Genomic DNA, 144179 nt, shown 5'->3' with positions numbered 1-144179 from the left:
GGGGGGCGGAACCCCTCTTTCCCTTCTCCCACTCGGCCTCCTTCCTTGGGGGGGGGGCGCCACCCCTTGTGGGCTGGTGTGCTCCCCTCCTATGCACTGGTACGTGTCGGTCCTATACAAACGGGTTTTAACCCCTTTCCGCGACGGAATTTGGAACCGTTGCCAAGTGAGTGTGGGCGATAGGGGGGGGTCCTTCCCACACGACCTAGAAACCGTCAGGGATATGCCCTCCTGGCACACACTCTCAGCAAAATGAGGTCGTGTGTGACCGGCGAGCGCTCAAATACGGAAATACGTATAGTAGAGCTAAAAAATACAATTATAAGGCGAAATTGTTTCCGATCACAAGTACATCCCACACAGTCAGTCCCCACTAAACGTTTCCGTTCGTATGTACATCCCACACAGTCACTCCAAGGAAAACATTTCCGTTCACAGGTACATCACAGACACTTTTTCCCGTTAAATCGTTTGCGTTATTGAATGCATCACACACGGTCCGTAGAAGAAACTGTGTGGCAAAGGCTATCCATCAGACACAATTTTTATGTGGTAAACGTTTGCGCAAGGTGGCCTAACGCAAACAGTTTTCAAGAGAAAGTCGTGTGTGATTGTTCATTGATCCAACACGGTTTATTTCTAGAAACTGTGTGCGTTGCTTGAGGTCATCGCCCATAGTATTTTTTCAACAACCGTTTGCAATAGCAAAACCCAATTAGTAGGCTAATTATCCGACTATTCATAATCCATTTATTAATCTAATTGACATTTCATATTAAGCACACAATATATTTCATTTTCATAATTGAAATACATCAGAGTACAACATCATATAGCTTCAGCACTCAGCTACCCCATTACACAATACACCAGGACCAAGTTTCACATGCAACATCTATAACCTTTTGAAATTATCATCATAGATGGTACATAGACAGATGTATCTTATCTGGAAAACTGCTGAAGCAGAAGGCGAATATTGAGCCTTCATTTATGTTGAAGGTCTTTGTAACTTTAGGCTAGTGCCTGTGGATGATTGACCGTCCATCCTTCGTCCTCTTCAAGAACACTTCAAGATTGAATTGTGGGTGTTGTATGAATACCTTCCTCGCCTCCTGACCATACAGGTGGTTTGAGAGGTAATCATCAGTGAACTGCTTTGGAAAGGCCTGGAAACAAGGATGTGCATAAATATCTTCTCTATATTGGAAATGGGGCAAATGAATGAAAAAAGCAAGGTATAATAGTTAGTACCATCCTGTGGTGAACTGATGTCTTCTTCATTGTGCAGACAAAGATCTTGTTGTTTTTTGTCGCTAATTTCTTTATCCTAACAATCTTTCTGAGTTTCTTGACTTGACTGATATTCATGGATAACTCATTTCCCCATATGAAAAAGGGTCGAACAGTGGGTCAAAACCTCTGACAGCAGGACCTACATGTGCAAGACCAAATTGTTAAAAACCTAATTATTAGAATGGTTCCTGCAATTGCCCAATAATGTGCTATTAGACAACGGACCATGCACGTGCTAACCTCGATTGTAAACCTCAGTGCTTCCCATTGTTTCCCTGCAACACATATAAGGTAGTTAGTCATCAGGTTAAGTAAGAGTTCGCATGCTATCCATAAAATATGTTGATGAAAAATAAGCACATTGCGGATTCATCAGATTAATTCAAGCCACATGGAAAACCCATTTATTCAAACCAAGCATGATTAATAACTAGGAAATATAGCACTTGTATATGTTTCTCATGTATTAAGTGTAGCCAAATTCGATTTATTACTCACATGCACAACAATACAAAATTCTACCCACGACAATTGGACATCGTAGTGTAGAATTGAACCAAGTAGTTAGCTAAACACCACAACAAATGAACCAAACATTAACTGAGCACCACATTGCACAATATAACATACTCCTAATAGAAGTTCAAACAGTTAACCAAACCAAGCATGCTTAACAACTTGGAAATATAGCAATTGTATTTTTTGTCATGTATTTACTACATCCAAATTCAATTTATTCCTCGAATGGTATACAATAACAGAATGCACCCACAACTATTGAACATCACATTGCAGAATTGAACCAAACAAAACAGTTAACTAAACACCACAACAAATGAACTAAACGTTAACTGAGCACCACATTGCACAATATAACATACTCCTAATAGAAGATCAGACAGTTAACCAAACCAAGCATGCTTAACAACACGGAAATATAGCAATTGTATTTGTTTCTCATGTATTTAGTATAGCCAAATTAGATTTATTTCTCACATGGTATACAATAAAAGAATGCACCCACAACAATTTAACATCACATTGCATAATTGAACCAAACAGCTAATCGCGTCGCATCGTCGGCGCACGAGGCGTCGACGGTGGCCTCGACGACAAGGTGCTCCTCCAAGATCTAGGGGTCGACACGAATGGCATCCATCACGACTCCATTCGCGCATGCGGCCGCGATTTGCTTCTCCGCTGCCAAATGGTTCTTGGGATCCTGGCTATACTGCACGCACCATGGCTTAGGGTGTCGCTTATTTGGGGGAGGGGTCGGTGATTTGGGTGGAAGGTGTCGCGCCGGCGGTCGGGGCATGTGGGATGTGGAAGGAGAAGGAGGATGGGGGTTGGGTGTGGATTACCTGCCTGGATAGGCGAGGCCGAGCAACATGGAGGAGAGTCGCCGGTGAGGAGGCAGCGCTGCAAACAAGGAGTGAAGGTTTCAACTTCGAAAGGAAGGAGGAAACAGGGGAAATGTGGCTTTTGGTAAGGGGGAGGGGGCGGGGAGGTAGATATTTCCGCAGAAGCCGAAAATTTGGAATTGCTTCAGCGAAAAAACTCGTGCGCAAAGTCTCATCAGACACGGTCCCTTATTCAGAACTGTGTACGATATGTGAACATCACAAACGATTCAAATAGCTTAACCCGTGTGTGTTGAGTTTGAACGTCAAAATTTTTGGTTCGAATTTCCCTGGTTACAGTGGTCATCCACGTCACAAAGGAGACTAACTTCTTAATCGAGCAAGTTCAGCAATTAAACAGAGCTAGCTGACCTAAACATTACTCTAACAAATTAAAGACCGACGCTCTTAATTAAACAAAACAAAGAGTACTACTACGGATGGTTCTCGTCGATCTTCGCCGCCGCCTCCATGTCCAGCTCGCGCCCGACGGTCTCCTAGGGAAGGGTCTCCATGGCATCCATCGCACCATACTCGGCAAGCATCTCGACATCCGCGTCCGCCATCTCTTTGGAAAAGGCCGCCACGAGCTGGGCGTGGGTGGACGCGATCTGGGCTTGGAAGGGCTCCATTGATGCAAGGTATGCGGCGGAGGAATGGACGGCTACTCGAACGCTCTCGACGATTGCCAGCTCTTTGGCCGTGGGTTGCTGACCGTTGTCGAAGAAGTTTCGTTTGATTTGTGCGGTGACCGCCACGAGCTGGGCATGGATGGCCTCGACATGGTAGTGGGCGGCCTCCATCAGGGCTAAGGCCGCCGCTGCGAAACGGAGAGCTGCTGTGCCACTCTTGCCAGTTGCTATCCCCGAGGCAGATGTTGTTGTCGCCGCCTGAGAAGCAACAATGGCCGTTTGGGCTGCCTTGGACGCCCGAACGCAGACTGTGGTCGCCCTCACGAAGCTTGTTAGCACGCACCTGGCGGTTGCGGCCGCGCTCTCGCCAGAGTGGGCCGCTGAAGTTGCCCTCACGACGTGGGTCCACGTCCCCATCTTTCACCAGCGACGAATGAACAGTGAAATGATATTTGGGGAATGAGCTAGTGTGCTTGACACGCCGGCTGTGGACTGTAGCCAACGCACCTTCTCGCATAAGCCATAGGCGTACTATACACCGACGATGCTCCAAGATATTTTGTGCTGCATCTCAAACGGTTGGTGATAATAAACTATGTGCAATCTACTTGATTTATCGTCTTGATTTGAATTACGTAATGGGGTCACAGCTACGAAGGATGGTGTTTGAATTGCTAGAACTTTTATCTGTAGTGAACATGCAACTATAGGTGTGTCGTCAAAAAATGGAATTGTTCTGGGTTCGTTTGGACGTTTTTATACATTAAATTGGTTTTGTAGGCATTTTAGGTGCATAATTCTAATTTGAACTACGTGCACATGCTCCAGTGCGTATAAACGGGTTGAAAAATCAAATATGTGTCCTTGGTTGCTGGTACGTCCATTTTGCATCATGCTTTTATATCAATATATATTGCATTATGGGCTGTTATTACACATTATGTCACAATATTTATGCCTATTCTCTCTTATTTTACAAGGTTTACATAAAGAGGGAGAATGTCGGCAGCTGGGATTCTGGGCTGGAAAAGGAGCAAATATTAGAGACCTATTCTGCATAGCTCCAAAAGTCCTGAAACTTCATGGAAGATGTTTTCCAAATATATAAAAAATACTGAGAGCAAGAACTTCACTAGGGGGGCTACACCCTACCCATGAGGGTGGGGGGCGCGCCCTACCCCCCTAGGCGCGCCCCTACCTCGTGGGCCCCCTGGTGGCCCTTCGGTGGACATCTTCTTCTATATGGAGTCTTTCGATGGGAAAAAAATCATAAGCCATCTTCTCGGACGAAACTCCGCCGCCACGAGGCGGAACCTTGGCGGAACCAATCTAGGGCTCTGGCGGAGCTGTTCTGCCGGGGAAACTTCCCTCCCGGAGGGGGAAATCATCGCCATCGTCATCACCAACGCTCCTCTCATCGGGAGAGGGCAATCTCCATCAACATCTTCATCAGCACCATCTCATCTCAAAACCCTAGTTCATCTCTTGTATCCAATTCTTGTCTCTAAGTCCGGGATTGGTGCTAGTAGGTTGCTAGTAGTGCTAATTACTCCTTGTAGTTGATGCTAGTTGGTTAAATTGGTGGAAGATCATATGTTCAGATCCTATATGCATATTAATACCCCTCTGATTATGAACATGTTTATGCTTTGTGAGTAGTTACTTTTGTTCCTGAGGACATGGGAAAAGTCTTGCTATTAGTAGTCATGTGAATTTGGTATTCGTTCGATATTTTGATGAGATGTATGTTGTCTCTCCTCTAGTGGTGTTATGTGAACGCTGACTACATGACACTTCACCATTATTTGGGCCTAGAGGAAGGCATTCGGAAGTAATAAGTAGATGATGGGTTGCTAGAGTGACAGAAGCTTAAACCCTAGTTTATGCATTGCTTCGTAAGGGCCTGATTTGGATCCATATGTTTCATGCTATGGTTAGGTTTACCTTAATACTTTTGTTGTAGTTGCGGATGCTTGCAATAGAGGTTAATCATAAGTGGGATGCTTGTCCAAGTAAGGACAGTACCCAAGCACCGGTCCACCCACATACCAAATTATCAAAGTACCGAACACGAATCATATGAACGTGATGAAAACTAGCTTGACAATATTCCCATGTGTCCTCGGGTGCGCTTTACATCATATAAGAGTTTGTCCAGGCTTGTGCTTTGCTACAAAAAGGATTGGGCCACCTTTCTGCACTTTATCTACTTTTGTTACTTGTTGCTCGTTACAAAGCATCTTATCACAAAACTATCTGTTACCACTTATTTCAGTACTTGCAGAGAATACCTTGCTGGAAACCGCTTATCATTTCCTTCTGCTCCTCGCTGGGTTCGACACTCTTACTTATCGAAAGGACTAAGATAGAACCCCTATACTTGTGGGTCATAAAGACTCTTTTCTGGCGCCGTTGCCGGGGAGTGAAGCGCCTTTAGTAGGTGGATTTTGGTAAGGAAAAATTTATATAGTGTGCTGAAATTTACTATCACTTGTTACCATGGAAAGTAATCCTCTGAGGGGCTTGTTCGGGGTATCTTCGACCCGACCAGTAGAGCAAAGAGTTGCTCCTCAACATACTGAACCTACTGAAAATGAAAATGCTTCCTTTGAAGTTCCTTCGGGTATGATAGAAAAACTGCTAGCTAATCCTTTTTTAGGAGATGGAACAAAACATCCTGCTGAACATCTGATATATGTGGATGAAGTTTGTGGATTATTTAAGCTTACAGGTGTACCGGAGATGTTGTTAAGAAGAAGGTCTTCCCTTTATCTTCGAGGGGAGATGCATTGACATGGTATAGGCTATGTGATGATATGAGGTCTTGGAATTACAAACGATTGAAATTGGAATTTCATCAGAAGTTTTATCCTATGCACCTTGTTCATCGTGATCGCAATTATATATATAGTTTTTGGCCTCGGGAAGGATAAAGCATTGCTCAAGCTTGGGGGAGGCTTAAATCAATGTTATATTGATGCCCCAATCATGAGCTCTCAAGAGAAATGATTATTCAAAAATTTTTTGCTCGGCTTTCTGGTAACAATCGCACCATGCTTGATACTTCTTGTGCTGGCTCATTTATGATGAAGACTATTGAATTCAAATGGGATTTATTGGAAAGAATTAAACGCAACTCTGAAGATTGGGACCTCAACAATGGTAAGGAGTCAGGTATGACACCTAGTTTCGATTGTGTTAAATCTTTTATGGATACTGATATTTTTCATAAATTTAGCACTAAATATGGATTTGACTCTGAGATAGTAGCTTCTTTCTGTGAATCTTTTGCTGCTTGTGTTGATCTCCCCAAGGAGAAGTGGTTTAAATATCATCCTCTCATAGAAGTAAAAGTAGCTGCACCTATTAAAGTTGAAGAAAAGACTATTACTTATAATAGTCCTATTGTTCCTACTTCTTATGTTGAGAAACCACCTTTCCCTGTTAGGATAAAGGATCATGCTAAAGCTTCAACTGTGGTTCGTAAAAGCAATATTAAAACATATACACCTCCTGAGCAAGTTAAAGTTGAACCTAATATTTCTATTGTTAAAGATCTCTTGTCTGATAATATAGATGGGCATGTTATTTATTTCTGTAATGAAACTGCTAGAATTGCTAAACCCCGTGATAAAGATAAACCTAGACATGTGGTAGGCATGCCTGTTATTTCTGTTAAAAATAGGAGATCATTGTTATCATGGCTTGTGTGATATGGGTGCTAGTGCTAGTGCAATACCTTATTCCTTATACAAAGAAGTTATGCATGATATTGCACCTGCTGAGATGGAAGATATTGATGTCACAATTAAACTTGCCAATAGAGATACTATTTCACCAATGGGAATTGTTAGAGATGTTGAAGTCTTGTGTGCAAAAACTAAATATCCTGCTGATTTTCTTATTCTTGATTCCCCACAAGATAGCTTTTGTCCCATTATATTTGGTAGACCCTTCTTAAATACAGTTAATGCTACCATATATTGCAAAAGAGATGTTGTTACTATCAGTTTAGATGATATGACTCATGAATTTAATTTTTCTAAATTTAGTAGACAACTCCGTGAAGAAGAATTACCTAGTAAGGATGAAATTATTGGTCTTGCTTCTATTGCCGTACCTCCTAGTGATCCTTTAGAACAATACTTGCTAGACCATGAAAATGATATGTTTATGAATGAAAGAAGGGAATTAGATGAAGTATTCTTTAAACAGGAACCTATTCTGAAAAGCAATTTACCTGTTGAAATCCTAGGGGATCCTCCTCCACCCAAGGGTAATCCCGTATTTGAGCTTAAACCGTTACCTGATACTTTTAAATATGCTTATCTTGATGAGAAAAAGATATATCCTGTTATTATTAGTGCTAACCTTTCAAAACATGAAGAAGAGAGATTATTGAAAACTCTGAAGAAGCACCATGCTGCTATTGGGTATACTCTTGATGATCTTAAGGGCATTAGTCCCACTCTATGTCAACATAAAATTAATTTGGAAGAAGATGCTAAACCAGTTCATGATCATCAATGCCGGCTGAATCCTAAAATGGAAGAAGTGGTAAGAAAGGAGATACTAAAGCTCCTTGAGGCAGGTATAATTTATCCCGTTGCTGATAGTCAATGGGTAAGCCCTGTCCATTGTGTCCCTAAGAAGGGAGGTATTACTATTGTTCCCAGTGATAAAGATGAATTGATTCCTCAAAGAATTATTACAGGTTATAGGATGGTAATTGATTTCCGCAAATTAAATAAGGCTACTAAAAAAGATCATTACCCCTTACCTTTTATCGATCAAATGCTAGAAAGATTATCTAAACATACACATTTTTGCTTTCTAGATGGTTATTCTGGTTTCTCTCAAATACCTGTGTCAGCCAAGGATCAATCAAAGACTACTTTTACATGCCCTTTTGGTACTTTTGCTTATAGACGTATGCCTTTTGGTTTATGTAATGCACCTGCTACCTTTCAAAGATGCATGATGGCTATATTCTCTGACTTTTGTGAAAAGATTTGTGAGGTTTTCATGGACGACTTTTCCGTCTATGGATCTTCTTTTGATGATTGCTTGAGCAACCTTGATCGAGTTTTGCAGAGATGTGAAGAAACTAATCTTGTCTTGAATTGGGAAAAGTGCCACTTTATGGTTAATGAAGGTATTGTCTTGGGGCATAAAGTTTCTGAAAGAGGTATTGAAGTTGATAAAGCCAAGGTTTATGCTATTGAAAAGATGCCATGTCCCAAGGACATTAAAGGTATAAGAAGTTTCCTTGGTCATGCCGGTTTTAATAGGAGGTTCATTAAGGACTTATAAAAAATTTCTCGGCCTCTAACTAATTTATTACAAAAAGATATACCATTTATCTTTGATGATGATTGTGTAGAAGCATTTGAAATACTTAAGAAAGCATTGATTTCTGCACCTATTGTTCAACCACCTGATTGGAATTTACCCTTTGAAATTATGTGTGATGCTAGTGATTATGCTGTAGGTGCTGTTCTAGGACAAAGAGTTGATAAGAAACTAAATGTTATTCAATATGCTAGTAAAACTCAAGACAATGCTCAAAGAAATTATGCTACCACTGAAAAAGGATTCTTAGCAGTTGTATTTGCCTATGATAAGTTTAGACCTTATATTGTTGATTCTAAAGTAACTATTTACACTGATCATGCTGCTATTAAATATCTTATGGAAAATAAAGATGCTAAACCTAGACTTATTAGATGGGTTCTCTTGCTACAAGAATTTGATTTGCATATTGTTGATAGAAAAGGAGCTGAGAACCCTGTTGCAGACAACTTGTCTAAGTTAGAAAATGTGCTTGATGACCCACTACCTATTGATGATAGCTTTCCTGTTGAGTGTGACGCCCCCGATTCAATCGTACACTAATCATACACGCAAACGTGTACGATCAAGATCAGGGACTCACGGGAAGATATCACAACACAACTCTACAAATAAAAATAAGTCATACAAGCATCATATTACAAGCCAGGGGCCTCGGGGGCTCGAATACAAGAGCTCGATCATAGACGAGTCAGCGGAAGCAACAATATCTGAGTACAGACATAAGTTAAACAAGTCTGCCTTAAGAAGGCTAGCACAAACTGGGATACAGATCGAAAGAGGCGCAGGCCTCCTACCTGGGATCCTCCTAAACTACTCCTGGTCGTAGTCAGCGGGCAGCACGTAGTAGTAGGCACCTCCGGTGAAGGAGTCGTCAACGACGGTGGCGTCTGGCTCCTGGGCTCCAACATCTGGTTGCGACAACCAGAAGGAAAGGAAAGGGGGAAAAGGAGGAGAAAGCAACCGTGAGTACTCATCCAAAGTACTCGCAAGCAAGAAGCTACACTACATATGCATGGGTAAATGTGTAAAAGGCCATATCGGTGGACTGAACTGCAGAAAGCCAGAATAAGAGGGGGATAGCTAATCCTTTCGAAGACTACGCTTCTGGCAGCCTCCGTCTTGCAGCATGTAGAAGGGAGTAGACTGAAGTCCTCCAAGTAACATCACATAGCAATAATCCTACCCGGCGATCCCCTCCTCGCATCCCTGAGAGAGAGCGACCACCGGTTGTATCTGGCACTTGGAAGGGTGTGTTTTATTAAGTATCCGGTTCTAGTTGTCATAAGGTCAAGGTACAACTCCAAGTCGTCCTGTTACCGAAGATCACGGCTATTCGAATAGATTAACTTCCCTGCAGGGGTGCACCACATACCCCAACACGCTCGATCCCATTTGGCCGGACACACTTTCCTGGGTCATGCCCGGCCTCGGAAGATCAACACGTCGCAGCCCCACCTAGGCACAACAGAGAGGTCAGCACGCCGGTCTAAACCTAAGCGCACAGGGGTCTGGGCCCATCGCCCTTAGCACACCTGCACGTTGCGTACGCGGCCGGAAGCAGAACTAGCCCCCTTAATACAAGAGCAGGCTTACGTTCCAATCCGGCGCGCGCCACTCAGTCGCTGACGTCACGAAGGCTTCGGCTGATACCACGACGCCGGGATACCCATAACTACTCCCGCGTAGATGGTTAGTGCGTATAGACCAAATGGCCAGACTCAGATCAAATACCCAGATCTCGTTAAGCGTGTTAAGTATCCGCGAACGTCGACCAGGGCCAGGCCCACCTCTCTCCTGGGTGGTCGGAACCTGCCCTGTCGCTCCGCCTCAAAGATCCACTCGCGGGTGCTCCTCAAGCCGACCCGTCTTTAGTCACCACATGTATCATGTATAAAGTATATAGTATATACCCGTGATCAACTCCCGAGTGATCACGGCCCGATAGTATAGCATGGCAGACGGACAAGGATGTAGGGCCACTGATGATAAACTAGCATCCTATACTAAGCATTAGGATTGCAGGTAAAGGTATCAACAGTAGTAGCAAGGATAGGCTATGCATCAGGATAGGATTAACGGGAAGCAGTAACATGCTACACTACTCTAATGCAAGCAGTATAGAGAAGAGTAGGCGATATCTGGTGATCAAAGGGGGGGCTTGCCTGGTTGCTCTGGCAAGAGAGAGGGGTCGTCAACTCCGTAGTCGTACTGGGTAGCAGCGGCGTCGGTCCCGGTGTCTAGCGAGAGAAGAGGGGGAGAAACAATAAATATTTAAGCGAACAGATGCATAGCGATGCATGACATGACAAGTATCGGTGCTAGGGGTGCCCTATCGCGGTATGAGGCGATACCGGTGAAGGGGGGAAAACATCCGGGAAAGTATCCCCGGTGTTTCGCGTTTTCGGACAGATGAAACAGAGGGGGAAAGTTGCGTGTTCGCTATGCTAGGGATGCGTGGCGGATAAACGGGCTGCGTATTCAAATTCGTCTCGTCGTTCTGAGCAACTTTCATGTACAAAGTTTTTCCATCTGAGCTACGGTTTATTTTATATTAATTTTAAAAGATTTAATCATTTTTAGAATTTATTTAATTATTTAACTCTAACATTATCCAGAATAGTGTATGCTGACGTCAGCATGACGTCAGCAGTCAACGTTGACCGTTGACCTGGTCAACCTACTGTGTGGGTCCAGTGGGACCCACCTGTCATTCACTGTTTAGTTAATAATCAGTAGTTCACTAGGTTAATTAGTCATTAGGTTAATTATACTTAATTAGTTAAATTAATCATAGTTAATTAAATTAATTATTTAATTAATTAATTTTAATTTTAATATTATTAATATATATTTTTTTTTATCTCTTTTTTTTTAACAGAAACGTTCTGTGGGGGCTAGGCCCCACACGTCATTGGCCTAGGGGGGGCCTTGCGGGCGTTGGGTGCAGGCCGCGGGCGCCACCCGTTAACGGGCGAACTCGGGCGGCCGCTGCAGGCGCGCGGGCCAGCACCGGCGAGGCGGGCTGGGCGCCGGCTGCAGGCGAGAGGGGAGGCGGGCCACGGCAGGGCGTGGCCGGCGGCGCTGCAGCGTCCACGGCGCCGGACCGGGAAGGTGCGGGCGTCGGCGCCCGATGCGGCCAGCGAGAGGGGAGGAAGAAGGGGGGGGGGCGGCGCGTGGCTCGTGGCCGCGGCCAGAGCAGCGACGCGACGGGCCGTGAGGAGGCCGGAGTGGCGCCGGGCAGGGGACGGTGACAAACGCGGCGGAGGCTGCGAGGGGAGCGGTGGCCGGAGTTACGGGTGGTGGGGAGGACATGCAGGAGCTCGTATCCGAGCTCGGGAAGGCACAGGGGGGTGTGGCGGAGCTCACAGCGATGCTGTAGGGACGGACAGCGGGCTCGGGGTGGTCCGACGAGGTAGATCGACGACGGGGGCGAGGTGGCAGCGACGGCGAATGGCGTCGGGTCGACGACGAGGCGAGGCGGCGGCTTCAGCTGGGCGCCGCGCGAGGGAGAGGAGGGGCGATGAGTCCGGGAGGGGCGGCGCCGACGCCGTCTTGCATCGGGCGCAGGGGTGAGGCGGCGGGGCCGAGGCGCCGTCTCCCTCCATCTAGATCGGGGAGGGGCGAGGGAGACGCGCGGGGGAGGTTGAGGCGGAGGGCGGCGAATGGCGAGGTGGAGATGAGGAGGGCGGCAGCAGGGCGGCGCCGGCGACGGGCGCCGTCGTCGAGGTCGCGGGCGGGGCGGGATCGGGGCGATCCCGATTCAGATCGAGGAGGAGCGGGCGGCGTGGGGATCGAGCGAGTGGGGGGACGGGGGTGGTTAGGGTTCGGTCGACGGGGGGTTAAGGGGAGTGGGGTGGGCCGGCCTGGTGGCCCTATGGCCTGCTGGGCCATGGTCCAGCGGGGGGGGGATCTTCTATTTTTTTTTGTTTAACTGTTTATAACATTTTTCTTTTACGGTTTTAATTCATACTAATTTTGTTTTATGAAATATAATTCTAGCACCTAAATTAGTGGTAGTAATTATATTACTGCCACAATTATCCTTTTATTTATTAAAAGTAGTTTTCAATAATTTAATCATTTAAGTGACGATTAAATAAATAATTTAGCTATTGTTTCTATCATTTAGTGCATCTAAGCATTTTATAAAATTTTGGGTTCACCACCCTGATCATATATGATTTATTTGCTACACTTTGAACATTTTAGATTTGACTTTAGAAAACTTTTATCGTTTAACTTTATTTTAAGTTAGAATTCGAAAGGGACGTGATACACCGCAAGATTAAAAATAGTAACCATGGTGACGTGGCATCATTATCGTGAGATTACTGTAGCCTAATTATCCGGACGTCACAATTCTCCTCCACTACAAGAAATCTCGTCCCGAGATTTAGGAGGGGACTAAGGGAAAGATGTGGCTACGAAATTCTATCGAGTCTTCTCGGTCTTGGTTGCTCTTCTCGAAGAGGTTGATCCACTACGCTGATGTCTTCATTCCCCTGCTCCGGGTCATCATGATGAAGCCGGCATCCTTTTCTTCAAGATCTCCATCGTCCTTATGGAAAAGATAAGGGAGGGAGACTCGGGAAGGACGGAGCTCAACACAAGCTAGGTACCTGGGGGCTATCTCAGTGAACAAGGCATAGAGGCATCTCTTGAGATGAAATTCAAGAGATTCATCAAGAGCAAGGCAAAAAGGTGCACTAAGAAATTTCAAGCGGATAGGCAATCGTTTGTTGCCTGAAATAGAGTGTGAAAGGTGTTCAGAGCAATGAACAAGAATGTTGCATCCAATACCGGAATGAAATATGGCAGGGAAGTTAGGTCGTGAATTACATACGAAACCAAGCGCGAGGAATAGCTTTGGAAACCGGGGGTGTACATGAGAGTCAGGTTTCGATCTTGTGGAACTGTGGGTTATGGGCCCACCATGTGGGATAAAAGTAGGAGGGGTGACATCTTGCATGGTCACGATAGCAAGGCATGTCAGAGGCTAGTCTGTCAGTTATGTCGGCAACAACATCGATACCAAGGGCGAGGGACGAAGAGAACCATTCTCCTGCTCGTTGAACGAGGCGGACCAATAGGCAAAGTTCTCGTCCATCGGTGGTTACCGGGATGCTATCAACAATGGTAACACGGTCTTACTGACAGAGTTGTACAACGAGGTGATTATCACTGCTCAGTTAAATCAGATTACAAGAAAGCTTAACAAGACAATGGAAGGGAAAATGTGATTATCAGGTTTAACAGAAGAAAGGAAAGGAAAATGTGTTTTAAACACATAATTCAGGGATATATCCTTCCCAAGGACAAGCAGAGCATGATATCCGTGGCAGGATATCATGTAGAAAACCCATTAAGTAAGGGGAGAGAAATTTCATGACATTACCCATACAACGGTGTTGGGATAATGGTTAAAGAAAACTTAGCATTGCGCTTTCAACGCTCTTATTGAAAATCGGAGTACCACAGACATGCTTCGAGATAGCGTTGGCGTGGTATTCAAGTAAGGTCAGACTTAGGATGCATAAAGGATTCATCAGGAACAACTTGTAGAATAAGTCTTATGATTTCCTCAAGGAAGAATCGCTAAGCTAGCTAAAAAGGGAACTGTAACAATAGGTCCTCTGGCCAGGGGTGATAGGCATGACCTCACCTTACCGGTATATAAGGACCAATGTTATAACTCTTGGAAATAAGTCCTAACCATCATATCTGACCAAGATTCAGATCTGATTGGTGTCAGGATAACTCAGACTCAGGATGCCTGAGAAGAAAGGTGCAACACAAATTGCCGAGATGACATTGTAAGATTCTCGGGAATTGAACTATGGAAGCGAGTTCCGAAACAAGAGTTCATCATTAAATCAAGGAGATAATGAGGAGGTGGCTGATGAACTCAGCGACAATTCAAAGAGTTTTCCAAAAGATGGATTTCCACAATTAAGTGAACAAGGAGATAACCTTAGTCAAATCAAATGACTTAATGATGTATGCTGGAGGGAACCATACACAATTAAACATTGGTTGAAAGGTGCACCCGAAATATGGGTTGGGTTGCACGACCAACGTCGGAATGGCGATTGGGCAACCAACACACCAAATTGGAATCATTGTCCAATAACTCTGAAGCAATAGGGTTGCTAGTGATATTAGATTTGCACAACGGAGTTCACTCAACACGGGGACCAAGTAAGGAATGGTGATGGCGAGAAGCATCACTGTATCACGAATTCTTAAGAGGTGGTGAAATTCTCACAACATTGATGACATAATAGAAGGTAATGTTCCAAGGTAAAGAAAACCAATTGCTGGATAGCAAGGAACTGAAGGTATAACACCAAACACGAACACGCTTGTGTTGGTGGGAAGGCAATAAATGGTCGATGATAACACAAATCATCGAGGGCAAGGATGGTATTTCTCGTCATGAATTCGATTGGTATCCTGGAAAGAGTTAAAATTATGATGATGATCACAACAAATTTTGCCGAGAGGCTCCATGAGGATGCAATCGCTTGGCGATGACATCAAGCCAAGGGAATGGTGAAGCAAAAGGTTATTATAACCATAGATAAGATGCCATCTCAGAATTCAGAGTTGTCTCTCAAGACAACCAATATGATGGTGAAAGTTCGATGTAAGCTTAGAGCATTGTCGGGATTGTGTCTCGAGGATGAAGGACATAGGTAGAATGGTCAAGCAGTCAGCCTGACGATGATGATGTGGTCAATCAGCTGGGAATGACACGATCGAGTACAAACTCGTATGCATTGAAGGTTACTAAGAGTTGTTGAATCGCAGTGCGGACTCGATTCAGTTATCGATGTCTTTGAGTGTTAAATTACTCAGAGCTCATGAAAAATTTGAATCAATGAGAATGTAGCACTTGATGAAGAACTCATAAGAGGTTATGCAGTTCCGTGATAATCTTGAGATACTAGGGGGTAATACTCGACGACAAATGAAAGTAGAGGTTGGTCTGGGGTATTACTCCGCAGAAGACAAGTGCTTAAACTTGCACGAGAAATTGTATTTAAAGAAGAACATGGTCGGAACCACGATTGCAAAAGGCTAGATCCCAGATACAAGATGAACTTATACCAAAGGAATAATTAATTAAGAGAAGCTTTAATGATAAGATCTACATCGTGTCCATGGGCATGAACGCAAGGTTTAAGGTCGACTCCCACTTCTTCAATGCATAACTTTTCATTCACCTCTCGTATTTCAAAAATGACATTACTTGTTGAAAGTTTTTACCTGGTGCAATACCATATAAGTATGACCCGTGAAATCTTTTGGGTTCACACAGTTTTAGAGAAGGCATATGTTCAACCCATAGGGGCTTCTTAGAAACATATACCACAAGTTTCATGAGTAAATATTACCAGCTCGAAAGCAGAGCATGGTTGGCAAAAGGAGAGGATACAAATTACCAAAGGCATTATGTATCGGAGAAAGAACTCACAAGGTGATTAATTACGAATGACATTGTCGGATAATAATCCAACAGTGGATATGGTGACCCACAATGGAGCTGATGTGAGTATCGATACCCAATCAGAGGAAGAAAGAATGCAAATGCATCGTTTTACAGAATATCTGAATAATTCAACGTTTAAATAACAAAGGAATTATGATTTTCAAATCAAGGGATCAGGAGCAAACGCTTTGATCAAGGACGGACAAGTTGAATAGACTTAGGGGTACAATCGATGGCAATCTGATTGGCCGAGGACCAGCTCACGTTTTAAATGACATCTGAGCTGGAAGGATGAATTTTATGATCTGAGTGAGGATTGCGAGCATTCGCAACATATTGAGTCAATGGACTCAAAATGATATTGACAAAGGTTGCCAATAAGATTGCTATACTTATGGGATTAACCATAATGCAAGCAAGCAAGAATTTCAGGAGCAATAGGTTGCTGAGGATCTTCGGAAGACCGAATGGTATTTCGAAGAATTTTGTGAACTGCATGAATATCTGGGGATGAGCGGATACTCGATAAGTGCGAGAATTATCCGTTTGGGTATTCAAGTGACAATGAACAGCAAGGCACTAAGGTCAAAGGATTATCGAAACAACGACGAGTATTTCGGGGTATCTTGTAATAACAAGACCAACTGGGGATGAATGTACGAATGACAACTGCAAGTAGTTATCATAAGGGTTGACGGTAGAAGAGAAATTGTAAATGCGATGAACACACGTTCTCGGGTTAATAGCGGAGAATATCTTCAGGGTCTTCTGGTGCAGCAGACGATCCTCAATAACAAGGGGCTCTCCGGGTGAAAGTGATAACAAGATCTTAATGTTAGATTTAGCAAAATCATTTAAACCCGAATAGAAGAGAGGTCGGAGTCCCAGAGTATAGGTCGAGGAATAAAAGATACTACTACCACCCAATGGCGACGTGGGCCCATGGGCCACACAGCCATGTTAGTAAAATAGTTTTCATCGACTAGACTCAACTTCGGCCAAGGAGTTGGAAAGGGGGATTCCTACAGGCAGTCGGCTCTGATACCAACTTGTGACGCCCCCGATTCAATCGTACACTAATCATACACGCAAACGTGTACGATCAAGATCAGGGACTCACGGGAAGATATCACAACACAACTCTACAAATAAAAATAAGTCATACAAGCATCATATTACAAGCCAGGGGCCTCGGGGGCTCGAATACAAGAGCTCGATCATAGACGAGTCAGCGGAAGCAACAATATCTGAGTACAGACATAAGTTAAACAAGTCTGCCTTAAGAAGGCTAGCACAAACTGGGATACAGATCGAAAGAGGCGCAGGCCTCCTACCTGGGATCCTCCTAAACTACTCCTGGTCGTAGTCAGCGGGCAGCACGTAGTAGTAGGCACCTCCGGTGAAGGAGTCGTCAACGACGGTGGCGTCTGGCTCCTGGGCTCCAACATCTGGTTGCGACAACCAGAAGGAAAGGAAAGGGGGAAAAGGAGGAGAAAGCAACCGTGAGTACTCATCCAAAGTACTCGCAAGCAAGAAGCTACACTACATATGCATGGGTAAATGTGTAAAAGGCCATATCGGTGGACTGAACTGCAGAAAGCCAGAATAAGAGGGGGATAGCTAATCCTTTCGAAGACTACGCTTCTGGCAGCCTCCGTCTTGCAGCATGTAGAAGGGAGTAGACTGAAGTCCTCCAAGTAACATCACATAGCAATAATCCTACCCGGCGATCCCCTCCTCGCATCCCTGAGAGAGAGCGACCACCGGTTGTATCTGGCACTTGGAAGGGTGTGTTTTATTAAGTATCCGGTTCTAGTTGTCATAAGGTCAAGGTACAACTCCAAGTCGTCCTGTTACCGAAGATCACGGCTATTCGAATAGATTAACTTCCCTGCAGGGGTGCACCACATACCCCAACACGCTCGATCCCATTTGGCCGGACACACTTTCCTGGGTCATGCCCGGCCTCGGAAGATCAACACGTCGCAGCCCCACCTAGGCACAACAGAGAGGTCAGCACGCCGGTCTAAACCTAAGCGCACAGGGGTCTGGGCCCATCGCCCTTAGCACACCTGCACGTTGCGTACGCGGCCGGAAGCAGAACTAGCCCCCTTAATACAAGAGCAGGCTTACGTTCCAATCCGGCGCGCGCCACTCAGTCGCTGACGTCACGAAGGCTTCGGCTGATACCACGACGCCGGGATACCCATAACTACTCCCGCGTAGATGGTTAGTGCGTATAGACCAAATGGCCAGACTCAGATCAAATACCCAGATCTCGTTAAGCGTGTTAAGTATCCGCGAACGTCGACCAGGGCCAGGCCCACCTCTCTCCTGGGTGGTCGGAACCTGCCCTGTCGCTCCGCCTCAAAGATCCACTCGCGGGTGCTCCTCAAGCCGACCCGTCTTTAGTCACCACATGTATCATGTATAAAGTATATAGTATATACCCGTGATCAACTCCCGAGTGATCACGGCCCGATAGTATAGCATGGCAGACGGACAAGGATGTAGGGCCACTGATGATAAACTAGCATCCTATACTAAGCATTAGGATTGCAGGTAAAGGTATCAACAGTAGTAGCAAGGATAGGCTATGCATCAGGATAGGATTAACGGGAAGCAGTAACATGCTACACTACTCTAATGCAAGCAGTATAGAGAAGAGTAGGCGATATCTGGTGATCAAAGGGGGGGCTTGCCTGGTTGCTCTGGCAAGAGAGAGGGGTCGTCAACTCCGTAGTCGTACTGGGTAGCAGCGGCGTCGGTCCCGGTGTCTAGCGAGAGAAGAGGGGGGAGAAACAATAAATATTTAAGCGAACAGATGCATAGCGATGCATGACATGACAAGTATCGGTGCTAGGGGTGCCCTATCGCGGTATGAGGCGATAACGGTGAAGGGGGGAAAACATCCGGGAAAGTATCCCCGGTGTTTCGCGTTTTCGGACAGATGAAACAGAGGGGGAAAGTTGCGTGTTCGCTATGCTAGGGATGCGTGGCGGATAAACGGGCTGCGTATTCAAATTCGTCTCGTCGTTCTGAGCAACTTTCATGTACAAAGTTTTTCCATCTGAGCTACGGTTTATTTTATATTAATTTTAAAAGATTTAATCATTTTTAGAATTTATTTAATTATTTAACTCTAACATTATCCAGAATAGTGTATGCTGACGTCAGCATGACGTCAGCAGTCAACGTTGACCGTTGACCTGGTCAACCTACTGTGTGGGTCCAGTGGGACCCACCTGTCATTCACTGTTTAGTTAATAATCAGTAGTTCACTAGGTTAATTAGTCATTAGGTTAATTATACTTAATTAGTTAAATTAATCATAGTTAATTAAATTAATTATTTAATTAATTAATTTTAATATTAATATTATTAATATATATATATTTTTATCTCTTTTTTTTTAACAGAAACGTTCTGTGGGGGCTAGGCCCCACACGTCATTGGCCTAGGGGGGGCCTTGCGGGCGTTGGGTGCAGGCCGCGGGCGCCACCCGTTAACGGGCGAACTCGGGCGGCCGCTGCAGGCGCGCGGGCCAGCACCGGCGAGGCGGGCTGGGCGCCGGCTGCAGGCGAGAGGGGAGGCGGGCCACGGCAGGGCGTGGCCGGCGGCGCTGCAGCGTCCACGGCGCCGGACCGGGAAGGTGCGGGCGTCGGCGCCCGATGCGGCCAGCGAGAGGGGAGGAAGAAGGGGGGGGCGGCGCGTGGCTCGTGGCCGCGGCCAGAGCAGCGACGCGACGGGCCGTGAGGAGGCCGGAGTGGCGCCGGGCAGGGGACGGTGACAAACGCGGCGGAGGCTGCGAGGGGAGCGGTGGCCGGAGTTACGGGTGGTGGGGAGGACATGCAGGAGCTCGTATCCGAGCTCGGGAAGGCACAGGGGGGTGTGGCGGAGCTCACAGCGATGCTGTAGGGACGGACAGCGGGCTCGGGGTGGTCCAACGAGGTAGATCGACGACGGGGGCGAGGTGGCAGCGACGGCGAATGGCGTCGGGTCGACGACGAGGCGAGGCGGCGGCTTCAGCTGGGCGCCGCGCGAGGGAGAGGAGGGGCGAGGAGTCCGGGAGGGGCGGCGCCGACGCCGTCTTGCATCGGGCGCAGGGGTGAGGCGGCGGGGCCGAGGCGCCGTCTCCCTCCATCTAGATCGGGGAGGGGCGAGGGAGACGCGCGGGGGAGGTTGAGGCGGAGGGCGGCGAATGGCGAGGTGGAGATGAGGAGGGCGGCAGCAGGGCGGCGCCGGCGACGGGCGCCGTCGTCGAGGTCGCGGGCGGGGCGGGATCGGGGCGATCCCGATTCAGATCGAGGAGGAGCGGGCGGCGTGGGGATCGAGCGAGTGGGGGGACGGGGGTGGTTAGGGTTCGGTCGACGGGGGGTTAAGGGGAGTGGGGTGGGCCGGCCTGGTGGCCCTATGGCCTGCTGGGCCATGGTCCAGCGGGGGGGGGGGATCTTCTATTTTTTTTTGTTTAACTGTTTATAACATTTTTCTTTTACGGTTTTAATTCATACTAATTTTGTTTTATGAAATATAATTCTAGCACCTAAATTAGTGGTAGTAATTATATTACTGCCACAATTATCCTTTTATTTATTAAAAGTAGTTTTCAATAATTTAATCATTTAAGTGACGATTAAATAAATAATTTAGCTATTGTTTCTATCATTTAGTGCATCTAAGCATTTTATAAAATTTTGGGTTCACCACCCTGATCATATATGATTTATTTGCTACACTTTGAACATTTTAGATTTGACTTTAGAAAACTTTTATCGTTTAACTTTATTTTAAGTTAGAATTCGAAAGGGACGTGATACACCGCAAGATTAAAAATAGTAACCATGGTGACGTGGCATCATTATCGTGAGATTACTGTAGCCTAATTATCCGGACGTCACATTGAGCAATTAAATGTCATAAATGCTTCTCATACTGCTCCATGGTATGCTGATTATGCTAATTACATTGTTGCTAATTTTATACCACCTAGTTTCACATACCAGCAAAAGAAAAAGTTCTTCTATGATTTGAGGCATTACTTTTGGGATGACCCACATCTTTATAGAGAAGGAGTAGATGGTGTTATTAGACGTTGTGTACCTGAGCATGAACAGGAACAGATCCTATGCAAGTGTCACTCCGAAGCTTATGGAGGACACCATGCTGGACATAGGGCTGCACATAAGGTACTGCAATCTGGTTTTTATTGGCCTACTCTCTTCAAGGATGCCCGTAAGTTTGTCTTATCTTGTGATGAATGTCAAAGAATTGGTAATATTAGTAGACGTCAAGAAATGCCTATGAATCATTCTCTTGTTATTGAAGCATTTGATGTTTGGGGCTTTGACTATATGGGACCTTTTCCTTCCTCTAATGGTTATACACATATTTTAGTTGCTGTTGATTACGTTACTAAGTGGGTAGAAGCTATTCCAACTAGTAGTGCTGATCATAACACTTCTATTAAAATGCTTAAAGAACTTATTTTTCCAAGATTTGGAGTCCCTAGATATTTAATGACTGATGGTGGTTCACATTTTATTCATGGTGCTTTCCGTAAAATGCTTGCTAAATATGATGCTAATCATATAATTGCATCTCCTTATCACCCTCAGTCTAGTGGTCAAGTAGAATTGAGTAATAGAGAACTCAAATTAATTTTGCAAAAGACTGTTAATAGGTCTAGAAAGAATTGGTCCAAGAAACTTGATGATGCATTATGGGCCTATAGAACTGCATATAAAAATCCTATGGGTATGTCTCCGTATAAAATGGTCTATGGAAAAGCATGTCACTTACCTCTCGAACTAGAACATAAGGCTTATTGGGCTATTAAAGAACTTAATTATGATTTTAAACTTGCCGGTGAGAAGAGGTTATTTGATATTAGCTCACTTGATGAATGGAGAACCCAAGCCTACGAATGCCAAGTTGTTTAAAGAAAAAGTTAAAAGATGGCATGATAAAAGGATACAAAAGCGTGAGTTTAATGTAGGTGATTATGTATTGCTATACAACTCTCGTTTAAGATTTTTTGCAGGAAAACTTCTATCTAAATGGGAAGGTCCATACGTTATCGAGGAGGCCTACCGTTCCGGTGCCATAAAAATCAACAACTTTGAAGGAACCAATCCGAAGGTGGTGAACGGTCAAAGAATCAAACACTATATCTCAGGTAATCCCATAAATGTTGAAACCAATGTTATTGAAACCATAACCCTGGAGGAATACATAAGGGACACTTTCCGGAATGTTTCAGACTCCGAAAAGGAATAGGTATGTGGTACGGTAAGTAAACCGACTCCAAAACAGTTTTTATGGCAATATTTCTCAATTTTGGAATATTTAGAAAAATAGAAAAATAAGCAGCAGTCCAGGAAGGACACGAGGGCTCCACGAGGGTGGAGGGCACGCCCTACCCTACTGGGCGCGCCCCCTACCTCGTGGGCACCTCGTGTGCTCGCTGGACTCCGTTTTCGTACACGACACATATTTTGGTCGATAAAAATTCATTATATAATCTTCTGGGGGTTTTGACTCACGTATCACGCAAATATCTCTTGTCTTTGTTTTGAGCTGTCCTGCTGCAGACAGAGCAACATGTCGTCCCAGGATTCGGAAGGAGAAATCTACGTGGCTGATTACCTTGCAGATCCTAAGGTCTATGGGGATGTGGAGCATTGCGGTTGGACTACGGAAGAAGAAGAGGACTATGAACCAAAGGGAAAGGAGGAGACGAGCTCAGATGAAGATGAAGTCCCACTACCTCAACCTGGGGACATGCATGTGGAGTTCAAAAAGTCAAGCCTCCCGGATAGGGTAAAGAAACCTAAGATCGAGTTTATCCCTTTTCGCCTCTTGCAGGAGAACAAGCAAGAACTATGCAAAAAGATACTGAGCTTGGAGCAAGAGATCGAGGACCTAAGGGACCAAAATTTTGTCCTCAAGCACAAATTAAGGAAGAAGCTTACGCCATCAACAAAATCACCACCGTCTCCACCAACAAAGAAGAATTGAGTATCTGGTATGGGCACTCCACTTGGCAACTGCCAAGCTTGGGGGAGTGCCCCGGTATCGTATCACCATCACTTTTATCTTTACCGTTTTTCTTAGTCCGATCCTTTTGGTAATATCTTGATCTAGTAGAATAAAAGTTCTTAGTATGATCTAGTTTTGAGTTTTGCTTTATTATCCTTCTATGTAATCGAGTCCGTGAGCTATATAATAAAGATTAGTGTTGAGTCAAGGGCTTGATTATTTTGCCATGATCCTAAGGGAATAAAAGAAAGGAGAAAGAAATAAAAAGAAACAAAGAGATCATGTGAGTCTTATGGAGAGTAATGAGCTCACATAGAAAGAGTATGATGAATAAAAGTTATTGAGGGTTGACAAACACAGTTTTGGTCATCGTTGCAATTAATAGGAAGTAATAAAGAAAGAGAGGTCTTCACATATAAGTATACTATCTTGGACATCTTTTATGATTGTGAGCACTCATTAAAATATGACAAGCTAAAGAGTTGATATTGGACAAGAAAGACAACGTAATGGGTTATGTTTTCTTACATCTGAGATAAATTATATTGTCTTGGATCTTCCAACATGATGAGCTTGCCTTTCCCCCTCATGCTTGCCAAATTCATTGCACCAAGTAGAGATACTACTTGTGCTTCCAAATACCCTTAAACCAGTCTTGCCATAAGAGTCCACCATATCTACCTATGGATTGAGTAAGATCCATCAAGTAAGTTGTCATCGGTGCAAGCAATAAAAATTGCTCTCTAAATATGTATGATTGATTGGTGTGGAGGAAATAAGCTTTATACGATCGTGTGATATGGAAGTAATAAAAGCGACAGACTGTATAATGAAGGTCCATATCACAAGTGGAAATATAAAGTGATGTTCTTTCGCATTAAGATTTTGTGCATCCAACCATAAAAGCGCATGACAACCTCTGCTTCCCTCTGCGAAGGGCCTACCTTTTACTTTTATCTCCTACATTGCACAAGAGTCATGGTGATCTTCACCCTTCCTTTTACATTTGATCCTTTGGCAAGCACAGTATGTTGGAAAGATCCCGGTATATATGGCTAATTGGATGTGAGTTTTCATGAACTATTACTGTTGACATTACCCTTGAGGTAAAACGTTGGGAGGCAAAACTATAAGCCCCTATCTTTCTCTGTGTCCGATTAAAACTCCATACCCATAAGTATTGCGTGAGTGTCAGCAATTGTGAAAGATTATATGATAGTTGAGTATGTGGACTTGCTGAAAAGCTCTTATACATTGACTCTTTCCTATGTTATGATAAATTGCAATTGCTTCAATGACTGAGATTGTAGTTTGTTAGTTTTCAATGAAGTTTACAATTCATACTTGATATTGTGATTGAATTATTACTCTAGCATTAGAGATTATATGAAAAAGAATTATATGAGTTGCTATTCTAAGAATGATCATGATGCCCTCATGTCCGTATTTTATTTTTATCGACACCTCTATCTCTAAACATGTGGACATATTTTTCAATTTCAGCTTTTCGCTTGAGGACAAGCAGGGTCTAAGCTTGGCGGAGTTGATACGTCCATTTTGCATCATGCTTTTATATCAATATTTATTGCATTATGGGCTGTTATTACACATTATGTCACAATACTTATGCCTATTCTCTCTTATTTTACAAGGTTTACATAAAGAGGGAGAATGCCGGCAACTGGGATTCTGGGCTGGAAAAGGAGCAAATATTAGAGACCTATTCTGCACAGCTCCAAAAGTCTTGAAACTTCACGGAAGATGTTTTCCAAATATATAAAAAAATACTGAGAGCAAGAACTTCACCAGGGTGGCCACACCCTGCCCACGAGGGTGGGGGGTGCGCCCTACCCCCTGGGCACGCCCACTACCTCGTGGGCCCCCTGGTGGCCCTCCGGTGGCCATCTTCTGCTATATGGAGTCTTTCGATGGGAAAACAATCATAAGCCATCTTCTCGGACGAAACTCCGCCGCCACGAGGCGGAACCAATCTAGGGCTCTGGCGGAGTTGTTCTGCCGGGAAACTTCCCTCCCGGAGGGGGAAATCATTGCCATCGTCATCACCAACGCTCCTCTCATCGGGAGAGGGCAATCTCCATCAACATCTTCATTAGCACCATCTCATCTCAAAACCCTAGTTCATCTCTTGTATCCAATTCTTGTCTCTAAGTCCGGGATTGGTGCTAGTAGGTTGCTAGTAGTGTTAATTACTCCTTGTAGTTGATGCTAGTTGGTTCAATTGGTGGAAGATCATATGTTCAGATCCTATATGCATATTAATACCCCTCTGACTATGAACATGTTTATGCTTTGTGAGTAGTTACTTTTGTTCCTGAGGACATGGGAGAACTCTTGCTATTAGTAGTCATGTGAATTTGGTATTCGTTCGATATTTTGATCAGATGTATGTTGTCTCTCCTCTAGTGGTGTTATGTGAACGTCGACTACATGACACTTCACCATTATTTGGGCCTATAGGAAGGCATTGGGAAGTAATAAGTAGATGATGGGTTTCTAGAGTGACAGAAGCTTAAACCCTAGTTTATGTGTTGCTTCGTAAGAGGCTGATTTGGATCCATATGTTTCATGCGATGGTTAGGTTTACCTTAATACTTTTGTTGTAGTTGCGAATGCTTGCAATAGAGGTTAATCATAAGTGGGATGTTTGTCCAAGTAAGGACAGTACCCAAGCACCGGTCCACCCACATACCAAATTATCAAAGTACCAAACGCGTATCATATGAACATGATGAAAACTAGCTTGACGATATTCCCATGTGTCCTTGGGAGCGCTTTACATCATATAAGAGTTTGTCCAGGCTTGTACTTTGCTACAAAAAGGATTTGGACACCTTGCTGCACTTTATCTACTTTTGTTACTTGTTGCTCGTTACAAAGTATCTTATCACAAAACTATCTTTACCACTTATTTCAGTACTTGCAGAGAATACCTTGCTGGAAACCGCTTATCATTTCCTTCTGCTCCTCGTTGGGTTCGACACTCTTACTTATCGAAAGGACTACGATAGAACCCCTATACTTGTGGGTCATCAGTTGCATGCTTAGGTCCCATGCAAGAAATGGGAATGAATGTCACACACCCTGCAACCGTCACTCGACCGCGAATATTGATATACCTGGTTTTTAAATTCTAGTAAATCCAAAACTAGTTTGAAATTCATGAAACTTTGCATGTTATCATGGAGTGGCATCAACATGTCATGGTAAAAATTTTGTCCCATTTGGGGCAGGTTTGGGTATAAGCTTCTCACAAACCAGAGCTTCTCACAACAAGCGTGATGGTTTCGGTAGGGAACGTGGCACTTTTGGGGATGAAACGATATCCATTGCCTCTTATTGCTTTCAAAAAATTTGGAGTGTCAACATAGAACAACAGGAGTGTTATGTTTAATGTCGGAATTTTTCAGGGGTCGTTTGGACATTTTATACATTAACTGGGTTTCCCCGGCATTTTATTCGCATAATTCAAATTTGAACTACATGCACATTCTCCAGTGCATATAAACTGGTTGAAAAATCAAATATGTGTCCTTGGTTGCATGCTTAGGTCCCATGCAAGAAATGAGAATGAATTTCAAACACCCTGCCACCGTCACTCGGCTGCAAACATTGAGATACCTGGTTTTTAAATTCAAGTAAATCCAAAACTCATATGAAATTCATGAAACTTGGGATGCTATCATGGAGCAGCATCAACATGCCGTGGTAAAAAATTTGTCCCATTTAGGGCAGGTTTGGGTATAAGCTTCTCACAAACCTTAGCTTCTCACAACAAGCGTGATGGTTTCGATAGGGAACGTGCCACCTTTGGGGACGAAACGATATCCGTTGCCTCTTATTGCTTTCAAAAAATGTCAAGTGTCAACATAGAAAAGCAGGAGTGTTGTGTTCAATTTTGGAATTTTTCAGGGTTTGTTTGGACATTTTTATACACTAACTGGGTTTTCTAGACATTTTATGTGCATAATTGAAATTTGAACTACATGCACATTCTCCATTGCATATAAACTAGTTGAAAAATCAAATATGTGTCCTTGGTAGCATGCTTAGGTCCCATGCAAGAAATGAGAATGAATTTCAAACACCCTGCCACCGTCACTTGGCCGCAAACATTGAGATACCTGGTTTTTAAATTCTAGTAAATTGAAAACTAGTCTAAAATTCATGAAACTTGGCATGCTATTATGGAGCGGCATCAACATGCGGGTAAAATTTTTGTCCCATTTGGGGCAGGTTTGGGTATAAGCTTCTCACAAACCAGAGCTTCTCACAACAAGCGTGATGGTTTCGGTAGGGAACGTGCCACCTTTGGGGACGAAACGATGTTCGTTGCCTCTTATTGCTTTCAAAATTTTTTGAGTGTCAACATAGAACAACATGAGTGTTGTGTTTAATTTTCGAATTTTTCGGGGTTCGTTTGGACATTTTTATACATTAACTGGGTTTCCCAGGCATTTTATGCGCATATTTCAAATTTGGACTACATGCACATTCTCCAGTGCATATAAACTGGTTGAAAAATCAAATATGTGTCCTTGGTTGCATGCTTAGGTCCCATGCAAGAAATGGGAATGAATTTCAAACACCCTGCCACCGTCACTCGGCCGCAGACTTTGAGATACCAGGTTTTTAAGTTCTAGTAAATCCAAAACTCGTCTGAAATTCATGAAACTTGGCATGCTATCATGGAGCGGCATCAATATGCCATCGTAAAAATTGTGTCGCATTTGGGGCAGGTTTGGTATAAGCTTCTCACAAACCTTAGCTTCTCACAACAAGCGTGATGGTTTCGGTAGGGAACGTGCCACCTTTGGGGATGAAACGATATCCGTTGCCTCTTATTGCTTTCGAAAAAAATCCGAGTGTCAACATAGAACAACAGGAGTGTTGTGTTCAATTTTGGAATTTTCCGGGGTTCGTTTGGACATTTTTATACATTAACTGGGTTTTCCAGACATTTTATGTGCATAATTAAAATTTGAACTACATACACATTCTCCAGTGCATATAAACAGGTTGAAAAATCAAATATGTGTCCTTGGTTGCATGCTTAGGTCCCATGCAAGAAATGGGAATGAATTTCAAACACCTTGCCACCGTCACTCGGCCGCAAACATTGAGATACCTGGTTTTTAAATTTTAGTAAATCGAAAACTCGTCTGAAATTCATGAAACTTGGCATGCTATCATAGAGCGGCATCAACATGCCGTGGTAAAAATTTTGTCCCATTTGGGGCAGGTTTGGGTATAAGCCTCTCACAAACCTTAGCTTCTCACAACAAGCGTGATGGTTCAGTAGGGAACGTGCCACCTTTGGGGACGAAACGATATACGTTGCCTCTTATTGCTTTCAAATTTTTTCTAGTGTCAACATAGAACAACATGAGTGTTGTGTTTTACTTTTGGAATTTTTCGGGGTTCGTTTGGGCATTATTATACGTCAACTGGATTTTCTAGGCATTTCATGTGCATAATTCAAATTTGAACTACATGCAGAAACTCCAGTGCATATAAATTGGTTGAAACATCAAATTTGTGTCCTTCAGGGCATACTTAGGTCCCATGCAAGAAATGGGAATGAATTTCAAACACCAGTGCACTGTTGACACTACTAGGAAAAGGCCTACTAGTGGCGCACCAGTTTTGCCTAGTAATGGCGCACTACTAGTGCGCCACTAGTACCACGCCACTAGTATTTTTACTAATGGCGCACCACTGGTGCGCCATTGGTATCTGGTATACTAATGGCGCACCACGCCGTGCGCCATTAGTATAGGCCACCATGCGCCATTAGTATTTGGCATACTAATGGCGCACTGTGGGGTGATGCGCCATTAGTATGAATATTAGGTTTTTTTACTTTTCTGAATTTTGTACAGGTTACAAAATATATTATTGGACAGAATATAGTCAGCACCCCACAGCAAGAGCAGATTCATCGAATACAATAGAAGATTAGTCTCCGAATACAATTCATCATATTAGTCTCCGAATTCAAAAGACTGAACAAAGATAGAACATTACAAGTCTCGAGACCGCGAGTAGCGAGTTTGTCGGAAGTAATACTAAGATAGAACATTACAAGTCTCGAACCATTTAAGGTAAAATAGCATAAAACAATATAGAACATTACAAGTCTCGAGACCGCGAGTAGCGAGTTTGTCAGAAGTAATTGTTCCTAGCACATGATCATCAGTATTAGGCAGGACCTAAATACCCTATTTAAGGTAAAATAGCATAAAACAATATAGACCCTGACTCTCCATTATGGAGAATGGAGATCATCCTGTCTCCAATTCTTGCGCTTCACTTCCTTTTGCTTCCAAGAACCTCCTTACGACTGTCCATACATTTTTTCCATCCTTTGATTTTCATGTCTCCATTTCTTTTAGAAATCTCGTATGGACAGTTGAGATTCGTAGGATGACCTGGCTGTATGTTCAAAACATTAAGACTACCTTTCTGATACATCAAATGAGGCACACAATTCTCTGGGATTATCTGTTGAAAAACATAGTAATAACTTCATAGTTAGCAATGATGTACTAGTTTTAGAAGTATGCAAAAGATGCACGGATGTCGTAATAGTAAAAATCTTACCAGGGTATCTCCATGGTAGTTACCGTAGTTGAACACATGCACTAGTGGCACGTATTTACCATAATGTTGAGGAGTTTGATTGTGGATATTGTAATTCTCAATGTCAGTACAAAATCCGACCAGATGATTTTTCTCCTTGTAAGTTGTTAATTCGGAGCCATCGGTGTAGTGGGTTTTGTCTACCATCTCCCACACATTCTTTGAACAATAAAAATAAGCTGTCAACTATTTTGAAATAAACAATATAAATTAGCTAATAACTATGTTTGAGAAACTCACATAGCGGTAGAATTGGAGGCGTATCAACAAGGGCCCAAATGTCCATATTGTCTTGGTCGATGTCAGGATTACCAAGATCCATGGTGATAAGCATACCCTCATCAAAACCATACATCTTGCAAAATGCTTCCCAATTTTTGCAACCAAAATGGGTTACGCTCTCAGAATTATGCAAATTTACTTCAAAGTCCACATCGTGATGAGTCCTTAGGTGAATTTTCTTTGTTTCAGAAATTTCATGGTCTTCAAAATCCATCCTCTCCCAAGACATAGCGTCTTGCATGGCATGGGATAAGCTATACTCGAATTGTAAAAGATGAAAATTACACGTTGAAATAGTTGAAGTCATGCTTAATTATGAAAATAACACTTGTCGTCGTTGTGTACCGTTTCAACTTCGAAGGTCTCCTCGAGCTTAATGCTGAAGCGCCGATCATCGTCCAAGTGAGGCATGTCGCACAGACCTCGATCGTCGTGGCACCAGTCGCACTCCCTCGGGATACTTCCATCGTCCGATGACGATGACGACATATCCTACATTCATAATTCAAAACTACATCATTTAGGGTTTGTCGACACCGAGGCATCCTAAAAGCTAAGCTTTTATCATTTAGGGTTTGTCGACGCTGAGGCACCCTAAAAGCCTAAGCTTTCATCATTTAGGTTCTTATCGACACCGAGGCACCCTAAAAGCCAAGGTTTTATCATTTAGGGTTTGTCGATGCCGAGGCACCCTAAAAGCCTAAGCTTTCATCATTTAGGTTCTTATCGACACCGAGGCACCCTAAAACCTATGGTTTAATGCAGGAAAAATAAACGGGCGGTTGATCCTACTTAATTAAGTACTAAGATACCCCGGCCCATGCATTAGTCGCAAGTACCCCATATGTCCTATTTTTAGCAAAGTCATGCTAAAATTCACGGAAAATTTCAGCCCGACCTTTGCTGAAAATAGGACATATGGAGTACCCGAATTTTCCGGAACGGAAGTTAATCGACATTCCAGCAAATTCAAGGGCCTCTCGGGGTACCTGCAAAATCATTATCCCCGCGTAATGAAGTTGCCAATGGGTCATTTCAAAAGATCACAAGTAGCATCATCACAAGTACAACATCATCACAAGTAGCATCATCAGAAGATCACAAGTAACGCACTTTGGTCTTCTAGTTACAAAACAAAACTGACATAATTCTAGATGTCATAATCAGATCAAAATTTCAAACCACACACTTACTTTCAACTATAAACAAAACTGACTTGCTGTTAATGAACAGTGGCTAAAGATGTATAAAACTCCATTGCAAATGTGCGATGTCAATAAAACAACTCATGGAAGTAACTACTAGCAGCATGTCATTATCATGGCAGTCCACTATATATTTTTATGACAAAATACATCATTATCAAGGCACATTATGGCCATTTTCTTACATGATGCTAACTGTACCTAACTGAATTTTTTGACAGTAGGGCACATTATGGCCATTAGAAGGTTATCCACCTTTGTGAAATTCTGAAGATGCCAAACTATAGTCACCTCAAATCTGTCCTTTGTAAGGTTGACAAGGCAGAATGGCATTACCTCAAACATCATTCGGGAAGCTTGAGGAGGGGTGGTAGTGGAGAGGAGGAACTAATCTGGGACGACAGTGGAGAGGGCGGCGAGGAGGAGGGGTGGTGATCTTCCCGGAGGATCTCTCAACCTCTTTGGAGGAGGGGACCTGCTTCCAAAAGCAAGAAAAACACAATTAATGTGGCTGGCGATCTTACTGCCCAAAATCCACACATGGAGGCTGCTGAATTGAAGATAAAATACAGTTAACGGGAGGCAGACGAGGAGGAGGACTTACCCTTGTCGTTGCCGATGAGCGGCGCCTTCGGGTCATGCCGCCGTCAGGGCGCGGGGACGTGAGCGGCGGAGGGGGAAGGTCCATAGCCCAGCGTCAGTGGCGGTGCCGCCGTCGTCGTTCACCAAGACCGAGGGGGTAGCGGGGCAGGACCCGACTGAGACACCGGCGAGGGAGTCAGAGGGGGATGAGAGCAGGTCGGAGCGCAGCGTCGGCGGCCAAAAGGGGGAGGGCAGGCGGCGTCGGCGGCCAAAACCCTAACATCGGCAGTGAAATGGAGGAGGGCGGTGGCAGGTGGGGCACGCGGCCGAAGGCGACGGATGGGTGGAGGAGGAGGGGGGCTTACGGGCGGAGGAGACCGGGCAGCGGCGCAGTGGGTGGGGCGACGGCGCAGTAGGTGGGGCGGGGGTGCAGTGGGTCGGCGGCGAGGCCCAAGACGGCGAGGCGGGGCGCGGGGGTCGTCGGAGCAGCCGGGTGTGGAGCGAGGGGGAAGTGGAGGGAGGGACGAAGGGATCGGGCGAATTAGGGGGAAGATTACTAATGGCGCACCCACTGGCGGTGCGCCATTAGCTAGGGAGAAAAACTTAGTAATGGCGCACCTGTGAACAGTGCGCCATTACTAGTTTTTACTAGTAATGGCGCACTATCTACATGATGCGCCATTAGTATGTTTGGAAAAATGAAAAAAATTTGTTACTAGTGGCGCACCATGTATCTAGTGCGCCATTAGTGTCTTCCACACTAATGGCGCACCTGCACATGGTGCGCCACTGCTATATTGTAGTGGCGCACCACGTGTCAGGTGCGCCATTAGTGTCAATTCCATCTATAGCCCTTTTCCTAGTAGTGTGATTGCCAGCAAAACATTGAGATACCTGATTTTTAAATTCTAGTAAATCCAAACCTCGTCCGAAATTCATGAAACTTGGCATGCTATCATGGAGCGGCATCAAGATACCGTGGTAATATTTTTGTCCCATTTGGGGCAGGTTTGGGTAGAAGCTTCTCACAAACCTTAGCTTCTCACAACAAGCATGATGGTTTGGGTAGGGAACGTGCCACCTTTGGGGACGAAACGATATCCGTTGCCTCTTATTGCTTTCAAAAAATTTCGAGTGTCAACATAGAACAATAGGAGTGTTGTGTTCAATTTTGGAATTTTTCAATGTTCGTTTGGACATTTTTATACATTAACTGGGTTTTCTAGACATTTTATGTGCGTAATTGAAATTTGAACTACATGCACATTCTCCAGTCCATATAAACTAGTTGAAAAATCAAATATGTGTCCTTGGCTGCATGCTTAGGTCCCATGCAAGGAATGGGAATGAATTTCAAACACCCTGCCACCGCCACTCGGCCGCAAACATTGAGATACCTGGTTTTTAAATTCTAGTAAATCGAAAACTCGTCTGAAATTCATGAAACTTGGCATCCTATCATGGAGCGGCATCAACATCCGGGTAAAATTTTTGTCCCATTTGGGGCAGGTTTGGGTATAAGCTTCTCACAAACCAGAGCTTCTCACAACAAGCCTGATGGTTTCGGTAAGGAACGTGCCACCTTTGGGGACGAAACGATGTCCGTTGCCTCTTATTGCTTTCAAAAAATTTCGAGTGTCAACATAGAACAACAGGAATGTTGTGTTTAATTTTGGAATTTTTCGGGGTTCGTTTCGACATTTTTATACATTAACTGGGTTTCCCACGCATTTTATGCGCATAATTCAAATTTGGACTACATGCACATTCTCCAGTGCATATAAACTGGTTGAAAAATCAAATATGTGTCCTTGGTTGCATGCTTAGGTCCCATGCAAGAAATGGGAATGAATTTCAAACACCCTGCCACCGCCACTCGGCCGCAGACATTGAGATACCATGTTTTTAAATTCTAGTAAATCCAAAACTCGTCTGAAATTCATGAAACTTGGCATGCTATCATGGAGCGGCATCAACATGCCGTGGTAAAAATTGTGTCGCATTTGGGGCAAGTTTGGGTATAAGCTTCTCACAAACCTTAGCTTCTCACAACAAGCGTGATGGTTTCGGTAGGGAACGTGCCACCTTTGGGGATGAAACGATATCCGTTGCCTCTTATTGCTTTAAAAAAATTCGAGTGTCAACATAGAACAACATGAGTGTTGTATTCAAGTTTGGAATTTTCCGGGGTTTGTTTGGACATTTTTATACATTAACTGGGTTTTCCAGACATTTTATGTGCATAATTCAAATTTGAACTACATGCACATTCTCCAGTGCATATAAACTGGTTGAAAAATCAAATATGTGTCCTTGGTTGCATGCTTAGGTCCCATGCAAGAAATGGGAATGAATTTCAAACACCCTGCCATCGTCACTCGGCCGCAAACATTGAGATGCCTGGTTTTTAAATTCTAGTAAATCGAAAACTCGTCTGAAATTCATGAAACTTGGCATGCTATCATGGAGCAGCATCAACATGCCATGGTAAAAAAATTGTCCCATTTGGGGCAGGTTTGGGTATAAGCTTCTCACAAACCTTACCTTCTCACAACAAGCGTGATGGTTCGGTAGGGAACGTGCCACCTTTGGGGACGTAACGATATCCATTGCCTCTTATTGCTTTCAAATTTTTTCTAGTGTCAACATAGAACAACAGGAGTGTTGTGTTTTAGTTTTGGAATTTTTCGGGGTTCGTTTGGACATTATTATACATCAACTGGATTTTCTAGGCATTTCATGTGCATAATTCAAATTTTGACCTACATGCACAAACTCCAGTGCATATAAATTGGTTGAAACATCAAATCTGTGTCCTTCGGGGCATACTTAGGTCCCATGCAAGAAATGGAATGAATTTCAAACACCAGGGCAGTGTTGATTGCCGGAAAAACATTGATATACCTGATTTTTAAATTCTAGTAAATCCAAAACTCGTCTGAAATTCATGAAACTTGGCATGCTATCATGGAGCGACATCAAGATGCCCTGGTAATTTTTTTGTCCCATTTGAGGCAGGTTTGGGTAGAAGCTTCTCACAAACCTTAGCTTCTCACAACAAGCGTGATGGTTTTGATAGGGAACGTGCCACTTTTGGGGACGAAACGATATCTGTTGCCTCTTATTACTTTCAAAAATTTTATATTGTCAACATAGAACAACAGGAGTGTTGTGTTTACTTTTGGAATTTTTCGGGGTTCGTTTGGACATTTTTTATACATTAAGTGGGTTTTATAGGCATTTCATGTGCATAATTCAAATTTGAACTACATGCACAAGCTCCAGTGCATATAAATTGGTTGAAAAAAATCAAATATGTGTCCTTCGGGGCATACTTAGGTCCCATGCAAGAAATGGAAATGAATTTCAAAAACCAGGTCACTATTGATTGCCAGCAAAACGTTGAGATACTTTGTTTTTAAATTCTAGTAAATCCAAAACTCGTCTGAAATTCATGAAACTTGGCATGCTATAATGGAATGGCACCCAACATGCTATGGCATTTTTCGTGTCCATTTTGAGAGAAGGCGCACTCGAATAACAACCAACAAAGGCATTTTGACACAAATAGCTTCCACTGTAACATCTCAAACGTTTTGTATAATTTAAATTGTGTGTGTTCTGTTAACCATTCACGTGATGCCACACCTCACTCTTTTAATGGCTAGGAGGTGCCGTGCGGACAGGTGCTTGAGTGCTTGACTAAACGGAAGGCGTGCCGGCAGCTTCCCCAGGAAACCAAGAGAAAATGTGCCGAGCAGGATTTCTGCAGCTCTTGATCGCAAATGTTTTAGATAGAACACCCGTATGCAAAGTGGAGTGAAGTCTATTTTAAACCTTGAATTTGTAGAGCCCGTCGGAATCAAACTCTGAACTCTAAATCCCTAAAGTCCACACCCTGTATTCAGTGATCCCGGCCAATCTCAACCCCAAACCTGTTCGATGTTGTTTGGCACATAGGGAAAAAGACGATCCTGGTCGGGATCACACACTACTCTAGCTGACTATGTTGGCCCACATCTCTGCAACACACCCGTGGAAAGACAAATAGCGACAATGTTGTCTGTGTCGTGTGTGTTCCGGCGAGGTCAACTGAAGTGCGCCCAGGCGTGTATGCGCGTGTAGCTGGCTAATGCAAAGCTAGCTACGTACGAGTGCATGCGTTGCGTACCTAGGAAATCGATCCAGCTGCTTAGGCACTATGGGTAGTTTTTATGTATATGTAGCGAGGAAATCGACCGAACAGCAAAGCTCAAGCGCTCGCGTACTCCAGGACCTAGCCGTGAAAGCTGATACGTACACCAACGACGACTTACTAGCGCCGACCGCCATGCTCCAGGACCTGTTCAGCGCTCCAGTGCCGGCCTGCTCACCTCCGTAGGGCCCAGTCGACCGTGTCGTCAACGACGAGATAGACCTGCACTCCATGCCCCTGCGTTCCACTCAGGACACAGGCGCAATTTGCAGCCACGCCGCACCTCATTGGTGCTCCTCTCCTTTCTTTGTCGACGTTCTTCTCTAGTAAGAGCCGCACAATGGCTCCCGCCGAGCCACCTTGCTAGCTACCGCGGTCGGTGCCGGACCCGAGCAAGCGTGCACTCGTTGGCCATGCCCGTTATGTAGTCAGGCTTTTTTGACAGATCTGTCGTGAGGTGAGAGAGATGGAAATAAAAGGGAAAGAAGATGGATATGACGTGTGGGTCCGAATAGTCAGTGAGAGAAGTAGGTTATCCTGGTCGGGATTGTCCTTTTCCTGGTGCGGCAAATAGGTTCAGGGTTTGAATTGGCCGGGATCACTGAATATAGGGTGTCAGCTTCAGGGATTCGGAGTTTAGGGTCTGATTTGAACCGTCTCTACAAATTCAGGGTTCAAAATAGACTTTACTCTGCAAAGTGAGAGCTATGGTCTTCCCCCTTAATTCGAGGGAAAATCCGCAACGCAGGATTTGTGCATCCCTTCAACGCAAACGGTTGTTTAGGATGACCCGTGTGCAACCACATACAAACAATTTTGTAAGATTTGCATCTGTCATATTGGATATGTTGCCATTTGTCAAAATGGAAAGATTGACATGTGTTGATCTAGTAACGTTGCCATTTGTCAATCCTTCTAACACTGCGATTTGTCAAAATATGCAACAAGAAATCACTAGCACTATCTAATTTTTGCAACTAAAATTCAGTAATTAAGCATAGATTTCATTCATAGACTAAGCAGCTGTTCGGGCCGCGGCGGTAGAGCGGGAGATGCCCCTAGCTTTCGACGGTGGTGTGGCGGCAACGGCGGCCGGCAATAGTTGCCAACGGGCAGCGGCAGCGGAGCGTGTGGTGGGTGTTCCGCGCACACCCAACAGGGACTCCACGCGCACTACAGTACGACAGGGACTGTGCCGCCGTCGCGGTGTAGCCTCCCAGCTGGAGCTATCCTCTGATGACAGCGGAGTGGCTGATCGACGACGACAGACCGGTGCCATTGGCGATTGTGGGAGAAGCACACGAGATAAGCTACAGGGAGGGAGGGGAAAATGCAATGCATGACTCGCCGGCCGTGAGGGTTTATATAGCAGGCCGGTAAGCATTGGGATTTTGGGGGATTTCACGAGTCGGGCGGGAAGCTTGCGTGGGAACCTGCGAGGTTGCGTGGGAACGGGCTCACCGATGATTCATTGGTGCCACCGTTTGGCCAAAAGAACACCCCCACGCGATGCGCAAGCCTGCGTTGTAAGCCGTCTGCGACAGCGGGGTGACAAGACGTGCGACAGGAGGCCGAAAGGGCATGTACACATATGGTTAATACAAAAAAATGTTTGCGATTTAATTACCTACTATACTCCGTACTAGTTTATAAGTAGGATTTAACTAGTAAAATACGAATGCATGTTGCCAAAGATTATATCGTTGTAGTCGTATTTGAACATAGTTTCTAGCTATACAATTTTTGTAACATGCATTAACACTTTTTTGGTTAAATTTAAGGTTATATACCAGCAAGCGTTTGCCCGCAACACACACGGCTTATTCCATCACAAACAGCTCGGATGGATCAACTATATGCCACGTATCGCACACGCAACTCTAATATGATTCGTACTTGATGTCTCTGATATCACTCGCACATTTCGTCTTATTTGCCACGTATGACAGTGCCGGCCTTTGCTTGCATCCCTCGGCAAGCTCTGTTTGCCGTTAGGCGCCGTGACACGCTCTGCTCGCGTCCGTTGGCACGCTCGGCTTGTGGACAGCTTTTCCTTGCATGTTCAACTGCTACATGCATATATATATATGGTTGCTCGCTGTTGAGGCGACCGCGGAGCGCTCTGCTCGCATCCTTCCGCGCGCGCTCTGCCAGCAGTTGGGCGTGCGCACGATCACGTTGGGGACCCCATATGCATGTGTTTGCGCCACGCGCGTTGCCACGTAATGCAGTTATGTGCGGCACGATGGAGTTACGCGCTACAAATTAGAACTGCCATCAGGGCCTGCCGATATTCCTGGCCATCCGGCTTCCGCTTTAATTGTTGAGCAGTTGCTTGCTCGAGACAAGTACAAGGTGGTCGGCATCGACCTCCAGTACACCACTGGTCATCCCGGCATAGATCAGAAGGTTGCCGTCGCCCAGTTGTGCGTGGGCCATCATGTCCTCATCTACCACTATTACATGGCCACAGAGCCTTGCGACCGTTTCAACAGGTTTGTCAACAGCACCGACCACAAGTTCGCCACAGTGGAAACCACCAACGATGTAAATGCGCTCGGTGTTACGGGCTTGGCCTGCAAGAACCTTGTTGAAATCCGTGACCACTGCAGGGTCTGGGGCAGCACGAAGAAGGACTCCCTGGTCGAACTCGCCTCGGCCATCATCGAACCCTACTACGAAAAGATGAAGCGGGATGCCCAGAGATCAAACCCCCTATCCTGGCATAGGGCCTGGATGCGGCAACTGGATGAACCTCACCTCAGGTTCACGGGCAAGAGCGTGTACACATGCTACGAGATGCACAGGCAGATCATTGACATGCGGAAGTTCCTTGTTACCAAAATCGACGAGCCCGGATCGAGCCACAAGCAGAGCAAGCATCACAAGAAGTAGATGATGATCAGATGATCGTTTATGCTAGTTAATCATGCATGTAATATATAGTTTACTTTATTGGTGTGTGGAAATGTCATGTGTGCAGTAGCCACCTATGTAATTATGCATGTAATAGTTTACTTTGGTGTGTGCAAATGCCATGGTTGTAGTAGCCACCTATGTAAGTGGATGTTTAATTTGGTTATGCAAGCATGCCCTTATAAGTGTGTGTGTATACATGTTGTTGTTCTGTATGCAATCCCCTCGCACAACACACACATCTTATTAGAAGCAACCGTCTGTGTTATTATCGGTTTTCACACACTTTTCTGATTACAGACCTATTTGCCGCGTATCACACACATCTGGTTAAGTTGAACCGTTTCTGTTCTCATGTCTCAACGCAAACAGTTCATCCAAGTGAACCGCCTGCCGTATATCGCACACACCTTCATCTGGCTGACCTTTTCTTTTGTGTTGCCTAATCACAAATAGTTCATCCGAGTGAACCGTATGCCGCATATCGCACACACCTCCATCTGGTTGCTCGTTTCTTTTGTTCCTCCTCATCGCAAACAGTTAATTGAACTGAACCGTATGCCCTGCATCGCACACACAACTAAAATCTGAACCGTGTTTGATGCATCCTCCATCGCAAATGCTTTGCACCTTTTTTGACGTTTTTTTAAACCACCGTTTGCGATTATGGCGTTGCACACAATTTCGTTGAAGGGTCTCTAATCGTAGTGTCACGTTAGCAGCATCCTGCAGTAGTGATGGCCGATATGACCCATATCTTTCCCCGGGGGGTTCCGGTAACCCCCCTGGTACTTTGATAAATACCCGATACACTCCGGAACAGTTCTGATGTCCAAATACTATCATCCTTTATATCAATCTTTACTTCTTGACCAATTCGAGACTCCTCGTTATGTCCGTGATCTCATCTGGGACTCCAAACAACATTCGGTCACCAAATCACATAACTCATATAATACTAAATCTTCATCAAACGTTAAGCGTGCGGACCCTACGGGTTCGAGAACTATGTAGACATGACCGAGACACCTCTCTGGTGAATAACCAATAGAGGAACCTGGATGCTCATATTGGCTCCTACATATTCTATGAAGATCTTTATCGGTCAAACCATTATGACAACATACGTAATTCCCATTGTCATCGGCATGTTACTTGCCCAATATTTGATCGTCAGTATCCACATACCTAGTTCAATCTCGTTACCGGCAAGTATCTTTACTCATTCCGTAATACATCATCTTGTAACTAACTCATTAGTCACTTTGCTTGCAAGGCTTCTTATCATGTGCTTACCGAGAGGGCTGATGACCCACAAGTGTAGGGGATCTATCGTAGTCCTTTCGATAAGTAAGAGTGTTGAACCCAACGAGGAGCAGAAGGAAATGATAAGCAGTTTTCAGTAAGGTATTCTATGGAAGCACTGAAATTATCGGTAACAGATAGTTTTTTGATAAGGTAATTTGTAACGGGTAACAAGTAATAAAAGTAAATAAGGTGCAACAAGATGGCCCAATCCTTTTTGCAGCAAAGGACAAGCCTGGACAAACTCTTATATAAAGGAAAGCGCTCCCGAGAACACATGGGAATTATCGTCAAGCTAGTTTTCATCACGTTCATATGATTCGCGTTCGGTACTTTGATAATTTGATATGCGGGTGGACCGGTGCTTGGGTACTGTCCTTCCTTGGACAAGCATCCCACTTATGATTAGCCCCTATTGCAAGCATTCACAACTACAACAGAAGTATTAAGGTAAACCTAACCATAGCATGAAACATATGGATCCAAATCAGCCCCTTACGAACCAACGCATAAACTAGGGTTTAAGCTTGTGTCACTTTAGCAACCCATCACCTACTTATTACTTCCCAATGCCCTCCTCTAGGCCCAAACAATGGTGAAGTGTCATGTAGTCGATGTTCACATGACACCACTAGAGGAAAGACAACATACATCTCATCAAAATATCGAACGAATACCAAATTGACATGACTACTTATAGCAAGACTTCTCCCATGTCCTATGGAATAAACATAACTACTGACAAATCATATTCATGTTCATAATCAGAGGGGTATTAATATGCAAAATGGATCTGAACATATGATCTTCCACCAAGTAAACCAACTAGCATCAACTACAGGGAGTAATCAACACTACTAGCAACCCACAGGTACCAATATGAGGTTTTGAGACAAAGATTGGATACAAGAGATGAACTAGGGTTTGAGATGAGATGGTGCTGGTGAAGATGTTGATGGAGATAGACCCCCTCCCGATGAGAGGATCGATGGTGATGATTTCCCCCTCCCGGAGGGAAGTTTCCCCAGCAGAACAGCTCCGCTGGAGCCCTAGATTGGTTCCGCCTCGTGACGGCGGAGTTTCGTCCCGTGAGCTTTCTTATGAGTTTGTCCTCTACAAAAGACTCCATATAGCCAAAGATGGGCATCAGAGGGCTGCCAGGGGGCCCAGGAGGCAGGGGGCGCGCCCAGGGGGTAGGGCGCGCCCCCCACCCTCGTGGACGGTGGGTGCCCCCCTCTGGTACTTCTTTCGCCCAATATTTTTTATATATTCTGGAACGTGCTCCCATGAAGTTTCAGGACTTTTGGAGATGTGCAGAATATGTCTCTAATTTTTGCTCCTTTTCCAGCCCAGGATTCCAGCTGCCGGCATTCTCCCTCTTCATGTAAACCTTGTAAAATAAGAGAGAATAGGCATAAGTATTGTGACATAATGTGTAATAACAGCCCATAATGCAATAAATATCAATATAAAAGCATGATGCAAAATGGACTTATCAACTCCCCCAAGCTTAGACCTCGCTTGTCCTCAAGCGAAAGCCGATATCGAAAAATATGTCCACATGTTTAGAGATAGAGGTGTCAATAAAATAAAATACGGACATGAGGGCATCATGATCATTCTTAGAACATAAACATATATATATATATATACATACATAAACAGTATTCTGATCACGGGATCAGAATAATATTCTGATCACAACCTGACCTGCCCCGCTAGTAGTACGTTGAACTTCCCTGTGAACTAGGTTGAACTTCCGCCAACATTGCCCAAATGGGACTTGCGATATACCGTTGGAAAGCTATGGACCCCAATATCATGACCCAACTTACATTTTTGGCAAAATATAAGCGGTTTAAGAGCAGTGTTGAAAACCGTTTTTTCTTCGCACAAAAAACGTGAATCGTATTTTCGATCGCATTTCTAAACCGTTTATCGGAATGAGGCATATAATATGGCATTGGAAAGCTGCTGCAAAACCGCTCCTTCCACATGTTGAAAGTTTTTTCTAAATCCCTATGATTAAAGAGTAATTTGGAAAAAACGTAAAATTTCGTAAACCGAACAGCTGAGTTCATTTTTTCGATGTCATTTCTAAATGGCTAATCCAATGGAGGCATATGATATGGCGTTGGAAAGCTTATGAAAATGTGCTACTTTTTAATCTTGAAAGTTTTTTTCTAACTTGAATGGTTTAAGAGTAATTTAGAAAATGATCCAAGTCCTACCGAGTTCGTATTTTTGAGCTAATTTTTTAACCGTGCGTCCGAATGCAGCCAATGATATGGCGTTGGAAAGCTTGAACAAATGCGAAACTTTTCTATATATATTGTTTCTCCTAATTCATTACGGTTTAATGTCAGTTTTGAAAATGGCTATAAATGTATTTTCGCCGTAATTTTTACAAACTTTATCGGAATGAGGCAAATAATATACCGCTGAAAAGCTAAGGAAAATGCGAAACTTTTTCATGTTGATGGTTTTCTCTGATTCCTAGCCGTTTTCAAGTAATTTTGAAAATGGCGAGATCATTCGTTCTGCCTTTATCGCGAAACAGATTCTTCAAAAATGCACCGCGTGAAGAAACTGAACTTCTCAACGAATGTACCTGAACTTCACTCTGTTTTTCACGTGATTTTTTTGCTCGTAGCTCTCCATCCACTGCTTGTAGTTCTCCATCCACTCACCGGAATTGAGCAAATGACATACCGTTGGAAAGCTGCTGTAAACATGCAAGTTTTCCGTGTTGATCGTTTTTTCATACTCGCGGCGATTTTAAAAAATTTCATCTAAAATTCATCCACTGTAGTAATTGAACTTCCTGCTGTTTTCAGTTGAACTTCTGTGACGTATTTTCGTTTGTAATTTTCTCATACATCATCAGTGTTACACAAATGATATTTCTTTTGTACAAATCTCTCTCACAATAATTTTTTTAACTTTCTGTGACGAAGGACTTGAACTTGTAACAACAAAACTTTTAGTGTTTGTTTTTTTATTTTTTTAATACAACATGCACACCGTGTACTACATGAACTTCTGGCAGTTAGCAACCTGAACCTCTCTCGGTTATGTGAAAATATTTGAGTTTTTTAATGAATTTTTCATCTGATTTTTCTTAATCTTTTTTTGAATTTTGAAGCGCTCTATTTTTAATAGTTGAACTTCTTATTATTTTATTTTTGGACTTCTTGTTTCCATTCTTTAATAACAAGGAAAATCTGAGTTTTCTATAATAATCGAACTTCTTCATCTTTTTAATATGGCCTTCCTGGTTTTATTTCTTAATCTTTTTTGATGAAATTTTGAAGCGGTATATTTTTAAAAGTTGAACTTCTTTGTTATTTTATTTTGAACCTCTTGTTTCCATTCTTTAATAATGAGGAAAATCCGAGTTTCTATAATCATCGAACTTCTCCATCTTTTTAATATGGACTTCCTAATTTTATTTTTTCCATCTTTTATATTTCTTAATTAAACACCAAACTTCTCCCCTTTTTTAAATTGAACTTCTTGGTTTTATTCTTCAGTAACAAGAAAAAATGTGTTTCTCATGTACATTGAATTACTCTATTTTTTAAAATTAAACTTCCTAATTTTTTTTAAAATGGGGAAAATCATTTTTATAACTTTTTTGTTGTTCCCTTATTTTAATTTGAACTTATTGGTCATTCTTTAGAATGAGAATCTCGGGTTATTATAAAATTTGAACTTATCTATTATTTTAATTTGAACTTCTTAGTTTTATTATTTAGTAACAAGGAAAATCGAGTTTTTTGAACTTCTTTGTTTTGAAATTTTGAACTTCTTGATTTTATTTTTTAATAATGTGAAAAATCCGATTTTTTTATAGACATCGAACTTCACCATATTTTAAATATGAACTTCTTAGTTCTATTGGTTAGTAATGGGGAAAATGCTTTTTTATATGAACAACGATACATCACCGTTATTTTAATTTGAACTTCTAGTTTTTATAGAATGGGGAAAATCAGTTTTTATACAATCTTTTTGAAATGCTCCTCTTTTTAATTTGAACTTCTCTGTTTTTTACAAATGGGAAAAATACGTTATACATATTTTTTAACTACTTTTTTTAACTTCTTGCTCAATTTTTTTGAACTTCCAAATTCGTCTTTTAGATATTAACAACTTCATTTTTTTAACGTTGACCTGCTTCGGTTTTTAAATTTGAACTTCTTATAGAATTTTATCGTGACATTTTTATGCATTTTTTGCTTTTCGGTGAAATGGCCTAGGCGGTCCTGTTTTCATTTGATGATTTTTCTTTTGTACATGGTACACGTGAACTTCGGAATTTCTGAAACATGAACTTCACGTGCTATTGAAATTCAAGGAAATTACACACAACAATACACATACACTGCGTGTGCCACATGGATGACCAACACATCAACAAGCTTGGAAACAACATACATCTTTTAAAATCTTGAAATATGGCATGTAGATATAGTATAACTTCCTAATCATCTCCACTAGCACTAGCATTTTTGCACATCTCTAAAGATGTAGTAGAAGATATGTAAAGTCTGAACCAAAGAGAGAGGTTGCCTAGGCCATTTTTCATTGGTTTTAACAGAACACACACAGCTTCTAAACTCACACGTTTTTTTTCAAAGTGCAGTTTTTTTGCTCAAAGTGCAGTTTCAACAATGCTCAAACCTCAAACCAATTCATCCATCAGATACATTAAAGTGCGTCCAAGTGCAGTATTTTCAGAGGACAAACACAAAAACAAAAGTACAGAGAAGGTCAATTCCTTTAGAAGAGATAGTTCAGAGAAGGTCAAATCCTTCAGGAACAGCCGTCCAGTTTATCAGGTCACGCCGTAGTGATGGGTTGTGGACAGGTGGCTACATAGGTGGTTGGGCAGGAGGGCGGCGACAGAGGTGGAGCTGGTCGGGGCGGAGGGGGTTGTCGGGCGGTGCCTGCGGAGGAGGTCGGGGTGGTGGGCGGCGCTGACTGTCCGGTTGGTGTGCCCCTGCTTCCGCCCGCATCTTCCCGGTTTTCGCCGGCGCACCGCGTGCGTGTGTGTTGCTGATTGAGCGAGTCGCTCTCGCTGCCGGCTTCGGCATGGGCCGCCCGTGTCCCGGCGCGCGCGCGCAGGAGGAGCAGTACTACCACCAGCTTCTCCGTCCCAACGGCCTTCAAATCGAGCACGAGCCGGCAAGCTCCAGCCCGCCCCCTCCCCCGAGTCCTGCGCCGGGCAAGCAGCACGGGGCCTTCCTGCTTTTTCTAAGCGGCGCGAGATCATGGAGCCAGATACTACTTTTGTGTGTGCGATTCGAGCTAGTTCGTGCACGCGGAATCTTGCTAACGCGGCGGTGTCTCCGGTTGAGGATGGGGCAGGCGGCGGTTGGGGGCGGGGCGTGGCGGCGGAGTCTCCGGCGACAGGGCATGCGACAGTTGGGGGCGGGGCAGCGGCGTCTCCGGTGACCGGGCAGGCAGCGGTTGCAGGCTGTGGTGGCGCGTGCTGGCAAGGGAGGAGGAGAGGGGGCGTCGCGGCGTGGTTGGATCTGGGAGTGGGCGCTTGGTGGCGGCGGCGGTTGCTGGCGGGGTCGCAGCGGCGCCTCGGGCCGATCGCCGGTTGGGGGCGGGGTGGTGGCGCGTCGCCCGTTTGGAGGTGGGTGCGTGGGCTGTGCGGGGAGTGGGGGATCGGGCTTTTTTTTCTTTTTCAGGGAGTTCGGGAGGAGCTATCGGCTCCTATATAGGACCATCGTGATCCAAATAACTATTCTAATCCTGGGATTAGAATAGTGTTGTCCTATATATATATATATACATAAACACTATCCTGATCACGGGATCAGAATAATATTCTGATCACAACCTGACCTGCCCCGCTAGTAGTACGTTGAACTTCCCTGTGAACTAGGTTGAACTTCCGCTAACATTGCTGAAATGGGGCTTGCCATATACCGTTGGAAAGCTATGGACATCAGTATCATGACCCAACTTAAATTTTTGGCAAAATATAAGTGGTTTAAGAGCAGTTTTGAAAACCATTTTTTCTTCGCACAAAAAACGTGAATCATATTTTCGATCACATTTCTAAACCGTTTATCGGAATGAGGCATATAATATGGCGTTGGAAAGCTGCTGCAAAACCGCTCCTTCCACATGTTGAAAGTTTTCTCTAATTCCCTATGGTTAAAGAGTAATTTGAAAAAATGTAAAATTTTGTAAACCGAACAACTGAGTTTGTTTTTTCGATGTCATTTCTAAACGGCTAATCAAATGAAGGCATATGATACGGCGTTGGAAAGCTTATGAAAATGCGCTACTTTTTCATCTTGAAAGTTTTTTTTTCTAATTTTGAATGGTTTAAGAGTAATTTGGAAAATGGTCCAAGTCCTACCGAGTTCGTATTTTCAAGCTAATTTTTTAACCGTTCGTCCGAATGCAGCAAATGATATGGCGTTGGAAAGCTTGAACAAGTGCGAAACTTTTTGGTATGTATTGTTTCACCCAATTCTTTATGGTTTTAAGTCAGTTTCAAAAATGGTGAAAAACGTATTTTCGCCGTAATTTCTACAAACTTTATCGGAATGGGGCAACTAATATACCGCTGAAAAGCTATGGAAAATGTGAAACTTTTTCATGTTGATGGTTTTTTCTGATTCCTAGCCGTTTTCAAGTAATTTCGAAAACGGCGGGATCATGCGTTCTGCCTATATCGTGAAACAGATTCTTCGAAAATGCACCGCGTGAAGAACCTGAACTTCTCGGCGCGTGTACCTGAACTTCACTCTGTTTTTCACGTGATTTTTTTGCTCGTAGGTCTCCATCCACTGCTCCTAACTCTCCATCACTCACCGAAATTGAGCAAGTGATATACCAATGGAAAGCTGTTGTAAGCAGTTAACTTTCCTGTGTTGATCGCTTTTTAATATTCGCGACAATTTGAAAAGTTTTTCATTCGAAATTCATCCATTGTAGTAATTGAACTTCCTGTAGTTTCAGTTGAACTTCTGTGATGTATTTTCATTTGTAATTTTCTCATCCATCGTTAGTGTTACACAAATGATATTCCTTCTGTACAAACCCCTCTCACAATAATTTTTTTAACTTTCTCCGACTGAGGACTTGAAACTTATACAAATGATATTCCTGTAGTTTTTAGGTAAATTAGAAAATGGCGAGATCATGATTTCTGCGTTCATCGTGAACGGAAATGCACTGCGTGAAGTAGTTGAACTTCACGGGCATGTCTGTTTGAACCTCACTCTGTTTTTGACGTGCTGTTTTTTGCATTGTGTGAAGTAGTTGAACTTCTGGGGCATGTCTGTTTGAACTGCACTCTGTTTTACTTTATTGTATTTTTATTATACGAAACACACACCATGCAGTACGTGAACTTCTGGTTATTATCATTTTGAACTTCTCTCTGGTTTGAGAGAATTATTTTAAAACCCAAAAAACAACATATTTTTTTACGTATTTTGGACATCTAAATACAAGGTGAGCCTCTCTCACAAGAATTTTTTGAAATTTTCTTCGCCGAGCACTTGAACTTCTAGCAACCATTTTTTCGTTTATGAGTTGTTTTGAAAAATGCAAAAAATGGCGTTGTGTTTTTTATGTCTTGAACAGGTAAATCCTAGGTTTTAATAAACTCCGAACTTCACCTTTTTATATTTTGATTAAAGCATGGAAATACATGGTGAACCTCTCTCGCAGAATTTTTAAACTTCCCCGGACAGAGCACTTGAACTTCTGTCAACAAAATTTTTAAGCCTTTATTTTTCTATACTTCTATTCTCACCTGAAATGCATTGCTTGCAGTATTTGAACTTCTCGCTGTTTTCACTACGAACTTCTGTCACATTTTTGTGTGTACGTCGAATTACATACAATTGAAAGTCCGACGTCATTTTTTGTCATTTTTAAAACATGTAATTGGAGGTTGGACATGCCACGATATAAATTATGAACCGTGCATGGGGGTGCAAGTAAACTTTTTGCAACAAATCTGAGTTTTTTATATTCTTCGAAGTTCTATGTTATTTCGAATTGAACTTCTTAATCTTATTCTTGCGAAATATATGTTTTCAAATAAACATCAAACACTTTTTTTAAACTGAACCTCATACTTTTTTCCTAGAAATGGAAAGAATTTGAGTTTTCTGTAAACATCAAACTACTCTTTTTATTTTAATTTGAACTTCTTTAATTTTATTCTTTAATAACAAAGGAAACCTATGTTTTTTTATAAATATTGAACTTGTTTTTTATAATTTGAACTTCTTGGTTTATTTGAAATACTTTATTTTTCCATTTTTTGAAACCGTAAAACAATGTTCTTTTTATAAAAAACATAAGCATCAAAGTCATGTGTTATGTTATTTTGAACTTCTTGCTTTTCTTTAGATATAAAAAATTCTAATTTTCTTATAAACATTGACCCTGCTATGTATCTTAAATTTGAACTTCTTGGTTTAGTTTCAGAGACGGAAAAATTTGTCTATGTTTTGTCTTTTAACTTGTAGGCTTTTCGGGGTTTTGTGAACTTCTAGAGTTTATTTTTGTGCAAAAGTTACACACACATAGAGAGACATAATAGAACAACACCCACACACTGATGCTCACATGTTGTTCCCCCCTTCTTTTAGTATACACATTGAACGACCCCCAGTAGCTAGGATGAACTTCTCTCTTTCTGCCCGAGAGAAACACACGTACGCAAGAGAAAATTTATGTATCTGGGAGCACCCATTTTTAGACAGTGATGGAGTGTGTTGCATCCACCGCTCGGCCGACGGAAGAACCAGTATCTTCAGGTTCCATTTTTTCAAAATGCGTGTCTTGAAGAAATATTAAAGGCAGAGGATTGACCGCGATGATGGCCAGAAGCCGTGGGTCAAGCATGGCCACAACGGGGGTGGGAGGGCTTGTTCATAAATAACGAAGTGCCATTTTTTATTTAGAAACGATGAAAATCCTTTTTTATGATTTTTCAACAGCTCTATTTTTAGAATTTGAACTTCTTGTTTTTTATTTTAGAAACGGTGAAATATTCACTTCAAAGTGCATTGTTATCTTTTGAACTTCTGTATTTTTCTGTTTGAACTTCTTATGATCTTCCCTTTAGCAGATTTGGATTTTTCTATTTTTTATAGATCAAACTACTACGTTATTTAAATTTTTGAACCTCTTGTTTCCATTCTTTAATAACAAGAAAAATCCAAGTTTCCTATAATCATTGAATAGCTCCATCTTGTTAATTTGGACTTCTTGTTTTGCTATTTTTAATTTGAAGTTCCTGTTTTTTAAGAAGCAAGGTCGTTCAATTTTTCTATAAACATTGAACTCCTTGATTATTATATTTTGAACTTCTTGGTTGAAAATCTTTTTGACACGTGAAAAATCACAATTTTTAAATAGACATCAAATTCTTCTTTTTTTACTTGAATTTCTTGGTCTTTATTTTAAGAATATGAGAATTTTCATGGATAACATTTTTTCATTATTACATTTTTTAACTAATTGCTTATCTCATATATGAGACTTTTTTCCTTTTTACATATGAATAAAATAGAAGGACACACCCATCACACAACCACACACAGAAAAACACGCGCGCGGGCACACACACACAACTACCACATACTTTTGATGTAGAAACCATCTTTCCTACAACCATAAATACATAACATCATACTAGTTTTTAACGACCATATACTAGCTTGATCGATGCCCTCAATATTGTGAAAGGAACATCTAAATTCTCAGCTCACTTCCCTGAAAAACACACATCATTTGTCATTGTTTCTTGCTCTTTTTTTATCAAGTTTAAGCATTGACTGAAATTCCAAATTCAGTGGTGGAGCTATGCAATGACATGCACCAAAAACATGCACACAAATTCAGAGAGGTCAGAAGCTATGAAGTACAAGTATACGAGTACATGTGTATCTGTGTATCTGCGGTTGATTGTGTGGAAGAGGTGCTCACGGACAGACAAAGTCGACGCTCGACGGACACATGGCCGTCACAGTTCTGACAGAGGCAGAATGGATACAGGCCAGGTCCGGGCAACCGTCCTGATGTGCCTTGTGCCCTGCTGCTGACCTTCAACAGGAAATAACAGAGAACTTGAGTCGCGGTGTATCAAGCATCATGTGTTCGATTTTTAGAGCATCCTTGCTTGTAAGGTGGAGTACTAATCAAATATCAAAGGGAACTTAATATTTGGAAATATAATTCTAAGTATCCGTAGGGAGAACTCAACTAGGACTGCTTATCCAGCCAGACCATTCCTTCCTTTTCATAATTTTTCATATAGAAAAAATAAGAAATAGATGCCATGACCTCTGCTCAGTGTGGACCGAAGGAAATTACTCTAGCATCTGCAAGAACAAGTAACTGAATTACCCTATGCTACTGACAGACTGTCGGGAGGATTTGTTTTAGTGTGTACGACCATTTTTGCATCTCCATCCAGCCGAAATTGACGCTGCGACCGCCAGCGATGGGAAATTTGAGCGGCTGCGTCAGCAGGGTTGCAGGCAGCGGTGGTGCGTAGGCATAAACATGTACGTACATTTATAATGGAAAGTCAATCACTGTATGAACAACATTCTTCTGAATTTATATGCAAGAACTATCTGAAGTTTTCTTCCTCTGTTGTACCTGAACTTCAATTCCAAAAAATGGAAAGTGGTCACCGGCGAGTAAAGGGCGGTGAAGGATCTTGCCAGATCCGACGACCCCTGACGTGCTCCGGGAGGTGGTGCGGCGATGTCTCCCGATCTGTTGGAGGCGGGGTGTGGTGTGTCGCCGGTTGGGGTCGGGGTTGCAGCGCGTCTGTGGCTAGGGCCGGGCCGGACGCGGAGGCGCCTGCTTGGGGATGGGCGGCGGCGGTGTCAATGGCTGAGGGAGGAGCGGCGACGGGGTCGCCTGGTGGTGGTGGGTGCCGCGTTTGGCTCGGGAAAGCTGGGGGCGCGGTGGAGGCAGGCCGGTGGTGCAGTGGAGGAAGCCTGGCGGCGCAGTGGAGGGAGGTCGGCGGTGCTATGGAGGGGAGGGAGTCAGGGGGAAGGGGATGGATCAAGGGGGCAGGAGATGCGTCTGGGTCGACATCGGGGTGTGACGGCCGGGCTAAGGGGGGCGGCTCGCGCGGTTGGCGGGGCCGGCGGCGAGTGGGGCTCCGGCGACGGAGAGTCCAGGCCGGGGCGAGTGGATCCATGGCGAGATCGGCGGCGATGGGATCGGGGGGAGGTTGTGGGGGTCGTGGTTGTGGCCTCGTGGCCGGTTTTTTTTCGCCGGGACTGGTGGGGTAGTTCGTGGAGTTCAGAAAGATCTACGCGCCTCCTTATAGGGTGAGCTGTGATCCGAATAACTATTCTGATCCCAGGATCAGAATAGTGCTTCTATATATATATTGTCATATGATCTCTTATGCTAAAGTAACAATTCATTCACAATTTCAAGTATGAATCAGAAATTTCATTGAAAAATAACAAACTATAATCTCAGTCATTGAAGCAATTGCAATTTATCATAACATCGGAAAGAGTCAATATAAGAGCTTTTCAGCAAGTCCACATACTCAACTATCATTTAGTCTTTCACAATTGCTAACACTCACGCAATATTTATGGGTTTGAAGTTTTAACCAGACATAGAGTAGGGGCTTATAGTTTTGCCTCCCAACCTTTTACCTCAAGGCTAATGTCAACAATAATAGTTCATGAAAACTTACATCCAATTAGCTATATATATCAGGATCTTTCCAACACATTGTGCTTGCCAAAGGATAAAATGTGAAAAGGAAAGGTGAAGATCACCATGACTCTTGTATGAAGTATAAGGCAAGAATAAAAGATAGGCCCTTCGCAGAGGAAAGCAGAGGTTTTCATGTGCTTTTATGGTTGGATGCACAAAATCTTAATGCGAAAGAATGTCACTTTATATTGCCACTTGTGATATGGACCTTTATTATGCAGTTCGTTGCTTTTATTTCTTCCACATCACAAGATCGTATAAAGCTTATTTTCTCCACACTAATAAATCAGACATATTTAGAGAGCAATTTTTATTGCTTGCAACGATGACAACTTACTTGAAGGATCTTACTCAATCTATAGGTAGGTATGGTGGACTCTCATGGCAAAACTGGGTTTAAGGATATTTGGAAGCACAAGTAGTATTTCTACTTGGTGCAAAGAATTTGGCTAGCATGAGAGGGAAAGGCAAGCTCAACATGTTGGATGATCCATGGCAATATAATTTATTTTAGATGTAGGTAAGCATAACCCATTACGTTGTCTTCCTTGTCCAACGTCAACTCTTTAGCATGTCATATTTTAATGAGTGCCCACAATCATAAAAGATGTCCAAGATAGTATATTTATATGTGAAAACCTCTCTTTCTTTATTACTTCCTATTAATTGCAACCGTGACTGAAACTATGTTTGTCAACTCTCAACAACTTTTATTCATCATACTCTTTATATGTGAAGTCATTACTCTCCATAAGATCCACATGATCTATTTATTTCTTTTTATTCTTTATTCTTTTATTTTATTCCCTCAAGATCATAGCAAGATAACCAAGCCCTTGACTCAACACTAATCTTTATTATATATAGCCCACGGACTCGATTACATAGACGGATCATAAAGCAAAACTCAAAACTAGATGATGCTAAAGCTTTATTCTACTAGATCAAGATATTACCAAAAGGATCGAACTAAGAAAAACGGTAACGATAAAAGTGCGATGGTGATACGATACCGGGGCACTCCCCCAAGCTTGGCAATTGCCAAGGGGAGTGCCCATACTCGATACTGAGTTCTTCTTTGTTGGTGAAGAAGGTGTTGGTGATGATGGATAGTCGCACATCGAGCGTAGGAGATCCTCTAATTTGCGGATAATGCCCTTGAGTGCGGTGATATGCTCCTTCAACAAAATATTTTCACTTGTGAGATACTTGTTTTGAATGCAAGCTAACTCAATCATCTTGAAAGCTTCAATCTCCGTTGGGGTAAAGAGATTGTGGTGAGGTTGAAGGATGTCTTCTTCTACTACTGCCGGAACTTGATCCCCCATGGCCTTCTTGATCCCATCGTCCTTGTTGATCTCTCTGGGCTCTTCTCTCTTCAGCTCTATCTTCATTAGCCAAGCATCATTGCCCTCATTGTTGGAGGAGGAGGGAGACGACATGATGCCTGGCCATGACAACCCTGGCAGAAAACAGCTCAAAACAAAAATATGAGATATTTGCGTGATACGGTGGTCAAAACCTTCGGGAGATTATATAATGAATTTTTACCGACCAAAAGAAGTATCGTGCAAGAAAACGGAGTCCGGAGAGCACACGAGGTGCCCACGAGGCAGGGGGGCGTGCCCAGGGGGTAGGGCGCGCCCTCCACCCTTGTGGAAGCCTCGTCTCCTTTCCGGACTACTTCTTATTTTCCTATTTTCTTAAATATTCCAGAACGGAGAAAAATTTCCATTAGAACTGTTTTGGAGTCGGTTTACTTACCGTACCACGTACCTATTCCTTTTCGGAGTCTAAAACGTTCTGGAAAGTGTCCCTTATGTATTCCTCCAGGGTTACGGTTTCAATAACATTAGTTTCAACGTTTATGGGATTACCTGAGATATAATGTTTGATTCTTTGACCGTTCACCACCCTCGGATTTGTGCCTTCGAAGTTGTTGATTTTTATGGCACCGGAATGATAGACCTCCTCGATGACGTAAGGACCTTCCCATTTAGAGAGGAGTTTGCCTACAAAAAATCTTAAACGTGAGTTGTATAACAATACATAATCACCTACGTTAAACTCACGTTTTTGTATCCTTTTGTCATGCCATATTTTAACTTTTTCTTTAAACAGTTTGGCATTTTCATAAGCCTGGGTTCTCCATCATCAAGTGAGCTAATATCAAAAAGCCTCTTCTCACCGGCAAGTTTGAAGTCATAGTTGAGCTCTTTAATGGCCCAATATGCCTTATGTTCTAGTTCAAGAGGTAAGTCACATGCCTTACCATAAACATTTTATACGGAGACATAACCATAGGATTCTTATATGCAGTTCTATAGGCCCATAATGCATCATCAAGTTTTTTGGACCAATTCTTTCTAGATCTATTAACAGTCTTTTGCATAATTAATTTAAGCTCTCTATTACTCAATTCTACTTGACCACTAGACTGTGGATGATACGGAGATGCAATTCTATGATTAACATCATACTTGGCAAGCATTTTACGAAAAGCACCATGAATAAAATGTGAACCACCATTAGTCATTAAATAACTAGGGACTCCAAACATCGAAAAAAAATTTATATAAGCATCTTAATAGAGGTGTTATGATCATCACTACTAGTTGGAATAGCTTCTACCCACTTAGTAACGTAATCAACAGTAACTAAAATATGTGTATACCCATTAGAGGAAGGAAATAGTCCCATATAATCAAAGCCCCAAACATCAAATGGTTCAATAACAAGTGAATAATTCATAGGCATTTATTGACGTCTACTAATATTACCAATTCTTTGACATTCATCACAAGACAAGACAAACTTACGGGCATCCTTGAAGAGAGTAGGCCAATAAAAACCGGATTGCAATACCTTATGTGCAGTTCTATCTCCAGCATGGTGTCCTCCATAAGCCTCGGAGTGACACTTGCGTAGGATCTGTTCCTGTACATGCTTAGGTATAGAACGTCTAATAACACCATCTACTCCTTCTTTATTAAGATGTGGGTCATCCCAGAAGTAATGTCTTAAATCATAGAAGAACTTTTTCTTTTGCTGGTATGTGAAACTAGGTGGTATAAACTTAGCAACAATATAATTCGCAGAATTAACATACCATGGAGCAGTACGAGAAGCATTTATCACAGCTAATTGTTCATCAGGAAAGCTATCATCAATAGGTAGTGGGTCATGAAGAACATTCTCTAACCTAGACAAGTTGTCTGCAACGGGGTTCTTAGCTCCCTTTCTATAAATAATATGCAAATAAAATTCTTCTAGTAGGAGAACCCATCTAATAAGTCTAGGTTTAGCATCTTTCTTTTCCATAAGATATTTAATAGCAGCATGATCAGTGTGAATAGTTACTTTAGAATCAACAATGTAAGGTCTAAACTTATCACAAGCAAATACAACTGCTAAAAATTCTTTTTTAGTAGTAGCATAATTTCTTTGGGAATTATCTAGAGTTTTACTAGCATATTGGATAACATTTAAATTCTTATCAACTCTTTGTCCTACAATAGCCCCTACATCATAATCACTAGCATCACACATAATTTCAAATGGTAGATTACAATTAGGAGGCTGAACAATAGGTGCAGAAATCAAAGCTTTCTTAAGTATTTCAAATGCTTCTACACAATCATCATCAAAGACAAAAGGAACATCCTTTTGTAAGAGATTAGTCAGAGGCCTAGAAATTTTAGAGAAGTCCTTAATGAACCTCCTATAAAAACCGGCATGACCAAGAAAACTTCTTATACCTTTAATGTCCTTAGGACACGACATCTTTTCAGTAGCATCAACTTTAGCTTTATCAACTTCAATACCTCTTTCAGAAATTTTATGCCCCAAGACAATACCTTCATTAACCATAAAGTGGCACTTCTCCCAATTCAAGATAAGATTAGTTTCTTCACATCTCTGCAAAACTCGATCAAGGTTGCTTAAGAAATCATCAAAAGAAGTTCCGTAAATGGAGAAATCATCCATGAAAACCTCAACAATATTTTCACAAAAGTCAGAGAATATAGCAATCATACATCTTTGAAAAGTAGCAAGTGCATTGCATAAACCAAAAGGCGTACGTCTATAAGCAAAGGTACCGAAAGGGAAAGTGAAAGTTGTCTTTTCTTGATCCTCTTTTGACACATGTATTTGAGAGAAACCAGAATAACCATCTAGAAAGCAAAAATGTGTATGTTTGGATAATCTTTCTAGCATTTGATCAATAAAAGGTAAAGGGTAATGATCCTTTTTAGTAGCTTTATTTAATCTGCGGAAATCAATGACCATTCTATAACCTGTAACAATTCTTTGTGGGATCAATTCATCTTTATCATTAGGAACAACAGTAATACCTCCCTTCTTAGGGACACAATGGGCATGACTTACCCATTGACTATCAGCAACAGGATAAATTATACCTGCCTCCAGAAACTTTAGTATTTCTTTTCTAACCACTTCTTTCATCTTAGGATTTAACCGTGGTTGGTGATCGACAACTGGTTTCGCGTCTTTCTCCAATTTTATTTTGTGCTGGCATAGAGTGGGACTAATGCCCTTAAGATCATCAAGATTATATCCAATAGCAGCACGGTGCTTCTTCAGAGTTTTCAATAATTTCTTTTCTTCATGCTCTGAAAGGTTAGCACTAATAATAACAGGATATATCTCTTTCTCATCAAGATAAGCATATTTAAGAGTATCTGGTAAAGGTTTAAGCTTGAACATGGGATCACCCTTGGGTGGAGGAGGATCCCCTAGGATTTCAACAGGCAAGTTGTGTTTCAAAATAGGTCCCTGTTTAAAGAATATTTCATCTATTTCCCTTCTTTCATTCATAAACATATCATTTTCATGGTCTAGCAAATATTGTTCTAAAGGATCACTAGGAGGCACGCAATAGAAGCAAGACCAATAATTTCATATTTACTAGGCAATTCTTTACAATGGGGTTGTCTACGAAATTTAGCAAAATTAAATTCATGAGACATATCCCCTAAACCAATAGAAACAATATCCTTATTGTAGTCTATCTTAGCATTAACAGTATTCAAGAAGGGTCTACCAAATATAATGGGACAAAAGTCATCTTGTGGGGAACCAAGAACAAGAAAATCAGCAGGATATTTAACTTTCCCACACAAGACTTCAACATCTCTAACAATCCCAATGGGTGAAATAGTATCTCTATTAGCAAGCTTAATTGTAACATCTATCTCTTCTATCTCAGCAGGTGAAATATCATGCATAATTTCTTTATATAGAGAATGAGGTATTGCACTTGCACTTGCACCCATAACACATAAGCCATGATAGCAACGATCTCCTATTTTAACAGAAATAACAGGCATGCCTACAACAGGTCTATGTTTATTTTTAGTATCAGGTCTAGCAATTCTAGCAGCTTCATCACAGAAGTAAATAACATGCCCATCAATATTATCAGCCAAGAGATCTTTAACCATAGCAATACTAGGTTCAACTTTAATTTGCTAAGAGGGTGTAGGTGTTCTAGTATTACACTTATGAACCACAGTTGAAGCTTTAGCATGATCCTTTATTCTAACAAGGAAAGGTGGTTTCTCAATATAAGTAGTAGGAACAATAGGATCATTATAAGTGATAGCCTTTTCTTCAACTTTAATAGGTGCAACTACTTTTACTTCAATGGGAGGATTATATTTAAACCACTTCTCCTTAGGGAGATCAACATGAGTAGCAAAGGATTCACAAAAAGAAGCTACTATCTCAGAGTCAAGTCCATATTTAGTGTTAAATTCATGGAAAGCATCGGTATCCAAAAAAGATTAACACAATCAAACTTAGGTGTTATACCTGAATCCTTACCTTCGCCGAGGTCCCAATATTCAGAGTTGCATTTAATTCTTGCTAATAAATCCCATTTGAATTCAATAGTCTTCATCATAAAAGAACCAGTGCAAGAAGTATCGAGCATGGAGCGATTATCGAGAGAAAGCCGAGCATAAATTTTTTGAATATTAATTTCTCTTGAGAGCTCATGATATGGGGCATGAATATAACATTGAATTAAGCCTCCCCCAAGCTTGAGCAATGCTTTCTCCTCCGCAAGGCCAAAAATTATATATATAATTACGATCACGATGAACAAGATGCATAGGATAAAACTTCTGATGAAATTCCAATTTCAATTGATTGTAGTTCCATGATCCCATATCATCACATAGCCTAAACCATGTCAATGCCTTTCCCTTAAAATATAAAGGGAAGACCTTCTTCTTGATAACATCCTCGGGCATACTTGCAAGCTTAAATAATCCACATACTTCATCCACATAGATTAGGTGCAAATCGGGATGTAATGTTCCATCACCCGTGAAAGGATTAGCTAGCAGTTTCTCTATCATACCCGAAGGAATTTCAAAGTAAACATTTTCAGTAGGTTTAGTAGGTTGAGGAGCAACTCTTTTCTCTACTGGTCCGGGTGAAGATACCCCGAGAAAGCCCCTCAAAGGATTATGTTCCATAGTAACAAATGACAGTAAATTTCAGCACACTATATAAAATTTTCCTTACCAAATTCCACCTACCAAAGGTGCTTCACTCCCGGGCAATGGCGCTAGAAAAGAGTCTTGATGACCCACAAGTGTAGGGGATCTATCGCAGTCCTTTCGATAAGTAAGAGTGTCGAACCAAATGAGGGGCAGAAGGAAATGATAAGCAATTTTCAGTAAGGTATTCTCTACAAGCACTGAAATTATCGGTAACGGATAGTTTTGTGATAAGGTAATTTGCAACGGGTAACAAGTAATAAAAGTAAATAAGGTGCAGAAAGATGGCCCAATCCTTTTTGCAGCAAAGGACAAGCCTGCACAAACTCTTATCGTCAAGCTAGTTTTCATCACGTTCATATGATCCGCGTTCGGTACTTTGATAATTTGAGATGTGGGTGGACTGGTGCTTGGGTACTATCCTTCCTTGGACAAGCATCCCACTTATGATTAACCCCTATTCCAAGCACCCGCAACTACAACAGAAGTATTAAGGTAAACCTAACCATAGCATGAAACATATGGATCCAAATCAGCTCATTACGAAGCAACACATAAACTAGGGTTTAAGCTTCTGTCACTGTAGCAACCCATCATCTACTTATTACTTCCCAATGCCTTCCTCTGGCCCAAACAATGGTGAAGTGTCATGTAGTCGACGTTCACATGACACTACTAGAGGAAAGACAGCATACATCTCATCAAAATATCGAACGAATACCAAATTCACATGACTACTTATAGCAAGACTTCTCCCATGTCCTCAGGAACAAACGTAACTACTCACAAATCATATTCATGTTCATAATCAGAGGGGTATTAATATGCATAATGGATCTGAACATATGATCGTCCACCAAGTAAACCAACTAGCATCAACTACAAGGAGTAATCAACACTACTAGCAACCCACAGGTACCAATCTGAGGTTTTGAGACAAAGATTGGATACAAGAGATGAACTAGGGTTTGAGATGAGATGGTGCTGGTGAAGATGTTGATGGAGATAGACCCCCTCCCGATGAGAGGATCGATGGTGATGATTTCCCCCTCCCGGAGGGAAGTTTCCCCGGCAGAACAACTCCGCCGGAGCCCTAGATTGGTTCCGCCTCGTGGCGGCGGAGTTTCGTCCTGTGAGCTTGCTTATGATTTTTTTCCTCGACGAAAGACTCCATATAGCCAAAGATGGGCATCATAGGGCTGACAGGGGGCCCACGAGGCAGGGGGGCATGCCTAGGGGGGTAGGGCGCCCCTACCCTCATGGATGGTGGGTGGCCCCCCTCTGGTACTTCTTTCGCCCAATATTTTTTATATATTCTGAAACATGCTCCCGTGAAGTTTCAGGACTTTTGGAGATGTGCAGAATAGGTCTCTAATTTTTGCTCCTTTTCCAGCCCAGAATTCCAGCTGCCGGCATTCTCCCTCTTCATGTAAACCTTGTAAAATAAGAGAGAATATGCATAAGTATTGTGACATAATGTGTAATAACAGCCCATAATGCAATAAATATCGATATAAAAGCATGATGCAAAATGGACGTATCAAGGGCCCAGTGATACCTCTCCGATACTTGGAGTGACAAATCCTAATCTAGATCTATGCCAACCCAACAAACACCTTCGGAGATACCTGTAGAGCATCTTTATAATCACCTAGTTACGTTGTGATGTTCGATAGCACACAAGGTATTCCTCCGGTATATGGAAGTTGCATAATCTCATAATCAAAGGAATATGTATTTGACATGAAGAAAGCAATAGCAATAAAACTGAACGATCAATATGCTAAGCCAACATATGGGTCATGTCCATCACATCATGCTCCTAATGATGTGATCCCATTATCAAATGACAACTCATGTCCATGGTTAGGAAACCTTAACCATCTTTGATCAACGAGATAGTCAAGTAGAGACTTACTAGGGACGCAATGTTTGTCTATGTATTCACACATGTATTAAGGTTTCCGATCAATACAATTCTAGCATGAATAATAAACATTTATTATGAATAAGGAAATATAAATAACAACTTTATTATTGCCTCTAGGGAATATTCCTTCAGTCTCCCACTTGCAGTAGAGTCAATAATCTAGATTACATTGTAATGATTCTAACACCCATGGAGTCTTGGTGATGATCATGTTTTGCTTGTGGAAGAGGCTTAGTCAACGGGTATGCTGCATTCAGATCCGATGTATTTTGCAAATCTCTATGTCTCCCTCCTTGACTTGATCACAGATGGAGTTGAAGCATCTCTTGATGTGTTTGGTTCTTTTGTGAAATCTGGATTCCTTCGCTAAGGCAATTGCTCCAGTATTGTCACAAAAGATTTTCATTGGACCCGATGCACGAGGTCTTACACCTAGATTGGATATGAACTCCTTCATCCTGACTCCTTCATTTGCTGCTTCTGAAGCAACTATGTACTCCGCTTCACACGTAGATCCCGCCATGACGCTCTGCTTGGAACTGCACCAATTGACAGCTCCACCATTCAATATAAATATGTATCCGGTTTGTGACTTAGAGTCATCCGGATCAGTGTCAAAGCTAGTATCTACGTAACCATTTACGACGAGCTGTTTTTCACCTACATAAACGAGAAACATATCCTCAGTCCTTTTCATGTACTTTAGGATGTTCTTGACCACTGTCCAGTGATCCACTCCTAGATTACTTTGGTACCTCCTTGCTAAAATTATAGCAAGGCACACATCAAGTCTGGTACACAGCATAGCATACATGATAGAACCTATGGCTGAGGCATAGGGAATGCCTTCCATTTTCTCTCTATCATCTGAAGTGGTCAGTAATTGAGTTTGACTCAACTTCACACCTTGTAACACATGCAAGAACCCTTTCTTTGACTGATCCATTTTGAACTTCTTCAAAACTTTATCAAGGTATGTGCTTTGTGAAAGTCCTATTAAGCGTCTTGATCAATCTCTATATATCTTGATGCCTAATATATATGCAGCTTCACCGAGGTCTTTCATTGAAAGACTTTTATTCAAGTATCCTTTTATGCTATCCAGAAATTCTATATCGTTTCTAATCAACAATATGTCTTCCACATATAATATTAGAAACGCTATAGAGCTCCCACTCACTTTCTTGTAAATACAAGCTTCTCTGAAAGTCTGTATAAAACCATATGCTTTGATCACCTCATCAAAGCGTATATTCCAACTCCGAGATGCTTGCACCAGACCATAGATGGATCGCCGGAGCTTGCACACTTTGTTAGCACCTTTAGGATTGAAAAAACCTTCTCTTTGCATCATATACAACTCTTGTTTTAGAAATCCATTAAGGAATGCAGTTTTGGCGTCCATTTGCCAGATTTCGTAATCATAAAATGCGGCAATTGCTAACATGATTCAGACAGACTTAAGCATCTCTACGGGTGACAAAGTCTCATCGTAGTCAACTCCTTGAACTTGTCGAAAACCTTTCACGACAAGTCAAGCTTTGTAGACAGTAACATTACCATTAGCATCAGTCTTCTTCTTGAAGATCCATTTATTCTCTATGGCTCGCTGATCATGGGGCAAGTCAACCAAAGTCCACACTTTGATCTCATACATGGTTCCATTATCGGAATCTGAGCTCATCATAGCTTCTTCATAGTTCGTAGGTTCGTCATGGTCTAGTAACATGACTTCCAGAACAGGATTACCGTACCACTCTGGTGCGAAACGTGCTCTGTTCGACCTACAAGGTTGGGTAGTAACTTGATCTGAAGTTTCATGATCATCATCCTTAGCTTCGTCTCTAGTTGGTGTAGGCATCACGGGAACGGTTTTCTATGATGAGCTACTTTCCAATTCGAGAGAAGGTATAATTACCTCATCAAGTTCTACTTTCCTCCCATTCACTTATTTCGAGAGAAACTCCTTCTCTAGAAAGTTACCATTCTTGGCAACAAAGATCTTGCCTTCGGATCTGTGGTAGAAGGTTGATAACCCACAAGCATAGGGGATCGCAACAGTTTTCGAGGGTAGAGTATTCAACCCAAATTTATAGATTCGACACAAGGGGAGCCAAAGAATATTTGAAGGTATTAGCAGCTGAGTTGTCAATTCAACCACACCTGGAGATTAATTATTTGTAGCAATGTGATCAGTAGCAAAGTAATATGATAGTTTTGATAATAGTAGCAACAACAATGGTAACGGTAACAGTGACAGCAATAGTTTTGTAGCAAGTGCAACAGTAACGATAGCAGTAGTAACTTAGCAAGAACAATATAAGATAAATTCGTAGGCATTGGATCAGTGATTTGTTGGATGATATTCATCATGTGACAGTCATAACCTAGGGTGATACGGCACTAGCTCTAGTACATAAATATAATGTAGGCATGTATTCCGTAAATAGTCATACATGCTTATGGAAAGAACTTGCATGACATCTTTTGTCCTACCCTCCCATGGCAGTGGGATCCAATTGGAAACTAAGGGATATTAAGGCCTCCCTTTAATAGAGAACCAGAACAAAGCACTAACACACAGTGAATACATGAACTCCTCAAACTACGGTCATCACCGGGAGTGGTCCCGACTATTGTCACTCTGGGGTTGCCGGATCATAACACGTAGTAGGTGACTATAACTTGCAAGATCGGATCTAGAACATGGATATCACTACTGCAGGATGCTGCTAACGCGACACTATGATCAGAGACCCTTCGACGAAACTGTGTGTGATGCAATAATCGCAAACTGCGGTTTAAAATAACCATCAAAAAAGGTGCAAACCGTTTGCGATGGTGGGAACATCAAACACAGTCAGAATTTAGTTGCGTGTGTGATGCTGAGCATACAGTTGATCCATACGAACTGTTTGCGATTAGATAGAACAACAGAAATGGGCAGCCATATCAATGTGTGTGCGATATACGGCATACAGTTCGCTCTGATGAATTGTTCATGATGATCGAGGTGAACACAAATGATTCGGCGTAACAAGATGTGTGTGATACCTGGCAAACAGGTCGGTAATCAGAATTGTGTGCGATCATTATAAACATCCCATACGGACTTTTTTTGTGACTTGTGTGCTCAACAGGGCACACAGTTCAACAAACCAACCTGTGGGCGATAATGTAGAAGATTTCTGTTGAATACTTATTACTAACCGTCTGCGATGAGATTGACAGGATAAACAGAGATAACAAATTAATATGAGTGAACGGAAACAGAGATATGTACAGTCTTCTTAATTTAGTCCTTCTTTTTGTTGTTGTTGTTGGATGGCCCCGCAACATCGTCTTGGCGAGGACGCTTCTTGCCACTGACAGTTGGCTTTTCATCGCCGCCACCATCGTCATCATTGTTGCTATCATTGTCCTCCTCCTCCTTGTTCGACCATTCCTCCTCATCATCATTGTCGTCCTCTTCTCCGTCCTCCGATGGCTCCTCGTCCGTCTGGTTGTCGTCTGACGACTCCGGAGGCGGCGTCCCTTGATGTCGCTTGAAGCTACGTCGGTGTTTCCCCAAAGAGGAAGGGATGATGCTGCACAGCGTCGGTAGGTATTTCCTTCAGATATGAAACCAAGGTTATCGAACTAGTAGGAGAACCAATCAACACAACGTAAATAGCCCCTGCACACCGATAACAAAATCTCACAACCCGACATGTTAAAGGGGTTGTCAATCCCTTCCGGGGTACGACGCCTGAAGATAAGCAAACATACGTGAGGTAAATTTGTAGTAGATTGATAGATCGAACGCAAACAAAATAAATAAGGATAAATTGCCACAAGGTATTTTTTTGGTTTTTGATTAATAGATATGAAAATAAATGCAAGAGAAAAATAGATCGCAAAGGCAAATATATGAGAAAGAAGACCCGGGGGCCGTAGGTTTCACTAGTGGTTTCTCTCGAGAAAAATAGCAGATGGTGGGTAAACAAATTACTGTTGGGCAATTTATAGAACTTCAAATACTCATGAAGATATCAAGGCAATGATCATGACATAGGCATCACGTCCAAGATTAGTAGACCGACTCCTGCCTGCATCTACTACTATTACTCCACACATCGAGCGCTATCCAGCATGCATCTAGTGTATTAAGTTCATGAAAAAACAGAGTAATGCAATAAGAATGATGGCATGATGTAGACAAGATCTATCTATGTAGAGATAGACCCTACCATTTTATATCCTTAGTATCAACGATACATACGTGGCGTTTCCCTTTCTGTCACTTGGATCAAGCACCGTAAGATCGAACCCACTACAAAGCAGCTCTTCCCATTGCAAGATAAATAGATCAAGTTGGCCAAACAAAACCCAAATATCGGAGAAGAAATACGAGGCTATAAGTAATCATGCATAAAAGAGATCAAAGAAACTCAAATACTTTCATGGATATAAAAAGATAGATATGATCATAAACTCAAAGTTCATCGATCCCAACAAACACACCGCAAAAGAGTTACATCATATGGATCTCCAAGAGACCATTGTATTGAGAATCAAGAGAGAGAGATGAAGCCATCTAGCTACTAACTACGGACCCGAAGGTCTACAAAGAACTACTCACACATCATCGGAGAGGCACCAATGGAGGTGGTGAACCCCATCCAAGATGGTGTCTAGATTGGATCTGGTGGTTCTGGACTCTGCGGCGGCTGGATGAATATTTCGTCGACTCCCCTAGGGTTCTGGGATTTTTGGGGTATTTATAGAGCAAAGAGGCGGTATGGGGGCACTCGAGGTGGGCACAACCCGCTAGGGCGCGCCTGGGCCTCCTCGCACGCCCTGGTGGGTTGTGCCCCCTCGGGGCGCCACCAGGTGCAGCAAGCGCCCATTGTGTTCCTTCTGGCCCATAAAAATTCTCCGTCAAATTTCGTGGCATTTGGACTCCATCTGATGTTGATTTTCTGCGATGTAAAAAACACAAAAAAAATAGGAATTGGCACTTGGCACTATGTCAATAGGTTAGTACCAAAGAATGATATAAAATGACTATAAAATGATTATAAAAGATCCAAGATTGATAATATAACATCATGGAACAATAAAAAATTATAGATACATTGGAGAAGTATCAGCATCCCCAAGCTTAACTGCTACTCGTCCTCGAGTAGGTAAGTGATAAAAAACAGAATTTTTGATGTGGAATGTTGCCTATCATGTCATATCATATTCTTTTCTTTATAGCATGGACAATTGGACTTTTATGTGATTCAAAGTAATAGTCTAGTTTTGACATAATAATTTAGATACTCAAGCATATCTACAAGCAACCATGTCTTTCAAAATATCAACGCTAAAATAAGTTATCCCTAGCCAATCATGCTCAACCATTTATCCTTTCATGAAACACACTCGAATATTAGCTACACCCAATACTTAAGTACGATCATATTGCCTCCTAGTTGGTGCTTTAGTAAGAGAAGATGGAGACTCAAATTCAAAATAAAAATTGCATAGAGTAAAAGAAAGGCCCTTCACAGAGGGAAGTAGGGATTTGTAGAGGTGCCAGAGCTCAAACCGAAAAATTAGAGATAAAACCATTTTGAGAGGTGTATCCATCCCACCAACGAAAACGACTTAGAGTTCCCAACACTTTCCATGCTAGATATGCCATAGGCGGTTCCCAAACAGAAAATAAAGTTTATTCCTTTTTCCACCATACTTTCACTTTCCATGGCTAACCGTATCCACGGGTGCCCTCCATGCCAACACTTTCCAAGGAATTTATTATTTGAAAACATAAAGTAAATTCATTTTTTTCCATTTCAGGACTGGGCATCCCTAATACCTTTGCCTTACTCTCGTGCAATGACAAGTGAACAAACACTCATCTTGAGAATAACACATCCAACATGGAAAATATTAGCCACCCCTCACCGCTCCGCGAGCGAAACAAACACACAAAAGAGAAGTTTATTTTGAAAATTAGAGATTGCACATGCAAATTTGCTTAGAACGGCAAAAGAATACCACATATAGGTAGATATAGTGGACTCATGTGGCAAAACTGGTTTAAAGGATTTTGGGTGCACAAGTAGAGATCATACTTGGTGCAAAATGAAGGCCAACAAAAGATTGAGAAGCAACCAACCAAGAAACGGATAATCTCATAAGCAAGCATGAAGCATAAATAACACTGAATAATGCACCACACGTAGGTTATAATTTCATTGCATGACTATTGACTTTCATACTTGCATAGGGAATCACAAACCTTAACACCAATATTCTTACTAAAGCATAATTACTCATCAACATAACTCACATATCACATCATCATATCTCAAAACTATTACTAAGAATCAGGTTTATTTTGTGTAGTGATATTCATGAAAGTTCTTATTATATCCTTCTTGGATATCTATCACTTTGGGACTAATTTTCATGTGTTGCTTTTCATGAGCTCAAACAAATATAAGTGAAGATCATGAGCATAATTTTTCTTCTTTCTGTCAAAATAATTTTAGTGAAGCAAGACAGAATTTCTTGAAAATTTTACTAACTCTCAAATAAATCTAAGTGAAGCAATAGAGCATTTCTTCAAAAATACTAAGCACACCATGCTCAAAAAGATATAAGTGAAGCACTAGAGCAAGTCCATAGCTCATAAAAAATTTAAGTGAAGCATAGAGAACAATTCTAACAAGTCATGAAATATTTTTGGCTCGCTCAAATAAGTGCGTCCAGCAAGGATTTATGACTTAAAACACAAAATAAAACAAGAAAAGACTCATATCATAGAATATGCTCCAAGCAAAACACATATCACGTGACGAATAAAAATATAGCTTCAAGTAAAATACCGATAGTCGTTGGAAGAAAGCGGGGATGCTACTCGGGGGCATCCCCAAGCTTAGTTGGTTGCTCATTTTTGGGTAATAGCTTGGGATGCTGGGGCATCCCCAAGCTTAGGCTCTTCTATACTTCCTTCATCCATCGTAAGATAACCCAAAACTTGAAAACTTCAATCACACAAAACTCAACAAAACCTTTGTGAGATCCGTTAGTGTAAGCAAAATAAATCACTACTATAAGTGTTGTATCAAACCAATTCATATTTTGTTTTTATATTATATCTACTGTATTCCAACTTTTCTATGGCAAAAACTCATCAAAGAAAACCATAGGGCCATCAAAATAAGCACACAACACAAAGAAAACAGAATCTGTCAAAACTGAACAGTCTATAGCAATCAGACTTTTTCGAATACTTCTATAACTCCAAAAATTCTGAAAAATTAGGAAGACCTGATTAATTTGTATACTGATCTACTGCAATTGGAATGGGTATTTTATCGCTCTCTGGTTAAGAATGATAAATATTTTCATGAGCGCAAAACTTTCTGTTTTTTAGCAAGATCAAACAACTATCACCCTAGAAGATCCTAAAGGTTTTACTTGGCACAAACACTAATAAAAACACAAAAAACACAATCATAACAGTAGCATAATTGTGCTAACACACAAAAACAGGAAACAAAAAGCAAAAATAAATTTTATTCATTGGATTACCTCCCAACAAGCGCTATAGTTTTACGCCCTTAGCTAGGCATAAAGCAAGGATCTAAGTTTTGTCTTTTGAAGTTTTGGAAACTTTTGTAAGGGTTTTCTCAAACCCGGGAGGCTCTTTACGCTTCCCTAAATTATCTGGAAAATAAACCATCTTAAGATCCAAAATATCCAATCGCTTGTTGCAAAGAGTAATCAGGGTATTCATGCGATTGATACTACCATTGAGATGTTTGAGGGGTTCATTATACTTCTATATTTCAACCATATGTTTATGCAAATCACCAAGTTTTTCCAGCATTCGAACTCCTTCAGGTGTAAAAGAAAACCCCTTCTTTTGAGGTGGAATTCCCAAAATTCTTTCTAAAATTTCATAGGCAGCAATGACATCAAGCTCAATAAAATTTCCTTTAGCGGCAAAATCTAGGAGTTGTCTATGATGTAAGGCCAATCCTATGTAAACATTACGAAGCAAAACCTTAGCGTCCCCCTTTAAGTTGGAAATATGATACGATTCCATAAGCCTATACTAGGCATCTTTTAAATTTTCTCCTTGTCTTTGCTTGAAGCATAAGACTTCAAAATCTGGTGACAAAGGAGGAGTAGGGACGCTAGCCATCAAAACTAGAAGGCAAGAAAACGGCGAACGAAAAAGAGAGGCGAATAAAACGGCAAATTTTTGTGAAGTGGGGGAGAGGAAAATGAGAGGCAAATGGCAAATAATGTAAATTGCAAGGACATGATATTTGTGATTAGGAACCTAGTATACGTTGAAGATCCTCCCCGGCAACGGTGCCAGAAATTCATTTTGATGTGCTTGAAGCTACATTGGTATTTCCCCAAAGAGGAAGGGATGATGCAGCACAGCGACGGTAGGTATTTCCCTCATACATGAAACCAAGGTTATCGAACCAGTAGGAGAACCAAGCAACACAATGTAAACAACCCCTGCACACAGATAACAAATCCTCGCAACCCGACGTGTTAACGGGGTTGTCAATCCCTTCCGGGGTACGACGCCATAAGATAGGCGAACAAACATGAGGTAAATTTGTAGTAGATTGATAGATCGAATGAGAAAAAAAATAAGGATAAATTGCAGCAATGTATTTTTGGGTTTTTGGATTAATAGATCTGAAAATAAATGCAAGAGAAAAATAGATCGCAAAGGAAAATATATGAGAAAGAAGACCCGGGGGCCGTAGGTTTCATTAGTGGCTTCTCTCGAGAAAAATAGCAGACGATGGGTAAACAAATGACTGTTGGGCAATTGATAGAACTTCAAATACTCATGAAGATATCCAGGCAATGATCATTACATAGGCATCACGTCCAAGATTAGTAGACCGACTCCTTCGTGCATCTACTACTATTACTCCACACATCGACCGCTACCCAGCATGCATCTAGTGTATTAAGTTCATGGAAAACAGAGTAATGCAATAAGAATGATGACATGATGTAGACAAGATCTATCTATGTAGAGATAGACCCCATCATTTTATCCTTATTAGCAACGATACATACATGTCGTTTCCCTTTCTGTCACTAGGATCAAACACCGTAAGATCGAACCCACTACAAAGCACATCTTCCCATTGCAAGATAAATAGATCAAGTTGGCCAAAAAAACCCCAAATATCGGAGAAGAAATACGAGGCTATAAGTAATCATGCATAAAACAGATCAAAGAAACTCAAATACTTTCATGGATATAAAAAGATAGATCTGATCATAAACTCAAAGTTCATCGATCCCAACAAACACACCGCAAAATAGTTACATCATATGGATCTCCAAGAGACCATTGTATTGAGAATCACAAGAGAGAGATGAAGCCATCTAGCTACTAACTAAGGACCCAAAGGTCTACAAAGAACTACTCATGCATCATCGGAGAGGCACCAATGGAGGTGGTGAACCCCATCCGAGATGGTGTCTAGATTGGATCTGGTGGTTCTGGACTCTGCGGCGGCTGGATGAATATTTCGTCGACTCCCCTAGGGTTCTGGGATTTTTGGGGTATTTATAGAGCAAAGAGGCGGTCCGGGGGCACTCGTGGTGGGCACAACCCACCAGGTCACGCCTGGGCCTCTTGGAGCGCACTGGTGGGTTGTGCCCCCTCGGGGCAACCCCCAGGCGCAGCCAGGGCCTATTGTGTTCCTTCTGGCTCATAAAATTTCTCCGTAAAGTTTCATGGCATTTGAACTCCGTCTGATATTGATTTTCTGTGATGTAAAAAACAGGAAGTGGCACTTGGCACTATGCCAATAGGTTAGTATCAAAAAATGATATAAAATGACTATAAAATGATTATAAAACATCCAAGATTGATAATATAACAGCATGGAACAAAAAAAATTATAGATACGTTGGATACGTATTATCCCTTCCATGATCCGGATATAATCGAGGTCTGGGCTTGACGCCAGACTCATGGAAGACGAGTGGGATGATTCCGATGTTGACCTATCATTGGGCGCCAAACTACTGGCCGAATTTTCGTCCTCACTGTCGCTCGACATGGCTGCAGAGTGTGTGCCAGTGTGTAGCGTGGCCTGCCGGGGACGATGAAGATGGTGGGCACTTAAGCGGGGTATGCAGAGAAGAGGAATGCCTATTGAAGCGGGGGTTGACGTATTATCTAACCGCTGATATAATCAACCGCAATTATTTGTACCCAGTCGCCCCAAATTCCCGGGGTTGTGCAGGACTCCTATTGGCTGGTTTATTTTTTCAGGACAAAAAGAAGGAGCGAGTTTTGGGATTATGCACCGGTACCGGTACGAATGGAGTAGGACAGTTGGAAAGCAATACATTGAGCTATTCTTATTGATAAAGCCAGTAATGATCTACAAAGGAAAATATTTGCACGAATCTTTGCGCAACATCAATGGCGTAGGACCTAGATGTGCATTACTTAGAGCACATCTAGATGTGCTTTAGCAATACTGTCAAACAAAACCCCTAATCATCATTGCAAACAGCGCATAGAACATGGCTAATGCGATAACCAAAACTACACATGCTAGTTCCTTCTTGTCTCTTGCTTTCATCTATTGCATGTGATTGATTCTTTCTTGCTTCATCATACTGATTGTACATTCCAGATCAGCCAGTTTTTTCTTCAGCTTTACGTTATCTTCTCCGAGCTTGGTGATAACACTCCGAGCCCTGCCATGCCATTCTTCATCCAGCTAGTTAACAAAGGCACAAGCCTCATATCCCTGCCAATGTTAAATAGTATTCAGGATGAGTGGTGGCAATAAATGAAGTAAAATGATGAGCTTAGCACTAACCTGTAAGGGGCAACTGAGAAACCTCCTGCCAATATCAAATCCCTCCATGCATACATGTCGAGCGGGAGTGTGCTCGTGCACACAACTCAGCTTTTGGTACTTCTGCGTGGAGCAAAACTCGGAGTCAAACTCGTGTTGCGGGAGTCTGGATTCATGATCCGGATCCGGCGGCAGATCGCTTTCTTGGGGGGAGGGATGTCATTCAGGACGGATTCGGCAAGGAGCTATACTTTGGACATGCTAAAAAATATCGGGATAGATTGGAACCTGACAGGACGATTCGGATCCATAGTACACCTACCTTCTAATGACCTTAGGCAAGTGCTCCGTGGCAACCGCCGTCGTGGCGGCGATACGAGCAGGAGCAGCCGCACTGAAACCATCAGCACCACTCGTCCGCATTCCCCCAATGTCAGTGCCACGTGAGGGAATTTGGAGGCTATGTAGGTATTTTGGGGGAAATGGGGAAACTGTGGGGATAAGCTAACAGTCGGGAACTACTTATGGCACTATATGTTGTATACGGCACACTATTTATACATGTCGTTTGTGTTAGGTATTACAACGTCACACATCATTTTTGCACCAAACCATGTGAGAAGACAACGTAGGTTAGATACGGTTGCTGTTACATAACCTATGTGATGTACTACCATGTCCATATAATTAAGTTACAGTGATACCGTGTAAACAGCCGCTCTGCGGATATCCATAAAAAAACAGCCGCTCTGCATATAGAGATGGCGGCGGTGGCTTAGGCAGTGGCTACCAGAGAAGACGTCAATCCTCGGTCGGTGGGCGGTGGCGGCGTCATAGGAGGTCAATCCTCGGTCTGCGGCGGGAGATAGGAGGAGCTCAACCTCGAGGTCGGTGGCGGCGTGATTCAAGCACATCCATCGCGGTCGATGGCGGGATAGTGGAGGTCGAACTTCAGGCGGCAGTCGCACTAAGCTTTGCTCCTCGACCCTGCTGTCTCGGCATTCCACCGCATCACGCTTCTCTATCTGCTGGGTGGAGGTCGCCACGCGGATAATTAATTAAGGTATTATTTTCGTGAGTGGGTTAATTAAGGTATTCAATTCCTAAGGGTAGTGTTGTACTAGTACTCTGCATGTAAATTGAGTGGCCTTTAATTTTTGTCATTGCACATCTGGATAACAACATGGAGCGCCCTCAGTAATTATGAAAATAAAACCTTGTGATTTATGCACGCATCTTTGGGTAGCAGTTAATCCGTGTATTAATGTTGTTGTTTTGTTTTTAATTACCATCCATGTGGTGTAGATGGAACGATCTCGATGGATGAAGAATCGGAAAACCGCAGATTTTATCAGTGGTGTGACAGAGTTCATGAATTTGGCTGAAAGTATAAAGAGGAGAATTGGTGATGCGGATTACATCTTGTGTCCATGTATTGATTGTGCCAATACAGAGTCACATGAAGTTGCAGATATCCAGTCGCAGTTAGTCTCTAGGGGATTCATGGATCGATATACACATTGGACGAGACATGGTGAAGAGGAGGTCATGGATGAAGATACCCAGGGCAGTGTGATGCTAAACCCCGATCAGTGTCACATGGATGTTGAATCTAACATCGGGGCAGAGGCGTCAAGCTACCAATGGAACACCGGAAAGCCGAAATTCCCACTGGAAAACCAAGACGTCGACACTGATGACGACGATCTTGATATCCCAGATTTTGCTGCTATGATTGTAGATTTCGAGGGCGCGAAAAAGGATATGATTTGGTACAAGGATCTGCCAACCATTGATGCGGACTCCAAGAAAGAATTGTATCCATGTTGCAAAAAGAAATATTCCAAGTTGAATGCCACCCCGACGATTCTCAGATTTAATGCAACAAACGGTCTATCAAACAAGGGCTTCACAGAGATGTTAGGTCTTTTCAAAGAAATTCTTCCGGAAGATAGTGTTCTCCCTAGAAGCATGAATGAAGCAAAGAAAATTGTTTGCCCATTGGAACTTGAAGTACAGAAGGTACATGCTTGTGTGAATGATTGTATATTGTACCATGGTGAGTACAAAGATTTGCGTGCATGCCCACATGCAAGCATGCATGATACAAGCGCAGGAGAGTAAAGGACAAGTATAAATTGGACAACGAGATCAAGACATGAATCCCATTCAAGGTTGTTTGGTACTTGCCTTTAATTCCAAGGTTGAGGCATTTGTTTGCAAACCCTAGAGAGGCAAAGAGGCTGCGGTGGCATCATGATGAGCGAATTGCGGATAAGTTTATGAGGCACCCGTAAGATGGGGCTCAGTGGGAATTAATCGACAAGAAGTTTGAATTTTTTTCCAAGGATCCTAGAAGTATAAGGCTCGGGGAGTGTACTTACGGGATGAATCCTTTTGGCGATATGAGCACCAATCGCAGCAGATATGGCCGGTGCTTCTGTGCATATATAACCTAGCTCCTTGGTTGTGTATGAAAAAAATACATTATGATGTCAATGATTATCCAAGGCCCGAAGCAACCTGGAAATGACATTGACATTTCCTTTCACCTACTGGTAGAAGAACTGCTGACAGTGTGGATAGATGCGCCTGCTGTAAAATGTTATGATGCTTACAGAGAGGAGATTTTCGATCTACATGCGATGCTGGTGCACACCATTAAAGATATGCCGGCATTAGGCCACACATCGGGGCATAAAACAAAGGGAGAAGTAGGGTGTGTAACATGCATGGATAGGACAGCTAGCAGAAGACTTCGCAACTTGCACAAAACCGTGTATTTGCGTCATCGTAGGTTCTTACGGAAAACTCACGCATACCGAAAGATGAAAGCTGAATTTGATGGTACGACAAAGGTAGGTGTGGGCCCAAGACCCTATGAAGGGGAGGTGGTCCACAACATGTCTAAAAAAATTAATGTTGTGCTTGGCAAGAACCACCCTTTGATGGTGAAACAAACACCCAAGGGTCAAGTGTTTAAGAAGAAATCGGTGTTCTGGAAATTACCTTACTGGGAGATTCTACGTGTACGTCACTGCATCGATGTCATGCACGTAGAGAAGAATGTATGTGAAAGCATCCTTGGTACTCTGCTCAAGATTAAAGGTAAAAGAAAGGATGGTGACGGTTCACAACTCGATATGCTTGCTGATCAATCAAAATGCAAGAATGAAGCAGAAGATGATGACAAATTCATCAAAGCTCGCCAGAGTTACAATTTCAGTACAAAAGAAGCAACACAGTTCTTCACCTATTTTTTGTTAGTTAAGACACCCTCTTCCTACTGCCAAACATCAGAAGTCTCATGGATGTGAGCTCATGTAAAATGAAGTTGGGACACATGAAGTCACATGATTGCCATGTAATGTTGACACAAATCCTCCCGGTGGCCATTAGGAATCTGATGGACAAAGATATAAGAAACACACTCATTGACCTCTGTGATTTCTTCAACCAACTACGGCAGAAAGTTGTAGATCCTGAAGAGTTGGATCATATGCAAGATGACATTGCAAGAATATTGTCAAACCTAGAGATGTTTGTCCCACCGTCATTCCTTGATGTCATGGTCCATCTCACCGTGCACCTTGTCGACGAGATAAAGTATTGTGGTCCTGTGTTTCTTTGCAAATGTATCCCTCCGAGCGGTCCATGGGAATATTGAAGCGCTTTTGTCAGAACCGAAACCATCCAGAGGCAAGCATCCTACAAGGTTATACCGCGGAGGAGGTGGTTGAGTTCTGCACTGAATACATGAAACAAAGACCTATAGGTTTGCCCCTCTCTCGCCACGAGGGAAGGCTGAAAGGTAAGCCGGTCCTTGCTGGCACGCAAATGGCTGCACCCAGAGAATTGGCAGAGAAAGCCCATTTGATGGTACTACTTAACAGCCTAGTTCTCAGTGCTTATGCCGAAGAACACTTGGCGGAGATACGGCAAAGCTTCTTACCAATGGTTCCTTCATCAGATGTGGAGATGAAGGAGCCCACTAAGAACTACGCCGAATGGCTGAAGAATCGTTTGGCACAAGGATCCATCGATGACATTGCTACGTGGTTGGCACAAAAGCCATCACCTACGGTGTTGATGTACCAAGCATATGACATAAATGGATACACGTTCTACACCGACGAACGTGATTAGAAGACCTCATATTAGAACAACTCTGTTTGAATTGAATGCATGACTGTAAATGAAGCTGATAAAAGGGTAAACTATGGAACCATCAAAGAGATTTGGGAGCTTGACTATATGAAAGTTGAGGTGGCATTATTCATGTGCGCATGGATCCCTCTTGGTCAGGTAAGGATTGATGAGTACAGGAAGACATGTGTTAATAGGACAACGATGTCATATCACGCGGACCCATTCATTCTTGCCAGTGATGCTACCCAAATTTTCTTTGTGGAAGACCCCTTGCATAAGAACTGCCATGTAGTGATGCATGGGAAGAGAAGGGTACTGGGTGTCGACAATGTTGCCGATGAGGAGGAGTATAATGAATTTGATGAGTTGCCAGCCAAGGGATCACGCACCCGTGTAACAAAGAAGCGTAAAATCATCATAAAATCCAAGTTCATTCGGGGTCAACTTAATGATCCCAGTTCCCCCATGTACATGGGAATTAAGCCATAAGACTAGTCTTTATGCCTACCCCACAACTTAATTTGTCCAATTTAGAATTGTCACATGTACTGAATTTGTGAGTTATGCCCGGTTTTCTGTTGATGTAAGAACCTTTAATATGTTGACCTTGATATGCTGTCAGCTCAGGCAATGAATATGAACTGTTTTTTGTTATTATTATTATATCATAGAGGTAGCACACTCAATTGATCTCACTACAGTATGTGTGAACAAAAATATGCAATCTGGTTTGCGAATAGCACATGGTTCGTTGATGAAAGTCGTGTGCCGACCAAACCCCGCCCACGATCTGAGTCGTGCTTTCTGATTGGCCAGAACCCAAACCCCACGGATCGTACGTCTGCACTGTTGGATGCTCCCAGATCGTATGACGATCCCCACCCCTTTCGACATCACATGCAGTTTCAGTTGTAATTTTATTTTTATGCACAAAATGCACGTTAATCTCAAACAATGTCTTAAATATAGCTAACGATACCTGAAATGCACCAGAAAATCAAACCCGTGGTGTAATGGTGATTGCGTACCGTGGAAAGTTTTATGAGGCGAAACGATGAAGTCACCAGCCACAGGAGTTTGAATTGACACGTCTCCTTTTGGAAACCATGATCCTTCATGTGAGATGCTCTGGTTTGGAAGGAGAGGTCATCAAAACTTGTACCAAACTTTACCAATTTTTCCCATGGGGTCGTGAGAGCACGCCACGGGCACACATCGATTTTGATTATGTCCGAACTCCATCTGAATTTCCTGTAATTAAAATACCAACTAGGCCTACACCAGTGGCTACACCTCTCGGCTGAAATGTTTGAAACTTCTCCCCGCTTCTCGAACAAACGGATGAAAACTCACAAAGTGATGCACAAATGATCTGTACACCTTCTTTTCTAGGCTGATAGTAAGGGCGTATCATAGCTAGTATCATGCATGCCAACTAGGCAATTTTGATGAGCTGTCATAGAATTAAATGAAGAAAGAGAGGGTTAAGTATCATATCATGAAACCGTATCATAATAAATGCTATGCCACTATGTGTCCTGCATGACAATAAATAAAGTACTACATGTGATACTAATATATGATACTATGCATTAGACTAGCCACAGTGGGAGTAACTTCAGCACTAACATCGAGTCCAACTCAACAAATTTGCTTATGTGGCAATGAGTTAATGAGGAGAGAGGTAGTTTGAGTAACCTAGCTAGTTACTGTAACATCACATGTCCCAATGCAATATGAATAACCTAATAAATGAGGCTTTGCATGTTACCATATTTATGTTATTCCCTCCGTTTCTTTTTAGTTTGCACATAAGATTTGGTCAAAGTCAAACTTTGTTAACTTTGACTAAGTTTATAGAAAAAATATCAAGATTCATAATATGAAATCAATATTGTAAGATGCATCATGAAATTAATTTTCACACCATATATATTTAGTATTGTAGATGTCGATATTTTTTCTATTAAGTTGGTCAAACTTTACAAACTTTGACTTTGACCAAATCTTATATGTAGGCTAAAAAGAAACGGAGGGAGTACTACCCACTATGAAAGGTAGTAACATAGTCTAGGGATATGTGTATGTTACTAGTGTATGTTACTCTCCATTGTGGCTAGTCTTAGAGCGAGTACAATAGAGTGAAATAAGCAGGCTACAAGGAATAGAATAACATATATGTGCTTATCAATTGGAGGAAAGAGAAGAGGAGAGAGAAGAGAAACGAGCTCTTGGTTAGTAGAGCCAGCTGCAACAGGAGACCCAAGATACTTTGTGAGGATGTAAGGTGGGCCAAATATTGATAAACCAGTATGTATTTAAAACTTATTATTGTACATGCTGGCTAAGACGTTGGCTGTATATGACATGGAAACTTCTTATAGCCGACCGTTGGCTGTATTATTAACCATGCTCTTAGTGAGGTAGCTAGCTAGTATCATACTCCCTCCTTTCCGGTTTATAGGGCTCAATTCAAAAATCTCACCAACCAAGGTAGATGGTGAGTGGTGGAATACTTTTTGTAATTTGAAAAAACACCCAATTAATGCTTTTGTTTTCCTCAAAAAATTATGTTTACCAATGTATTAATTGCAATACATGCATGCATAAAGTACATGCATTGGTCAATTTTCTCTTAATACTTGCATGCAATGATTTAATGCACCTTGGAGTCTGAACATGTGATGTGGGAACAACGAAATTGAGCCTTATAAAATGGAAAAACTAAAATTTTGAGATAAGCCCATAAACCGGAAAGGAGGGAGTATATATGCATGATACTAATATATCATTGGTAATACCTCCATAATGCACACATGCATAGTATCATAAGTTAGTATCTTAGGTTGCCTTATTAATTTCCATGGATGACACAAAGTAGCACACCATTTTATATGATACGGTATCATGATATGATACCAAACCCTCTCTTTCCTCATTTAACTGTGTGCCACGTCATCCAAAAAGTCTAGTTGGCATGCATAATACCACTTGATACTCCCATATTACGACCAGCCTTAGGGTGGCCATAGTGGGGGTAACATAGCCGGTATCATGCACTCGGGAATAGCAAATATGATGATGTGACAAAGTAGTAACATAGGTAGATACCATAACATATATAATAAATGCTATACTACTTTGTGTCATATGCATGTTCATAAATATGGTCATCTATGATATATACTACTCTATGATACTATATATGAACTATGAAGGTACGTATGTAGTATCATCCACTAGTATCATATGCATGATACTATATATAGTATATGATACTCCCCACTATATAAGGCTGGCCATAGTGGTGTTATCATAGCCGACGATGTCATGCACTCGTTAATAGCAAGTATGCTGATGTGGCAAAGAATTAAATATATATAGAGAGGGTTAGAGTAACATATAGGTAGATACCGTATCATGTTAAATGCGATGCTAATTTGTGTCATGCATGGCAATAAATATGATCTATGATACTATACTCTATGTATTATACTATGCACTATAATTAATTAAAGGTAGTATCATACACTAGTATCACACACACACACACACACACATATATATATACTAGTATATGACACTCTCCACTATGAGTAGCCTAAGTATATATAGCCTAACTACAACACCCACATGTAGTTGTATAGTAGGGTTTTTGACTTTAATTAAGTATATGCACTAAAATGCAATGCAAGGTAAGTGCAAAGAATGACTTAAACATAGCAGACAACCTGAAATGGGCCGGAATGATGTAGCTAGCTAGTAACTGACGATTTGTAGTCCGAAGTGCCGCATCTCCTTTAGGAAACTATGATCCTTCTTGTGAGATGCTCCGGTATGGAAGGCATGAGCACCAAAACTTGTGCCAAACTTTACCAAATTTTTTCCATGCGATTGTGAGAGCACGCGACAGTGACACAATGATTTTCATTTTTTCTGGACTCTATAAGCATTTCGTGAAATTAAAATACCAACAAGGCCTACGCCTCTGGCCGCACCCTGTGGCCGAACTTTTTGAAGTTTTTTCCCATTTTTGCACAATGAATGAGAACTCGCAAAACGACACACGAATGATCTTGCTAACACGCATGTGTACTTGCGACTATATATATACATACAAACGAGATCTCTTTTTTTGCATATTCAAAGTTTGAGATTGGTAGCGAGGCCTGCCGCCTAGTAAAATGTATCAGAAAATCAAACCATAGGGTACAATCGTGATTCCTTACCGTGGAAAAAAATTGGAGACGAAACGATGAACTCATGTTTTCATTCAAACAAAAATATGATGTTAGGTAATGTAAATGTTTTCAAATAGCACATGGTTCACTCACGAAAGCCGTGTATCCACTAAACCGTGGCCGATGCCCCAATCTGCCACGCGCGTGATCCGAGTCATGCGTTCTGATTGGCCAGAACCCAAACCCCACGGATCGTACGTCTGCACCGTTGGATTCTCCTTGATCGAACGGCGATCCTCATCCCTTTCGATAGCACATGTAAATGTTTTCAAATAGCCCCTCGCAGTTTTTTTTCCAAATATCACACGGTTCACTCATGAAAGTCGTGTGCCTACCAAACCGTGGCAGATGCCCCCCTTTGCTGCGCACGTGATCTGAGTCGTGCATTCTGATTGGCCAGAACCCAAACCCCACGGATCGTACCTCTGCACCGTTGGATGCTTCTAGATCAAATGACAATCCTCATCCCTTTCAACAGGAAATGTAGTCCGGCTAGGAATTGATTTATATGCCAAAATGCACGGTAAATGCCAAAATTGTCTTACATATAGCACACGAGACCTGAAATGCACCAGCAAATCAAACCCATCGTATAATTGTGATTGCTTTACATGGGAAAAATTTAGAGGCGAAACGATGAACTCACGTCTTCATTTCAAAATTAGTATGTCATCATTTCAAATGAAATTATTCTGTTCATGCACACGAGCTCTTAGAGGCTACCGTTTGCATAGGCCTTTCTGTGCGTGCAGCGATCGGGGATATTTTTAACCCTTTTCACCTATGCCACCAACACCCCCCACCATCCGCCCGCGTTTCACTCAACTAGTCCACCCAATCTCCATCGCCAGCTCCCCTTTCCCAGATCCATAGCAGAACCCTCTCCGGCGCCCCCGTGCTCACCCCGGCCGTGTGCCCGCTCTTCGGCATCAAGCCTACCTCAACTGCCATTCCCAACACGCAATGACCCGCACCTCGCCGTCTTCGTTTGCTCGCTAGCTGCTACCTCTTGAGCACTGCATTGGTTTTCCCTTGAAGAGGAAAGGGTGATGCAGCAGAGCAGCATAAGTATTTCCCTCAGTTTTTGAGAACCAAGGTATCAATCCAATAGGAGGCCACACATGAGTCCCTCGCACCTACACAAACAAATAAACTCCTCGCAACCAACGCGATAAAGGGGTTGTCAATCCCTTCACGGTCACCTACGAGAGTGAGATCTGATAGATATGATAAGATAATATTTTTGGTATTTTTATGATAAAGAGAAATAAAGATGCAAGTAAAATAAATGGCAATGGAAATAACTAAGTATTGGAAGATTAATATGATGGAAAATAGACCCGGGGGCCATATGTTTCACTAGAGGCTTCTCTCGAGAGCATAAGTATTACGGTGGGTGAACAAATTACTGTTGAGCAATTGACAGAATTGAGCATAGTTATGAGAATATCTAGGTATGATCATGTATATAGGCATCACGTCCGAGACAAGTAGACCGACTCCTGCCTGCATCTACTACTATTACTCCACACATCGACCGCTATCCAGCATGCATCTAGAGTATTAAGTTCAAGAGAACAGCGTAACGCTTTAAGCAAGATGACATGATGTTGAGGGATAAACTCATGGAATATGATATAAACCCCATCTTGTTATCCTCGATGGCAACAATACAATACGTGCCTTGCTGCCCCTACTGTCACTGGGAAAGGACACCGCAAGATTGAACCCAAAGATAAGCACTTCTCCCATTGCAAGAAAGATCAATCTAGTAGGACAAACCAAACTGATAATTCGAAGAGACTTCCAAAGATAACCAATCATACATAAAAGAACTCACAGAAGTTACAAATATTGTTCATAGATAAACTTGATCATAAACCCACAATTCATCGGTCTCAACAAACACACCGCAAAAGAAGATTACATCGAATAGATCTCCACAAGAGAGGGGGAGAACTTTGTATTGAGATCCAAAAAGAGAGAAGAAGCCATCTAGATAATAACTATGGACCCATAGGTCTGAAGTAAACTACTCACGCTTCATCGGAGAGGCTATGGTGTTGATGTAGAAGCCCTCCATGATCGATACCCCCTCCGGCGGAGCTCCGGTAAAGGCCCCAAGATGGGATCTCGTGGATACAGAAAGTTACGGCGGTGGAATTAGGGTTTTGGCTCCGTATCTGGTAGTTTGGGGGTACGTAGGCATATATAGGAGGATGGAGTATGTCGGTGGAGCTACGTGGGCCTCATGAGGGTTGAGGGCGCGCCTGGGGGGGGGGGTAGGCGCGCCCCCTACCTCGTTCCTTCCTGGTTGATTGCTTGACGTAGGGTCCAAGTCCTCTAGATCATGTTCGTTCCAAAAATCACGTTCCTGAAGGTTTCATTCTGTTTGGACTCCATTTGATATTCTTTTTCTGCGAAAATCTGAAATAGGCAAAAAACAGCAATTCTGGGCTGGGCCTCCAGTTAATAGGTTAGTCCCAAAAATAATATAAAAGTGTATAATAAAGCCCAATAATGTCCAAAACAGGATATAATATAGCATGGAACAATAAAAAATTATAGATATGTTGGAGACGTATCAAGCATCCCCAAGCTTAATTCCTACTCATCCTCGAGTAGGTAAATGATAAAAACAGAATTTTTGATGTGGAATGCTACTTGGCATAATTTGAATGTAATTCTCTTAATTGTGGTATGAAAATTCAGATCCGAAGGATTCAAGACAAAAGTTCAATATTGACATAGAAATAATAATACTTCGAGCATACTAACTAAGAAATTATGTCTCTTCAAAATAACATGGCCAAAGAAAGTTATCCCTACAAAATCATATAGTCTGGCTATGCTCCATCTTCACCACACAAAGTATTCAAATCATGCACAACCCCGATGACAAGCCAAGCAATTGTTTCATACTTTTGGTGTTCTCAAACTTTTTCAATCTTCACACAATACATGAGCGTGAGCCATGGACATAGCACTATGTGAAATAGAATGGTGGTTGTGGGGAAGACAAAAAGGGAGAAGATAGTCTCACATCAACTAGGCGTATCAACGGGCTATGGAGATGCCCATTAATATATATCAATGTGAGCGAGTAGGGATTGCCATGCAACGGATGCACTAGAGCTATAAGTATATGAAAGCTCAACAAAAAGAATTAAGTGGGTGTGCATCCAACTTGCTTGCTCACGAATACCTAGGGCATTTTGAGGAAGCCCATCATTGGAATATACAAGCCAAGTTCTATAATGAAAAATTCCACTAGTATATGAAAGTGAAAGCATAGGAGACTCTCTATCATGAAGATCATGGTGCTACTTTGAAGCACAAGTGTGGAAAAAAGGATAGTAGTATTTTCCCTTTTTATTTATTTACTCTTTTTTGGGCCTTTTTTATTTGGCCTTTCTCTTTTTTTATTGGGACAATACTCTATGAATGATGATCATCACACTTCTATTTATTTACAACTCAATGATTACAACTCGATACTAGAACAAAGTATGACTCTACATGAATGCCTCCGGCAGTATACCGGGATAGCAATGATGCATGAGTGACTTATATGAAAAAAATTATGAACGGTGGCTTTGCGACAACTAAAATGTCAACTACATGATCATGCGAAGCAATATGATAATGATGGAGCGTGTCATAGTAAACGGAACGGTGGAAAGTTGCATGGAAATATATCTCGGAATGGCTATGGAAATGCCATGATAGGTAGGTATGGTGGGATTTTTGAGGAAGGTATATGGTGGGTGTATGATACCGGCGAAAGGTGCACGGTATTACAGAGGCTAGCAATGGTGGAAGGGTGAGAGTGCGTATAATCCATGGACTCAACATTAGTCATAAAGAACTCACATACTTATTGCAAAAATCTATTAGTTATCGAAGAAAAGTACTACGCGCATGCTCCTAGGGGGATAGATTGGTAGGAAAAGACCATCGCTCATCCCCGACTGCCACTCATAAGGAGGACAATCAATAAATACACCATGCTCCGACTTCTTAACACAACGGTTCACCATACGTGCATGCTATGGGAATCACAAACTTCAACACAAGCATTTCTCAAATTCACAACTACTCAACTAGCACGACTCTAATATCACCATCTCCATATCTAAAAACAATTATCAAGTTTCAAACTTCAAACTTCTCATAGCATTCAACACACTCATAAGAAAATTTTATTATTAATATTGAATGCCTAACATAATTGAAGCAAATTACCATGCTGTTTTGTAGGACTCTAAAAATAATATAAGTGAAGCATGAGAGAACAATGGTTTCTATAAAACAAATCTACCAACGTGATCTAAAAGATATAAGTGAAGCACTAGAGCAAAAACTATATAACTCAAAAGATATAAGTGAAGCACATAGAGTATTCTAACAATTTCTGAATCATGAGTGTCTCTCTCAAAAAGGTGTGTGCAGCAATGATGATTGTGGAAAACTAAAAAATAAAGACTCAAATAATACAAGACGCTCCAAGCAAAACACATATCATGTGGTAAATAAAAATATAGCTTACCGATAGGAGTAGACGAAAGAGGGGATGCCTTCCGGGGCATCCCCAATCTTTGGCTTTTAGGTGTCTTTAGATTATCTTGGGGTGCCATGGGCATCCCCAAGCTTAGGCTCTTTCCACTCCTTGTTCCATAATCCATCAAATATTTTACCCAAAACTTGAAAACTTCACAACACAAAACTTAAAGTAGAAAATCTCGTGAGCTCCGTTTGTGAAAGAAAACAAAACACCACTTCAAGGTATAATGAACTCATTATTTATTTATATTGGTGTTAAACCTAATGTATTCCAACTTCTCTATGGTTTATAAACTATTTTACTAGCCATAGATTCATCAAAATAAGCAAACAACACACGAAAAACAGAATCTGTCAAAAACAGAACAGTCTGTAGTAATCTGTAGCTAACGCAAGATATGGAACACCAAAAATTCTAAAATAAATTTCTGGACGTGAGGAATTTATCTATTAATCATCTGAAAAAATAATTAACTAAATATCACTTTCCAAATAAAAATGGAAGCAGTTCTCGTGAGCGCTAAAGTTTCTGTTTTTACAGAAAGATTAAAAAGACTTTCCCCAAGTCTTCCCAACAGTTCTACTTGGTTCAAACACTAATTAAACACAAAATATACAACAAAAACAGAGGCTAGATAAATTATTTATTGAATAACAGCAAGTAAAAATATTGGGTTTCCTCCCAACAAGCGCTTTTCTTTAAAGCCTTATAGCTAGGCATTGATAATTTTAATGATGCTCACATGAAAGACAAGAATTGAAGCGCAAAGAGAGCATCATAAAACACGTGACAAACACATATAAGTCTAACATACTTCCTATGCATAGGCATCTTATAGGCAAACAAATTATCAAGGCAAGCAAAAACTAGCATATGCAAGGAAGCGGAAAGAAACAATAGCAATCTCAACATAACAAGATGTAATTTAGTAACATGAAAATTTCTACCACCATATCTTCCTCTCTCATAAAAATTACATGTAGGATCATAAGCAAATTCAACAAAATAGCTATCACATAAAATATTTTCAACACGATCCACATGCATGCAAAGTTGACTCTTCCAAAATAGTGGGATTAACATTAACTAAAGTCATGACTTCTCCAAACCCACTTTTATCAAAATTTTCATAAGATTGAACATTCTCCACATATGTGGGATCTAAAGTTGACACTCTTCCAAACCCACTTTCAATAACATTTCAAACACTATTATCAATCTCATATTCATCATGGGTCTTAAATAAATTTTCAAGATCAAAAGAAGAATCACCCCAATCATGATCATTGCAACAAGTAGTAGACATAGAAAAACTAGCATCCCCAAGCTTAGGGTTTTGCATATTATAAGCACAATTGACATTAATAGAATTTATACTATCATCATTGCAATCATGATTTTTATTCAAAGATTCATCGTGAATCATTCCATAAAGTACTTTATCACAATTTTTAGATTCACGAATTTTAAGCAAAACTTCATAAAGATAATCTAGTGCACAAGACTCACTAGCAATTGGTTCATCATAATTTGATCTCTGAAAAAGATTAGCAAGCGGATGAGGATCCATAGATGTTTAGGTTCTCTGTTTAGTAATAAATAAACAACTATTCCAACCAAATGAGCAAACGAGCCAAGTAGGACATCAAAGCAAATGGAAAGACGAACAGAAGAAGGGCGAATAAAACGGCAAGGGTGAAGTGGGGGAGAGGAAAACGAGAGGCAAATGGCAAATAATGTAATGCGGGAGATAAGGGTTTGTGATGGGTACTTGGTATGTTGACTTTTGCATAGACTCCCCGGCAACAGCGCCAGAAATCCTTCTTGCTACCTCTTGAGCACTACGTTGGTTTTCCCTTGAAGAGGAAAGGGTGATGCAGCAGAGCAGCGTAAGTATTTCCCTTAGTTTTTGAGAACCAAGGTATCAATCCAGTAGGAGGCCACGCACGAGTCCCTCGCACCTACACAAACGAATAAACTCCTTGCAACCAACGCGATAAAGGGGTTGTCAATCCCTTCAGGGTCACCTACAAGAGTGAGATCTGATAGATATGATAAGATAATATTTTTGGTATTTTTATGATAAAGAGAAATAAAGATGCAAGAAAAATAAATGGCAAAGGAAATAACTAAGTATTGGAAGATTAATATGATGGAAAATAGACCCGGGGGCCATAGGTTTAACTAGAGGCTTCTCTCTAGAGCATAAGTATTACGATGGGTTTACAAATTAATGTTGAGCAATTGACATAATTGAGCATAGTTATGAGAATATCTAGGTATGATCATGTATATAGGCATCACGTCCGAGACAAGTAGACCGACTGCTGCCTGCATCTACTACTATTACTCCACACATCGACTGCTATCCAACATGCATCTAGAGTATTAAGTTTAAGAGAACAGAGTAACGCTTTAAGCAAGATGACATGATGTAGAGGGATAAACTCATGCAATATGATATAAACCCCATCTTGTTATCCTCGATGGCAACAATACAATACGTGCCTTGCTGCCCCTACTATCACTGGGAAAGGACACCGCAAGATTGAACCCAAAGCTAAGAACTTCTCCCATTGCAAGAAAGATCAATCTAGTAGGCCAAACCAAACTGATAATTCGAAGAGACTTGCAAAGATAACCAATCATACATAAAAGAATTCAGAGAAGTTTCAAATATTGTTCATAGATAAACTTGATCATAAACCCACAATTCACCAGTCTCAACAAACACACCGCAAAAGAAGATTACATCGAATAGATCTCCACAAGATAGGGGGAGAACTTTGTATTGAGATCCAAAAAGAGAAAAGAAGCCATCTAGCTAATAACTATGGACCCGTAGGTCTGAAGTAAACTACTCACGCTTCATCGGAGAGGCTATGGTGTTGATGTAGAAGCCCTCCGTGATCGATAGCTCCGGTAAAGGCCCCAAGATGGGATCTCGTGGATATAGAAAGTTACGGTGGTGGAATTAGGGTTTTGGCTCCGTATCTGGTAGTTTGGGGGTACGTAAGTATATATAGGAGGGAGTATGTCGGTGGAGCAACATGGGCCCCACGAGGGTGGAGGGCGCGCCTGGGGGGGGGGGTAGGCGCGCTCCCCTACCTCGTGCCTTCCTGGTTGATTGCTTGACGTAGGTTCCAAGTCCTCTGGATCATGTTCATTCCGAAAATCACGTTCCCGAAGGTTTCATTCCGTTTGGACTCCATTTGATATTCTTTTTCTGCGAAACTCTGAAATAGGCAAAAAACAACAATTCTGGGCTGTGCCTCCGGTTAATAGGTTAGTCCCAAAAATAATATAAAAGTGTATAATAATGCCCAATAATGTCAAAAACAGGATATAATATAGCATGGAACAATAAAAAATATAGATACGTTGGAGACGTATCACCAGCCACTCTCGAGCATATCGATGTAGTAACCCTCGCCTCTCCTGTGGTCTGCTGGGTTTGCATTAAGAAGCATGTTAGTTACTGCCTCCATCACGGTGAGGCATATTTCCTCGCAATCGCTCTTCCTATTCCATTACGTATGTTCCCATATTGGCTATAAAATAACGGAGAGTGTATATATGTTCATTATCTACCTTCCTTACTACATATAAGCTGTATTTGTTCCAATAAGTTACTGCCTATTTACATATCACGGGCGCCCGAGTCACACAAACTTAACAAATTAGCCGTACATTTTCTAAATTATTGCATGGCATGTTTAGAAAGCTTGATACCAAGTTGTTAGTTTTATGCTTATCCTCCTTTCCTAAGTTTCTCATGTGTTCCCTGTAGATGTCGAGTAGCAGCGACATCACTCATGCTTCTGGCGATGTATCTTCATCTGATTCAGACAACCCTAGGTGTACAGCAGATTGTAAGGGATCAAGTAATCTTGAACGAGATAGAGCTGCAGTAATTACCCTTCCGGTTAGGGCACAGTGGAACGCTCCAAGGAAGCCCACACACCAGCCTAAAGGTGTAAATGAGGTAACAGAGATTGATTTAAAGTCTTGGGCTCCAACTAAACCAGATAAAGCACACATGAGGTTCAGGAGTGTGTGTGGATTTGTTGGCAGGTCAAGGCTCAACATTAATCTGCCGGGGTTTCAGAAGGCTGACACAGAAACACGGCGAAGGATAGACCAGGAGATCATGGATTACTTCAACGTTCCAGAGCAATGGAGAATGCAGGTGGAACACGCTGCACTGAAGAAGGCTAGGGATGCTTGGAGAAACTGGAAGCACGTGCTGTACAAGAAGTACTTGAGTGAAGGCAAGGACCCAATCCCCGCATACCCCCAAATTACAAAGGCAGACTGGGCAGAATTCAAAAGGGCCAGGGCAACTAAGAGTTTGCTGAGAAGAGTTTCAAGCAATCGGAACTTCAGAAGAAGAACATACACCCCCACCATATGGGTGTGGCAGGATACTACGACATGAAACTGATATGGGACCAGGAGGACAAAGAAGCAGTAGCTGCAGGTGGGAATCCGGCCTTTAGTGAAATCAGGGGCCAATGCGCCAGAGACTACTTGCGGGCACGTGCAAAGAGGCATGATGACGGAACTTATTACTTTGAAGACTCACGTGACGCCGAACTGTATCAAGTGATGTTAGAGGCTTCCAAGATCCCTGGAAGGTTCTACAGGAACTCAGGGCCATGTGACATTCTGTCTGTTGCTCTGCAAACAAAAGAGCCCCCCTGGCCGTGCAAGGGGTATAGGTGTTAATGTCCCGCACAAGAGGGCTTTCACACTCAACAAAGAAGAGAGGCTCGGCATGAAAAAAAACGAGGAGTGAAATGAAGTAGAATGCATTGTATGAAAGCTTGAGGAAGGAGATTTATCCGACTATTTGAAAGGATTTTGAGGAGTCAATGATGATGCAGAAGACTCTAACACTGACAGATAGTCAACAGATGGGAGGGGAGTCGTGCATGGAGGATGCTGCTTATTACGCAACAACACTGGACAAGAGTAGATGTGCATCAGCTGACCCCAGCGACACTGAGACTGCAGCTGCTCGTGATGATGCTATATCTGATCTATCTGTGAAAGACAGACTGAAGGGCGTGCTTACACATTATGAAGGTACATTAAAATGTGCAACAGCTTGGGTTTGCCCACCCTTCTTGGATGATGGCCTCTTGTTGGACAATGTGCCATTGAAGCCGGACTGTGTGAAGTGCTACGCGACTGAAGTAAAGCCTGGATTCGATGAATTTGCCCTGAAGAATGTCCTAGGAGACTTCGATGAGCAAAGGACCTTGGGAGAAACACTGTTATATCACATCCAGTGGCCACAAAAGGAAATAGAGTTCATCGATGATATCCCTGAAGCCCCGCCAAGAGCAACCACTGTTGCCCCGCAACCGGTGATGCTCTCCTTGCCACAGCAACTCTCGTGGGCTGATGCATCAACATGTGATCAGCCGGCCTGACTTTGTGGCGTACAGGCCATGTCATCCTCTGCCCCAAAGCAGCTAGTGGCAAGGCCTACAAATGCTGAAGACGCACCACCGGTTCAGATGTCGGTAGCTGAAGTAGCAGGGGGAGACCCAGCTGCAGCACATGCTCAGCAGACCAACCTGGTGGAACAGACTGCTAAGCAGTCTGATGCTTCGGAATCGCCTGCTAAGCAGTCTGTAGGGCCAGAACCGACAGGTCATCAGTCCTTCGGTTCGCAGTCACGTGATCAGTATACCAATGTGTCAGCACTTCCTGCTCAGCAAACCAACACGTTGGCACGGCCTCCTCAGCGCACCGACAAGTTGGCACCACCTGCGTAGAAACCCGATATAGCTTCAACGCATGGTCAGCAGTTCGATGCCTCTACTCCTATAGCCCAGCAGTCCATCACAGTAGCACAGCCAGCTCAGCGGTCCGGCATAGATAAGCTGTCTGCTAAGCAGTCCGTCCAAGATTCAACGTCTGCTCGGCAGTCTACCTTGCAGGCAACCAGACGCTCTGCCAGAAGTGCTTCAAGTACCAAGAAGGAAGTGGCCAAAAAGGCTACACCCCAAGGAAGCACAGTAGGAAAAGAGAAGAGGAGAGAGAACGATTGCCTCTTACTTAAATCACTCATCGCCCGGAACCAAATTAACAACAGCTTGTTCGAATCGGGGAGTAATATTATTTCTGACGACATGGATGATGAAGAAGTATGTTTGTTGCTTGCTAAAAGTAAAGCAGACGTACTTCAAGCACGCTATTACGTCCATGGCTAGCCATTTCTTGTTGGCGAATACTTTGATGAGTGCATCTCCAGTTGCCGCAGGTTACATGAGTATTGCATGGATCTAATGTCAGAAGGTCATCATGGTTTGCTAGTCCACTACAACAAAGATCATTTCTGACACAATGTTGGTTCTATCAATGTGATTTTCGAGGATTTACATCTCTTCTTCAACTTCAACGAGCTCGATGCCACGCTTGTTAGATGCCTGATTTTGTAAGTACTTAACAAACTCTGATAAACTTCTCCATACAAGGCTGTAAATGATAAACAACTAACTGCATTTTATTCCTCTCAGGGGGTTGAACGCCTAGAGAAGAAAAAGGGAGAGTGTGTATTTCATAGATCCTGAATTAGAAAATGGCACAACAATACATGGTAAGGCCCTACAGGACTAGGCCGTTAACACAGTCGTCCGTCTCTCCGAAAACACGTCCCATGCAGAATAATTTCTCTGGCCATACCATGAATGGTAAGTCAAGTAAACAACCACGCATACACTGATTGTCTTTCAGATTTCGAATAATTCGTAAGTTCATGGCTTTCTTAATATGTAGCAATCACTAGATATTGGTATTCATTGTTCCAAACAAGAACACTGTTTACTACATCCATTCTCTCAGAGAGTCAACAAACGCTCAGGATCTGACGCATCTTCAGCAATTCCTGGATATGTATTGAATTCTATGATGTTGAAATTAATTTGCATTCATATCTGGTTCAATAATTGATGTTGTCAAAATTCATCTTCATTTGCAGTGTGCTCGCATTGTGGAAAACTAAACCAGGGAACATGTTCAAGAGGGAACTACCTCTGCAGCACAAGATCGTTTCTCCGATAACACACCGAAATCCGTTATTTTTGGAAAATTTATCCAACAGTCTACAAATACCTTTTGTTACGCTAGTCAAATGTTCAAGCTTCTAAATAAACCTCTTTCTATTTTGTCCAAATAAAAAGTAATACATCTAACACCGGCTAGGTTGTTCCTAACAAGACAAATACATGACTAATTCTGTACAAAAAAATTTAGTGTCCTCAGCAAGAAGCAGGGACCAACCTTTGTGGATACTATGTTTGCAGAGACATGATCTCCATCTGCAAATCTACTGATAGTTGTGATGATCCTCGCGAATTAGAACTAGTAAGTCTATCTTAATTAATATCTTCTACTCCACTCATATGGCACATTCTGATCTTAAAAATACCGCAGCTCATCTTAAAACCGAGGACCCCTGAACTGCTCCCAGCTGCTGAATTGCTGATGGTTCAGAGCTTTACCGGCGACTTCTTCCTGAATCACTACATCAATCCCACTGGTGATAATGAAGATTTCAGCATGCCTTCTCCAGCAACATTGAGTAAGAGTTATCCCCTAAACACATACACACACACACATGGATCCATTGTTTTCCATCTGATGAGGTCTTCGTATTCCGTACACTACGATTAATTATGTAATGCATATATGTGTGGACAAATCATTGGAATTTAGCTACCATATGTTCAATTGCAATTGTTGCGAAATCTAATGAATGTTCTTCCTGTGGACACTATTTGTTCAATTGAATATTGTGGCGAATTTGCTCTTTGCGCACCGATTCAAAATGGGATATTTTTGTTTATTTGTTCAATTGAATATTGTGGCGAATTTGCTTTTTGCGTGCCGATTCAAAATAGGATATTTTTGTTTATTTGTTCAATTGAATATTGTGGAGAATTTTCTTTTTGCATGCCGATTCAAAATGGGATATTTTTGTTTTAACCTGGCAATTGCTCCGCACACGGTTCATGTAACGCCCCGAGACTGTTGCGTTAGGTGTCGTCCAATTATTTGTCATCATTGTCATGTTTTTTCTTGTTTGTCGTCATCATGTCATCATCCGCATTGCATCTGCATGTTTTCAAAACTTGCATCCGTCTGAGTTCCCCAGTTCTCTCCATTGTCCATTTTGAGCCCAGACACACTTGCACGCGCCCGCAGCATGTCTGAAATAGTTTTTTGCATAAGTGGCCGGAAAATGTTCTCGAAATGGGTTGAAAGTTGGCATGCGGTGTTGTTATAGTGTAGATAGGCCGCCTGCCAAGTTTCATCGCATTCGGAGTCCGTTTGACGCCCCAACGGTTAACTATAGCAACATTATAGTTGGTCAAAACGTCGGACGTTTTCGATCTCCGGAAACGGTTGCAGGTTGCCTTCTTTCCTCTCCTCTCCTCTCAGCCCAAGCCCCTCTACACAGTCCATCTAGCCCACCTACCTACCCCTCTGCTCCGGACCGTCCGATGGCGATCGAACGGCTCCGAAACGGAGCAAAACCCCCAACCCTAGCTCCTCCTGCATATAAATGGACACCCTCCTTCCTATTTTGGCATCCCCTAGTCTCCACCAACCTGCACCCACCAACCCTCCTCAATTTCCGTGCCTATCCGCTCTGCCGCCGCCACTTGTGGCCGCCAGCTCCTCCCTAGCCGCCGTCCCGCCACTTGGCGCCGTCTGTCTGGCCGCGCCACCACCTGAGGATTGCCCCGGCCAATCGGGTGCCTCCACATCACCTTCCCTGCGTTCTCCCCAAGCCTCCCACTGTGCAGGGCCGGCCAGAGCCCATCGCGAGCCCGCCGCAGGACGAATCGGGCCCGATGCCACCCTGCAGGCGACCGAGCCGCCCCACTCCTCCCACTTCTCACACCCTCTCGCTCGATCCCGATGGGATCGGGAGCGCTCACCGCCGCCCACAGGACGGAGCCTTCTGCCGCCACCATCGCCAGAGATGAGTCGAGGCCGCCTTTTTTCTCTCCCTATCCTCTCCTTCTTCCCCTTTATCTCTCCCTAACCCTCTCTCTCTCCCAGTGTTCTTCGTAGTAGGTCGCCATGGCCTTGGAGTTGCTGCCGATCTGCTCTGCCGTCGCCGGGAATGGAGCCTCCGCAGCGGGATCTGCCTGGATCAGTTCCTCTCCGGTCCTCCCCGCCGCCCTTACCTGTTGGAGTCACCGCTACCCTGTCATTGACTTCGGGCATCGCCGTCCTTGTCTCTTGCTCCTGCGCCGGGCACGAGGAGGACGAGCGCCTCGACCCCCTGCATCGCTAGCACCATTGGACCGACCTCGCCAGGCCCAGCGCCAGCTCTTCCTTGCATCCAGCCTGCCTGTTGTAGCCTACCGAGCCGGCCTAGTTGATGTTGGCCCATGGTGAGCCACCTCAGACCGCAGCCTCCCCTGTGCATGTTTGGGCCTGCCAGTTTCGGCCCATTGCTTTTTTTTCCTACCTCTACGATTTAGCTATTATTCCAGAGAGTGCAGTTTTCCAGAAAAGACCCTAGACATCATGCATTTAATAACTCACCAACCGTGCATCGGTTTAACATGTTTTATATATGTAACTTGCTTAGAGTTTCATCTAGTTTCATAATTTGCAACTTTCAACCATGTTTAAAATGTTTAAAATGTTGTTTGTTTAAATTTGATCTTATGCCATGTTAAAATGATTTATTCATAACTTAATAACCGTAGCTCCAAATTTAATAAACTTTATATGTAAATGGGGTAGAAAAATGCCTAGTTTAACATGGTGCACTCATCTTGCATGTTTAACAGCTCTAAAATTATGTTTAGGGCAGAAAAATACCAAATTCATAATATGCATATGGGGATTTTCCGGAATTGGTGTTTGTTATTTCCGACCTCATTTAAATTTGACTAGATAGTTTGTTTCCTTATATTTCACCTCTTGCCTTGTTTAACAACATTTAATATTGTTGAGTACATAACCAAGAGAGAACTAAATACGTCATGTGGTGTTTCGTCAATATGCAACTCGTTGCATATTGAGCTCCACTTAACTTGTAGTTTTGTTTGTGCACTTTGCCATGCCATGCCTCTTTAAACTGGACATGCATCATACTTGGTTGTGCATCATGCCATGTTTATGTGATGGTTGTTTACCATGTTGTTTGCTTCTTTCTGGAGTTGCTCCTTCGTGTTAGTTCTGGTATCGTTGCGTTTGTGAGGATCCGTTCGACTACGTCCGTTTGTCTTCTTCATGGACTCATTCTTCTTCCTTGTGGGATTTCAAGCAAGATGACCATACCCTCGATATCACTTCCATCTTTGCTTGCTAGTTGTTCGCTCTATCGCTATCTCGCGCTACCTACCACTTGTTATATCATGCCTCCCATATTGCCATGTCAAGCCTCTAACCCACAATCCCAGCAAACCATTGTTTGGCTATGTTACCGCTTTTGCTCAACCCCTCTTATAGCGTTGCTAGTTGCAGGTGAAGTTGAAGTTTGTTCCATGTTGGAACATGGATATGTTGGGATATCACAACATCTCTTATTTGATTAATGCATCTATATACTTGGCAAAGGGTGGAAGTCTCGGCCTTATGCCTGGTGTTTTGTTCCACTCTTGCCGCCTTAGTTTCCGTCATACCGGTGTGATGTTCCTTGATTTTGTGTTCCTTACGCGGTTGGGTGTTATGGGAACCCCTTGACAGTTCGCTTCAAATAAAACTCCTCTAGCAAGGCCCAACCTTGGTTTTACATTTTCCTAACAACCTATTACCATTCCCTTGGGTCGGCCAACCTGAGGGTCATCTTTATTTTAACCCCCCGGGCCAGTGCTTCTCTAAGTGTTGGTCCGAACTAGAGTCCTTTGCAGCGCCACCTCGGGGAAATTTGAGGGCTGGATTTAGTTGTACAGAGTGCTCATCCGGTGTGCCCTGAGAACGAGATACATGCGACTCCTATCGGGATTGTCGGCACATCGGGCGGCTTTGATGGTCTTGTTTTACCATTGTCGAAATGTCTTGTAACTGGGATTCCGAGACTGATCGGGGTTTTTTGGGAGAAGGAATATTCTTCGTTGACCGTGAGAGCTTGTGATGGGCTAAGTTGGGACACCCCTGCAGGGTATAAACTTTCGAGAGCCGTGCCCGCGGTTATGTGGCAGATGGGAATTTGTTAATGTCCGGCTGTAGAGAACTTGACACTTGACTTATTTAAAATGCATCAACCGCGTGTGTAGCGTGATGGTCTCTTTTCGGCGGAGTCCGGGAAGTGAACACGGTCTTGCGTTATGTTTGAACGTAAGTAGTTTCAGGATCACTTCTTGATCACTTCTAGCTTCTCGACCGTTGCGTTGCTTCTCTTCTCGCTCTTATTTGCGTATGTTAGCCACCATATATGCTTAGTGCTTACTGCAGCTCCACCTCACTACCTTCTCCTATCCATAAGCTTAAATAGTATTGATCTCGCGGGTGTGAGATTGTTGAGTCCTCGTGACTCATAGATACTTCCAAACAGTTGCAGGTGCCGATGATACCAGTGTAGGTGACGCAACCGAGCTCAAGTGGGAGCTCGATGAAGATCTTGATCGTTGTTATGTGTCTTTTCCGGTTGATCTGTAGTGGAGCCCAGTTGTGACGATCGGGGATCTAGCATTTGGGGTTTTCTTCTTTTATTTTGGTTCCGTAGTCGGACCTTCATTCTATTCTGGATGATGTATGTTTAACTTGTTATTTTTGTGAAGTGGCGATTGTAAGCCAACTCTTTATCCCTTTGTTATTCAGTAGATGGGATTGTGTGAAGATTACCCCACTTGCGACTAAACCACAATGCGGTTATGCCTCTAAGTCGTGCCTCGACACGTGGGAGATATAGCCGCATCGTGGGCGTTACAAGTTGGTAATCAGAGCCATCCTCGATTTAGGAGCCCCCTGCTTGATCGAATCGCTGACGTTGTTGAGTCTAGAGCAAAATGTTTTTAGTCTTAGGATTATATATATCGGAGAGTAGGATTCTTTTTAATCCTCAGTCCCTACGTCGCTCTAGTGAGGTCTCCCGTCGTGGAAGTTTTGACTCTCCTCTCCTCAAATTTCACGATTTTTTAGGGTCACGCGGGTATCTTGGAATCGTTCTGATAGTCTTGTGACGAGAACATTGTTCTTGGTGCCTCCTAACATTTAGTGGTTGTGGCAGTGTCCTAGGGAGTTGAGCTCCGAGGTGTTGTCGTCACAATTTTATCGTTGCAGTTCTGGAATAACTGAGTTCGCCGACATCGAAAATCTCTTTTATGCAGTTGTTGTTGAGATAACCTCGACGCCACCCAGTACTGGGTCGGGAGTTCGGGAGTATTGCCATAACTCGTATAACGGATTCTTTTCGAAGGTTGAGGTACATGATTTCCGAAGTTTTGTTGGTTATGTGTTGAAGGATGGAAACAGCTGGATGTAGGGATTGTTAGTTTGGGTGAGATATTATGCTTCCCCAGTATCCCCAACACCTGATTGCATAACTAGAAAGTTTCGGGAGTTTATAAGTGGGAATTCAAGTATCACGTAGGATATCATTCCAACAGACACATGATACGATATGGGATCTATCATATGTTTGTTCCGGCTTATTTTGCAAGCCAATCCTTTGTTTTGTTTTGGTTTGTGGTATTCCAGTTGCTTCGAAGTCAAGTGTTGATTCCATACCTTTCCTAAGCGGTGTTCTCATATTTCTATGGGAGTGCTAATCGTTCTTGATCATCGAGATGGTCATGCCAATTCTTTTCCAACCGATGTGCTTCTCTTGAAGTTAATCCTATACTTTCAATATTTGCTAGATCAATTCTCAGTTCGTTGCAATGGTGTTCGTTTCATCCATCCCAAGTTGTCTTTGTTCTTTCCCGCCCTCCCACCCCTTTTCTTCAAGGACTCAGATTTCTTATTCAAGTATCCTTTTATTGATGGGAAGCCTCTCCATTATTTTCCGTCAATGTTCTTATCCGGTGATTCTCAGGAAGATACTAACGGAGCTTCAAGTTTATTATTCTTCGTTCTCTTTTCTTCTCTGGTGGATTCAATTCAAGCTTTGTCGGTCATATCATTTCCTCATTTCAAATATTTTCTTATGCTGGTGCACCTCTTAATCATTAACATCTCTCTATTCATTGCTGCCGGAGTGCTGAGGATATCTAAGGAGTTTCGTGCTTCCCTCCTCAATCCGTTCAAGCTATTCCGAGGTTCTTATCTCATTCAAGCCATTTAATTCAACCGATGCAATGTCTCTTTTCAAGAAATCTTTTCAATGGTGCTTCCTTTTAGTGGGCCCTAACCCACAGGTCTTTCCCCAGGATCTTACTTGACTCTTCTAATTTTTCTAGAGTTATTCTCAAATTCTTTTTCAATGTTTGATGTAAGAATGAATTATCATCGGTCATATTCCTTCTCCAATATCGCTTTCAAATTCTTTTCATCTTTGGCTCAACCTTTCCTCTTTTAATCATTCCGGAGTGTCTCAACAATTCTTGATGGTGTTTCTCGTCGTCATTCTCGGATTTTGATGACCAAAGAAGAGTTTTCCTCCAAATCTTATCTGTTCTCTCAAAGATTCATGATTCTCGCTTGATGCCATCCTCTCGTAATTGTTTTCGATTGTGATTATTCTTTTCACCCATCTAGAGCATTTCATGAGTTGTTTCCATTACTTTCCTCTGAAGGTCATCTTTTCAAATATGACTCATTCTCAGCTTTGAGCTCTCGTTCTCCAAATCTTACCGGTGCATCGCTCAAATATCCTCTAATCAGTTCATGATATCTTCGTTCTCTTGTATCTAAATTCTCTCAAGTATCTTCGTTCATTTTCTAATTCTTCCCGGTGTTTCGCTATCTTTTCTTCATTCGTTTTCAATTCTTATGGTGGTTCGTTCAACATTCCTCTTCCATCGTTATCGTATCAATGCATTCGTGCTTTCCAAATCCTACCGGTGGATCGTTGAAGACCTTTCTCAAGTTTGCGCTATATCTCTCTTAATCCTTTCTACGAGAATAAGTAGTATGAAAAATCCATTGATTGTCATCAATCTAAATTGGTGAAGGATACGCATAATGTAATTCTTATTCTTGTTTCATCCAAGTGATTAATTCCTTATTCCAGAGGTTCATCAAAATTCTTGATTTCATTTGTTCATCTTTCTTTCCGGAGTTCCAAGTTTTTCTCGGTTATATCATCACGAAGCTCCATTTAATCAATGCAAGGATTCATCTTATTCTTTACAAGCTTCTTTTTCTTGCGACCTTCTTTTATCTATCCGGAGTTCTTCGAGAGTTTCTTCATGGTGGTTCGTCAAGGATTCCTTTCATTCTTTAATTGTTCTTCAAGTTTTCTCTCGAAGCTAAGATCCACCAAACTATACTCTAAAATAAACATGGTATTCAACACATGTCCTGTTTTGAGGAGTTTAAGCATTCTTCAATTTGCAACCGAAGTGCAATTCTTTCTATCTCATCTTTTGAGGTGGTGTTATGTCATTCTTGGTAATTTCCCTTCGTGTTTCATGATTCACAAGTTATCAAGAATGAGGTATTTTAAATCCATTAATCTCTTCGCTGGAGTTATCTTGTGTCATATTTCACCTTAAGCTTTCCCTAAGGATTGTTGCTAATTATGGTGCTCATAAATGACCCGAGTTCTTCATTTATCCTCCCGGTGGAATAAGTTTCTCGTCTCCTTGTTGATATCAATCCAATCTATTGTTTTTCGCTAGTGTCAAAATTTCACCTCAAGATTTCGAGATGTTTTCCATAAGCCCACAACAAGCTTACTCTTTTCGTTGTTGGTTTTCCAATAACTCCGTTCGACCCTTCTCCTAAAGATGCTTTTCAAGCTCATTTGAGGTAGAAGATGTTGTTTTCTCCACCGTTCTTTTGATTCCATGCTTGCATTTGTTCCAGAGGCATTGTGATGTTGCTCTCTTCGACCCATCATCTTGTTTTTATCAAAGATCATGTTCTTTCTTTGCTTATTCCGTTTCAACCGGAGTGGTTACATGTCCTTCCTTGATGCTGGAGCTCTTCATTCATGTCTTTCAACCCACAAGGTTCTCGTAATGTTCCTTGTTCCTCTTTTCTAACAGAGTGTTTTCAACTTTGTTCATCTTTGTTGTATTCTTTCTTTCAATTTGTTCAACCTCTCAAGGTCTGTGGTTTCACTCGTTTGTCCAAGAAGCAACTTACTTTTACTTCTTCTCTTCCTCTTCCGTTTATCTCCGGTGCCATCCTTAGATCTCGGGACGAGATCCTCTTGTAGTGGTGGAGTGTTGTAACGCCCCGAGACTGTTGCGCCAGGTGTCGTCCAGTTATTTGTCGTCATTGTCATGTTATTTCTTGTTTGTCGCATTCATAATGTCATCATCCGCATTGCCTCTGCATGTTTTCAAAACTTGCATCCGTCCGGGTTCCCTAGTTCTCTCTGTTGTCCGTTTTGAGCCCAGACACACTTGCACGCGCCCGCGGCATGTCCGAAATAGTTTTTTGTACAAGTGGCTGGAAAATGTTCTCGGAATGGGTTGAAAGTTGTCATGCAGTGTTGTTATAGTGTAGATAGGCCGCCTACCAAGTTTCATCGCATTCGGAGTCCGTTCGACGCCCCAACGGTTAACTATAGCAGCATTATAGTCGGTCAAAACGTCGGATGTGTTTGATCTCTGGAAACGGTTGCCGGGCTGCCTTCTTTCCTCTCCTCTCAGCCCAAGCCCCTCTACACAGTCCATCTAGCCCACCTACCTACTGTCGTGGTTCTAGCTCTGACAGTGATGTAGGGGGGTAAGTATGGAGAGGCTAGATCTCAGCTATTGGGAAGTTGTAAACACACCAAGATGTACGAGTTCAGGCCCTTCGCGGAGGAAGTAACAGCCCTACGTCTCGGTGCCCGGAGGCGGTCAATTGGATTACTGGCGTGTGAATAGCAGGGGTGCGAACCCTTCATACTGAGGAGGGGGTGGCTTATATAGAGTTCGCCGGCCCCCTCCTGCCCTTAGTAATGCAGGGTTTAAGGTACATTTAAGGTCGAGCGTTACTGGTAACGCCCCTAATAAAGTGCTATAATGCCCATAAAGACTACTTAACAACTGACCGTTTGCCTGCGGAGTGATTACAGGTCTCCTGGCGGTCGAGTGGTTGGCTTCATGGTCGAGTGATAGCTTCTTGGTCGAGTGTCTTGAATCCGTCGAGTGGGATACCTTCAAGTCGATTGAAAGGCGACTTCTCCTAGGGATGTCCTAGGGTAGGGCTCCTTTGGACAGTTCTGTGCCCCTACCCTTGGTACATAGCTTCATCATTAGCCCCCGAATGGATCGAGGTTAGAGTGGGGAAAGAGTTGGAGATCTTTTCGACTGATTCTTCGGGCTACATGAGCGCCTCGTTTTTGGGTCAATCATCACGGATGACGTTGCCAACCTTTTTCAGTCGCCTTGATCCATTCCAGGCCTTTCGTCGAATGAATTTCTTTGCTTGCGACGTACTAAGCGCCGGCGCGATCGGGGTCTTCTGTTTTGACAAGTAGTTCTGTGGCCCGCGGATGTCGCAGGATTCGGATTTTGGGAAGCGCGCGGGGCGGGAGCGGCCGCAGTAATCGGAAGCGATAAAGCGGAAGCTCCTCGATTCCCGCGTCGCCTTTTTCGCCACGTACTACGCGCGCGTCTGCTGCGGGATTTGACTGGATAGCCTGGGCCTACCAGTCAGCCACTCGGAAGCGGTCCCTTATAAATCGCCGGCTCGGGGCTTCCAGGCAGTGCGCTCTCTTCTCCTCCTTCCCTCTTCCTCTCTCCCTTCGCAAATCCTTCCGCCACCTCCGTTCTCGCCCTAGCGCAGCAGGCTCGTGCGAGACCTCGTCGGCGACGATGACGAAGGGCAAGACCTCTGCTCTGGAGCGCGTGAAGAAGGTGGCGGCGCAGGGGAAGGGAAGAAGATCGGCTCGGGGCGGATCCTCCTCTAGAACCGCTCTTCCCAAAGGTTGGATTCAGGGCGATTGGATGCCGTCGGTGCTCCGTCAAGAGGATCTCGACGACATGGTCGAGGGGGGAGTCATCCCCCACCAAGCCGCGCGTCTTCCGGGGGGAGAGATCGAACCTCAACCCCGTGACGGTGAGTGCGTGCTCCTAGCCACCCACATTGACCGAGGGTTTTCTCTGCCGCCCCATCCCTTTTTCCGGAGTTTTCTGAACTTCTTCGGGGCGCAGCTCCATCACTTCACTCCCAACTCCATCGTATACCTCGCCTCTTACATTTCTATGTGCGAGGCCTTCTTGGGTTGCCGCCCCCACTGGGGACTCTTCAAGCACATCTTTACCTGTCGCTCTCAATCGGTCAAGAAGGCCAAGTCGAGTGACGAGAGGACGCAGGTGATCCAGCTGTGCGGGGGTCTAGCGATCCAGGCGAGGGGGAAGAGTTGTTTTCCTTCCATCACTTTCCCGGAGTTGGTCCGCGGTTGGCAGGCAACCTGGTTCTACTGTCAAGACCAGGCGACCCCGCGGCAGTCGACTGGACTTCCTCCATTCTCTCTCGACCGAGCTGAAAAGCCTGCTTCTCTGAAAGTGTCGCTGGAGGAAAGGGTCCAGGTCAAAGTGTTGGCGGGTCGAGTGGTTGAGCTCGTCCGTGAGGGTGTGACTGGTATGGACCTGCTGGAGGTCTTCCTCCGAAGGCGTATCCAACCGCTCCAGGCCCGTGACCACCCAATGTGGCTGTACACGGGCCTCGATGACACCACTCGGGTCCACCCGGAGGAGGTCACCGACGAGATGCTGGAGGGGTGGCTATCGAGCATTACGGGGAACAAAGACAACCCCCGAGGAGCCAGGAGGGTGGTTCCACTCGACAATTCGTATGAGGTGGACCAGGTGTGTCTTTATGCTCCTGACTGAAATCTTGTTTTCTGCATTGGTCTTCTTTGAGTTGGTCGATTGACTTTCGCCTTGTCTGTTGTTTTCCAGGCGACCACCGAGATGTACTCGACGCCCAACGGGGCTCTGGGCCGACTGAGGAAGGGGAGGCGAGCGGAGGCGAGAGCGGGGACGACCAAGGCGAGTGGGAGTCCGACGGTGAAGGGGAGGGAGACGACAATGTCTACTCCAGCGAAGAGGAGGAGGAGGAGGAGGTCGAACCCCCTCGCCCAGAGGGGCGGTCCAAGCACGCACACGACCCAGCGCGGGAACGTGGCAAGGCGACTGCTTTTGTTGGGCAGTCGTCGAAACGCCCTCGGGCCTCTTCTCCTACGCCGACTGGGAAGGTCCCCAAGCTCCCACGCACGATGTTGTCCAAGCCGCCCAAGGCTCTTCCCAAGATGAAGATAGCTGTCCCTACCATTTCTGGGTAACAATAAAACTTGTTTTCCTTCGTCGACCATGGACAGATCCTTGGTCGATTCATTGAGACAACCGACTGACTTTCGAGTTTTGCAGTGCTTCTACTTCTGAGGTCTCCGCCAAGGACGACGACCAAGAGCTAGAGGATGCTGTTACCTCCAACCCTGGTACGATTACTGACGTTCTGTCTTGAGTGATCATTTATTGCAACTCTGGTCGATTGAATGTTTCCTTTGTAGCCCCTCCTCATGTTGTCGACCTCCCGGATGACGATGACGATGGTCCGTTGAGGGTGAGGAGGCATAAGAAGGCGCCGGCTGACCAGGCCCCCCACTCCGCTCCAGCGTCCGAGGCCGTAGCTCGGGATGGTGGTGACACCGCTCGGGCTTCTGTGACCTTCACCATTCCTCTGGCGAGTGCGCGACCCTCATCGTCGACTGCGGATCCGTCTTTGCTTTTTGCCGCATACTCCGTCCCCGAGGACCAAGCGGCTGCTGCCAAGGAGGCTATACGCCAGGCGGGGATCATGATGGAGCAAGTGAAGATGGCTCGGGAGGCCAGCCAAGCAGCCTATGACGCGAGTTCGGCTCTTCAGAGCAACGTCCAGGTCAGTCGACTTCAACACTTGTTCTGTTATGATATGCTGTTTGAAGAGTCTCTTTTCCGAAGATCTTTTTGTATCTGCATCTGTACACCCACTGGGTGTGTCTGCCTATCCTTGTTCGAGTGGGGGCACGCTAAGTGCACCCACTGGGTGTAGTCCCCGAGACTACGGTGGACTGCTGGCAGTCGATTGTAGTCTTTACATTGTGTTGTTGTAGTTGTATTTCTTCACTCGGTTTGGTCGGGCCAGGTCGAGTGGAACTGTATCCGGTCGACTGCGGGCAGTCTACTTTTTCTCTCTCTTTTTTTGGTCAAACCATTGGGGGCACGCTGAGTGCACCCACTGGGTGTAGTCCCCGAGACTACTGTCGAATGTTTTTGATTCGGCTGTGGTCTTAGAAACGTCGTCATTGTCCCTTAGTTACTCGGAAGCAACTTATCTTGGACGTCCGTCGACTGATTTTGCTTTTACAGAAATCCTGCAAACTCGTAGCTCGCTATACTGAGTTGGAGAAGCAGAAGATTCAACTGAACCTTGATCTGGAGCTGGCCAGAACAAAGCTGCAGAAGGTCAGAGACGGCGCCGTAGGTAAGATGGCTTTGTCGATTGGTTAGTCTTTGGGCTTGAGTACCCTTTTGTTATTTCCGATTCAATCATCATTTCTTCGCAGAAAAACTGAACGAAGCTCTGGTGAAGAAGGATCAGGACTTGGCTGTTGCCCGTAAGGAGGATGATGACAAGACCGCTCTGGCCGCACAGAAGCTGGCTTCGGTCGACCACTTAGAAGAAGAGAATACCAAGCTGAAGACCGCTGTGAATGAAGCCAACAGGGAGTGTTCACGTTGGAAGAAGGAGAACCTCACCCTGAACGAGAAGCTGGAAGGCATCGCTCGCAGGAGGGACGACCTGGAGAGCTACTTGGGGAGCCTCGCCAAGAAGTTGTACCTTAAGCTTGAAGGTGCACATTCAGTTCCGACTGGTTTTTGTGTCGACTCAGTCTATGAAAATTGACTTATCCTTGGATCGTGTATGCAGAACTTTGCCAGAATTTTGAAGAGGAGACCAGTCGAGTGGAGCCAATCTTGGACCCTATTAACTCTCTTGTGAAGGACGAGGCTGCAATGAACGTGCTCCGTCTGGAGTCTCGTACTGCCAGCGTCGTTGACTATCTGGCTCGGCTGAAGGTGGCGATGTCGCGGATCGACACATCACTCTATCCTGGGGCTACGCTTCAGAAGGACCTCGAGTCTCTGATGGCTCGACTTAACGAAGTCCCAGGTCGAGTGGCGGAATGGAAGAAATCTTCTGCTAGATGTGGTGCTGACGTCGCTCTGTCTCTGGTCCGCGTCCATTGCAAGGAGGTGCGAGAAGAAAAGCTGGCGGCCATCCAAGTTGCCAATACTAGGAAGCACAGCTTTCAAGACTTCATGGAGACTTTCATCGCTGCCGCCACCTGTATTGCCGACGGGATCGACTTGGATGAGTTCGTCGCCCCTTCCAGTCCTCCTCCTGAGGAGTAAAAAACTTTGAATTTACCTCGGAATGCCGAGTGGATTTGTAACCGTTTAAACTCTGCCGAGCCGAGGGCTCGAGTACTTTGAGGTCTGGGACCTTTTAGGCTTTTTCTGAACTAGATTTCTCGTTGGATATCTTCACAGTTTGATTCGTCGAGTGGAACTGGATCTTCACTCGGAATAATCTTGTATTTGCGACGCAGCTCCGAGGGAGAAGGTAGGCTATGTCCTATACTTAGGCGAGCCTCGTGCTGCAGCTAAGCCCCCGAGTGGGAGGTTTGCTCTCCACTTGGTAGGATTTTTAAACACTTAGGCGAGCACTGACTGCAGCTAAGTCTCTTAGTGGGAGAACTTAGACGAGTCCTGGACTGCAGCTAAGCCCCCGAGTGGGAGGTTTGCTCCCCACTCGGAAGGATTTTTAAACACTTAGGCGAGCACTGGCTGCAGCTAAGTCTCTTAGTGGGAGAACTTAGACGAGTCCTGGACTGCAGCTAAGCCCCCGAGTGGGAGGTTTGCTCCCCACTCGGTAGGATTTTTAAACACTTAGGCGAGCACTCACTGCAGCTAAGTCTCTTAGTGGGAGAACTTAGGCGAGTCCTGGGCTGCAGCTAAGCCCCCGAGTGGGAGGTTTGCTCTCCACTCGGTGGGATTTTTTGAACACTTAGGCGAGCGCTGGGCTGCAGCTAAGTCCCCGAGTGGGAAGTTTGCTCTCCACTCGGTGGGATTTTTAAACACTTAGGCGAGCACTGACTGCAGCTAAGTCTCTTAGTGGGAGAGCTTAGGAGAGTCCTGGGCTGCAGCTAAGCCCCCGAGTGGGAGGTTTGCTCTCCACTCGGTGGGATTTTTAAACACTTAGGCGAGCGCTGACTGCAGCTAAGTCTCTTAGTGGGAGAACTTAGGCGAGGCCTGGACTGCAGCTAAGCCCCCGAGTGGGAGGTTTGCTCTCCACTCAGTAGGATTTTTTAAACACTTAGGCGAGCACTGACTGCAGCTAAGTCTCTTAGTGGGAGAACTTAGGCGAGTCCTGGACTGCAGCTAAGCCCCCGAGTGGGAGGTTTGCTCTCCACTCGGTAGGATTTTTTAAACACTTAGGCGAGCACTGACTGCAGCTAAGTCTCTTAGTGGGAGAACTTAGGCGAGTCCTGGACTGCAGCTAAGCCCCCGAGTGGGAGGTTTGCTCTCCACTCGGTAGGATTTTTTTTTCAAACTTAGGCGAAACGGATTCGCGGCTAAGTCACCCACTGGGGGATTTTATATGTAAAAAGTGACAACAATTACTGGAACACTCTTGCCTTTGATAAAAATGAACTGCAGAAATTTTTCTTATTACATCTCTGCCAAGGGAGGACTCAAGTGTAAAAGGGGCGGAGTAGTTCCGCATTCCAAGCTCGTGGCTCGTCGATCTGGTGATCAACATTGTAGAGGTGATATGCTCCGTTGTGAAGGACTCTGGTAACGATGAAGGGGCCTTCCCATGTAGGAGCAAGCTTGTGTGGTTTCTGTTGATCCACTCGGAGGACCAAATCTCCTTCTTGGAAGGCTCGACTCTTCACATTCCGGGCGTGGAATCAACGCAAGTCTTGCTGGTAGATGGTCGATCTGATCATGGCCATCTCCCTCTCTTCTTCTAGGAGGTCGACTGCGTCTTGCCGGGCCTGTTCTGCTTCATCTTCGGTGTAAAGCTCGACTCGGGGCGCGTTGTGAAGAAAATCACTTGGCAGAACCGCTTCGGCTCCATAAACCAATAAGAATGGAGTTCTTCCAGTTGACCAGTTAGGCGTGGTCCTCAATCCCCACAGAACTGACGGAAGCTCGTCGACCCAAGCACCTGCCACATGCTTGAGATCACGCATCATCCGAGGCTTCAGTCCTTTGAGAATCAGACCATTTGCTCTTTCAGCTTGTCCATTCGACTGAGGATGTGCGACCGACGCGTAGTCGACTCGTGTGCCTTGAGAGGCGCAAAAAGCTCCGAACTTGTCTGAATCGAAGTTTGACCCATTGTTAGTGATGATGCTATGCGGGACCCCATACCTGAATATCAACTCTCTGATGAAACCGATAGCAGTGCTAGCATCAAGATTTTTGATAGGCTTGGCTTCAATCCATTTGGTGAACTTGTCGACTACCACAAGCACATGCGTGAATCCGCTCCTGCCTGTTCTCAGTGGACCAACCATGTCCAGTCCCCAGACAGCAAAGGGCCAGACGAGTGGAATGGTCTTCAGGGCTGATGCAGGCTTGTGTGTCATGTTGGAGTAGAACTGGCAGCCTCCGCACTTGTCGACTATCTCTTTCGCCATCTCATTTGCTCTAGGCAAGTAAAATCCCGCTCGGTATGCTTTAGCCACAATGGTCCGAGAGGGCGCATGGTGGCCACAGGTCCCCGAGTGGATATCATCAAGGATTATCCGACCTTCTTCTGGTGTTATGCACTTCTGACTGATTCCAGTCGCGCTTTCTCTATACAACTACCCCTTTATGACTGTGAAGGCCTTGGATCGGCGGACGATCTGTCGAGCCTCTTCCTCGTCCTCTGGGAGCTCTTTCCTTAGGATATACGCGATGTACGGTATCGTCCAGTCGGGAGTGATTGCCAAGACTTCCATGATTAGGTCGACCACAGCAGGAACTTAGAGTTCAGTCAGATCTGTGGCACTTTTCGGTTGTGGGGCTTCTTCTGTGAAAGGATCCTCCTGGACTGACGGCGAGCAGATGTGCTCCAAAAACACATTGCTGGGAATGACTTCTCTCTTGGAGCCTATCTTTGCCAGATCATCAGCTGCTTGATTTTTCAGTCGGGGGATGTGATGAAGCTCTAACCCCTCGAATTTCTTTTCTAGCTTTCTCACTGCGTTGCAATAGCTAGTCATAGCCGGACTTCTGACGTCCCACTCCTTCATCACCTGATTAACCACCAAATCTGAGTCACCATAGACCATGAGGCGATGGACGCCGAGTGAAATGGCCATGCACAACCCATACAAAAGTGCTTCATATTCTGCTTCATTATTGGAGGAATCGAAGTGAATCTGGAGAACATATCTGAGCTTATCTCCTCGGGGGGAGACTAGAACTACCCCAGCACCGGAACCATTCAGCATCTTAGATCCATCGAAGAACATGGTCCAGTGCTCCGAGTGAACTTGAGTCGGAAGTTGCTGTTCAATCCACTCGGCAACGAAATCTGCAATTGCTTGGGACTTGATAGCCTTCTTTGCTTCAAACTTGATATCTAAGGGAAGGAGTTCAATCGCCCACTTGGCCACTCGACCAGTTGCATCTCTGTTATGCAGAATCTCTGACAATGGGGCGTCTCTGACGACTGTAATGGAGTGGTCAGAGAAGTAATGTGCAACCTTCTTCGTGGTCATGTAAATCCCATATACAAGCTTCTAGTAGTGAGGGTATCTTTGTTTTGAAGGGGTCAAAACTTCAGACAGATAATAGACTGGGCGCTGAACTCTAAAGGCCTTTCCTTCTTCTTCCCGCTCGACCGTGAGTACTGTACTGACAACTTGTCCCGTGGCCGCAATGTACAGCAGCAGAGGCTCTTTGCTGATTGGGGCAGCAAGCACCGTCTGGGTGGAGAGCAGAGCTTTGAGCTCTGCAAACGCTGCGTCAGCTTCTGGAGTCCACTCGAACTTGTCAGACTTCTTCATTAGTCGGTAAAGAGGCAACGCTTTCTCACCGAGTCGAGAAATGAATCGACTTAGGGCGGCCAAGAACCTGTAAGCTTCTGGACATCGTGTATACGCACGGGGCGCTTCATCCGGAGTATGGTGCCAACTTTCTCGGGGTTAGCATCGATTCCTCGCTCGGAAACGAGAAAACCGAGTAACTTTCCACCTGGAACTCCGAATGTGCACTTTGATGGATTGAGCTTGATATCGTATCTCTTGAGGTTAGCAAAGGTCAGTCAGTAGGTCGGAACCTTTCCGTGACTTAACCACAATATCATCCATGTATGCTTCTACGTTCCGACTGATCTGAGTGAGCAAACACTTCTGAATCATCCTCATGAACGTGGCTCCAGCATTCTTGAGGCCGAAGGGCATGGTGACATAACAGAAGCACCCAAATGGGGTGATGAAAGCTGTTTTGATCTCGTCAGGTCCATACAGACGGATCTGATGGTACCCTGAATAAGCATCTAGAAAAGACAAACGCTCACATCCCGCGGTCGAGTCCACTATCTGGTCGATGCGGGGGAGAGGGAAATGATCTTTAGGGCAGGCCCGATTGATATGTTTGAAATCAATGCAGATGCGAAGTGACTTGTCCTTCTTGGGGACCATGACGACATTGGCGAGCCACTCGGAGTGGTAAATCTCTCGGATGAACTCTGCTGCTAAGAGCCGAGCCACCTCCTCGCCAATGGCCTTCCTCTTCTGGACGGCGGACCGTCGAAGATGTTCTTTCACATGCTTGAACTTCGGGTCAACTCGCAGACGGTGCTCAGCCAGCCCCCTGGGAACTCCAGGCATGTCAGAAGGCTTCCATGCGAAGACGTCCCAGTTCTCACGGAGGAACTGGATGAGCGCTTCTCCCTATTTGGAGTCAAGCGTCGTCGAGATGTGAGTCGGAGCAGCGTCGGGGTCGGTCGGGTGAATGTGAGCTGTCTTTGTTTCACCGGACGACTGAAAAGCTGACTCTGAAGCAGGCTTCTTGGCCCATAGCAATTCACTCGGATCGGCAGTCTTTTGGTACTCTTGCAGCTCGACCACTGCCATCTGAGCATCTGCAATCTTTGAGCCTTTCTGAAAGCACTCTTCTGCCTTCTTCCGGTTGCCTGTAACAGTGATTACCCCTTTAGGGCCAGGCATCTTCAGTTTGAGGTACACGTAACATGGTCGAGCCATGAAGCGCGCGTAAGCTGGCCTGCCCAAAATGGCATGATAAGCACTTTGGAAGTCCACAACCTCTAATGTAAACTTTTCCTTGCGGTAATTCTTTGAATCACCGAAAACCACATCAAGAGCAATCTGGCCGAGTGATTCGGCTTTCTTGCCAGGAATGACTCTGTGGAAGCTCATGTTACTGGTACTCAGTCTGGACATCGGAATGCCCATTCCTTTCAAAGTTTCAGCATATAGTATGTTCAAGCCACTGCCGCCATCCATCAGGACTTTGGTCAGTCGAGTGCCTTCAACGATTGGGTTGACTACCAAAGCTTGCCTCCCAGGGGTGGCAATGTGCGTCGGGTGATCGGACTGGTCGAATGTGATGGCAGTCTGAGACCACTTCAGGTAACTGGGCGTTGCTGGGGCAACCATGTTCACCTCGCGGTTAATGACTTTCAGTCGACTTTTGCTCTCGACATTGGCAAAAATCATCAGGGTGGAATTGACTTGGGGGTATCCATCGTCACTGTCTTCCTTGTCCTCAACTATGTCCGACTCTTTTTCCTTGTCTTTGGGCTGTTTGCCCTGAAACTGCTGGATCAGGAGTCGACACTGTCGAGTGGTATGCTTTGGGTAAATGAAATTACCCTCTTCATCTTTCTTGGTGTGGATGTGGCATGGCAGATCCAAAACATCATTTCCATCTTGATCCTTGACTTTCTTGGGCTTCCAGGGGCCTTTGGGTTTTCCCTTGAAGTTTCCCTGGGCTACGGCCAAGGCCTCCCCAGGAGCAGCTGGCTCGGCCTTCCGCTTCTGTTTCCGACTGGAGTTTCCTCCGGTTTCTTGGGCGACTGCCTTGAGCTTGCCGCTTTGGAGTCGATCTTCGTCTTCACCATTAGCGTACTTGGTGGCAATCTCCATCATCCGATTCAGAGACATCTCTCCAGTTCGACCGAACTTCAAATTCAACTCTCTGTATTTAACGCCTTCCTTGAAGGCACAAACTGCTTGATGGTCTGGCACATTCTCGACCGTGTGATGCAGCGTGATCCACCTCTCGATGTAATCCCTCAGTGTTTCATTCGGCTTCTGTACGCAGGACCTCAACTCTGTAAGGCCCGCAGGTCGCTTGCAGGTTCCTTCAAAGGTTGTGACAAACACTCGGGAGAGGTCCTCCCAGGTGTAGATGCTGCTGGGTGCCAACTTATTCAGCCACGCTCTGGCTGAGCCCTCTAACATGAGAGGCAAATGCTTCATGGCTACCTCATCGTTGCCGCCGCCAATCTATACAGCCACTCGGTAATCTTCGAGCCAAGTGTCAGGCTTAGATTCACCGGTGAACTTGCTGACCCCAGTGGCCAGCCTGAAGTTGGGAGGAATCACTGCGGCCCTGATGGCTCGAGTGAAACACTCTGGCCCTGAAAAACGTGCTCTGCTGCTGGCGGGCGCATCTCTGTTCTGGCCTTCTCGATGAGCCCTGTTCCTGTCAACCAAGCCTTGAACGAGGACAGATCTCGCGTCAAAGCCTGGGTCCCTGGGGTCGACTGGAATCCTCTGCCCAACACTATGAGGGCGTCTGTCATCTTGCCGTCGAGGCGCATATGACCCACTCCTCGGGGGAGGGGTTGGCACTCGACGTCGATCATCACGGTCGAATCGGTGATCATACTGCTCATTCCTCCTGTACTGATCATGCCGGTCGCCACGTCCCTCACACCTCGGGGGCGATCTCGGGCTCTGAGACGACTCGACTGTACCCGTTGCGATGGATCGACTGTGGATCCTGTTCCCCGACTGAGAGACAGCAGAATTCTGGTTTCCCGCCGCCAGGAGCAGCGCTCTGATCTGCAACAAGCCTCTGCCCGCCTCCGACTGGGAGGGCTGAATTGATTCTGCTATACAGGCCGCAACGGCCAAATTCTAAACTGGGGTTCGGTATACCTGCGGCGGCGGGAAGAGCTGACGCCGACTGGACTCGGGAGCTTGCTGACGTCGACTGGACTCGGGAGCCCGCTGACGCGCTTGCTCGTCGAGTATCTGCTGGAGATTCTCCAGTCGAGTGCGCTCGGCCAGGTTAGCCAAGCGCGCGTCCTCCAAGGCCCGGGCCTCGGGGGTTTCTCCGACAATAGGAGTGTGGAGCGCGTCCATGTTCCGACGGCGAAGCTCCTCTCGCTGTAATGATGTGAGAGGTTCGGGGAGATACTCATCGTGGGGATGCGACGGGTCGCCCCCACCCGCGCCTCCACCAGCGCGAGGGAAACCAGGAGGACTGTGCGTCCCATCGACCGCCAGAACCTCAGCCGCTGGGTCACTGCTGTCGCACTCGGATGCGGTCTCCGCGGAGCCAGTTGACAGGTCGAACAGGCCGCAGAGGGATTCGTCGGGCTCGATCGCCGCGACTTGCGGGGTGGCCGACTGGCGAGCCACGGCATGTCTCACCCACCTCTGAAGTCTCGACCGACCGGAGCGCTTGCGCCGGTGGGAGACAGAGCGGGGAGACGATACGGGGGCCGACCGATATTGGGTCGACGGTTGCCGCAGGAGGACGCCACGAACGCATGCGCGGAAATGCGTCGCACCACGGACGGGGAGCGCGTCGATGTCGAGTGGCGCCTCCTGAAGCCAGGCGGGGTCGTCGGCGATGAACGTGAGCGCGCCGAGACGGATCTCGCGGCCCTCCACCAAAACTCCGCACGCAACCATGATCAAAGGGATCGGAAAAATCGCAACTTCTCCAATCAGGCGCTAAGACTGCGGCCCCAAGGTGGGCGCCAACTGTCGTGGTTCTAACTCTGACAGTGATGTAGGGGGGTAAGTATGGAGAGGCTAGATCTCAGCTATTGGGAAGTTGTAAACACACCAAGATGTACGAGTTCAGGCCCTTCGCGGAGGAAGTAACAGCCCTACGTCTCGGTGCCCGGAGGCGGTCGATTGGATTACTGGCGTGTGAATAGCAGGGGTGCGAACCCTTCATACTGAGGAGGGGGGTGGCTTATATAGAGTTTGCCGGCCCCCTCCAGCCCTCAGTAATGCAGGGTTTAAGGTACATTTAAGGTCGGGCGTTACTGGTAACGCCCCTAATAAAGTGCTATAATGACCATAAAGACTACTTAACAGCTGACCGTTTGCCTGCGGAGTGACTACAGGTCTCCTGGCGGTCGAGTGGTTGGCTTCATGGTCGAGTGATAGCTTCTTGGTCGAGTGTCTTGAATCCGTCGAGTGGGATACCTTCAAGTCGATTGAAAGGTGACTTCTCCTAGGGATGTCCTAGGGTAGGGCTCCTTTGGACAGGTCCGTGCCCCTACCCTAGGTACATAGCTTCATCACCTACCCTCTCCGCTCCGGACCGTCCGATGGCGATCGAACGGCTCTGAAACGGAGCAAAACCCCCAACCCTAGCTCCTCCTGCCTATAAATGGACACCCTCCTTCCTATTTTGGCATCCCCTAGTCTCCACCTACCTGCATCCACCAACCCTCCTCAATTTCTGCGCCTGCCCGCTCCGCCGCCGCCAGCTCCTCCCCAGCCGCCGTCCCTCCACTTGGTGTCGTCTATTTGGCCACGTCGCCACCTGAGGTGTCGCCCCGGCCTATCGGGTGCCTCCACATCACCTTCCCCGCGTTCTCCCCGCGCCTCCCACAGTGTAGGGCCCACCGGAGCCAATCATAAGCCCGCCACGGGCCGAATCGGGCCCGACGCCGCCCTGCTGGTGACCGAGCCGCCCCGCTCCTCCCACTTCCCGCACCCTCTCGCTCGATCCCAATGGGATCGGGAGCGCTCGTAGCCGCCCACTGGATGGAGCCTTCTGCCGCTGCCATCCCCGTTGATGAATCGAGGCCGCCTTTTTCTCTCCCTATCCTCTCCTTCTTCCCCTTTCTCTCTCCCTAACCCTCTCTCTCCCAGTGTTCTTTGCAGTAGGTCGTCATGGCCTTGGAGTTGCTGCCGATCTGCTTCGCCGTCGCCGGGAATGGAGCCTCCGCAACGGGATCTGCCCGGATCCGTTCCTCTCCGGTCCTCCCCGCCGCCCTCACATGCCGGAGTCGCCGCTGCCCTGCCGTTGACTTCGAGCGCCACGGTCCCTGTCTCCTGCTCCTGCGCTAGGCGTGAGGAGGACGAGTGCCTCGACCCCCTGCATCGCTAGCACCGTTGAATCGGCCTCGCCAGGCCCAGCGCCACCTCTTCCTTGCATCCAGCCTACCTGCTGTAGCCTACCGAGCCGGCCCAGTTGATGTTGGCCCATGGTGAGCCACCTCAGATCGCAGCCTCCTCGGTGCACTTTTGGGCCTGCCAGTTTCGGCCCGTTGCTTTTTTTCCTGCCTCTGTGATTTAGCTATTATTCCAGAGAATGCAGTTTTCCAGAAAAGACCCTAGACATCATGCATTTAATAACTCACCAACCGTGCATCGGTTTAAAATGTTTTATATATGTAACTTTCTTAGAATTTCATCTAGTTTCATAATTTGCAACTTTCATCCATGTTTAAAATGTTGTTTGTTTAAATTTGCTCTTATGCCATGTTAAAATGATTTATTTCATAACTTAATAACCGTAGCTCCAAATTTAATAAACTTTATATGTAAATGGGGTAGAAAAATGCCTAGTTTAACATGGTGCACTCATCTTGCATGTTTAACAAATCTAAAATTATGTTTAAGGCATAACAGTATCAAATTCATAATATGCATATGGAGATTTTCTGGAATTGTTGTTTGTTATTTCCGACCTCATTTAAATTTGACTAGATTGTTAGTTTACTTATGTTTCACCTCTTGCCTTGTTTAACAACATTTAATATTGTTGAGTACATAACCAAGAGAGAACCAAATACGTCATGTGGTGTTTCGTCAATATGCAACTCGTTGCATATTGAGCTCCACTTAACTTGTAGTTTTGTTTGTGCACTTTGCCATGCCATGCCTCTTTAAACCGGACATGCATCATACTTGGTTTTGCATCATGCCATGTTTATGTGTTGGTTGTTTACCATATTGTTTGCTTCTTTCCGGTGTTGCTCCTTCGTGTTAGTTCCGTTACCGTTGCGTTTGTGAGGATCCATTCGACTACGTACGTTTGTCTTCTTCATGGACTCGTTCTTCTTCCTTGCGGGATTTCAGGCAAGATGACCATACCCTCAATATCACGTCTATCTTTGCTTGCTAGTTGTTCGCTCTGTCACTATGTCGCGCTACCTACCACTTGTTATATCATGCCTCCCATATTGCCATGTCAAGCCTCTAACCCACCATCCTAGCAAACCATTGTTTTGCTATGTTACCGCTTTTGCTCAACCCCTCTTATAGCGTTGCTAGTTGCAGGTGAAGCTGAAGTTTGTTCCATGTTGGAACATGGATATGTTGGGATCTCACAATATCTCTTATTTAATTAATGCATCTATATACTTAGCAAAGGGTGGAAGTATCGGCCTTATTCCTGGTGTTTTGTTCCACTCTTGCCGCTTAGTTTTTGTCATACCGGTGTTATGTTCCTTGATTTTGCGTTCCTTACGCGGTTGGGTGTTATGGGAACCCCTTGACAGTTTGCTTTGAATAAAACTCCTCCAGCAAGGCCCAACCTTGGTTTTACATTTGCCTAACAACCTATTACCTTTCCCTTGGGTTGGCCAACCCGAGGGTCATCTTTATTTTAACCCCCCCGGGCCAGTGCTTCTCTAAGTGTTGGTCCGAACTAGAGTCCTTTGCAGCGCCACCTCGGGGAAACTTGAGGGCTGGTTTTAGTTGTACGGAGTGCTCATCTGGTGTGCCCTGAGAACGAGATACGTCCGACTCCTATCGGGATTGTCGGCACATCGGGCGGCTTTGATGGTCTTGTTTTACCATTGTCAAAATGTCTAGTAACTGGGATTCCGAGATTGATCGGGTCTTTCCGAGAGAAGGAATATCCTTTGTTGACCGTGAGAGCTTGTGATGGGCTAAGTTGGGACACCCCTGCAGGGTATAAACTTTCGAGAGCCGTGCCCACGGTTATGTGGCAGATGGGAATTTTTTAATGTCCGATTGTAGAGAACTTGACACTTGACTTATTTAAAATGCATTAACCGTGTGTGTAGACATGATGGTCTCTTCTCGGCGGAGTCCGGGAAGTGAACACGGTCTTGCGTTATGTTTGAACGTAAGTAGTTTCAGGATCACTTCTAGCTTCTCGACCGTTGCATTGCTTCTCTTCTCGCTATTATTTGCGTATGTTACCCACCATATATGCTTAGTGCTTGCTGCAGCTCCACCTCACTACCTTCTCCGACCCATAATCTTAAATAGTCTTGATCTCGCGGGTGTGAGATTGTTGAGTCCTCGTGACTCACAGATACTTCCAAACAGTTGCAGGTGTCGATGATACCAGTGTAGGTGACGCAACCGAGCTCAAGTGGGAGCTCGATGAAGATCTTGATCATTGCTATGTGTCTTTTCCGGTTGATCAGTAGTGGAGCCCAGTTGGGATGATCGGGGATCTAGCATTTTGGGTTTTCTTCTTTTATTTTGGTTTCGTAGTTGGACCTTCATTGTATTCTGGATGATGTATGTTTAACTTGTTTTTTGTGTGAAGTGGCGATTGTAAGCCAACTCTTTATCCCTTTCTTATTCAGTACATGGGATTGTGTGAAGATTACCCCACTTGAGACTAAACCACCATGCGGTTATGCCTATAAGTCGTGCCTCGACACGTGGGAGATATAGCCGTATCGTGGGTGTTATAGCTCAACTAAATGAGTGACTGTGATCCACATCGGAAAGCATACGTCAATCATAGCGAAACCTTTGGTGATACATAGTAGATCGCAAACGATTTGCAGTGCAACTACGTGTGCGTAGGGTCTTCAGAATCATTTGTGATATCGCGTTATCGCACACGAGAACTCGGTGTAAACTGTGTCCAATGTAAAACACAATCCCAGTTGTAAATTTTTAAGGAAACGTGTTGGAACCCAAATGAAAAGCACACGTCACTCTTGCGGCAACCGTCGGTGATACCCAACAAATCACAAACGGTCTGCAGCACTTGTATGTGTGTGAAGGGGCTCCTGAACCGTTTGTGATAGAACATTATCACAGACAGTAATTGTTGGGAAACGTGTGCAATGGAGTCTTGCATGGCAGACGGGTTACGCAGACAACTCATGTGCGATGGGGCACAAATCGCACATAGTCCATATGTTGGCCCGTGTGCCTTACATATTGTTTCCGAAATGGTTCATTACGACAGACTGTATGGTTTCACTGTGTCATTAGAAACGTTTAATCACTGATACCACACGTGCGAAAGAATTTAGTGTGTGTTACATCACACACGATTACATTTTGGAAAGCCTTTGGATCATTGCTCTATGTCCCCGATGGTTTCTGGGTCATGTGGGAAGGAAACCTTATGGCCCACACTCACTTGGCGACGGTCCCAAATGCCGCCACGAAAAGGGGTCAAAAACCGTTTGTATAGCACTGACGCGCACCAATGTATAATGGCGATAACATAAACAGCTCAGATCTGAAATCATGGCACCCGGGCCCAAAGTGACAAGCATTAAGCACGACAAAGTCATAGCAACATCAATCTAAGAACATAGTGGATACTAGGGATCAAGCCCTACAAAACTAACTAGATGACATGATGAATCTCATCCAACTCCTCACCAACCAGTGATCCTACGAAGGAATTACTCACTCCTAGTGGGGAGCATCATGGAATTGGCGATGGAGAAGGGTTGGTGATGACGAAGAACGAAGATCCCCCTCTCCGGAGCCCCAAACGGACTCCAGATCTGGCCTCTCGATAAAGAACAGGAGGTGACGGCGGCTCCGTCTCATGGATCGTGATAATTCTTTCTCCCTAATTTTTTTCTCCGAATATGTGATTTTATAGTATCAGGGTTGAGGTCTACGGGGCCACCAGGTGGGGACAACCCACCTGGGCGTGCCAGGAAGGGGGCGCGCCCTGGTTGGTTGTACCCACCCAGATACCCCCCCTCCGGTGGATCTTGGCTCCACGTATTCTCTTTATTGATATAAAAATTCCTCGCAAAGTTTCGTTCCATTCCGAGAACTTTTATTTTTGCACAAAAACAACACCATGGTAGTTCTGCTGAAAACAACGTCAGTCCAGGGTTAGTTTCATTCAAATCATGCAAATTAGAGTCCAAAACAAGAGGAAAAGCGTTAGGAAAAGTAGATATGTTGGAGACGTATCAAGCCACCCAAGCTTAAACCTTTGCTTGTCCTCAAGCAATTCAGTTGATAAACTGAAAGTGAAAAAGAAAAACTTTTACAAACTCTTTTGCTCTTGTTTACATAAATAAGCTTAAAAGCACATAGGTTTTCAGCCAACATTATAACTAACCATGCTAACAATAACTCTTAAAGATTATATTAACTCATATCAATAACACAATCAGCTAGCGAGCAATAATAAGATATCTCAAACGGCAACATGTTGTCAAAACAACCATGATATAATATGACAATAGTGGTATCTCGCTTGCCCTTTCTGATACCGCAAAACATAAATCCAGAGCACCGCCAAAGTTCAAGCAACGGCTAAACATTGTAATTCATGGTAGAAAAGATCCAGTCATGATGCACCCAACATTAGCTACACACAATGCATAAGCATGACAGAAGTGCTCTCAGGTTCTGGCGCTTATTTTAGAAGGTGATGACACAACATAAAAGTAAATAGATAGTCCCTTCGCAGAGGGAAGCAGTGATTTGCAGAGGTGCTAGAGCTCAAGTTAAAATATAGGTAAATGATATTTTGAGACATCCACCCTTCTCATTTACTTCACGACCATCAGTTATTAATATCTTCCATGCTAAGCATGCTAGTAGCGGTTCCCAAGCAATAAAAGTCAAGGTTTTGACTCCATTGGGAGTTTTTTGTTTGATTATTTGTAAGCTTTTTCTGTTTGTAGTTCGGGACTGGGCATCCCTATTACCGCCCTTTTCTCGTGCGATGGCGAATGAATAAACAGTCGACCTGAGAATAACCCGCTTAGCATGGAAGATACCGACCACCTCCTGTCATTCCATGAACGATCCAGACACACAAAAGGATATTTATTAGAAGTTTTTAGAGGTGGCACATGTAAATTTACTTAGGATGAAAGGGTAATACCACATATAGGTAGTTATGGTGGACTCATCTGGAATAACTTGGGTTCATGGTTTTTGATGTACAAGCAGATTTCCCACTTAGTACAGGTGAAGGCTAGCAATTAGATTGAGAAGCAGCCAGCTAGAGAGCAACAACAGTTATGAACATTCATTATGCATAAGTAACATTGGACACTAGCATGAGTAGGATATGAACACCATGAACATAAATATCATAGAGGCTATGTTGGTTTTGATTCAACTACATGCATGAACATGTGCCAAGTCAAGCCACTCGAATATTCGGAGGAGGATACCATATCATCATACTACATCACAATCATTTTAACGCAATGTTGATATCCAAGATAAATCATTATCCACTCCTAGCTACTTATGCATGGCATGGGAAACTATAATCTCTAATTGTCATTGCAAACATGTTTAATTATAATGGGCTGAATCATGGATACTAGGCCAAACATATTTACACAAATATAACAAGTCGAGTTCTTACCCATTTCTCTCTGCCATGACCAGTTCATCGAATATCGTTATTATTGCCTTTCACTTGCACGACCGAACAATGTGAAAAAAATAATAGTGCAAGAGTGCCGTGGACTAAGCTGGAATCTACAAACATTTTATTCAACAGGGGAAGACAAGGTAAAATGGGCTCTTTATTAGATCTACAATTATTCATATGAGAGCCACTCAACATTTTCATTGTGGTCTTCTCCTCGGTAAGACTCAAATAAAAAAAGAAATTCAGAGAAACACACTGAAATATTTTTGGAGTTTTTGGTTTTCTTGAACAAGCAAATAAAAGGGAAAGCAAAAACGAGAAAACTATTTACACGGGAAAGCTCCCAACAAGCAAAAGAAGAACAAGGAAATCTTTTTGAGTTTTCTTTTTAGTACTACAACTAAGCATGCATAGAAAGTAAACTAACTACAACTAATTTTTTGGTTTTTCTAAGGTTTTTCAAACACACAAGAAGAAATCAAGAAAATAAAATTAAGCATGGATGATACAATGAAAAAGTGTAAACACCGACAACTGGAATGAGATGTGTGAACATGAATGTAATGTCGGTGAGAAACACGTACTCCCTCAAGCTTAGGCTTTTGGCCTACCTTGGTAATTGATCAATAGCCTAGATAGTAGTCGGGGTTCCGAAGAGCGGGCATCCACGCATCCCACTGCCGAGGCTCCTCCTCTACTGTAGCCTGGTCATTCCGGTAGGTGATGATGTCCGCAGTCATAATCCTATACCCGCCCCTGGCAACAGGATCAAAGAAAGCAGGAGCAGACAATGGAATAATATCACGAGTCCTCACACTAAAAACCAGGTTATATGGAATAGGGATGTTAGGAGATTCGATATCAGTAAAATGGTGGTGATCCATGCCTGCGCGATCTAGGTAAACCTTGGTCAGAGGGTAATCATGAAGGTGTATCTCAACATTAAAGTGAGCCGCCAAACGAGTAGCGAAAATCCCACCATGTATTTTACCCTTGGACTTATTAATGTGGAGGCGACGTGCCACAATAGCTCCCAAGCTATAAGTGTTGTTGCCCTCTAGTGCAAGACGTAAAATAGCAGGGTCTGGTGAACTGAGTGCACCCACCTTCTCTCTAGCAAGCAACCATTTTGCATTAAAAAGAACAAAGTAATGAACGGCAGGAAAATGCAAGCCAGCGGCAGTGATAGCCGACACCCTTCTCTCATCTCCCACTGTCAAGGTACGGTAAAAGGCCTCAAATTCTGCCGGCTTAGGCTCAACTAAGCTCCTGTCAGTAGGGATAATGCATATATATGTTACAAAATTCAGTAAGTGGTATCTGACGGGTTTCAGCATATAAATTAAACTGCACCTCAGGAGGATTATTCCTAGGAAAGAAATTAAAACTTTGAACAAAGGTGTTTGTGAGGAGATGATACTGTTCACATTCAGCTGCGATGAAGTCGGTGAGGCCGGCATTAGCAGCATATTGTGTAAACTCTTGCGGGATTCCAGCCTCTTCCATGAATGGGGTATGCGGCCATTCGCACGGCCGTACTTCCGCCAACCTCCGAGGATGGAGATCACTATCAGATGACTCCCCAATAACACCCTTAGAGTTCTTCTTGGAGCCAAACTTCCTAAAGATATTCATGGTTTTCCTATGAACAAAATTCTGAAATTTATTAGCCCACAAAAGTTTCTCAACAAAACTTCACAAAATTGATACCAACTACTCATACGGATACATAAAGGCCATAGCAAGCATTCAAACTAATTAGAACATTAAGAATTCAACATGCAAGCTCATCTACAACATCACCAACAGTAGCTAATTATTCAAAATATAAACCATTAAAACAAAAACTAATTGGACAAATGGTGGAGTCACATACCAAGCAACAATCACCCAAAATAGTTTCGGAAACGGAGCTTCGAGCAAAGAGATCGAAATCCGCGGGTTTGAGAGCAAGAACACGGGAGAGAGAGAGCAATGGATAATTTTTTCTAGAGGTAGGTGATGATGTGGTATGAAGGTATAAGTGAGGGGGCCCATGTGGGGACCACAACCCACCAGGGCGCGCCTGGGGGTCCTGGCGCGCCCAGGTGGGTTGCACCCACCTGGTGCACCTCCCTGTAATATTATTTGCACCATAAATTCAGAAATATTCAGAAAAAAATCATATTAAATTTTCAAAGCATTCTGAGAACTTTTATTTTTGGGTCATTTTTTATTGCATGGGAAATTCAGAAAACAGACAAAACATGGCATTTTATTTTATTCAACAAATAAAAACAAAAAAAAGTAGGGATAAAAGGTAGTTCTTACTAAATTCATCAACTTCATACCGCTCAAAAATGATCCATTAATAAGGTTGATCAAGTGTTATTAACAACCACTTTCGAATAGCATGAAACCGAAGAACTTCTGTAAATCACTAAGTTACCTCAATGGGGATATGGATGTCCCCAACAATAAGCATTTCATATTTATTTTTAACAATAGGTAGAGGTATTTGAAAACTTTCAATAGTGATTGTTGGAGATTTTTCAATAACATTAATACCATTCACTTGGAATTGTTTCTTCGAAAAGTGCACCGTATGCTCACTACCATTGATATGAAATGTGACCTTGCTTTTATTGCAATCAATAACAGCCCCTGTAGTATTCAAGAAGGGTCTACCAATGATAATCGGCATGTTGTCATCCCGAGGCATCTCAAGTATAACAAAGTCAGTCAAAATAGTAACATTAGCAACAACAACGGGCACATCCTCACAGATACCGATAGGTTTGGCAGTTGATTTATCAGCCATTTGCAATGATATTGCAGTAGTTGTGAGTTTATTCAAATCAAGTCTTTTATATAAAGAGAAAGGCATAAGACTAAAACCAGCTCCTAAATCACACAAAGCAGTTTTCACATAATTCTTTTTGATGGAGCAAGGTATAGTTGGTATTCCCGGATCTCCAAGTTTTTTAGGTACTCCATCTTTAAAAGTATAATTAGCAAGAATAGTGGAGATTTCATCTTCCGGTATTTTTCTCTTATTGGTGATGATGTCTTTCATATACTTTGCATAAGGAGGCATTTTTGAGATATCAGTCAAACGAGTACGCAAAAAGACTGGCCTCAACATTTCAGCAAAGTGTTCAAATTTTTCATCATCTTTCTTTTTAGTTGACTTAGGTGGAAAAGGCATAGGTTTTTGAACCCACGATTCTCTTTCTTTACCGTGTTTTCTAGCCACAAAGTCACTTTTCTCATAACTTTTATTCTTAGGTTGTGGGTTATCAAGATCAACATGTGGTTCTATCTCAACATCATTATCTGGTTCCTTTTCATTCAGTTGAGAGTGTTCATGGACCTCCTCGTTATCTTTTTCATTATCACTAGGTAATTGTTCACTACCGGTTTGAGTTTTAGCATCAGAGATAGAAACTTCATTATCTTTATCAGGAGCTTTTTCTATTTTAGGTTCACTAGAAGTATGCATAGTCCTATCATTTTTTTTTCTTTTTCTTCCTAGAAGGACTAGGTGCATCAATGTTAACTCTTTGTGAATCTTGTTCAATTCTTTTTGGGCGTCCCTCAGGATAAAGTGGTTCCTGAGTAATTTTACCTCCTCTAGTTGCAACTCTAACGACAAAGTCATGTATGTTGTGATTCATTTCATCAAGCAATTCTCTTTGTGATTTAGCAACTTGTTCTAACTGGGTTTGTACCATAGAAGCATGTTTTCCAACACCTGTAACATCATTTGAGATTCTAAATAACAAGTCACTCAAGTGAGAAATCATATCAGAATTGTATTTCAATTGTTTCATAACATTTGCATTGAAGTGATCTTGTTTTCTAATATGGTTTTCAAACTCATAAAGGCATTGGTTAGGATGCATATTGTGAGGATTGCCATTATCATTGAACTTCATTAAAGAATTTACCTCTACCACCTTAGGCATTGGTGGTGTATTAAGCCCATGTATTTCTTCAATATGAGGTAAATTTTTAACATCCTTGGCTTTAATACCTTTTTCCTTCATAGATTTCTTTGCCTCTTGCATATCTTCAGGACTGAGATATAATATACCCCTCTTCTTCGGAGTGGGTTTAGGCGGTGGTTCAAGAATAGCCCAATCATCATAATTTTCCAATATGTTATTCAATAATTCTTCAGCTTGTACGACAGTTTGTTCCCTGAAAACACAACTAGCACAACTATCTAGGAAGTCCCTAGAAGCATCAGTTAGTCCATTATAGAAGATATCAAGTATTTTATTTTTCTTAAGAGGATGATCAGGCAAAGCATTAAGTAATTGGCAAAGCCTCCCCCAAGCTTGTGGGAGACTCTCTTCTTTAGTTTGAACAAAGTTAAATATTTCCTGCAAGGCAGCTTGTTTCTTATGAGCAGGGAAATATTTTTCAGAGAAGTAATAAATCATATCCTGGGGACTACGCACACAACCAGGAGCAAGAGTATTGTACCAAGCTTTAACATCACCCTTTAATGAGAACGGAAATAATTTGAGAATATAATAATAACGAGTCTTCTCACCATGAGTAAAAAGGGGGCTATATCATTCAACTTAGTAAGATGTGCCACAACAGTTTCAGTTTGATAACCATGGAAAGGATCAGATTCAACCAAAGTAATTAACTCTAGGTCGACAGAGAATTCATAATCCTTATCACCAATAAAGATTGGTCAAGTAGCAAACTTAGGATCATATTTCATTCTAGCATTCAGAGATTTTTCTCTATACTTGCATAATAATTTCTCTAAATCATCTCTATCTCTGCAAGAAAGAATATCTCTAGTTGTCTCCCCACTCATAACATAACCTTCCGGTACCTTAGGCAGTTCATATCTAGGAAGGCTAGTTCTAGCAGGTGTTTCAGGAGTTTTAGTTTCAAGCTCATCATCAGATTCAACAACATCATGTTGTATTACTCTAGCAATTTGTTTATCAAGAAATTCACCAAGTGGCACATCATCATTATCAAGCAAGGTACTAGCATCATCATAAGCATTATCCATAGTAGAAGTAGCATCATCAATAACTTGTGACATATCACAATTTATAGCATATGGTGGTGTTGCAAGTTTACGAACAGCAGAAGGTGAATCTAAAGCAGAACTGGATGTCAGTTCCTTACCTCCCCACGACTTTGAGGGAAATATCTTAGTCTTAGCATCCTTCAGATTCTTCATAGTGAAAATATGGTAATAATCCCAAGTGACTCAACAAATATAGCTATGCTCCCCGGCAATGACGCCGGAAAAATGTCTTGATAACCCACAAGTATAGGGGATCGCAACAGTTTTCAAGGGCAGAGTATTCAACCCAAATTTATAGATTCGACACAAGGGGAGCCAAAGAATATTTGATGGTATTAGCAGTTGAGTTGTCAATTCAACCACACCTGGAGATTAATTATCTGCAGCAAAGTGATCAGTAGCAAAGTAGTATGATAGTTTTGATAATAGTAGTAGCAGCAACAACGGCAATAGTAACAGTGATAGCAATATTTTTTTAGCAAGTGTAACAGTGATGATAGAAGCAGTAACTTAGCAGAAAAAAATAAGATAAATTCGTAGGCATTGGATCGACTTGTTGGATGATATTCATCCTGAGACAGTTATAACCTAGGGCGATATGGCACTAGCTCCAATTCGTCAATATAATGTAGGCATGTATTCTGTAAATAGTAATGCGTGCTTATGGAAAGAAATTGCATGACATCTTTTGTCCTACCCTCCCGTGGCAGCGGGGTCCATATTGGAAACTAAGGGATATGAAGGCCTCCTTTTAATAGAGAACCGGAGCAAAGCATTAACACATAGTGAATACATGAACTCCTCAAACCATGGTCATCACCGGGAGTGGTCCCGACTATTGTCACTCTGGGGTTGCCGGATCATAACACGTAGTAGGTGACTATAGCTTGCAAGATTGGATCTAGAACATGGATATAATGGTGATAACAAAAACGATTCAGATCTGGAATCATGGCACCCAGGCCCAAAGTGACAAGCATTAAGCATGGCAAAGTCATAGCAATATCAATCTAAGACCATAGTGGATACTAGGGATCAAGCCCTAACAAAACTAACTCGATTACATGATGAATCTCATCCAACTCCTCACCGACCAGCGAGCCTACGAAGGAATCACTCACTCCCGGTGGGGAGCATCATGGAATTGGCGATGAAGAAGGGTTGGTGATGATGAAGAACGAAGACCCCCTCTCTAGAGCCCCAAATGGACTCTAGATCTGGCCTCCCGATGAATAACGGGAAGTGACGGCGGCTCCATCTCGTGGATCGCGATAATTCTTTCTCCCTGATTTTTTTCTAGAAAAATAGGATTTTATAGCGTGAGAATCAGGGTCTGCGGGGCCACCAGGTGGGGACAATCCCACGTGGGCGCGCTAGGAGAGGGGGCGCGCCCTGGTGGGCTGTGCCCACCCAGGTGCCCCTCTCTGTCAGGTCTTGGATCCAGAAATTCTAATTTATTATATAAAAATTCCTCTCAAAGTTTCGTTCCATTCTGAGAACTTTTATTTCTGCACAAAAACAACACCATGGTAGTTCTGCTGAAAACAGCGTCAGTCCGGGATTAGTTTCATTCAAATCATGCAAATTAGAGTCCGAAATAAGAGGAAAAGCGTTAGGAAAAGTAGGTGCGTTGGAGACGTATCACACTTGTATATGTTTCTTGTCGTGGGTTTGTCACGGCAGATGTCCTCATGAAAGGACTTAGTCGTGGAGCCATCGCTACGGGTTAGCTTAAAGGGGTTAAACCGGATAAGGGACATGAGGGATTTTATACTAGTTCGTCCCCTTCGAAGAAGGTAAAAGCCTACGTCTAGTTGTGATTGGTATTGCTAGGGTTTCGATGACCAGGGAGCGAATCCGCTTTTCCTGGCTCTCGAGTTGTTGTCTGTTGTCACTAAACCGCGGCCGGGTCGTCTCTTTATATACATAGGTTGACGCCTGCCGGTTTACAGAGTCCCGAGGCCAGATCATAAAATGTGCCTGGCTCAGTCTCTATCCTTCTAACTTACAATACAAGTTACATGGCAGAGTCGGTTTACATCTACGGGCTTTAAGACGCCTTTGGGCCTTGGGCCTTCGTAAAGCGCCACCATCTTCACGTCTTCATGGGCTTCTATCTTCATGGAGCTAACCCGGTCACTCCTAGCCGGTTTACCTCCAGTAATCATATCCCCAACATTAGGCCCCAGATTGATTTGAACTTGTTCATGTCAATCTTCAATACTTAGAAAAATTCTTGCCCTGTCACCTTCATATAGATCTGGTAAACCGCCGTGATGTCATCCTTTAGACCCGTAGTAAACCGCCTTGACATCATCTATTCGTTGAAGCTGAAGGTTCCCTTCATTAATGAATATCCAACCATCAAGGCGACATCCTTATTAACTATCCATTTTCAGCTCCTCGATTCCCACACTTGTCGCTTATCGCTTCACCTTATAAATAGGACCACAAGCCCTTCTATTTTTTCCCCTTCGTCTCCTTCACTTCTTCTTCCTCGTGCCGACCGATCCTCGAGCTCTACCACCGCCGTTGTCCTTCGCCTCTGTTTCGACAAAGGCCATTGCATCGACCTGACCATATCAGAGAAACGCGGTGATCCTCCGCTGCTTCCTCCTGCACGAGTAAGTTCCTCTTCTTCTCACCCCAGATCCGCCATTAAGGTTCAGTGTTCTTCCCCGCTTGAAGCTATTCCCCCCTCAGTAATACTAATGGCCAGTTAGATCTGATTGTTTTCAGCGCCCTTTGTAGTTTAAACTCCCTCCTTCTTGTTAAGGCATCTGCTTGATATCGAACTCATCCGAACTTACTAAACTTTTTGAGCGCATGAGATTAGACCAGAATATATTTTGATTATCCAACGCACGGCAGATCTAAAATTCCCATGCCAAACTGTGAAATCTATTTTACCTTACTTACTCATTTTTGCCTCAGATCTATATCCTCTTTACCACATAGGCGGTTTACCTTTGTAAGAGCTATCTATCATATACCATTAGCCCCCTGGTGAACCGGACAAGCCTTTTACCTCCGTTGTTATACTCCGATTTAACAGCATGTGCATACCCTTGTTCTGATATTGCCTTGTCATTCATTATTGTATCAGCCTCCGGTTTACACAATTTACTGTGACGCCCTGAGACCGATGCTCGAGAAGACTTCCATATGTTCCAGGTTTTCACCGTGTGTTTCATTTGTGCCTGCCCTTTGATTTTTGCATTGCATCATGTCATCATGCCATCATCTCATAAATCTTTTGCAACTCACTAAATAAATTGCATGGATCTTCGGTCCATTTAAACCGAGGGAATTCACGTGGTGATTCTCTTTATAACATTATCCTCCTAATATTTAGGGAGCTATTATAAATATTCCATTAATTTAGATTTACCGCAAACACACTTGCAAAATATCCCAATGCCTTTGTCCCATGCATCATCTCCTTCTCTTTTCCTTCTAGTTCCTTTCTTTTGCAAGTGCCACTTTCCCCTTCTCTATTAATGTTCATTCTTTTCCTATAAATTCTCGACCATGCCTTCAACCTCTCTGTCAAATTTCAGATCCTTTGGAGTTGTTTTGGTTAGGTTCAAAAATGCCTCAAGTTTGAATCATATTTAAACTTGTTTTATTTTTCTACCTCTAAAAATATCCAAGGCAATTTTATCAAATAGAGTATAGTTCCAGGAGATTGAGGATATTTTTATATCTGAAAAACTTCTCTTCTAGCTCCGTGACCTTTTTCTTTTATTGAAACTGTTTATTTATATAAACAGAGAGTAATGAAAAAGAAAAAGGTTTTCCTGGACTGGGCCTCCCTAGGACAACTTCCGCGCCGGCCCACCTAAGGCCATCCCATCCCCCAGGCCGGCCCATCCTTCCCCTACAGACCACCTAACCAGCTCTAAACCCTAGCCTCCCATCCTTCCCCTCGCTCCCTCCTCGTCCCGCAGCGCCGCCAGAGGAGAACAGGACACACGCACGGCACCCCTTCTCTCCCTCGCGGCCTCGATCCTCTCCCTCGATGCCCATTCAGCGCCATCTCCCTCGCAGCCTGATCCCCGATCGCGTCTGCTCAGCCTCCCTCCTCCTTCGATCCAGGGATCCAGGCCGGAGCCCCGTCGGCCTCCTCGTCGCCGTCGCGCCCACGGTGGCCACCAGCTTGCCCTGCTCGGCCTCCCCCTCTGCTCCCTCAGCCATGATGCTCCGCCGCCCCTTGCCTCGTCCACGCCCGCGACCAGCAGCAGGTTGCTGCTCCGCGCTGCCCCATCTTCCAGGAGCGCTGCCGCCTCTCTTCGTCGCCACCAACAGGAGCTCCATGCTCTCCCTAAGCGTCGTGGTCTTCCCGAGCCCCGCCACGCCGTTCATCTCTTTCACTGGCGGATCCAAGTCCCGCGCTGGCCTCGCCATTCGGATCGCGCCAAGCTCCGACGGCCTCTGCACCCGGGCACTCATCCCCGTCTTCCCGGCCCCCTCTGCGTCCCTTGGATGCCTCTATCTGCATCGAGCAGCAGCAGCTCATCGCTCAGCGCCTCGGCGCCCCTGCGACCCAAGCCCATCGCCACCGCCCTGAGTCTTTTGCCTTGCTTCGTTTTGGATTGAGGACCGAGACGAGACCGCCAAGATGCATCCTGATGTCGCCGAAGACACGTGAACATCTACACGATGATCGCCGAGTACCTCTTCGCGAGTACCACTCCCATCGTGTGGATCCGCCAAGACCGTGGAGTAAACGAACAAGTACCCCTACGCGCGAAGACGCCAAGACAGTTTCAGAATTCACCAAGTACCACTACGGCCGGAGACCTCGACGCCCGACGACTAAAACGATCACCGAACCAGAAATAACACCAAGTACTAGGTCAACGAGAACAGCCAAGTTGGTCTTCCGCCGTCTCCGAAATCGCCAAGTACCACGACGAACCAAGAACAACTACCGTCGACGTGCATTTTGCCAAGTACCACTATCGCCGTTGCAAGAACGGGACCGGAAAGTTCGAAGACCCCAAGTACCACGACACCGATGACATGAACATCTACGAAAACTTATGAGGCTAAGAACGTGAACGACTACCATCGCCACAAGAACGACTACTTCCCACGACGATCGTAACGACTACACTGCTTGTCCCGAACCGCTCCGGTAACGCACGCTTCGAAGGTATAACCCCGAGACGACCGCCCGTGAACGAATGCATGTGTGATGCATGAGATGCTCGTGCTTGCTCCGTGCTCAAATTGTCGGTGCATGTTGCCCCTCTTTTGCCTTGTCACCATCGTCGACTCATGGGACACCCAGTATCCGGGAGTGCCCCACCATCTTTTGCACGCATCCGCACACTTCTCCTTTGCATCGGTATCTCAATCGAGTTACCGGAACCGGAACGCTGCCGTGGCACCATTTTTGTTATCGTTGCCGTGGCACCCCTTTTCTTTCCACCACGGTGACAAGTACTTCATAATGCTCTTGTCAAACTTTTAATAAAAATTGCATAAACTTGTTCATGTCATCCGCATCATGATAACAACAATTAAAATGTTTAAATTGTTGTTACATTAATTTGCTAAATGCATATGGGGATTTACCGGATTTGTTGTTTGTTATATCCGGCCCCATTTAATTTGTTTGGATAGTATAGTTTTGTTATGCTTCACCCCTTGCCATGCTAACAACATTTAATATTGTTGAATACCTAAACGAGAGAGAACTAATTAAGTCATGTGGTGTTTCGTCAATATGCAACTCGTTGCATATTGAGCTCCATTTAATTTGTAGGATTGTTTGTGCATTTTGCCATGCCATGCCTCATTAAACCAGACATGCATCATACTTGGGTGTGCGTCATGCCATGTTTATGTGGTGGTTGTTTACTATGTTGTTTGCTTCTTTCCGGTGTTGCTTCTTCGGGTTGGTTCTCATAACGTCATTTTGTGAGGATTCGTTCGACTACGTCCGGTTGTCTTCTTCATGGACTCGCTCTTCTTCCTTGCGGGATTTCAGGCAAGATGACCATACCCTCGAAATCACTTCTATCTTTGCTTGGTAGTTGCTCGCTCTTTTGCTATGCCTATGCTGCGTTACCTACCACTTGCTTATCATGCCTCCTATATTGTTGAACCAAGCCTCTAACCCACCTTGTCCTAGCAAACCGTTGTTTGGCTATGTTACCGCTTTGCTCAGCCCCTCTTATAGGGTTGTTAGTGGCAGGTGAAGATTGGAGCTTGTTCCTTGTTGGAACATGGTTATTTTGTTGGGATATCACAATATCTCTTATTTACTTAATGCATCTATATACTTGGTAAAGGGTGGAAGGCTCGGCCTTATGCCTGGTGTTTTGTTCCACTCTTGCCGCCCTAGTTTCCGTCATATCGGTGTTATGTTCCCGGATTTTGCATTCCTTACGCGGTTGGGTTATAATGGGAACCCCTTGACAGTTCGCTTTGAATAAAACTCCTCCAGCAAGGCCCAACCTTGGTTTTACCATTCGCCACCTAGCCTTTTCCCCTTGGGTTAGGCCAGCCCAAGGGTCATCTTTATTTTAACCCCCCCGGGCCAGTGCTTATCTAAGTGTTGGTCCGAAACAGAGCCACTTGCGGCGCCACCTCGGGGAAACTTGAGGGCTGGTTTTAGCTGTACGTAGTGTTCATCTGGTGTTGCCCTAAGAACGAGATACATGCAGCTCCCATCAGGATGTCGGCGCATCGGGCGGTCTTGCTGGACTTGTTTTACCATTGTCGAGGATGTCTTGCAACCTGGATGCCGAGCCTGATCGGATTGTCTTGGGAGAAGGAATATCCTTCGTTGACCGTGAGAGCTTGTGATGGGCTAAGTTGGGACACCCCTGCAGGGTTATGAACTTTCGAAAGCCATGCCCGCGGTTATGGGCAGATGGGAATTTGTTAATGTCTGGTTGTAGAAAACCTGAAGTTGATCTTAAATTAAAATACACCAACCGCGTGTGTTACCGTGATGGTCTCTTCTCGGCGGAGTCCGGGAAGTGAACACGGTGTTGGAGTAATGCTTGACGTAGGTTGTTCTAGGATCAATTCTTGATCATAGTTTTATCGACCATGCCTTGCCTTCTCTTCTCGCTCTCATTTGCGTATGTTAGCCACCAAACATGCTAGTCGCTTGCTGCAGCTCCACCTCATACCTTTTACCTTACCCATAAGCTTAAATAGTCTTGATCACGAGGGTGTGAGATTGCTGAGTCCCCGTGACTCATAGATACCTCCAAAACCAGTTTGCAGGTACCGATGTTACCGAGCAGGTGATGCAACCGAGCTCAAGGAGGAGCTCAATGAAGATCTTGTCCTTTGTGTTGTTTCGTTCTAGTTGATCAGTAGTGGAGCCCAGTTGGGGTCGATCGGGGACCTTGTCACATTTGGGGTTCTTCTTTTATTTTGGTTCCGTAGTCGGACCTTGATTGTATTTGGATGTTGTAATGCTTTATTCATTTAATTATGTGAAGTGGCGGTTGTAAGCCAACTATGTATCTCTTTTCCCTTATTGTATTGCATGGGTTGTTTGCGAAGATTACCTCACTTGCGACATTGCTTTCAATGTGGTTATGTCTCTAAGTCGTGCTTCGACACGTGGGAGATATAGCCGCATCGAGGGCGTTACATTTACATACCTGTATGTCCTTATGCCGTCGCATCTTATATATCACCATGAACGATTTGTAAACCGGTATTTCCTTTCAGCTTTTCGCTTGCAATGGCCAAACAGTTCTATGCTTATAACTGGGCTCCTTCCCGAGTCACCGAAGAACAGCTTAACGGAATGGTCAGGATTGGTACGTTGCCAAAAAAGAATGAAATCCGGTGGCGAGTTCCTGGATCAGAGAATCCTCCTACTCCTAAGAAGGGTGAGGTAGTGGTATTTGTTGACCACATATGACGTGGTTTCAAACTGCTCGGGTCAAAGTTTTTCCGGGATGTACTTGCCAGTTTCCAACTCCACCCTCAAGATATTGGACCTAACTCAGTTTCCAATATATGCAACTTCCAAGTCTTTTGTGGAGTGTATCTACAGGAAGAACCAACTGCTGAGTTGTTCCGAGATTTTTTCCATCTGAACCGGCACACTGCGTTTGTAGACGGGCCCAACACTGAACTTGGGGGTGTCTCAATTCAAAAAAGAAAAAAGGTCGAATTTCCTCATGCCAAGCTGCACATCCACCCCAAAGATTGGAACCAAACTTGGTTCAACTATAAAGATACCTCCCCTGAAGACGAGAACCCTCTGCCGGGCTACCGTGCCCACCAGCTCTCCAACACTCATCCACTGCCGCAATGTTTAAGTGCTACAGAACGGGCCTCATATGCCCCTCAACTCGCCAAGCTTCGAGCCTTTATGGCCAACGGTTTATCAGGCATCGACTTTGTGCGTTGCTGGATATCCTGGAGCATCTTGCCATTAAGCCACCGCTCCGATTTAATGTGTGAGTACACTGGTGAAGTAGAAGACTCCCAACGCCACATCAACATTAATTTAACTCATGAAGAAGTTACTGAGGGTGTCAAGAAGATTTTGAACGAATCGGAATCTGTCTGCCGCCAAACCGGTTTAAACCCCTTTTACACAAAAAACAAACCGCCTGCTATAAGTACTGTCCTTCCTTTTTATCTTCGACATCTTTTTAGACTGTTCAACCTGTGAATATCCTTCTGCTTGTTTATAAACAGGGTGATGATCCATTCTGGAAGGAGAAACCTGCAGAGAAAGTGGCAAAGCCATCCAGTCCCGAAACAAAAGCCGTCAAGAGAACCTCAAAGCGGAAGGCAGTTGAACGCATCAGCATGGAACTTGATGACGACATAGATGAACCAGAAGTTGAGGTAGAACTTGATTCACTTGGCTCCCGTTTCATGCATATCATTAACAATGATACTTATCAGGAGGACGTGGAGGGCAGCCAGGCTGACGATGTAGAGGTAATTACCCTTTCCTCTGGTTCAGACTCTATGCCAACACAAAAAACCCGTCAAGCGGTCTGGAAAGTAAGCTTATCTCATCCTCTTGCTTACATGGATCCAACATTTATTTTGAAGACGCAGCAGCACGAGGCTTGCCGGACAACCCGGCACAGCGGCCAACAGGTCACTTCGGCCGGTTTACCTGACACCCAGGTTCGGAAGCACTGATCTGAGGTCTCCCCCACTTCTGACAATTCTTATCCCAAGGCAGGTTATTTCTGACAACCTCTTAATCCGTCCGATTCAAATTATCAGGTGACACCTCCCTCATCCTCTGGTGAGTCAACAGCGACCCAACTTCCTCCTCTCAAAACCGTAGCTGGGTGAGTACTTGAACTCCTTCTTTTGATGTTGTTCATACTTTGTAGTGTGCTTTAACTTTCACATCTGTTGCTTTTTTCGGGCCAAAGCTAGACCCAGGAAAAAGGCTCGGGTGAACAATCTGCCCGAAGACTAGGTGGTTCGTGAACCAGAGCAAACGATTGAACCGGAACAGACGGCTGAACCAGAGGGTCCAAATCCAGAAGCCATGTTTGACGAACCACCCCCTCAAGATCTGAATATTGATAATCAACCAGCTGACACTGCTGTACCTGACAGTGAACCGGCAGATCCAATCCGGGCTGACGACAGGTCTTCCACTTCGGTGAGAGCCACTGACACTCCACCATCACCCGTAAAAACTACTGGAGGCCAAGGAGACGATGTTATCATTACCGGTATGGGCCACAGCTCTCCTAGCCATCCCGTAATCTTGGCCAGACATAGTGCCAAGGAAGAGCGTGCTGCCATGGAGAAGGGTAAATGGAGCACTGATTTGTCAAGCTACGCCCATCTCAGCACTGAAGAACTCCACTCCGGTTTTTTAAACCGTCTACACTGAAACCGTGATTATAAAGCCGGTTTGGTGAACCCGATGAAGGAACGCTATGAGGTATTTTCATCACCTTTCCTTTCTTGATTCCAAAGTATAGACATCAGCCCAAGTAGCCCCCAAGGGCCGGTTTATGATGTTAATCATAAACCGGGACTTTGTAATATCTTAATCCTTGCATGCTGATCCTCAATATGTCAAGTCCTCAGTAAAACAAAAATGATACTTTATCATTGTATTCATGTAGTTTTCATTGGTGTAGCCCCCAAGGGCCGGTTTAGCTTTGTGAGGTAAACCAGGTCTTGAATCAATGCATCAGTTTTGAACAGATGTACATTAGCCCCCAAGTGTTAAGGATAATGCTTGCATTGAACTTGAGACTTGTCAAAGATTTGTTGATAACAGAGCAAATAGGCATTAGCCCCCAAGTACAAAGTGCATAACTTGTTATACGCTTGGTACTTAGAAAATACATATCCCGTTGTTGATATATCTTCATCGTTGCAGGCCGAGCTGAGTAAGAGGGATGCTCAAACCGCTGATCTTCAAGAGAACATAAAGTCTCAACAAATAGAGGCTTCCAAAGCCAAAGAGGAGATGACCAATGCCCTAGCAGCTATGGAGAAGTTGAAAGATACCTTCAAAAAGGAGCGTGCTGACTAGGAAACAGAAAAGGCTGGTTTAACCAGGAAAGCCGAGGACGCAGAAGCAGCCCAGAAGCCAATGGTAGACGAACTGACCGGCTTGAAGTGGCAGATTGATGCCATGACGTCCGTTGTGTTTGGTAAGTACCTCCGCATTGTTGGAAATATGGCCTAGAGGCAATAATAAAAGCATTATTATTATATTTCTTTGTTCATGATAATTGTCTTTATTCATGCTATAACTGTATTATCCGGAAATCGTAATACACGTGTGAATACATAGACCATAATATGTCCCTAGTAAGCCTCTAGTTGACTAGCTCGTTGATCAACAGATAGACATGGTTTCCTGGCTATGGACATTGGATGTCATTGATAACGGGATCACATCATTAGGAGAATGATGTGATGGACAAGACCTAATCCTAAGCATAGCACAAGATCGTGTAGTTCATTTGCTAGAGCTTTTCCAATGTCAAGTATCTTTTCCTTTGACCATGAGATCGTGTAACTCCCGGATACCGTAGGAGTGCTTTGGGTGTATCAAACGTCACAACGTAACTGGGTGACTATAAAGGTGCACTACAGGTATCTCCGAAAGTGTCTGTTGGGTTGACACGGATCGAGACTGGGATTTGTCACTCCATATAACGGAGAGGTATCACTGGGCCCACTCGGTAATACATCATCATTATGAGCTCAAGGTGACCAAGTGGTTGATCACGGGATCATGCATTATGGTACGAGTAAAGTGACTTGCCGGTAACGAGATTGAACAAGGTATTGGGATACCAATGATCGAGTCTCGGGCAAGTAACATACCGATTGACAAAGGGAATTGTATACGGGGTTGATTAAATCCTCGACATCGTGGTTCATCCGATGAGATCATCGTGGAGCATGTGGGAGCCAACATGGGTATCCAGATCCCGCTGTTGGTTATTGACCGGAGAGTCGTCTCGGTCATGTCTGCTTGTCTCCCGAACCCGTAGGGTCTACACACTTAAGGATCGGTGATGCTAGGGTTGTGAAGATATGTATATGCAGTAACCCGAATGTTGTTCGGAGTCCCGGATGAGATCCCGGACGTCATGAGGAGTTCCGGAATGGTCCGGAGGTAAAGAATTATATATAGGAAGTGCAGTTTCGGCCATCGGGACAAGTTTCGGGGTTATCGGTATTGTACCGGGACCACCGGAGGGGTCCCGGGGGCCCACCGGGTGGGGCCACCTGTCCCGGGGGGCCACATGGGCTGTAGGGGTGCGCCTTGGCCTATATGGGCCAAGGGCACCAGCCCCTATAGGCCCATGCGCCTAGGGTTTCAATGGGGAGGAGTCCCACTAGTGGAAGGCACCCCTGAGTGCCTTGGGGGGAGGGAAACCTCCCCTGGCCGCCGCACCTAGGAGATTGGATCTCCTAGGCTGGCACACCCCCCCTTGGCCCTCCTATATATAGTTGAGGAGAGGGAGGACTTCATACCTCAGCCTTTGGTGCTTCCCTCTCTCCCTGTTACGTCTCTCTCTCGTAGTATAGGCAAAGCCCTGCTACTGTGGCGCCCTGCATCCACCACCACGCCGTCGTGCTGCTGGATCTTCATCAACCTCTCTTCCCCCCTTGCTGGATCAAGAAAGGAGGAGACGTCATCCGTTCCGTACGTGTGTTGAACGCGGAGGCACCGTCCGTTCGGTGCTAAGATCATTGGTGATTTGGATCACGTCGTGTTCGACTACATCATCCCCGTTCTTTGAACGCTTCCGCTCGCGATCTACAAGGTACGTAGATGCATCTAATCACTCGTTGCTAGATGAACTCCTAGATGGATCTTGGTGAAACGAGTAGGAAATTTTTTGTTTTCTGCAACGTTCCCCAACAGTGGCATCATGAGCTAGGTCTATGCGTAGTTCTCTTGCACGAGTAGAACACAATTTGTTGTGGGCGTTGATGTTGTCAACTTTCTTGCCGCTACTAGTCTTATCTTGCTTCAACGGAATTGTGGGATGAAGCGGCCCGGACCAACCTTACACGTATGCTTACGTGAGACCGGTTCCACCGACAAACATGCACAAGTTGCATAAGGTGGCTGGCGGGTGTCTGTCTCTCCTACTTTAGTTGGAGCTGATTCGATGAACAGGGTCCTTATGAAGGGTAAATAGAAGATGACAAATCACGTTGTGTCTTTCACGTAGGTAAGAAAACGTTCTTGTTAGAACCCTACTTCAGCCACGTAAAACTTGCAACAACAATTAGAGGACGTCTAACTTGTTTTTGCAGCAAGTGCTTTGTGATATGATATGGCCAAAGTTGTGATGAATGATGAATGATCTATATGTGATGTATGAGATGTTCATGCTATTGTACAAGGAATCACAACTTACATGTTGATGAGTATGATGGTGACAGGATGATCATGGAGCCCCAAGATGGAGATCAAAGGAGCCATGTGATATTGGCCATATCATGTCACTATTATTATTTGATTGCTTGTGATGTTTATCATGTTTTGCATCTTGTTTACTTAGAACGACGGTAGTAAATAAGACGATCCCTTACAACAATTTCAAGAAGTGTTCTCCCCTAACTGTGCACCGTTGCTACAGTTCGTCGTTTCGAAGCACCAAGTGTTAATCGGGTGTGATAGATCCTTACGTTCACATACAACGGGTGTAAGATAGTTTTACACATGCAAAAACACTTAGGGTTAACTTGACGAGCCTAGCATGTACAGACATGGCCTCGGAACACAGAGACTGAAAGGTCGAACACGAGTCGTATGGAAGATACGATCAACATGAAGATGTTCACCGACGATGACTAGTCCGTCTCACATGTTAATCGGACACGGCCTAGTCGACTCGGATCATGTAACACTTAGATGACTAGAGGGATGTCTAATCTGAGTGGGAGTTCATTAATAATTTGATTAGATGAACTTAATTATCATGAACTTAGTCTAAAATCTTTACAATATGTCTTGTAGATCAAATGGCCAACGTTGTATTCAATTTCAACGCGTTCCTAGAGAAAACCAAGCTGAAAGACGATGGCAGCAACTATACGGACTGGGTCCGGAACCTGAGGATCATCCTCATAGCTGCCAAGAAAGATTATGTCCTACAAGCACCGCTAGGTGATCCACCCGTCCCACAGAACCAAGACGCTATGAACGCTTGGCAGACACGTACTGATGACTACTCCCTCGTTCAGTGCGGCATGCTTTACAGCTTAGAGCCGGGGCTCCAAAAGCGTTTTGAGAGACATGGAGCATATGAGATGTTCGAAGAGCTAAAAATGGTTTTTCAAGCTCATGCCCGGATCGAGAGATATGAAGTCTCCGATAAGTTCTTCAGCTGTAAGATGGAGGAAAATAGTTCTGTCAGTGAGCACATACTCACTATGTCTGGGTTACATAACCGCTTGACTCAGCTGGGAGTTAATCTCCCGGATGACGCGGTCATTGACAGAATCCTCCAGTCGCTTCCACCAAGCTACAAGAGCTTTGTGATGAACTTCAATATGCAGGGGATGGTAAAGACCATTCCTGAAGTATTTGCTATGCTGAAATCAGCAGAGGTAGAAGTCAAGAAGGAACATCAAGTGTTGATGATGAATAAAACCACTAAGTTCAAGAAGGGCAAGGGTAAAAAGAACTTCAAGAAGGACGGCAAGGAAGTTGCTGCGCCCGGCAAGCAAGCTGCTGGGAAGAAGTCAAAGAATGGACCCAAGCCTGAGACAGAGTGCTTTTATTGCAAAGGGAAGGGTCACTGGAAGCGGAACTGCCCCAAATACTTAGCGGACAAGAAGGCCGGCAACACCAAAGGTATATTTGATATACATGTAATTGATGTGTACCTTACCAGTACTCGTAGTAACTCCTGGGTATTTGATACCGGTGCCGTTGCTCATATTTGTAACTCACCGCAGGAGCTGCGGAATAAACGAAAACTGGAGAAGGACGAGGTGACGATGCTCGTCGGGAATGGTTCCAAGGTCGATGTGATCGCCGTCGGCACGCTACCTCTACATTTACCTACGGGATTAGTTATAAACCTCAATAATTGTTATTTAGTGCCATGTTTGAGCATGAACATTGTATCAGGATCTCATTTAATACGAGATGGCTACTCATTTAAATCTGAGAATAATGGTTGTTCTATTTATATGAGAGATATGTTTTATGGTCATGCTCCGATAGTCAATGGTTTATTCTTAATGAATCTCGAGCGTATTACTACACATGTTCATAGTGTGATTACCAAAAGATGTAAGGTTGATAATGATAGTCCCACATACTTGTGGCACTGCCGCCTTGGTCACATAGGTGTCAAACGCATGAAGAAGCTCCATGCAGATGGACTTTTAGAGTCTCTTGATTATGAATCATTTGACACGTGCGAACCATGCCTCATGGGAAAAATGACCAAGACTCCGTTCTCAGGAACAATGGAGCGAGCAACCAACTTATTGGAAATCATACATACTGATGTGTGCGGTCCAATGAGTGTTGAGGCTCGTGGTGGCTATCGTTATGTTCTCACCCTCACTGATGACTTGAGTAGATATGGGTATGTCTACTTAATGAAACACAAGTCTGAAACCATTGAAAAGTTCAAGGAATTTCATAGTGAGGTTGAAAATCAACGTGATAGGAAAATCAAGTTTCTACGATCAGATCGTGGAGGAGAATACTTGAGTCACGAATTTGGCACACACTTAAGAAAATGTGGAATAGTTTCACAACTCACGCCGCCTGGAACACCTCAGTGTAACGGTGTGTCCGAACGTCGTAATCGCACTCTATTAGATATGGTGCGATCTATGATGTCTCTTACCGATTTACCGCTATCTTTTTGGGGCTATGCTTTAGAGACTGCCGCATTCACTTTAAATAGGGCTCCGTCGAAATCCGTTGAGACGACACCGTATGAATTATGGTTTGGGAAGAAACCTAAGCTGTCGTTTCTAAAAGTTTGGGGATGCGATGCTTATGTCAAGAAACTTCAACCTGAAAAGCTCGAACCCAAGTCGGAAAAATGCGTCTTCATAGGATACCCTAAAGAAACTGCTGGGTATACCTTCTACCTCAGATCCGAAGGCAAGATCTTTGTTGCCAGGAATGGATCCTTTCTAGAGAAAGAGTTTCTCTCGAAAGAAGTAAGTGGGAGGAAAGTAGAACTTGATGAAGTATTGCCTCTTGAACCGGTAAATGGCGCAACTCAAGAAAATGTCCCTGAGGTGCCTGCACCGACTAGAGAGGAAGTTATTCATGATGATCAAGATACTTCTGATCAAGCTCCTACTGAAATTCGAAGGTCCACAAGGACACGTTCCGCACCAGAGTGGTACGGCAACCCTGTCTTGGAAATCATGTTGTTAGACAACGGTGAACCTTCGAACTATGAAGAAGCGATGGCGGGCCCGGATTCCAACAAATGGCTAGAAGCCATGAAATCCGAGATTGGATCCATGTATGAAAACGAAGTATGGACTTTGACTGACTTGCCCGTTGAACGGCGAGCCATAGAAAATAAATGTTTCTTTAAGAAGAAGACAGACGCAGATGGTAATGTGACCATCTATAAAGCTAGGCTTGTCGCTAAGGGTTATCGACAAGTTCAAGGGGTTGACTACGATGAGACTTTCTCACCGGTGGCGAAGCTAAAGTCCGTCCGAATCATGTTAGCAATTGCCGCATTCTACGATTATGAAATATGGCAAATGGACGTCAAAACGGCATTCCTTAATGGTTTCCTTAAGGAAGAATTGTATATGATGCAGCCGGAAGGTTTTGTCGATCCTAAGAATGCTGACAAGGTGTGCAAGCTCCAACGCTCGATTTATGGGCTGGTGCAAGCATCTCGGAGTTGGAACATTCGCTTTGATGAGATGATCAAAGCGTTTGGGTTTACGCAGACTTATGGAGAAGCCTGCGTTTACTAGAAAGTGAGTGGGAGCTCTGTAGCATTTCTCATACTATATGTAGATGACATACTTTTGATGGGAAATGATATAGAACTCTTGGACAGCATCAAGGCCTACTTGAATAAGAGTTTTTCAATGAAGGACCTTGGAGAAGCTGCTTATATATTAGGCATCAAGATCTATAGAGATAGATCAAGACGCCTCATAGGTCTTTCACAAAGCACATACCTTGATAAGATTTTGAAGAAATTCAAAATGGATCAGTCCAAGAAAGGGTTCTTGCCTGTTTTGCAAGGTGTGAGATTGAGCTCGGCTCAATGCCCGACCACGGCAGAAGATATAGAAGAGATGAGTGTCATCCCCTATGCCTCAGCCATAGGTTCTATTTATGTATGCCATGCTGTGTACCAGACCTGATGTAAACCTTGCCGTAAGTTTGGTAGGAAGGTACCAAAGTAATCCCGGCAAGGAACACTGGATAGCGGTCAAGAATATCCTGAAGTACCTAAAAAGGACTAAGGAAATGTTTCTCATTTATGGAGGTGACGAAGAGCTCGTCGTAAAGGGTTACGTCGACGCTAGCTTCGACACAGATCTGGATGACTCTAAGTCACAAACCGGATACGTGTATATGTTGAATGGTGGAGCAGTGAGCTGGTGCAGCTGCAAGCAGAGCGTCGTGGCGGGATCTACATGTGAAGCGGAGTACATGGCAGCCTCGGAGGCAGCACATGAAGCAATATGGGTGAAGGAGTTCATCACCGACCTAGGAGTCATACCCAATGCGTCGGGGACAATCAAACTCTTTTGTGACAACACTGGAGCTATTGCACTTGCCAAGGAGCCCAGGTTTCACAAGAAGACAAGGCACATAAAGCGTCGCTTCAACTCCATTCGTGAAAATGTTCAAAATGGAGACATAGATATTTGTAAAGTACATACGGACCTAAATATAGCAGATCCGTTGACTAAACCTCTCCCTAGGGCAAAACATGATCAACACCAGAATTCCATGGGTGTTCGATTCGTCACAATGTAACTAGATTATTGACTCTAGTGCAAGTGGGAGACTGTTGGAAATATGCCCTAGAGGCAATAATAAAAGCATTATTATTATATTTCTTTGTTCATGATAATTGTCTTTATTCATGCTATAACTGTATTATCCGGAAATCGTAATACACGTGTGAATACATAGACCATAATATGTCCCTAGTAAGCCTCTAGTTGACTAGCTCGTTGATCAACAGATAGTCATGGTTTCTTGGCTATGGACATTGGATGTCATTGATAACGGGATCACATCATTAGGAGAATGATGTGATGGACAAGACCTAATCCTAAGCATAGCACAAGATCGTGTAGTTCGTTTGCTAGAGCTTTTCCAATGTCAAGTATCTTTTCCTTTGACCATGAGATCGTGTAACTCCCGGATACCGTAGGAGTGCTTTGGGTGTATCAAACGTCACAACGTAACTGGGTGACTATAAAGGTGCACTACAGGTATCTCCGAAAGTGTCTGTTGGGTTGACACGGATCGAGACTGGGATTTGTCACTCCATATAACGGAGAGGTATCACTGGGCCCACTCGGTCATACATCATCATTATGAGCTCAAGGTGACCAAGTGGTTGATCACGGGATCATGCATTACGGTACGAGTAAAGTGACTTGCCGGTAACGAGATTGAACAAGGTATTGGGATACCAACGACCGAGTCTCGGGCAAGTAACATACCGATTGACAAAGGGAATTGTATACGGGGTTGATTAAATCCTCGACATCGTGGTTCATCCGATGAGATCATCGTGGAGCATGTGGGAGCCAACATGGGTATCCAGATCCCGCTGTTGGTTATTGACCGGAGAGTCGTCTCGGTCATGTCTGCTTGTCTCCCGAACCCGTAGGGTCTACACACTTAAGGATCGGTGACGCTAGGGTTGTGAAGATATGTATATGCAGTAACCCGAATGTTGTTCGGAGTCCCGGATGAGATCCCGGACATCACGAGGAGTTCCGGAATGGTCCGGAGGTAAAGAATTATATATAGGAAGTGCAGTTTCGGCCATCGGGACAAGTTTCGGGGTTATCGGTATTGTACCGGGACCACCGGAGGGGTCCCGGGGGCCCACCGGGTGGGGCCACCTGTCCCGGGGGGCCACATGGGCTGTAGGGGTGCGCCTTGGCCTATATGGGCCAAGGGCACCAGCCCCTATAGGCCCATGCGCCTAGGGTTTCAATGGGGAGGAGTCCCACTAGTGGAAGGCACCCCTGAGTGCCTTGGGGGGGAGGGAAACCTCCCCTGGCCGCCGCACCTAGGAGATTGGATCTCCTAGGCTGGCGCACCCCCCCCCCTTGGCCCTCCTATATATAGTTGACGAGAGGGAGGACTTCATACCTCAGCCTTTGGTGCTTCCCTCTCTCCCTGTTACGTCTCTCTCTCGTAGTATAGGCGAAGCCCTGCTACTGTGACGCCCTGCATCCACCACCACGCCGTCGTGCTGCTGGATCTTCATCAACCTCTCTTCCCCCCTTGCTGGATCAAGAAAGGAGGAGACGTCATCCATTCCGTACGTGTGTTGAACGCGGAGGCACCGTCCTTTCGGTGCTAAGATCATCGGTGATTTGGATCACGTCGTGTTCGACTACATCATCCCCGTTCTTTGAACACTTCCGCTCGCGATCTACAAGGTACGTAGATGCATCTAATCACTCGTTGCTAGATGAACTCCTAGATGGATCTTGGTGAAACGAGTAGGAAAATTTTTGTTTTCTGCAACGTTCCCCAACACGCATGCCGTTTGTCTAGTTCATAAGATCTTATCATTGACTGGTTTACTGATACTAAACTGTGACAGGCACCCGCCTTGCTCATCTGGGCTCTGACATAAGGGTGAAGCTTAAAGCGGCGTACACCTTAATGGAATAGCTATATTCTAGATCCTAGCGTGCGATTTACACTACAACATATAACAAGCCGGCGCCATCGTTGATAAAGGAAACACTTGAGAAGCTGGCCATGCTACCTGCCCGGATTATAGAACTGAAGAAAGCAGCCGCAAGAGCAGGAGCGCTGACCGCACTAATCCGGGCCAAGGCATGGATTCCGGATCTTGAAGCAGCAGATATCATTAAAGGATATCCAGGTGTGAAGGAGGACGGTTCAGACTTCAACAATGATGATCTTCGAAAGCTGACAAATGAGATGCGGCCAATAGCCAGCAAACTAGCGGAGGACACAGACTTATCTCATTTCTAGCCGGTTTACGATGCTGAAGGAAAGAGACAGCCTGCCGTGATCCATGATGTTGAAGAACTTGTGCCTCCAATCCGTAAGCATACTTACGCTCCTGACATTGATCCTTCCAGCCTTATACATGAAGAGGCCGTGTTTCAAGCTTTAATCGGA

This window comes from Triticum urartu, chromosome 4A (assembly GCF_056163025.1).
Source record: "Triticum urartu cultivar PI428250 chromosome 4A, HENAU_Tu73, whole genome shotgun sequence".
Lineage (NCBI taxonomy): Eukaryota > Viridiplantae > Streptophyta > Magnoliopsida > Poales > Poaceae > Triticum > Triticum urartu.
The sequence above is the reverse complement of the archived record's forward strand: the minus strand, read 5'-3'. Positions refer to the sequence as shown.